The sequence below is a fragment of the Saccostrea cucullata genome, unplaced genomic scaffold, assembly GCF_032062105.1.
Source record: "Saccostrea cucullata isolate Sc308-1 unplaced genomic scaffold, CSIRO_AGI_Scuc_v1 ctg520, whole genome shotgun sequence".
NCBI classification, from domain to species: Eukaryota; Metazoa; Mollusca; class Bivalvia; order Ostreida; family Ostreidae; genus Saccostrea; species Saccostrea cuccullata.
The window spans coordinates 174272-318450 of NW_026930967.1; the positions used below are offsets into that span (position 1 = coordinate 174272).

General features: G+C 35.1%; 3 protein-coding genes and 1 long non-coding RNA gene across 9 annotated transcripts in view; all 4 read right to left on the minus strand.

Annotated features, from left to right (window-relative positions):
- Positions 1-39990: 39990 nt before the first annotated feature.
- On the minus strand, positions 39991-70258 carry LOC134230742 (tyrosine-protein kinase Src42A-like). Its single transcript, XM_062712582.1, has 8 exons — positions 69513-70258; positions 65768-65889; positions 64541-64704; positions 55341-55509; positions 51533-51691; positions 51242-51420; positions 45683-45839; positions 39991-43613 (listed from the first exon to the last, which is right to left on the minus strand). The coding sequence occupies exons 1-8, from the start codon at positions 69929-69931 to the stop codon at positions 43402-43404; spliced, it is 1581 nt and encodes a 526-aa protein (XP_062568566.1). The 5' UTR covers positions 69932-70258; the 3' UTR covers positions 39991-43401.
- Positions 70259-78040: 7782 nt separating this feature from the next.
- On the minus strand, positions 78041-110510 carry LOC134230741 (uncharacterized). Of its 5 annotated transcripts, none has more exons than XM_062712579.1 (11): positions 110308-110508; positions 98235-98693; positions 93561-96669; positions 92015-92185; positions 91184-91271; positions 90236-90385; positions 89618-89830; positions 88755-88955; positions 85492-85593; positions 81545-81591; positions 78041-79880 (listed from the first exon to the last, which is right to left on the minus strand). In XM_062712579.1, exons 2-11 carry the CDS (start codon positions 98632-98634, stop codon positions 79865-79867), a joined length of 4497 nt encoding a protein of 1498 aa, XP_062568563.1. In that variant the 5' UTR covers positions 98635-98693; positions 110308-110508; the 3' UTR covers positions 78041-79864. The 5 variants fall into 5 exon arrangements, with proteins under 5 accessions (XP_062568563.1, XP_062568562.1, XP_062568560.1 ...); XM_062712578.1 differs by having other exon boundaries at positions 92015-92188; XM_062712576.1 differs by having other exon boundaries at positions 92015-92200.
- LOC134230736 (uncharacterized) lies at positions 106846-107674 on the minus strand. Of its 2 annotated transcripts, none has more exons than XR_009984417.1 (3): positions 107595-107674; positions 107108-107209; positions 106846-106960 (listed from the first exon to the last, which is right to left on the minus strand). It is a non-coding gene; the product is annotated as an uncharacterized LOC134230736 (long non-coding RNA). The 2 variants fall into 2 exon arrangements; XR_009984418.1 differs by having other exon boundaries at positions 107108-107212; positions 107595-107658.
- Positions 110511-133045: 22535 nt separating the features above from the next.
- The window catches only part of LOC134230749 (large ribosomal subunit protein eL37A-like), a 43213-nt gene continuing 32079 nt past the window's right edge, over positions 133046-144179 (minus strand). Inside the window, exons 3-4 of the mRNA XM_062712588.1 lie at positions 142850-142934; positions 133046-133144 (exon numbers count right to left, since the gene is read on the minus strand). Of these exons, the coding sequence (XP_062568572.1) occupies positions 133063-133144; positions 142850-142934 (167 nt within the window). The 3' untranslated portion in view covers positions 133046-133062. The remainder of the gene's footprint in view (positions 133145-142849; positions 142935-144179) is intronic.

Here is a 144179-nt window from a genome sequence, read left to right on the forward strand (position 1 = left end):
AATTTTCATTAATTCCCAATTATCTCCCCTTGAATAAGGGCGTGGCCCTTCATTTGAACAAACTTTAATCCCCTTTACCCAAGGATACTTTTGGCAAGTTTGGTTGAAATTGGCCCAGCGGTTCTTGAGAAGAAGTTGAAAATGTGAAAAGTTTACAGACAGACAGACAGACAGACGGACAGAGGGACGCCGGACAAAATGTGATCAGAAAAGCTCACTTGAGCCTTCGGCTCAGGAGCAAAAAAGGGTAAAATAATTGACACATATACAGTGTAGATATTTTCATTCAACAGATGTTCAAAAGATCTTCCTTTGGTGTGAAGAAGCTGGTACGTGATCAAATCCACTGAGAAGCCCTTCCAGCTTCACAGGATTTGATCACGTGACCAACTAAAAGTTCATTTCCCAGAGAACTTTTTAACATTGTTGCTTATTTCTTAAGTAAATGCCATGCATCTGTCCTTGTGCCGGATGCTATTACTACGGAGACCTACATGTATATGAACGCATGTAAATCTCGAGTGTCTCTCTTCATACTTGATGTCAGTTGGCAGGGAGTATTGAAATTAACATGGGAGCTAGACCTAGTGTAATTTAAATCTATTAATCTACATTTTAAAATCTTTATTCATAATTTTATTTTACTATGAATTCAAAATGTAAGGAATCACTGTCTGGTTGGTAGAGAATAGAGGACATCAACGGTAGTTGGAAACATGGTATAATTTTTGTATAACATATGTATTTAATATAAAATATGAAGCCTGCTTTTTTTAAGTACACGTACAGACTATTCAAAATGTTCAATATTATTGAGCGCCCTTGCGAACTTAGCCTGAGACCAAAAGGTGCCCAGTATCCGTCTGCTTCCACGTGGAGGCATCGCATAGGACTTGTTGTGGAGAGGCTATGTACTGGCAGGGGAAGACATTCCCTTTTCGCATTGCTGCTAGCCAGCGGTGATGGCTGAAAGTGAGAGGTGACAAGCACACAGACACTAACACCAACACACTAGACGCGTCACACAACATTAAGCAGACTGTTAGTAGTTTTAGTAGTTAGAATGGGTGAACTTAACGCCCTATTTTGGATCTTTTTGCGACTCCTCTACCAAGCTGTAGATGAAGTGAATCCAAGATATTGTTAAGAGCAATGGAAAAATCTACATATAAAAATATACTTGCTTATATTAGTTGGACCATTATTCGTACAAAAACAATGCCCTGTTGCCATGTATCAAAATTGTAGCAACTTTACATATGTGACATCTTCTGGAATTTGACAGGTAGCCAGAGTGGTTTTTAGGTCACATAATCAATATTCATAAGTGGCGGGGCTATTGATCCAAAAAATTGAATATGTATTTAGCATATTACAATGACGTCAATAAGAAATTATTTCAAAAATGTGATAAAACGCAAAATTTAAACAATATTAATTTGTTAAATTCTGAAAACAGCAACCAAATATGCTCAAAGATATGATTTAGATCAAGGTCAGGTTGAAGAATACATTAAAACTCGGTTATAATGAAGTCACAGGGACCTATGAAATTACTTCGGTATATCCGTAATTCATTACATCCGTATAAGGAATTCATTAAATTTTATAGATGGGGATCCAATATAACTTCGCTATATCCACGAACAATATCTGTGTTCGTACTAAATGAGTTTTACTGTACAGTGTAACTTTTTTCACGAGTACACTCCCAGGTGGACATCACATAATGAATTGTAATATTTAACAGGTCAATCGAAGTCAAATTAAGGTTAAACGCAATCATAGCAATGGATGTGAGAAGTTTGTTTTGAACATGTTTTTTGTTAAATTAAGCCAACAAATATGTGTATGTTTTCAGACAATGAAAAATGTGTGACCCTGATTATATCTATTGATATTCAAGAAATCTTCAGGCACCATTCCTTCCATATTTATTTAGTTAATCTTGAAAAGAGCATTTTAAATTCATATCTGTACCATAAATAAACGGTTAAGATATCGGGGGTTTAAATGATGGAAAAAAATAAACATTTTATAAAACTTAAATTTACTGAATTTTTTCTGGACAGTTAAGTCCACCCATTCTTTGTTAGGATGATTGGTTAGAAGTTATTTAATTAGTTCTTATTCCACCACCTCCCTCGATGAACTGCCAGTCACCTGTAAGTCCGCCATTTCCAACGATGAAGTCCCGGCAAAGAGAGAACACTGAGAAGATTAGACAAATATAAAAAACAAAAAAAAAAAATTAAAAATATGCCAAGAGTGGGGGAAGGGATGGAAATGCAAGTACTTCATTGGAGTATCAAAATAATAATGAAATGATCTTACCTTGGCTTTTTCTTAATGACTAAGAAATACCTCCATTCCTTTGTTTTTGGCATGCAGTTCGAATCCAATATGCCCAGCTGCCTCTGAGTCCTTTTTCCATCATCTCCAATGATTTAGTGCCGCTGCCATTTCAGGGATGGGGTGAAAGGGGTAATGGATATTGAGTGCTTTATTTTCTGTCAAAGAAATAAAGTAATAATCAGGTCAAATGAAGTAAAAACCAGAAGTCTCTGTCAAGACTGTAGCTCTACTGGTTTGTACTTATAACAAAGGATGAGAAAAATAGCCATTGCCATCAGACCAAAACTGTTGAAGGGGTAGAGTTTTAAAGGAATTTCACAGACATTTTTATTTTTAGTAACAATGGCAACACGTACTGTTCATCGAAATCAAAAACTGATGCATTATTTCATGTATCTTAGTGTAGTCTACTTGTGTGCCAAGTTATATTGAAATCAGACCAAAACTATTAACTATAGAAGGAGTAGCGTTTTAAAGGATTTCACAGAAATTCTATTTTTAGTAACCATGGCAACACTGTTCATTGAAATCAAAAACCAATGCACTATTTCATGTATCTTAGAGTAATCTACTTGTGTGCCAAGTTATATTGAAATCAGAACAAAACTGCAGAAGGAGTAGCGTTTTAAAGGAATTTCAAAGACATTTCTATTTTTAGTAACCAAGGCAACACCATTCATCGAAATCACAATCCGATGCACTATTTAATGTATCTTAGTGTAGTCTACTTGTGTGCCAAATTATATTGAAATCAGACCAAAACTCTAGAAGGAGTAGCGTTTTAAAGGAATTCACAGACATTTCTATTTTTAGTAACCATGGCAACACCGTTCATCGAAATCAAAATCCGATGCACTATTTTATGTATCTAAGTGTAGTCTACTTGTGTGCCAAGTTATATTGAAATCAGACCAAAACTGTAGAAGGAGTAGCGTTTTAAAGGAATTTCACAGAAAATTCTATTTTTAGTAACCATGGCAACTCACCGAAATCAAAATCCGATGCACTATTTTATGTATCTTAGTGTAGTCTACTTGTGTGCCAAGTTATAATGAAACCAGACCAAAACTGTAGAAGGAGTAGCGTTTTAAAGGAATTTCACAGAAAATTCTATTTTTAGTAACCATGGCAACACCGTTCATCGAAATCAAAATTATGCATTATTTTATGTATCTTAGTGTAGTCTACTTGTGTGCCAAGTTATAATGAAATCAGACCAAAACTGTAGAAGGAGTAGTGTTTTAAAGGAATTTCACAGAAAATTCTATTTTTAGTAACCATGGCAACACCGTTCATCGAAATCAAAATCTGATGCACTATTTTATGTATCTTAGTGTAGTCTACTTGTGTGCCAAGTTATATTAAAATCAGACCAAAACTGTAGGAGGAGTAGCGTTTTGAAAAATTGTTTACAGACAGACGGACAGACAGACAGACAGACGGACGGACAACGGACACCTTACTATCGCATAAGCTCTTCTGGTCTCTGACCAGTAGAGCTAATGAGGAATCAAGGATCACAAAGAATGGCATGCTGGGGTTAACTTTCACATACCTGAGAGGTCCTTGTCATTCATGCATGTCAAGCACATCCACACGACTTCATCCGAGTCTCCTACTGTGTAGTGTCACCAAATCATCAAAACTGACTATAAAACAGAAGGTGATATACTTATAAGCATCAATCAGTATAAAACAGAAGTTAAGAAAAGAAAAGACATGTCTTTTATCTAAGTAGAAAATAATATAGCCTTAAGATAATATTTTTGCTAATTGCTTGGTCAAAAATATCTTAGAATGTTAATTATGTCAGAAACCTGATCAGTGACAGTTATCCACTTTATAAGTTTTGCTGTTGGGAGGGTCAAAATCTATCGATCAGCATATTGCATTCTCCAGTTCTTTTCACCATTTCCTGTTAGCTTGTTACTAAGCTACTCATTTCCCTTTTGGAAGGTCAATATCCACCAGTCTATTCCTCTCTGGTTGTAGCTGCTCATTTAAACATCTGGTAGAAGGGTCAAAACCCATCAGTCTTGCCTTTTCCATTTGCTTTCACCAATTTCTGTCTGGCTGTTGCTGCTCATTCCTACATCTTGGGGGTGGAAGACCTGAGAAAAATGATGCAAAACATACTAGATTGAGTACCCATCGAAATTCAGATATTGACAAGCTAGAAAGTGATATCTGAAGATTAATTGTTAAAAGGAACACGCGCGAATCATCTAGTGTTATAGTAATCAGGCGCATATAATGTGTAAAAAAAATTAAATAAAAGAGAGAGAGAGAGATTTATTGAGAAAAAAAGCTAGTTCCATGTTTTAAATTTATCTGCGCTTATTGTTATTCAAATTTTGCAATACAATATATATTCTTACTTACTTACTTACTTACTTCTGTTCTGGTTTTCGAAGCTGCATGTGGATACTTTGAGGTAAGGTCTTTTCTTGTATAGCTTTCTTCCTCTTAATATCCAAGTACATGTAGTCTACTGGCTCTGTGTAAGTACACAAAACTGAAGAAGATCTGTATACTGCCTCCCTTACAACATCAAATAATGCCACTACATTAGACTTAGAACCATTACAGATCATTACTGCTCAGAGCCAGAGCCTAATATAATCTATATATTACCTAACTTTCACATCAATTACCGTAAATCACTTTTTATTTGTGAAAACTTATTTTGAATCTAATTGTGCAAAGCCTCCTATTAATCACAAACATGTTATAAGATGTTGCAAAAATAAAGTTATCAAATGGGCAAACAATTCCATATAGTATATATTCCATATAGTATATATTTATTGAAAGACATAAGAAAACAAGAAAACTTTGGAAACAATAAGAGCCTTTCTTACTGTAATGAGATAGAGACATCAAAGACAAGTCCTTGTTCCATCCCAATATTCTTTTCCATTCCTCCTTACATACCGCTGCCAGCCCTAGCATCCAACGCTGAATCCATCGATGACCTAAGCTGAAAGAGAAGGGCCTAACAAGTGCAAAGAGGGGGGAAGAAGATGGGTTAGTACTTAGTGGGTGGAGCAAAAAACAAAAGATATACCTCTTTTCCAGCGATGTTGGCATGCTGTTCCTCCTTAAATACCGCCGCCAGCCCTAGCATCCAACGCTGAATCCATCGATGACCTAAGCTGAAAGAGAAGGGCCTAACAAGTGCAAAGGGGGGAAGAGGATGGGTTAGTACTTAGTGGGTGGAGCAAAAAACAAAAGATATACCTCTTTTCCAGCGATGTTGGCATGCTGTTCCTCCTTAAATACCGCCGCAAGCCCTAGTATCCAACGCTGAATCCATCGATGACCTAAGCTGAAAGAGAAGGGCCTAACAAGTGCAAAGGGGGGGGGAAAGAGGATGGGTTAGTACTTAGTGGGTGGAGCAAAAAACAAAAGATATACCTCTTTTCCAGCGATGTTGGCATGCTGTTCCTCCTTAAATACCGCCGCCAGCCCTAGCATTCCAACGCTGAATCCATCGATGACCTAAGCTGAAAGAGAAGGGCCTAACAAGTGCAAAAAGGGGAGGGGTGGAGAAGATGGGTTAGTAGTTAGTGGGTGGAGCAAAAAACAAAAGATATACCTCTTTTCCAGCGATGTTGGCATGCTGTTCCTCCTTAGTATCACTCCTAGTTCAAAAATAACGCCGCCAGCTCTAGTTTTCCAACGCTGAATCCATCGATGACCTAAGCTGAAAGAGAAGGGCCTAACAAGTGCAAATATATTTTAAGATTTATACTTTTGCAAAAAATATCAACAAAAAAAAGGAAAACATCTTTTAAAGCGTATTATATTGTTGGCATGCTATCAAGTACACTCCTTAAATATGAATAAAAATAGCCCTAGCATTCCACGTAAATAGCGATATAACATCCAACAATCAAAATGAAAAAAGGGCCTAACAGTGCAAAGGGGAGGGCGAAAATGGGTTAGTACTTAGTGGGTGCAGCAAAAACAAAAGATATACCTCTTTTCCAGCGATGTTGGGCATGCTGAATTTATTCCTTAATTTTATCTGGCCTAATAACAAAAATATGTTAAAAGATGTTGCAAAAACCACAATTCCTATATCCATCGATGACCTAAGCTGAAAGAGAAAACAAGTGCAAAGGGGAAAGATGGGTTAGTACTTAGTGGGTGCAGCAAAAACAAAAGATATATCTTTTCCACGATGTTGGCATGCTGTTCCTCCTCTCCCTATAATACCGCCGCCAGCCCTAGCATTCCAACGCTGAATCCATCGATGACCTAAGCTGAAAGAGAAGGGCCTAACAAGTGCAAAGGGGAGGGAGGAAGATGGGTTAGTACTTAGTGGGTGCAGCAAAAACAAAAGATATACCTCTTTTCCAGCGATGTTGGCATGCTGTTCCTCCTCAAATACCGCCGCCAGCCCTAGTATTCCAACGCTGAATCCATCGATGACCTAAGCTGAAAGAGAAGGGCCTAACAAGTGCAAAATGGAGGGAGGAAGATGGGTTAGTACTTAGTGGGTGCAGCAAAAACAAAAGATATACCTCTTTTCCAGCGATGTTGGCATGCTGTTCCTCCTTAAATACCGCCGCCAGCCCTAGCATTCCAACGCTGAATCCATCGATGACCTAAGCTGAAAGAGAAGGGCCTAACAAGTGCAAAGGGGAGGGAGGAAGATGGGTTAGTACTTAGTGGGTGCAGCAAAAACAAAAGATATACCTCTTTTCCAGCGATGTTGGCATGCTGTTCCTCCTCAAATACCGCCGCCAGCCCTAGCATTCCAACGCTGAATCCATCGATGACCTAAGCTGAAAGAGAAGGGCCTAACAAGTGCAAAGGGGAGGGAGGAAGATGGGTTAGTACTTAGTGGGTGCAGCAAAAACAAAAGATATACCTCTTTTCCAGCGATGTTGGCATGCTGTTCCTCCTTAAATACCGCCGCCAGCCCTAGCATTCCAACGCTGAATCCATCGATGACCTAAGCTGAAAGAGAAGGGCCTAACAAGTGCAAAGGGGAGGGAGGAAGATGGGTTAGTACTTAGTGGGTGCAGCAAAAACAAAAGATATACCTCTTTTCCAGCGATGTTGGCATGCTGTTCCTCCTCAAATACCGCCGCCAGCCCTAGTATTCCAACGCTGAATCCATCGATGACCTAAGCTGAAAGAGAAGGGCCTAACAAGTGCAAAGGGGAGGGAGGAAGATGGGTTAGTACTTAGTGGGTGCAGCAAAAACAAAAGATATACCTCTTTTCCAGCGATGTTGGCATGCTGTTCCTCCTTAAATACCGCCGCCAGCCCTAGCATTCCAACGCTGAATCCATCGATGACCTAAGCTGAAAGAGAAGGGCCTAACAAGTGCAAAGGGGAGGGAGGAAGATGGGTTAGTACTTAGTGGGTGCAGCAAAAACAAAAGATATACCTCTTTTCCAGCGATGTTGGCATGCTGTTCCTCCTTAAATACCGCCGCCAGCCCTAGCATTCCAACGCTGAATCCATCGATGACCTAAGCTGAAAGAGAAGGGCCTAACAAGTGCAAAGGGGAGGGAGGAAGATGGGTTAGTACTTAGTGGGTGCAGCAAAAACAAAAGATATACCTCTTTTCCAGCGATGTTGGCATGCTGTTCCTCCTTAAATACCGCCGCCAGCCCTAGCATTCCAACGCTGAATCCATCGATGACCTAAGCTGAAAGAGAAGGGCCTAACAAGTGCAAAGGGGAGGGAGGAAGATGGGTTAGTACTTAGTGGGTGCAGCAAAAACAAAAGATATACCTCTTTTCCAGCGATGTTGGCATGCTGTTCCTCCTTAAATACCGCCGCCAGCCCTAGCATTCCAACGCTGAATCCATCGATGACCTAAGCTGAAAGAGAAGGGCCTAACAAGTGCAAAGGGGAGGGAGGAAGATGGGTTAGTACTTAGTGGGTGCAGCAAAAACAAAAGATATACCTCTTTTCCAGCGATGTTGGCATGCTGTTCCTCCTTAAATACCGCCGCCAGCCCTAGCATTCCAACGCTGAATCCATCGATGACCTAAGCTGAAAGAGAAGGGCCTAACAAGTGCAAAGGGGAGGGAGGAAGATGGGTTAGTACTTAGTGGGTGCAGCAAAAACAAAAGTGTTGGCATGCTGTTCCTCCTTAAATACCGCCGCCAGCCCTAGCATTCCAACACTGTCCATCGATGACCTAAGCAGAAAAAACAAAAGATATACCTCTTTTCCAGCGATGTTGGCATGCTGTTCCTCCTTAAATACCGCCGCCAGCCCTAGCATTCCAACGCTGAATCCATCGATGACCTAAGCTGAAAGAGAAGGGCCTAACAAGTGCAAAGGGGAGGGAGGAAGATGGGTTAGTACTTAGTGGGTGCAGCAAAAACAAAAGATATACCTCTTTTCCAGCGATGTTGGCATGCTGTTCCTCCTTAAATACCGCCGCCAGCCCTAGCATTCCAACGCTGAATCCATCGATGACCTAAGCTGAAAGAGAAGGGCCTAACAAGTGCAAAGGGGAGGGAGGAAGATGGGTTAGTACTTAGTGGGTGCAGCAAAAACAAAAGATATACCTCTTTTCCAGCGATGTTGGCATGCTGTTCCTCCTCAAATACCGCCGCCAGCCCTAGTATTCCAACGCTGAATCCATCGATGACCTAAGCTGAAAGAGAAGGGCCTAACAAGTGCAAAAGGGAGGGAGGAAGATGGGTTAGTACTTAGTGGGTGCAGCAAAAACAAAAGATATACCTCTTTTCCAGCGATGTTGGCATGCTGTTCCTCCTTAAATACCGCCGCCAGCCCTAGCATTCCAACGCTGAATCCATCGATGACCTAAGCTGAAAGAGAAGGGCCTAACAAGTGCAAAGGGGAGGGAGGAAGATGGGTTAGTACTTAGTGGGTGCAGCAAAAACAAAAGATATACCTCTTTTCCAGCGATGTTGGCATGCTGTTCCTCCTTAAATACCGCCGCCAGCCCTAGCATTCCAACGCTGAATCCATCGATGACCTAAGCTGAAAGAGAAGGGCCTAACAAGTGCAAAGGGGAGGGAGGAAGATGGGTTAGTACTTAGTGGGTGCAGCAAAAACAAAAGATATACCTCTTTTCCAGCGATGTTGGCATGCTGTTCCTCCTTAAATACCGCCGCCAGCCCTAGCATTCCAACGCTGAATCCATCGATGACCTAAGCTGAAAGAGAAGGGCCTAACAAGTGCAAAGGGGAGGGAGGAAGATGGGTTAGTACTTAGTGGGTGCAGCAAAAACAAAAGATATACCTCTTTTCCAGCGATGTTGGCATGCTGTTCCTCCTTAAATACCGCCGCCAGCCCTAGCATTCCAACGCTGAATCCATCGATGACCTAAGCTGAAAGAGAAGGGCCTAACAAGTGCAAAGGGGAGGGAGGAAGATGGGTTAGTACTTAGTGGGTGCAGCAAAAACAAAAGATATACCTCTTTTCCAGCGATGTTGGCATGCTGTTCCTCCTTAAATACCGCCGCCAGCCCTAGCATTCCAACGCTGAATCCATCGATGACCTAAGCTGAAAGAGAAGGGCCTAACAAGTGCAAAGGGGAGGGAGGAAGATGGGTTAGTACTTAGTGGGTGCAGCAAAAACAACAGATATACCTCTTTTCCAGCGATGTTGGCATGCTGTTCCTCCTTAAATACCGCCGCCAGCCCTAGCATTCCAACGCTGAATCCATCGATGACCTAAGCTGAAAGAGAAGGGCCTAACAAGTGCAAAGGGGAGGGAGGAAGATGGGTTAGTACTTAGTGGGTGCAGCAAAAACAAAAGATATACCTCTTTTCCAGCGATGTTGGCATGCTGTTCCTCCTTAAATACCGCCGCCAGCCCTAGCATTCCAACGCTGAATCCATCGATGACCTAAGCTGAAAGAGAAGGGCCTAACAAGTGCAAAGGGGAGGGAGGAAGATGGGTTAGTACTTAGTGGGTGCAGCAAAAACAAAAGATATACCTCTTTTCCAGCGATGTTGGCATGCTGTTCCTCCTTAAATACCGCCGCCAGCCCTAGCATTCCAACGCTGAATCCATCGATGACCTAAGCTGAAAGAGAAGGGCCTAACAAGTGCAAAGGGGAGGGAGGAAGATGGGTTAGTACTTAGTGGGTGCAGCAAAAACAAAAGATATACCTCTTTTCCAGCGATGTTGGCATGCTGTTCCTCCTTAAATACCGCCGCCAGCCCTAGCATTCCAACGCTGAATCCATCGATGACCTAAGCTGAAAGAGAAGGGCCTAACAAGTGCAAAGGGGAGGGAGGAAGATGGGTTAGTACTTAGTGGGTGCAGCAAAAACAAAAGATATACCTCTTTTCCAGCGATGTTGGCATGCTGTTCCTCCTTAAATACCGCCGCCAGCCCTAGCATTCCAACGCTGAATCCATCGATGACCTAAGCTGAAAGAGAAGGGCCTAACAAGTGCAAAGGGGAGGGAGGAAGATGGGTTAGTACTTAGTGGGTGCAGCAAAAACAAAAGATATACCTCTTTTCCAGCGATGTTGGCATGCTGTTCCTCCTTAAATACCGCCGCCAGCCCTAGCATTCCAACGCTGAATCCATCGATGACCTAAGCTGAAAGAGAAGGGCCTAACAAGTGCAAAGGGGGGAAGATGGGTTAGTACTTAGTGGGTGCAGCAAAAACAAAAGATATACCTCTTTTCCAGCGATGTTGGCATGCTGTTCCTCCTTAAATACCGCCGCCAGCCCTAGCATTCCAACGCTGAATCCATCGATGACCTAAGCTGAAAGAGAAGGGCCTAACAAGTGCAAAGGGGAGGGAGGAAGATGGGTTAGTACTTAGTGGGTGCAGCAAAAACAAAAGATATACCTCTTTTCCAGCGATGTTGGCATGCTGTTCCTCCTTAAATACCGCCGCCAGCCCTAGCATTCCAACGCTGAATCCATCGATGACCTAAGCTGAAAGAGAAGGGCCTAACAAGTGCAAAGGGGAGGGAGGAAGATGGGTTAGTACTTAGTGGGTGCAGCAAAAACAAAAGATATACCTCTTTTCCAGCGATGTTGGCATGCTGTTCCTCCTTAAATACCGCCGCCAGCCCTAGCATTCCAACGCTGAATCCATCGATGACCTAAGCTGAAAGAGAAGGGCCTAACAAGTGCAAAGGGGAGGGAGGAAGATGGGTTAGTACTTAGTGGGTGCAGCAAAAACAAAAGATATACCTCTTTTCCAGCGATGTTGGCATGCTGTTCCTCCTTAAATACCGCCGCCAGCCCTAGCATTCCAACGCTGAATCCATCGATGACCTAAGCTGAAAGAGAAGGGCCTAACAAGTGCAAAGGGGAGGGAGGAAGATGGGTTAGTACTTAGTGGGTGCAGAAAAAACAAAAGATATACCTCTTTTCCAGCGATGTTGGCATGCTGTTCCTCCTTAAATACCGCCGCCAGCCCTAGCATTCCAACGCTGAATCCATCGATGACCTAAGCTGAAAGAGAAGGGCCTAACAAGTGCAAAGGGGAGGGAGGAAGATGGGTTAGTACTTAGTGGGTGCAGCAAAAACAAAAGATATACCTCTTTTCCAGCGATGTTGGCATGCTGTTCCTCCTTAAATACCGCCGCCAGCCCTAGCATTCCAACGCTGAATCCATCGATGACCTAAGCTGAAAGAGAAGGGCCTAACAAGTGCAAAGGGAAGGGAGGAAGATGCGTTAGTACTTAGTGGGTGCAGCAAAAACAAAAGATATACCTCTTTTCCAGCGATGTTGGCATGCTGTTCCTCCTTAAATACCGCCGCCAGCCCTAGCATTCCAACGCTGAATCCATCGATGACCTAAGCTGAAAGAGAAGGGCCTAACAAGTGCAAAGGGGAGGGAGGAAGATGGGTTAGTACTTAGTGGGTGCAGCAAAAACAAAAGATATACCTCTTTTCCAGCGATGTTGGCATGCTGTTCCTCCTTAAATACCGCCGCCAGCCCTAGCATTCCAACGCTGAATCCATCGATGACCTAAGCTGAAAGAGAAGGGCCTAACAAGTGCAAAGGGAAGGGAAGATGGGTTAGTACTTAGTGGGTGGAGCAAAAAACAAAAGATATACCTCTTTTCCAGCGATGTTGGCATGCTGTTCCTCCTTAAATACCGCCGCCAGCCCTAGCATTCCAACGCTGAATCCATCGATGACCTAAGCTGAAAGAGAAGGGCCTAACAAGTGCAAAGGGAAGGGAAGATGGGTTAGTATTTAGTGGGTGGACCAAAAAACAAAAGATATACCTCTTTTCCAGCGATGTTGGCATGCTGTTCCTCCTTAAATACCGCCGCCAGCCCTAGCATTCCAACGCTGAATCCATCGATGACCTAAGCTGAAAGAGAAGGGCCTAACAAGTGCAAGAGGGAGGGGGAAGATGGGTTAGTACTTAGTGGGTGCAGAAAAAACAAAAGATATACCTCTTTTCCAGCGATGTTGGCATGCTGTTCCTCCTTAAATACCGCCGCCAGCCCTAGCATTCCAACGCTGAATCCATCGATGACCTAAGCTGAAAGAGAAGGGCCTAACAAGTGCAAAGGGGAGGGAGGAAGATGGGTTAGTACTTAGTGGGTGCAGCAAAAAAAAACAAAAGATATACCTCTTTTCCAGCGATGTTGGCATGCTGTTCCTCCTTAAATACCGCCGCCAGCCCTAGTATCCAACGCTGAATCCATCGATGACCTAAGCTGAAAGAGAAGGGCCTAACAAGTGCAAAGGGGGGGGAAGAAGATGGGTTAGTACTTAGTGGGTGCAGCAAAAAACAAAAGATATACCTCTTTTCCAGCGATGTTGGCATGCTGTTCCTCCTTAAATACCGCCGCCAGCCCTAATATTCCAACGCTGAATCCATCGATGACCTAAGCTGAAAGAGAAGGGCCTAACAAGTGCAAAGGGGGGGAGGGAAGAAGATGGGTTAGTACTTAGTGGGTGGAGCAAAAAACAAAAGATATACCTCTTTTCCAGCGATGTTGGCATGCTGTTCCTCCTTAAATACCGCCGCCAGCCCTAGCATTCCAACGCTGAATCCATCGATGACCTAAGCTGAAAGAGAAGGGCCTAACAAGTGCAAGGGGGGGGGGGGGGGGAAAGAAGATGGGTTAGTACTTAGTGGGTGGAGCAAAAAACAAAAGATATACCTCTTTTCCAGCGATGTTGGCATGCTGTTCCTCCTTAAATACCGCCGCCAGCCCTAATATTCCAACGCTGAATCCATCGATGACCTAAGCTGAAAGAGAAGGGCCTAACAAGTGCAAAGAGGGGGGAAGAGGATGGGTTAGTACTTAGTGGGTGGAGCAAAAAACAAAAGATATACCTCTTTTCCAGCGATGTTGGCATGCTGTTCCTCCTTAAATACCGCCGCCAGCCCTAGCATTCCAACGCTGAATCCATCGATGACCTAAGCTGAAAGAGAAGGGCCTAACAAGTGCAAAGGGGGCAGGGGGGGGGGGGGGGGGGGAAGATGGGTTAGTACTTAGTGGGTGGAGCAAAAAACAAAAGATATACCTCTTTTCCAGCGATGTTGGCATGCTGTTCCTCCTTAAATACCGCCGCCAGCCCTAATATTCCAACGCTGAATCCATCGATGACCTAAGCTGAAAGAGAAGGGCCTAACAAGTGCAAAGGGAAGGGAAGATGGGTTAGTACTTAGTGGGTGGAGCAAAAAACAAAAGATATACCTCTTTTCCAGCGATGTTGGCATGCTGTTCCTCCTTAAATACCGCCGCCAGCCCTAGCATTCCAACGCTGAATCCATCGATGACCTAAGCTGAAAGAGAAGGGCCTAACAAGTGCAAAGGGGAAGGGAAGATGGGTTAGTACTTAGTGGGTGGAGCAAAAAACAAAAGATATACCTCTTTTCCAGCGATGTTGGCATGCTGTTCCTCCTTAAATACCGCCGCCAGCCCTAGCATTCCAACGCTGAATCCATCGATGACCTAAGCTGAAAGAGAAGGGCCTAACAAGTGCAAAGGAGGGGGGGGGGGGAAAGAAGATGGGTTAGTACTTAGTGGGTGGAGCAAAAAACAAAAGATATACCTCTTTTCCAGCGATGTTGGCATGCTGTTCCTCCTTAAATACCGCCGCCAGCCCTAGCATCCAACGCTGAATCCATCGATGACCTAAGCTGAAAGAGAAGGGCCTAACAAGTGCAAAGGGAAGGGAAGATGGGTTAGTACTTAGTGGGTGGAGCAAAAAACAAAAGATATACCTCTTTTCCAGCGATGTTGGCATGCTGTTCCTCCTTACATACCGCCGCCAGCCCTAGCATCCAACGCTGAATCCATCGATGACCTAAGCTGAAAGAGAAGGGCCTAACAAGTGCAAAGGGGGGGGGGGGGGGGGAAGAAGATGGGTTAGTATTTAGTGGGTGGAGCAAAAAACAAAAGATATACCTCCTTTCCAGCGATGTTGGCATGCTATTCCTCCTTACATACTGCCGCCAGGCCTAGCATTCCATGCTGCATTGCATTAAAAGCAGAATTGGGTAAAAAGTATAATATTTTCTATTTTTGACTACCTAAGCATCACAATGGGGTCTGAATGTTCAAACTGACTAACGTGATCTAATAAAAATTTCCATATATTTAATTCAATTGGCTCTATTCTAATCCTATAACCCACAGTGTACTGTATACTGACTGTTATTAGTGTCATCATTTATTAGTAGTTCGTCAGTTTAAAATCAATCCACGACGTTTAATTTTTGTGACTGAGAAAACATTCTCTACCAATATAAAGCAATTAAAACAAGCAAATTCAAGGAATTGTGATCCCCAGCTTTCGGTGTCTTTGTGATTGAGATGTCATTTTTTATGACATATTGTGTGTATTATGAACATCCTATCATATATCATTTATTTAGAAATCATCAATGAACTCCAAGGTCAAGGTCAAAGGGTTAAAGTTCTTGGTATCTAATGAAAAGTCTTCTCACAAGGATTACATATGTAAAGTATGAAAGCCCTAGCCCTTACCATTCAAAAGTTATGGTCAAGGTTAAAGTTTTTTCATAAGTACGAAAATCTCCAAGGTCAAGGATGTTGATATCAAATGAAAGGTCTTGCCACAAAGAATACATACATGAAATATGAAAGTCCTACTATCTACTGTTAAAAAGTTGTGGTCAAGGTCAAACAAAGTTTTTGAAAAGTAGGTCAAACTCCAAGGTGAAGGTCAGAGGGTCAAAATTCTTGGTATCCAATGAAAGGTCTTCTCACAAGAATGACATATATGAAGTATGAAAGCCCTAGCCCTTACCATTCAAAAATTATGGTCAAAGTTAAAGTTTTTTTCATAAGTAAGGAAATCTCCAAGGTCAAGGTCAAAGGTCAAAGTTGTTAATATCTTTTGAAATGTCTTGTCACAAAAAACATACATGTGAAGTATAAAAGTCCTAGTACCTACTATTCAAAAGTTATGGCCAAAGTAAAAGTTTGGAATTTTTTAGTAAAAGTGGGTCAAACTCCAAGGTCAAGGTCAAAAGGTCAAATTTGGTGGTACCCAAAGAAAGGTCTTATCACAAGGAATACAAGAGTGAAATATGAAAGTCATAGCTCCACTAAATCAAAAGTTATGGGCAAGGTTAAAGTTTTTGTGATGGACGGACAGACTGACAGACGAATGAGATTTAATGTCCCCTCGCTCTCGCGAAAAAGGGGGACAATAAATGATTCACGGCGATAAATATTCAAGAAGGTAGATTTTCCCCAAACTTGGCCATGGCATACACACTGAAGTCAATGTAAGTAATAAAATTCATGGTATAAAATTTTAAAAAATTCTCTATTGTAGTTTTCACACAAGGCTCTCTTTAAAGCTAAATTTATATGCAGTTTTTCCTGAAATAAGTTGGAAATGAGCACAAAGCTGCATATATTCAAAGGTGGATCCAGGGCCGGTGCACCCCCCGTTTGAAATTGTTGTATGTAAAATCCATTATCCTCAAATCAAGGGAAAAAACATCTCTTATTTGTAAGATGTTGTCAGCAACCCTAGACCCCCAAAAAGGACCTTGCCCTAGACCCACTGGGGGCTTCAGTACAGTCACCAGACCCCTCTGCTCCCTCACCCTAAGAAACTGGTATAGGGTTATGTTAGTATGAAAAGTCATAGGTACATGTATGAAGAAGATTTGGAAGTCAACGACTACACACACACCACATACACACACACCCCTCCCCCTAAAAAAATAGGATTGTCATGTTTTGTCGAGATAACACAGATTTTTTTTTTTTTTTTGGCTTTTCAACAAATTTCTGGGTTGGAAATTCTTTTTTTCACTCCAGTGGACTCCCCGGAAAAAAATCCTGGATCCGCGCCTGTATATTTCTACACTTTACAAAGATTAATTTGATTTAAAGAAAATAAAATAGGGCAATATTTAATCAGCAATTTACTTAAAAAGGTAATATGACTATGTTATAATTCTTTTTAAGAAATTTTACTATCAGAATATTTGCTCCAAAAAAATAAGTTAACCTTTCTTAAATAATGTTTATGAGATGGTGGGGCAGGGGGGTATTTTTCATTTATTCAAAATCAGTGTAATTGAATGTCATTGAATGTAATTGAAAAGTAATTGTGAATAACATGCCTTTTTGGAAAGTAATAAATTAAATACTGTTACTTGTCATTGAAAATTTGGCCAATTACACATTATTTTCTATTACATCGAAATTTGTAATTAATTACAGTCAATAACCATTACACATTACCATTACCCCACCCCTGCCATACCTTAAAATTAAACTGTTAATCTTGGCCCCAATCATGGTCTGACTGTTCGCAAAATGTTACTGTTGAGCCCATTTCAACATTGGTTAGTAATATGAGCGTTAAATACAAACATTTGTAAATACACCAAAAAGAAACAATACCTTTCATGGGTTACTGGGTTTTTTCTGGAATCAGTGAGATGGCGGGAAAATGGAATACTTCCGACCATTGACGGGTGACTGCTCAAGATTAACAAGAACACTATTCACGATACCGGAAGTGGGGCTACCACGCATGGGTCATAGATCAAAAGATGAACTCAAGCATGAAATTAAATCAACTGTCAGTGGCGGATCTATTGTAAAATAACTAAAGTATATAAACAGTACTTGTGAATTGAAATGACCCCTCCTCTGGCCAGGCCCCTATATACGCCCGAGTGGTTGATTCAGTAAAACGAAACTCCAGAGTTGAATCAGAAAACTTCTATACTATGAGAACAATTTTTTTGCAAGTTAAAGCGAGATAAAATATATGTTTGACAATGCAAAATTTTGAATAGGCTGGTTTGCTTGTCTGATCCTCGATATACAGACGTTTCGTACGAATGAGACAGGAACTGCCAGTCTAATTTTTGAAATATTTTTAATTAATACGATGACTTTCATTTCCAAAAAGCTGCTTATAAAATTCAAGAAGTAGTTTTTTTAATGCATTTTCACCCTAAAACTAATGTAAAACCTGAACACCCCACCCTCGATTATAATGTACAATATTGCGAATAAAATTACACTTACTTAGACAAGCAGAGAGAGAAAGAGAGAGAGTGTGTGTGTGTGAAAGGAGAGAGAGAGAGAGAGAGAGAGAGGGGAAAAAAGAAAGTGAGAGCATGGTGTAATTTGGTATGTGTACACATGAAAGATCCTAAGAATCAGCCACGTAGCATCGTTTTTGAAAGGGGGGCAGCCAGAGAGAAAAAATTGTGACTTACCTGAAAACTTGAGAAGCAAAACAAATTAAAAAAAATTGCCAACTGTTTTCAATGCCAACGTCTTTCAGTATACCAATTCTTTTCTGCATTCAATACTACATATCCCTGATATCTACTACTTGTAGTATATAGTGGGGGGCAGCCTTTCAATGAACATTTCCAATAGTAAAAGTAATGCTGGGAAACAAAGAAGGGTGACAGGCCCCACTGCCCCCCTCCTATTGCTACGTGCCTGAGAATAGATATCAGCTGTAACCTCCTTTGGAATTTTTCAGCATCTTGCGACTTCAAGGGAAAACGGGTACATATATATATATGTTGCATGATATTGCAATTCACTTATATTTTCTTCTGTCACTCTATCCAGCCCTGTAGGAAGCAATTTCAGTTGCATGGGGGCACTACCAACTAACAAAAATTCTTTGACAAGCAAAAAAAAAATTATCAGCCGTTTTTATTTGCCGGGCACAAGCTTATAATAGCTAAGTTTTCTAAAGTATTCTATATATCGAGAAGTCCCTTTTACTAGCGAAATCAGTAGTCAAATCTGAAGCGAAATTAATAGTCAAATCCGATTAAAGGTGTCCTCTAAATGCGCAATATTTAATGTGTAGGTGTTAATCGGTTAACTAAAAATAAAATGAACTAAAACAACCAAAAAGAGAACTAGATGGGACCAGGTCTCACGAAAGAATAAGTATTCCATTCATTCCAAGATAATAAATTAAAGCAGCCGGGTCCTCCTTGTCATGAACGAATAAATGGAAATAACTGAAGTCAATTTAGTACGTGTGAAAAATAATCTCTAACAGTTTGAATAAAAAAAATGTTAATCGGTATTAGACTTAATGATGGATCGTATTTGCTGATAAGGTCATTATATATCGACTATAGAACTTGCAAAATGACGAAGTTGATGATTCCCCTGTATCTTCAACTTATTTGCCTGACACATTTTATAAATTGTTTGCATGTAAAACACGCTTTAACGGATCCCAACAACCGGGAGACATAAATTCAATATGCAGGTGACACTACATATATGTTACTCCTTAAAGTAGGGAAGTAGATGTAAGAGACGAGTTGAAATTATGACATTTATCATAAAGTCTAGTTTTAAAGTAGTTTTCTTATACACATCCAAATATGAAAACAGATGTGTTATTCTCTGTAGTTGTCTTATTACAGTGTATGAATCCAATAAAATGTACTTGTTCAATGTAGGAATGAAACTTCATATTGTTAATTGATTAAATGCGTCTTGATGGGTAAACATCGAATTAAGGGTTATGACAGAAAACTTCTTTTCATGCTGAAGTTTTTTTTAGATAAATAATTATCAGTTTGATTTTTAAAAGGATGTGGTAGAAAATTAACCAGACTGAACCCAACATACATATACTGTTGTTCAGGATACGACTTGCGACTTTTCAACTTTATACACAATTAACCAGTCCAGGCTTTTGATATCATTGACACCTGCTTTTTCAACAAAAATGGAACTCGTAAATTTATTCACTTGTCATTGGTCATTTGCAAAATTATTTTGTCAAAAAAAAATTCTGATTATATACACAAGTACTCTGAGTTGATATCAAAAGGATGGTTGAGTTTTAATTGACAATATGTATGTGGCTTTTGAAGACCAGGTCCTCCAACAATTTATTGGAATTCCCATGGGTACCGATTGTGCCCCGTTCTTAGCTGACATATTTTTGTATTCGTGTGAAGCATATTTTTTGCCAAAATCTTATATCAGAAAAGAAGAAAACACCAGCTGTGGCCTTCAACTCGATATTTAGATATATCGACAACGTATTGTCAATTAACAATAGTCATTCAATATATGATATATCAAGATACGATATATCCCAGTGAGCTGGAGTTAAAAGATACTACAGGGTCTGACAAATCTGTTTCATATTTGGATATTACTTGAAAAAGACGTTAATGGTAGTCTCACAACAACGCTCTATGATAAACGTTTCAATCTGTTATGGTTAAGGGGCGTTTAAATAAACGCAGAGAAGACCCTAAATAGTGAATAATGGAATGACCTGACTACCCTTGGACTAGACCAGTCCAAGGGTATATAAAGAGATGCTTTAGGGAAATCAGGCATTCAGAAGTTGGCTGAAGAAGCCAGCAGATGAATCAGAAGATGAGAGAAAAGAATAAAGTAGTAAGGCATTCAGAAGGTTACGACCGAAGTAAGAAGACTGAAAGAGAAAGTCATAAAGAGAAGTAAAGGGTAAAAATACAATAAGCACCAGTGGCAGGTAATCTAGGGAATTGATGGTAAGTTCTGAGTGCAGTAAATCTGCAGAAGACTGAGACACTCAGTTCTTTCCTATCAAAAGGAACCTAGTGTAGAAACACGGTGCAGTAGCAATACCCAGTCCACGTCTCTAGATCACAAAAATTTTAAATAAATTGTGATTTTCCCTCAGTTAGAGCGGCCCTACAATTATTAGTCCAATCATTAACTCAGACAGAGTAAGAGAAAAAGCTTTATACTGTACATATATCCCTTGTAGAACCCAATCATACACGTTACATTTTGGTGGCAGCGGTGGGATAAAGGACACGGCTTTTTCTGATTAATTTTTGATTGTTGTTTAATTTACTTTGTTAACATTTGTGATAATATTGACACTAGGTACATTGAAGAAGTGATACCGGGTGCTTTAGTATAAATATACGGACACTTGTTGCTCTGAACTGGGTACAGTGTTGTGAAACGAAGTAGTGATACCGGGTGCTATTGACACCGGGTGCTGGAAACTCGGTTCAGTGTTACCAAGTACTGTGAAGCAAAGTAGTAATACCAGGTGTTGTGTACCAAGTGAAGTGGTACCAGGTGCAGTATTACCGGGTTCTCGATTTACCAGGTATATTATACTTAAGTCTAGGGTAATTAAATTTATCAAAACTGAGCATTGTGTGTCAAGTGTTACAGCCTTAGTTTTGTGAACATTGAATGAGTATGGATAATATAGAAGCAGAGCTGTACGCTGATCTAAGTGCAAGAGAGAAAAATTGAGAGAAACATTAGATAGGATGAAGTCGACGCCCCAGACTACAAGATCAAACGTAGTTCCAGACTCCGGGGTAGATGTTAGAGACAAACTATTAGAAAGTAGTTTGTATGAATTGACATGAAAATCAGCCAGTAACCGTGGTGCAGAGGGTACAATTAATATGAGAGACACCTTTAGTCATGTAGATTACCCACAAGCAAGTTACACGCTGTATGAGGATGAGCATAGGGACATGAGAGGAGCCAGTAAATATGACTCGCTGGGGAAAAGTTCACTTAGACAACTTGTGTTTTCCGAGGCACGATACACACCTGGGTTATCTTGGCATGCTCCAAGTGCTTCAACAATAACAACTAGTGTGACCTGGACAACAGGGATAGGAGCTGGACATGGTTCCCATATTGGATACCATCAAAATCCAAATATGAGTACGCAGGGCACACAAAGTAATGATGCAGGAGGTTCATATGGCAAAACCATAATGAAACCAGCGATGTACGACGGAACCGGGTCTTGGATAGACTATAAAGCTCACTTTGAGGCATGTAGCGATATAAACATGTGGAATGTGCGCCAGAAAAGTTTATATCTTGCAGCGTCATTGAGAGGACAAGCCCAGACTGTCCTTGGTAACATGAAGGGAGGTACGGCTTGTACATATATGGATTTATGTAATGCACTGGAAGACCGCCACCAGCCAATCAAACAGAGTTATATCGGGCAATGCTGAGAGATAAACGACAAAAGGTGTCCGAGACATTACCGGAGCTAGGTGAGAGTATTAGACGCTTGGCTCACCTAGCTTACCCGACAGCACCTAGGGAAGTCACTGAGATGATTGCCAAGGATCACTTTGTTGATGCGTTGACAGATTTTGATATGCGCTTACGCATTCAACAATCAAGGCCTAAATCTCTAAATGATGCTATACGTTTGGCGGCTGAGATTGAGGCTTTCTGTTGAGCCGAACGCCAACGTCGGCATGATGTCGGATTCGCACAAGTAGCTACTGGAGATCAGGAAAATATCAGAGAATCTCAAAAGGAATCAAGTATGAGGGATGAAATCAAGCAGCTACGTAATGAACTGTAGGAATCATTCAGAAATATAGAAAGGAAAATTGCAGACTTGGCTATGACAAAAGAGACTCCAAAAGCACCACGTTCTAATCATTCATTAAAACCAAATGCTTTCCCATATAAATGTTACAACTGCGGGAAGCGTGGTCATAGAATTAAAGAATCATACGGTGAACCAGAGACTCAAACCGGGAAGAAAACCAACCAAGTGGTATCTAGTACAATTTCGGTTAAGCAAGGACAATTAAAACAAGAGGCTGGCTTGTTCATCAAAGCTTTGGTGAATCATGTGCCATGCAATTTGTTGGTTGATACCGGGGCAACCTTGACAATTTTAACCGATAGAATATACAGTGAAATAGAAAGTGAAGGGAATGGTAGACTAGAGCCTGTTACTCAAAGTATTCTAGGTGCATATGGAACACCCCTGAAGGTTAAAGGAAGAGGGAATTTTTCACTTCGACTTGGTGATAGTGAATTTAAATGCCATGCTGTTACTGCAAATATCAAAGCTGATGGCATCCTGGGTTTAGATTTTCTCAAGTCTAACAAATGTTTATTAGACGTATCTGAATTGAAATTGCATATTTATGGAGTGGAACGTGAATTGCATTTACAAGGACATATTGGATGTTTCTGTGTGAAACAAGAAACAATATCTAGGCTTAGACGAAGGGAAGGTACATGTTCAGGTCAGTCGCATGCGTCAAATCTCAGCATGGTCACAAAGAGGCAAAATTTGAAGAAGTCAAGTCAAGGAAAAACCAAAGCTAAAGTGACCAAACCTCATATCGGTCCCACTGACAGTTTGGCTCGTGATTTGTCTAATTGTTCCAAAGGAAAGTTTAAATTTGAGCAGTGTGCTCATATTTTTAGCAAGAAGATTGTGCTTAGAAGACACTTGAACAGAACACATAATTGGAAAGAGCCAAAAGAAACCATAGAGTCAGGACTAGTGGGAAAGTCTCCAAGGAAGTCCCCTGGGAGTACAGTTGAGGATAAGGTGGAGGATCCAGCAGAGCTGATATTCAAGGAGACAGATTTTTGCTGAACAATCTTTATAATGTGTCTGTACCCAATTCTGTTGCATGTTAAAAAAACATTTTTGTAACGAAAGTTTCTTTATAGCAATGGTGTTCCCTGAATTCCAGGTAGTTACAGCCTAAAGAAAAAAAATAATAATATAAATAGTAAAAAAAAAATCCTTTAGTTTTGAATCAAATCACATGCGGGACGCTTGATATCAGAGGCGTGGGTAATGTTATGGTTAAGGGGCTTTTAAATAAACGCAGAGAAGACCCTAAATAGTGAATAATGGAATGACCTGACTACCCTTGGACTAGACCAGTCCAAGGGTATATAAAGCGATGCTTTAGGGAAATCAGGCATTCAGAAGTTGGCTGAAGAAGCCAACAGATGAATCAGAAGATGAAAGTAGTAAGGCATTCAGAAGGTTACGACCGAAGTAAGAAGACTGAAAGAGAAAGTCATAAAGAGAAGTAAAGGGTAAAAATACAATAAACACCAGTGGCAGGTAATCTAGGGAATTGATGGTAAGTTCTGAGTGCATTAAATCTGCAGAAGATTGACACTCAGTTCTTTCCTATCAAAAGAAACCTAGTGTAGAAACACGGTGCAGTAGCAATACCCAGTCCACGTCTCTAGATCACAAAAAATTTAAATAAATTGTGATTTTCCCTCAGATAGAGCGGCCCTACAATTATTAGTCCAATCATTAACTCAGAGTAAGAGAAAAAGCTTTATACTGTACATATATCCCTTGTAGAACCCAATCATACACGTTACAAATTGTTAACTTCCCTTACTTGTGCAGCAAATTCCTGTAATATACCTTCATCACCTGCATACGGAGTTTATATCTCTCAGTTGATTCGATATGCAAAAAGCATGCTCTACGTATGCACAGTTTCTAAAACGACGTAAATTGTTGACAAACAAGTTGATGAAACACGAATATTAGCAGTCTAGTTAAAAGTCATCATTTCGACAGTTCTCACTTCTGTGGCCGAACCTTGTCAGCAAATACAATTTAACATTGCGTCAAATGCTGACTGACGTTTTTCATACTATTTGTAATAGCCCATTATTTACACACTCAAAATTTGACGATGGATTTTTCCGTTACTAGTATTTTCCGATCGTGACAAGAAGCACACCGCGGGTGTGGCCGGTGACGACGGCGGGGGTGCTCACTCCTCCATAGCACTTGATCCTACCTCTGATATTTTGGAGGTCTGTGTTTCCTCTCCTCCTATATTGTATTGTTTTTATGGACTTTTGAACTTGAATACTGTTCGTTATCTCCATATATTTCATGTACATAAAGGAGATGGGTGAACATATTGACTGTCCTAGAATTGTTTTCATTGGGTTCGAACCCTAACAATAAAAAAAACCCGAGTAGCATTTCTTTTTAGGCTAGTACGCTAACCACTAGTACTAGACTACACAAGTCCTGGTGATAAGCGGTATTTACATGTAAATTATGTTTGTGATATGACCCTTGACTTAGTGAACTTCAAGTATTTCTCGAAAAGATGCGAATGTTATATCATTAAAGTATACTTCACTCCATAATTTTGGTAACCAAATTATATATTTTTATGCAAACTTTGAAGACTTAACCCTTTCGACGCCAAAGCGACAAAAATGTCGTTTACTGTGTCAACGCCAAACCGACAAAAATGTCGCTTTGTAATATATGTTTAACTTTTTCGTTTATATATCATTTATCTCAGTTTAAATTAAACACAGTAATATCTAAATTTTGACACAAGTATGGGCCTTTATTTTTAAATTGGTACTGGTCTAAATATGACGTCATATTTCTTTACATTGACGTTAAATTATGACGTAGGTTTAGGAGTACGCTAGCGTTGTCAAATTTGGCGCGCCATAGCGTCAGTTTTTTTTTTTCATGATCCATAGTCCTCGGACAGTTTACACTCATTTCCCGCGGCGATACTTACATGCATATAAATATTTTATCGGTCGATCGATTGAGAGAGAGAGAAAGAGATACATGTATCTATGAATATACATTTAGTCTTTATAAAATGTATTTATCATTCAAAAAATCAGATTTTTTAAAATAAATTGAAATAATAGATTAAATACATTTAAAAACAGTATTCACTGATATTAATGTTGAAATCTTCCGATAAAAAGTCACTTAGAAATTGTATTGAACTTGCAACAAGTTTTAAAAATAAAATACAGCTAGATACACGCAGTATTTATTTATTTATTTATTTTTGAGCATTATACCGACAATGATTTCATGTTTAAAATATGTAAACAAAAGAAACAACAATAGACTAGGCTGAAAAGACAATATGATCTATTGATATTCCACAGGCGCTTGGGATGTTCTTATAGAAGATTAATTGATATTGATATGGCGACATCTTTTGAGAATGAATTAATGATAGCTGAAAAAATACTATCATCTGTACATTGTAATCGTAAGCGTTAATAATGCCATTCAAGAAATCTGAGCCTAAATCAAAAATTGATTTGTTTTCAGCTTCCAGCTACCTACCGATCAACTAAAAATGAACCTGCCCCTCCCCCAAAAAAAATCACTATATTATTTTCTTTTTTAAGTTTCATGCTTTGAGACCTGGGATATTGAAACTATTTCATTTTCTATTTTTGATTTTCGTTATTATCAATCAGATGGAGCTATTAATTATGTTCAATTAGCTTAGTTTTGATATGTAATTAATAGCCAATGTAACCACTTAGACTTCGTTGCCACACATGGTCACCGATTTTGATTTCACCCATGTTTTACTTGACACCAGAAACAAATATCAAACAAAATTTCGTAGCTATGTGTCTCGGTTGCTATGGCAACAGAAAGATTTTCAGCCACTTTAAATCTTGACTGTGGCTTAATAAAAACTAGAAAAAGCAAACAAACCATTATCACAGAAACATGACACCTTGATGTCACTTATACTGTAAAGAAACTGTTTAGAATATATCTCTAAGTAAGTGGTAAAAGGGTACATTTGGAATACATTTAAAATGCTGAAATATGCTGAAAACACTCCGAATTCACTAATGGTAGGTGTTTCATGCTCAAACTCAATCAACGACTTGAGAAAAACAATGAAAATGTTTGACCTTTAGTATATAAGTATAAGCAATATTATTCTATAAATAACTTTTATGGTTGCCATGGTAACACAGTGTAACCATGCAAAACCAGTAACTAAGATTGGGTTAATGCTACTGTCTTGAGGAAAAATATAAAAATTCAAGACTGGCATAAATGCATCCTTAGGACCTTGCAACACCAAAACCATAAGAAAAATTGGGTATAATTGCTGCCAGTGTTACCATGGAAACAAAGTACCAGTGCTTAAGAGTGAATTATTTTTCGCTGCATTAAGAATTAAATTGCCATTTAATCAAGAAACAAATTAAAGGACTCAGCTTGAATAGTACTTATCTGTTAGAACTGAAGTTGAATATCATATATTGATAAAATTTGATGAATAAAACAGCACTGTTGCTATGGTTACCAAGAAGGGAAAATGTTCGATTTTGTGAACTTTATATCAATATTAAACCCTGTGTGCCAACTTCTTGCATCCACTTAGAGATTGGATGATAGTCAAAATTAAAAGTCAAGTTAGCTGTTAATAATTATCAATCATAAAAACATTTAAGGGTACGTATCCAAGGAAAGAAAATATTTTTCAGGTTTTTAAGCATATATTTTCTGCTTATTTCCATAGCAACGCTCTATTTAAAAAATCTTATCTGAATTTTTTCAAATGGGAAAACTAGGAGCACACCAACATCTTTAAAAATTGATCATTAGTTATGAGAAAATGTGCTTTTTTTAAAAGATAGGATCAGATTTAAACATACAACTGTTACTTTAAAGGCTCTCTGTGGTTATGAAAAATTGCCAACCAAAATGAAATATCATATTTTGTTCTTGGTATATGTATCAAGGCTCTTTTTTCTATTATTTGGTCACAATTCATTCTATAATTGCTTTTTATTTTTACGTGTATGACTTTATAAAATTCAATGAATATTTTTTATTACTTTTGAATACTTTTTTACCATAGTAACGTGTGTAATAGTTCATTTACCAAACATGTTTATGATGCATTTGAGACATCTGACCTTCAACTTTTGGAAACAGTCATTGCCAATTGTTTGCTTTGCCGCAAATGTTAACTATGGGGCTCTAAACATGTTAAAAAATGCCATTTTTCGAACTTTAGGACATGTTGCCATGGTAACTATAAAGCATAGCATCCAATTTTTGCCTGATTTCCGTTTAGGGTATCAATGGCTTTTATCATAGAGAGTTTGGAGAAATTCTGAGACTATTCGTGCCACAGCTCCTATATAAAATTTCAAATCATTACAGAGAATGGCTCTTAAATTCTGAAAAGTAATATTTTTATTAAACAAACATGTCGAGCTATCCACTATAAAGATAGAGAAAAGTAATCTAGGCCCTATACATTATTGGAATAATGAAAAAAAAAAAAAAAAAAAAAAAAACCACCGGCCATCTCCAAAAAAAAAAAAAAAAAAAAAAAAAAGATGCACTCTCCCGACCGATGAACTAAAAATGTCCCAACTCAAAACTTTGTTTTAATATTCCAGGACAAGATTTGTTGGGTCTTATCCCGATAACACATATGTTAAAGTTTTTAAAAACATGAGTTAAAGATGGCCTTTCTATTCAATATTTATGTTAAATCAGCATGTAATAATAATAAATTGCCAATTTAACATTGAAATCATCACAATCTAATTAAAATTAGATCTTTGATCCGCTCCAGCTTGATCGCTACACAAAGTAGCGATCAAACTGGAGCGGATCAAAGATCTAATTTTAATTAGATTGGAATCATCATGACATGGATGACGAGTTTTAACTCTGTTCAATCAACACCCCGGCTATGTCTTAAGGTACATCGATACTCTGATAAGAGAGATAACTCTTAATGACATAAATGTCTATTACATATATTCCATTATAAACTTTTTTGGAAAATCATTAAGGTTAAAGCATCATTTTATATAAGTGAGCAGAGGGTTTATGAGCCTTAAGGTTTTCTGCAAGTTCCATTTGAATGCAAAAAAATCTCTATGTTTAGCGTTAGCGGACGACACGGAATTAGTTTTTAGGTGTATTTGAAAACAAACTACGAAAGCCGGATAGGCTCATTTCTGAAAAGATAAAAAAAATATTTAACTCGTTATAACGAGTTAATTATCTCGTTATAACGACTTAGTTATCTCATTATAACGACTTAGTATCTCGTTATAACGAGTTAGTTATCTCGTTATAACGAGATAATTAACTCGTTATAACGAGTTAAATTTTTTTATCTTCTCAGAAATGAGCCTATCCGGCTTTCGTAACAAACACACTATGAAAATGTACAAATTTAAATGTTTGCCACACGGTTTACTCTTTGAGATCGGCACCCTTTTTTTTGTGTACCAAACATTTTTATTTCGCTACACTAGTAGTTTATATCTGATACAATGTATATTCCAAGATGATGATGGGAAATTCTTCATCATGTGCTTTTCCATTTCATTATGTGTTTTTTATTCAGATAGAAAGATTTTTTTTCACTTTAGTGTGGACGCTAAACAAACAAAAGAAAAAAAATTGCCTAGCATGCAATATTACAAGTCATGTTCTGTAACTTCGAGATTCCGAGAAAGTGCATTGTATTAAAAAATGGTTAAGATGCCTTTGAAGAGAGTCCAATTAGAGCCGTAGTATTAAAGGATATACCTATCTGCATGGTCTCATACAAAAAAAAATATAAACAATAGTGTTATACGAATTATTTAATTATTACTTTCGACATATATAAGTAAGTATATTTCAACACAATTTACCTAAATATGAAAAGCTGCGATTGCAGGTAAGCTGATGCCATTACATTTCCATTCGTTATTTTTTTCTCTGTGATAACTCTGAAAGTTAGTGGAGTTGATTTCTTGATAACTCTACCGGAATGTAAGTTAGGCAGGTCAATAGCTAAGTTGGCCAAATATGCGTGTAAATCTCGTGTGTCTGTCTTTGTATTTGACGTCAGTGGGCGAGGACTTTTGAAATTGGCATGGGAGTCCTCATGTAATTTAAATCCATGTCTAAATCTAAATCTACAATTTTATTTCACAATGAAATGGAAATATAAGGAATCACTGTCTAGTTAGTATAGTATGCCAGGGGCATCAATTATCGTTGATGCCCAGGCATATTATACTAACTAGACAGTGTTTCCTTAATCAAATACATGTACACTACATGTAGATTTCGTCAAATGAACTGCAATACACCTATCATTGATCAAACTATACATTTTTTTTCATTTTTGAACTTTTCATAAATCTGAGTTGGAGTCCAGTCAATCGTTAAAAAGACATATTATTGATTAATCTGAGGAGTTTTGATCAATTTCAGAATTTAGAAAGTTCATTATTTCAAACCATGCGTAATGATACAATTTAATTTTTCGTAAGATTAGAAGTCGAGCTCATATGCTAAAGCATGACATGTGACTCTCGGCTATATTTTTCTGTCAAGCAGGAGAGAATTTGTATTTGGGAATATGATCGCGAATGGCCAAGTCATTCCGACATTTGGAATCTATATTACAGAAACCAATTTCCATAACATTTAATTTTGAGATGATGTTCGATTGTTGTGTCCAAGTGTTAACCCCCCTTCACACACACACACACACACAAAAAAGAAGGCATAAATGTCTTTTATTCCTCAGTTCAGCAGCGTTATATCATTACTAGTTTTGATACAGTCTGATTTACTTGAAGGAAAAAAAAAACAATAAATATAAATATAATTAATGATTTTTAATTTTTAAATATGGAATAAACTTTCTCAAAACATTACTTCATTATGTAAATGAGCCTGGTGTTTTATGTTTCTCCGCGTGGTAGTAGAAAAGATTTTATTTATGAGTTACTCTGAAGAACCAATTTTATACACCATGAGTTCTTCTTTTACATGAAAGTAATATTTATTCTATTATATCGGGATCGATTTTTTTGCGAGGGGATGGCCCACGGTGCCCTTTTTTCGGACTGGACTTGTCTCTTTTTTCATGGTATCTGGGGAGAGGCATTGTTCAACACAATAAAGATGTACTTAGAAAATGTTGGTAATGTTTAGAAATGTACTGAGTTCGAGACCCGCAACGACAAATTAATTATCATTGAGTCACGCCAACTTTGTTTTGAAGCGTCTTAATTATTAGAATTGTCATCAAATACTGGAAAAATGAGATAAATTATATATTTAAAAGAAATTAAGTTATGCATATTTGCATTAAAAAAGTACCAGGTTATATATGGGTCCGTTTTCTCGTATACGGCAGTTATAAATTAATAACATTTAGTATAAATATTATTTTAAAAAAAGAGTAGGAGTCTCTTTTGTTCTATCTAAAGTCTTACCTTGCAATTGCTAGCTATAGGATTAATGTTTGCTTACTTTACTGTACTGATATTAAAATTATTGGAATAAATATGATTCTTTTATAAGCATTTCCTTACATCCTTTTACCTTGGTTAAACAGGTGCTTTTTCATTATCAATCTGACGCTTTTTTTCTGACGCAACTATTTTACGTCTTAGTTGACGTCATAGTACGACATCCTTGACGTTATAGTCGTAACGTTATTTGGCGTCGAAAGGGTTAAATTAAAAAAAAAATGGAGCGAAACCCCACTCATATTGAAACAAGAGGCCCAGGGCCCACAGCGCTCACCTGGGCACATCGGCTAGGAATCAAAGTACTGAAAGTACTGATGGGAGTTGATTATTAAATTAATTCGATGTATGATGGATTGATTTTATATTGTTTAACGTCCCTCTCGAGAATTTTTGACTCATATGGAGGTGCCACCACTTGCCGGTGGAGAGCAGCATTTTTTTTTTACTTATACTCGGCACCCATTGAGCAGAGAGGGATCTTTTTCGAGCCAGCACCTACTCCGACCCGGGACCTTGGTTTATATGGTCTCATACGAAGGACCGGTCTCCAAATCTTTCGGTGGGATTCGAACCTGAATTTGATGTATGTAACCTTGCCCACTTTTCAAATTCTACTTATATTAATGCTTTTTGATTGAGGCATGTGAGAAGCCAGTGCATAAGAGGATTTCGTGATCCTACAGATTCAAAGCGATATGGTTTGTTCTACTGTAAATCACTTTTTATTCACGATAACTTTATTTTTGCTTACCTAAACGAGACAGCGTGATCGCGAAAATTTCTTCCTCGCACATATATAAGTACTCTTTACAATTATATCGAACAATAACCACAGTTCGTAAAAAAATTTTTGTCAAGCTAATAAAAAGCTACATGTAAATGACTACCTCCCGAAAGTAAGGTGTCTCGAAAATTTAACGATATACAGTAATTTGAAAATAACTTGAATGATATGCGAAATCTTGTAAGATTAACTTTTTTTCTCACAGGTTTCGTCTTTATCTTAGATGAAGGTATAGAATTTGTACTTGCAGTATCTAAGATAAAAAGATGTTTTAGGATGAAAATAACATTCAAGACAAAGAACTTTATTAGGTAATAACCAATATTTGTCCCCCAAATCAAACTTTGATGGAGATATATTCAATTAAGTTCTTAAACAGGGGAGTATATGCTGACTTCAAACCACTAGTACTAAATATTTTCAAAAGTAATGACGCCATTTGTACGTTATGACGTCACAAACATGACGTAAATTTCAGTTTTTTATGAATTTTACAGAAAAATGTACATATATCGTCAATATTTTGAGTAAAAGATATCGAGCGCATGTGTTTTCAGGAACAATATTTTGATATAATGTGTAGAATGATAATATCAATGAAATATGTCAATATTGTTCCTGAACAAACTTGCGCTCTATTAAGTTTAAAACTAAAATTGTTGAAATTTTGTCCATTTTGTCCTCTTTCTGAGAAAGGATATAAAATCGGACTAGTTTGTGACGTCATAAAAGCAAAAATAATACACTGTTTTGACACTATAATATTTTCTGTTAATTTATATTTCTCATACAATTTATTGAATTCGGCACATTTCAGTAAGTTTTCAAATTTTAACTTTTGTGGGGGCAAATATATGTAATATACCGCATATAGTTCTTTGAGAGAAAATGAATAACGCACCCAGTGGGGAAAATGCAATTATCTTAATTTTGGTATGGGGAAATACTAATATGGATAATGTTGACATAACTTGATAAAAATATCATCAGACGATTACGTCATCACAATCAAAGTGGACAGCGTTTCTCGATATAACGAAATTTAATTGTAGTAAAATAACAAATACAATCTAAATTGGTGATGAGAAAATTAATGTAGCTTTACTTTTAAGATATTTCACAAATATAGATTTTGGTTCACAATACTCACCTTGTAAAATAGGAAAACACTATTCAAGCCCATACCAACAATTTATCATCCATAGTATAATGTCTAAGTGTATGATTAATCTATCCAATTCAGAAATTACATTTAGTACAGCAAAATTAGTTGCAGATTTATACAAACCAGGTATTGAGTTTTAAAAAAAATCAGTTGACATTTTTTCACAGATTGAGCAGGAGTAAATTCTGAAAAAAAATTTAATAGCTAGGTTGCTTTTAAATATTTTTTTTTAATATATATGTATTTTTTGTAAATGGATAAAACCAAAAATTTCATGTACATACAATAAAATAAGTTCAATGATGTTCAAACATGTGAATATAACATGTATAAGTATAGTTCATGTAGTATGTGATGTAACAGATTGGTGTATTTCATGCTTAATAGAACTCGTTAGATTATGACATATTAATTATGCCTTTTTGCCTGGTATAATTCATTTTTGAATATAACATTTTATATTTTTGGGACCGATTTCCGTAAAATCTAATTAAAATTGCAGCGAGAAATTTGTTAAACCACAAAGCATAATATACGTGTGTATTTGGCCTTTTTTCTCAAAATGTGTATGCACAAATATTACACAGATTTGTGTTAGAGGGAAATTGGATACCTCAACATCCATCCACGTCCTTAAAATACTAAATGTGCCAACAATTTGCAATAATCTGTTTCCACTCTTTATCTTGCTCAGTCAAACAGTCATCTTATCACGCAAATTGACTTTCACTGTACTGTATGACTGTAACAACTTTCCATAAACAAAAGATATTAGCAAGCTTCATATATTACGCATATAAAAATCATCCTATGTAGTGTATACTTTCATTTACTATATTCCGGACACAAAAGTAAAAGGCGAGAAGTAATATTAATCCATGCAGTAGGTTACTTCTGCAGCAGTGGGGAGATCTTATCTAAAGCTTTACACATATTAGAGATTCGCAAGCACACAATGCCCGCCGAGTTATCAATCAGCCTGAGTCAGGTGCACACATATACATGCATTGTAAACAAAACAGCTAGCCTAGACATGAGGTTTTGTTCTCTGTATTACAATTTGACTTTAAATTTTATAGTACATCTGATTACTAAGCCCATTGATTTTTTGTCTAAATATACTGTAGCAAAAGTTTTCTCATCATATTGCAGACGCTTTGTTACATGTAGTAGGGAATTTCCTGTCTTAAAATTAGAATACATGAACGATGTATGAATACATTTCGGAATCAGTATAGTTATTTAGGTGAAAGATGCTTAAGAGGAAATTAAAATGACAGACTAAAGTTGAATACAGAGTGATTGTGGACTATATTGTCAAGAATTATAATTTCTTTATAGTAAGTTTAATGGGGAACTATTTCGCAATGCTCATTTTCCTTGGCGGCTGTTTGCAGTTGCACTTCCTGTTCTGGCCCACTGACATAGACTCGTTGATATAATCAACTCCCCAAAAAGCACATATCAGATCAGAACTGAAACTTTACTGAGGTGGGGAGGGGGGGGGCTTGAATTTTAACCCCCCCCCCCCCCCCGGGGTTCATGAGAACAAACTAGAATCTACACTACCTGAGGATGATTCCATATAAATATCACTAATCATGGATTTGAAGTACTTGAAAAGAAGATTTTAAAAGGTATCCCTATATATCCCTATGTAAAACTTGGGTCGGCCATTTTGGCCCCACCCTAGCCCTGGGGGTCATGATTTGTACAAACTTGAACCTGCACTACCTGAGGATGATTCCACATGAGTTTCATCTTTCCTGGCCCAGTGTTTCTTGAGAAATAGATTTTTAAAGATTTTTCATATATATTCCTATGTAAAACTTTGATCTGCCATTTTGCCCCACCCTAGCCCCGGGGGTTATGATTTGAACAAATTTGAGTCTACACTACCTGAGGATAATTTTACATGAGTTTTATCTTTTCTGGCCCAGTGGTTCTTGAGAAGAAGATTTTTAAAGATTTTTCATATATTTATATATTCCTAAGTAAAACTTGGGTCGGCCCCTAGCCCCGGGGGTCATGATTTGTACAAATTTCAATCTACACTACCTGAGGATAATTCCACATGAGTTTTATCTTTCCTGGTCCAGTGGTTCTCGAGAAGATTTTTAAAGATTTTTCCTATTAAATTCCTATGTAAAAATTGGGTCGGCCATTTTGGCTCCACCCTAGCCCCAGGGGTCATGATTTGAACAAACTTGAATCTACACTACATGTGGATGATTCCACATGAGTTTCATCTTTCCTGGTCCAGTGGTTCTTGAGAAGAAGATTTTTAAAGATTTTCCTATATATTCCTATGTAAAACTTGGGTCGGCCATTTTGGCCCCACCCTAGCCCCGGGGGTCATGATTTGAACAAACTTGAATCTACACTACCTGAGGATGATTCCACATGAGTTTCATCTTTCCTGGCCCAGTGGTTCTTGAGAAGAAGATTTTTTAATAATGCCATTAATTTTTCTCTAATTCATAATTATCTCCCCTTGGAAAAGGGCGTGGCCCTTCATTTGAACAAATTTGAATCCCCTTTACCCAAGGATACTTTGTAGCAAGTTTGGTTGAAATTGGCCCACTGGTTCTTGAGAAGAAGATGAAAATGTAACAAGAGGCCCACGGGCCTTATAGGTCACCTGAGTATCATGTAACAACTTTCCAACAACTGACTTTGGTTTGACTTTTTAAACCAAAAGCCTTGAAATATTCACAACTTTGAAAGAGGCACCATTGTTTATCATAACTATACATTTAGCATGCTTATTTTGGTTACTTAATACCCAAAGGCAGATCAGAGTAACAGAGAGAAAATGCATTTCCACTTTATAACCACCAGTTGTGCACACCAACCCAGAGGAACCACTGACACTTGGGCCACATATTTCAAAATTTTGGAAATTTTATAAATTTCATTTTATCAGAAATGGGTGATTAATATCAAAGAGCAGATTTAAAAAGTATTAATCTATTACTTTATTTTCAGACTTATACCGGGAAGTTTCTAGTATGCCGGTCCCCAGAATCACGCGATTGCGCATGAGCAGTTATTTCCCTTGACGTTGCTATGCAGAATGTAAACAAACCGCAATTTCCCACTCGCTTCAACAAAACACATCCGATCGAGTGATTTAGGGTTAGGTTATATAGTTTTTAAAAGTGGGGTTGTTTTATAAATCCACTCTGTAATCTTTCTGACTTTGGGCTAATTTATGTAATTTTTGCTTACAAATGGCACTATGAGTGCCTTTTGTGACCAAAGACTTGCATGAATCAGCCTGTCGAATCGTGCCGATATCTTACACTTTGGTTTAGTTCATAAAATTTTTGCTTTACAAAGAACAGGAAAGTTTAAGAAATGAAGTTTTGGGAAAATCAACTCTATTGTCGAAACATGACGATTTTTAGTGCTGAGTTTAGGCAAGTTATTATAAAAGCGACTTACCGTTAACTGCACTCAGTCTGCAGCTCGATATCCTGACCTCCTAATCATGTCCAAATATTTAGATAATTTTCCTTTCAAATCGATAATGATGCACAATTCAATCCATCGATGACTAGTAATTAGCTAACATTTGTTAATTCCCTGTATTTCTCACAAAAATCACGCAATTTTAATAGCATTGCACTTTGAGTCCTATCAGACATATCTTCATTACGTCAAAACACAAGTGACGCATCTCATGAATATTTATGAGATTACGTCAGAAATTGATCAGGTGACTACATTCCTAAACAACGCGAGATGGAGATTTACTTCCTAAACAAGTACATTATTTTACGAAATCTTTTAATTCTCATTTTAAAAACTGTGTTTAAAAACCAGTTTTTTAAACCCAATTTTTCACAAGGAACACGAATTTGGGGTCAAATTTGCAATTTGTGGCTTCTTTTTCGATTTTGTCGATCGCTCACGTGATCGTCTATATACTGTACACCGCCTTCGGTGGCACCTATTTTAGCGCCATAATTATGGGGACCGGTATACTAGAAGTGTTCCCTTATACCTAACACCCCCCCCCGTCTGCAGTATCACTGATGCAGGGGCCCTGAAATAAACCATTTTAGAAGGGGCACCTTTCTTCATCATAAATATATACTTAGGTCATTTGCATTATACCAAGGAGCAAAGGAAAAGATTTCCAAAGAATTCAGCATTTTCACAATATAATTATCATAGAGCCCCACCCTAACACCAGAACCCCTGACCCAGGGGTCATGAAATTCACAAATTGGGAAGAAGCATCCTTCCTCATCCTAACTATGTACATAGTTCATTGGTTTCATACCCAGGAGCATAGGAGAAGATTTTTAAAGAATTTATGCATTTTCACTTTAAAATCAACAGAGCCCCGCCCTAACACCAGAACCCCTGATCCTGGGGCCAGGAAATTCATAATTTTGGAAGAGGCAGACTTATCCAATATAATCATGTACTTGGTTAATTTATTTCATACCCAGGAGAAGAGAAGTTGATTTTTTAAAGAATTAATGTATTTTCACTCTATAAACAATTAAAGAGCCCCGCCCTAATACCAGAACCCCTCACCCATGGGCTTAAATTTACAATTTTAAAAGAGGCATTCTCGGTCATCATAACTATGTACTTAGTTTGTTTGTTTAATACCCAGGTGCAGAGAAGAAGATTTTCAAAGAATTAATGCATTTTCACTATATAACCAATAGAGCCCCGCCCAAACACCAGAACCCCTGACCCTGGGGTCATGAAATTCACAATTTTGAAAGAGGCAATCTTATTTAACATAACTTTGTACTTGGTTAGCTTATTTAATGCCCAGGAGCAGAGAAGAAGATTTTCAAAGAAATAATGCATTTTCACTATACAGTCTATTTAGCCCCGCCCTAGCACTTGCACCCCTGATCCTCGGGCCATGAATTTCACAATTTTGGTAGAGGACTCAATGCTGATTACAATCAAATAAACAGTTTGACTGCTTGATGTACAGGAGCATAGAAGAAGATTTTTAAAGATTGCACTAATTTTAGTGGTTTTGGCCCCACCCCTCAGGCCCCAGGGGGGCAGGGACCATGAAATTCAAAATTTTTGTTCCCCTTCACCCATAGATGCTTTGTGCCAAAATTGGTTGAAATTGGTTGAGTCGTTTCAGAGAAGAAGCTGAAAATGTTCAAATGTTAACGCACAGCGCACGACGCACGAGGATGGACAACAACGGATAGCAATAGGTCACCTGAGTTTACTCAGGTGACCTAAAAAGTTTACGACGACGACAACGACGACAACAACGACTACGACAATGACAGACAAATTTTGATCAGAAAAGCTCACTTGAGCCTTCGGCTCAGGTGAGCTAAAAAGTTAATGCACACCGCACACCGCACAAATGGCCATAGCATTAGCTCTTTGAGCCTTTGGCTCAGAAGAGCTAATAAACGTTTTTATTAAGTGTAAATTTAGGTCAACTTTGAAGTGACCTTGAGACCACGCCCTTTGCCCCAGGATAATTCCCCGTGCAAATATTAATCTTCAACATATCCTGATCCTTGTATGCAAGTTTGGTGAAAATCTGCCCGGTGGTTCTGGAGATTTTTTAGCAACCAGTACTTTGGTTTTGTTTTCCTGATTATCTCCCTTTGTTTTCAGGTCCTAACCCTTATTTTAGTATAAATGGTAGCCCCTGGGCCAAGGATACCCTGTGAAAAATTTGACACTGATTGGCCAAGGGGTTCTTTTAAAAGTTATTGCCCATATTCTAAACAGTTTACACACCTCTCAACACACAAATGGCCATAGCATTAGCTCTTTGAGCCTTTGGCTCAGAAAAGCTAAAGACGGATTTGGGTAAAATGGACCAAATTATATGGACATAATTATGGAGTATTCAGGATGTATGTGAAGCTTTTTAAATTACATAATGGTAATACATAATAATCAAGTATCAATATTTTATTTATTTTCTGATTCAGAATGAATCTCCAAGACTACATGACTGATTTATGTTTGAAGACTTTTTAAAAACAAGAGGCCCCGCTCACCTGAGCACATGGGCTAGTTAAGAAACACAAATCAGCTTATTATTGAAAAGCTTCCTTGTTGGGGGAGGGGGATTGATCCATTGTGGCCCCACCCTACCCCCGGGGGTCATGATTTGAACAAACTTGAATCTACACTACCTGAGGATGCTTCCACATGACTTTCATCTTTCCTTGCCCAATGGTTCTTGAGAAGATTTTTAAAAGATTTTCCCTATATATTCCTATGTAAAACTTTGATCGGCCATTGTGGCCCTGCCCTACCCCAGGGGTCATGATTTGAACAAACTTGAATCTACACTACCTGAGGATGCTTCCACATGAGTTTCATCTTTCCTTACCCAATGGTTCTGGAGAAGAAGATTTTTAAAAGATTTTCCCTATATATTCCTATGTAACACTTTGATCGGCCATTGTGGCCCTGCCCTACCCCAGGGGTCATGATTTGAACAAACTTGAATCTTAACTACCTGAGGATGCTTCCACATGAGTTTCATCTTTCCTTACCCAATGGTTCTGGAGAAGAAGATTTTTAAAAGATTTTCCCTATATATTCCTATGTAAAACTTTGATCGGCCATTGTGGCCCCGCCCTACCCCCAGGGGTCATGATTTGAACAAATTTAAATCTACACTACCTGTGGATGCTTCCACATGAGTTTCATCTTTCCTTACCCAATGGTTCTTGAGAAGAAGATTTTTAAAGGATTTTCCCTATATATTCCTATGCAAAACTTTGATCGCCCATTTTGGCCCCGCCCTACCCCCGGGGGTCATGATTTGAACAAACTTGAATCTACACTACCTGAGGATGCTTCCACATGAGTTTCATCTTTCCCGGCCCAATGGTTCTGGAGAAGAAGATTTTTTTAAGATACCATAATCTTTTCATTAATTCATAATTATCTCCCCTTGGAAGAGGGCTTGGCCCTTCATTTGAACAAACTTGAATCCACTTCCCCCAAGGATACTTTGTGGCAATTTTGGTTAAAATTGACCCAGAGGTTCTTGAGAAGAAGTCGAAAATGTGACAAGTTTACAGACAGACAGACGGACGGACGGACAGACGGACTACAGACAAAATGTGATCAGAAAAGCTCACTTGGGCTTTCAGCTCAGGTGAGCTAAAAAATAATTATGATATCAATATTTGGCCATAATTATCTTTCTTTGTTACAGATGTCGCTTTTACAACATGATCATCATTAAAATTTATTTTCACAATAAAAAGTCCCAAATTTAAAGCTTTGAGAATGCAAAGAGACTCATGTATGATGAAAGGTAAATGTACGAGGACCTGCTTTACAGTAGGTAACCCAAGTGGCTTTCATTATCTGAATTAAAACTCTTGTCTACTTAATAGCTTTTTTTATTAGACATTACACACAACAATTATAAGTACTGACAAGTATACAGTGCACTCTTACGACACAGAAAGTGATATAAATTATCCATAGTACATAGTTCTCTACAATCAGAGAAATAATGGTAATGCAAAGAGATACATGTACAACTATTTGGAGGATGAAAACTAATCTAACAATTAACGATACAACCTGCAGTTTGAAAAAAATATAAGGACTATGTTCAACAAAGCTCACCTGAGGCACTTACAATACTTAATTTTTATATGTCCCCCCTACATGCCAAAACCCTACCTGAGGGGCCATACTTCAATCAATGCTTCACCAAACAGGAAAAATGACCCTTTTTTGTGAGCCCATACCAGTCAAAATTTAACCCACACACTGATTTAAAACAGATTTTACACTATATAAGTCATGAAGATACTTAGATAATAAGATGGCTCTTTGACCTGCTGTTGTTTAAACTGAGCTTATTCTAGTCTTTCTGTTATAATCATCCTTATGCAGATTTCACCAAATATTGCTGCCCCATCTTATCTCTGGTTTGATGAAATGAACCCAAATTAACCCATCTACCTCCACTTTCACTATTACCCATAATTTGAACAAACCTGAATACATTACATACATGCTGTGTCCTTGGTAATTTTAAAATATCTTTTACTGAGACAAAATTTTCAAATTAGTGTGAACTCTGAGATTAATATCCATGCAAATTTGGTTTTAGAAGAACTTATAATATAATAACTTGGAAACAGGCCTGTATGATAAATGTTATTCTAATCATTCATCTGGAAAATGTAGGTATGATACAGGATCAAAGTAAACTTGGTAGTGTCCATGCAATCCTAGATTTTTGATCCGTGTCAGCTTAGTCTTGACTAGGAATGATATTACAAAATATGAATTATCTCCCCTAGGAAGAGGGTGTTGATCTTTCTTTCATCAACATATTTGTGGCTCGTTTGGCTGTCATTGCCCAACGGTATTGGAGAAGTTTCCAGTGTTAGATGACAAAGATAGACTATAACCAACAGACTTTGGCTCAGGTGAGCTAGAAACTATACATACAATACATATATATATGTGCAAGTAAATATGTAAAGCAATCATTAAAATACATATAAATGGGACAAACATTACTTTCTTCTACATTCAGAGAACCACAAGATACAGCAGTTTAACTATTTATAATAATGCACATACATATGTTTCAAAGTATTTCATGGAGAATGATAAAAAAAATTTAAGATGCAAATCATTTTGTACAGTAAGCATTATGTAGTATTCAAACAAACAAATGTGATATTCAAAATTTCACATCCTTTTGTCTTTTAATTTGTTTTGGCACAACTTTTAAAATAAAATAAGTTTACATACAACCTAAATCTTGAAATTCTCACAACCTAAAATAATCTTCTACAAGCCAAAAAAAAAAAAAAAATACAGAAAAGAAAATATATCAATTATTTGATAACTGTGACATGTTTTTAAGCTGTCTGCAATTTTCTGTATGATGAATCTGAATATGCTCTGGCTTAATAGAACAAAAGGCCCATGGGCAACAATGCTCACCTAAATCTTTATGGTCTTGCTGTTATCACATTAAAAATTCCTCTGAAATTTTTAAACCTCTATTATAGCCCGATCCTATCCCCTGAGGTATAATTAAAACAAACTCTTATGTGCACTAGCTGAGGATGCTTCCACATAAATAGGCCCACTCATAGCCCCGCTATTTTTAAAATGTCTATTCTTAATGATTCTTCTTTAAAATGTGAAACTTACATCCCTTATTGCAGCCTCATTCTGTCCTAAGTGATCCAATTTTCAAGGGAGTGGGGTCATTATTGAACACATTTAAATTTACACCTTGATAATCTCACATTGAAGGAAGCATGACCTAAATTTAAAAAACTTGAATCCCCTTCATACAAAGAAAAATTGTGCAGTTGGATGAAAATGCATACTATTCTGGAGAAAATGCTGACAATGAGAGTCTAAAAATTTTGATCAGAAGAAGACTAAAAAGATGCTACATAACTTGATATGCATTGATATTTTTAGGTATTCAGATATATAATAATGTATAATAAGAAAACATAATATTCTATCCACTTATATATATCTCAGTCTTCCTTTATTCTTGTAAACTATTAATAAAAATATGTACAATTGTATATCCAAGAAATGTAAAATTGATGTACCATAAGAACTATAAAGACACCCATGGGCCACAAAGTTGTTAGTTCAAGTGAGTTTTTCTGATCAGGAATACCTAATAAGAAAAGCTCACTTGAACTATCAACTTGAGTAAAAATTAGAACAAATTCTAAAACAATAAGAGGCATAAAATTGTAAATATTGAAGTTTAAAAAATACTGATGTACTTTGCACTTAGTGCATTTATCACCATAATGTTATTTTTAAAATTAAAAAAAAACATCAAGCGTCTCATTGGTCACTATGCTCATCTGAGTCACCATGGCCCTAATATCAGTAGATTAAATAATATTTCACCAGCAAAAGTAAATCATATACCCTAGAATCACAGAAAAGCACTTTAACTTATAGCCCAACCTTTTTTTGTTATGCTGTGTTGAACCTTTGAAAAGTGAAACTGCGATCTGTCCAAAAGTGGCTCTCACATGGGCAATTGTCTATTGAGACTTCCTCAGCTAATTCATAAATTATCATTTGAATATTTCATTGAATATACACAATATTATTTTTTTCCGTAATTCAACAATTTATCTAAGTATTAATATCACCTCAATTACCTCCCCTGAAAGAGGTTGTTGTCCCTTTAGTGAATAATTTTGAACAAGCTTTGTGGTGAGCTAGCTTAAAATTGGTCCAGTGGTGGAGAAAATTTGAAAAAGTCAAAAGTTACAGATGAACAGACAGACAGAAGGAGGGACAGACAGTTGTATGCCAGATAAAAATGATCAGGAAAGCTCACTTGAGGTTTCAGCTAATGTGAACTTATAAAATATTGTTTTGCAAAATGTTGAAGTTGAAAAGCCATTTAAGGTTTAATATTTGCTTATTATTAACTATCTTTTCCACTGTTAACTTTTCATAAGTAACAGAAATATTGCAGTCAGTACTTGCTGTCCCTTGAAAGAATTAGTTTTGACTAGATAATAAAACAAAGTTATACAAAACTCACTCCTCAAAATAGGCTTACATTACCAAAGTGGATAACTACTTTGCTTCATCAAACACAGATTAATTAAAACTAATAAGCCGAATATGAAGTAGGATTTTTCTGTCCGCTTCCCTTGTGGATAACAACATCTCTCTGTAAGAAAAGTCCAGTTATTCCAATAATGTAATTACAATGAACACAGACAACGTTAGGCAAAATATGACTATTTAGAGGTGGGACTTTATTTAACACTGGACGCTTCCTTGTAATCTGTCCCCTCCATGGTAAAAAACTCTTCCAATTTCCACTGCAAGGTTTCAAATGTAGGTCTTTCCATCTCTTCTTTCCTCCAGCATTCCAGCATTATATCATACAGTGGCTTTGGACAATTTGGGGGGCAAGGCATCCTGTATCCATGTTCAACTTGATGAAGGACTTCTGCATTTGTCATACCTACAACAGATTTTGAACATTGTCAATACAGTCTCACCTCATGAACTTGGTGGGACTGTCAAAAATTTTTCACATAAGCCACACACAATATTCAAAACTATGACCATGATGACAGCATATAATTTAAATACTGTATACAGGGTTATTTTCGCCCTGTGTTATTTTCGCCCTTTTATAGTTGGAAACAAGTTTGCCCAGGTGGTTTTAAATTCGCCCAGAATGACTTTTTTTGTTTAAGATATGATACAGTTTACTTTGAATTCGCCCCGTTTTAAATCCCCCCACTATGGACGAGTGCGAAAGGGGCGAAAATAAAACGGGGGGCGAAACTTTCCCTGTATACAGTATCAATTCCTGAAATTTAGATGAAAAGATGCAACATTTAAACAGTTTTGATAAGAAAGGGATTGCAGCTACTTTGGAATATAGTTATCAAAAAAAACTTCAACCTAGTCACTCTTCAAGAAATTATAAAATAAATCTAGCAACTGAAGCTAGCCTGGTAGTGTGCATCTTTAGATGGATCATCCATGCAAGTTTGGTCAACACAGGGCTTATAGTTACTTAGAAATGAAACCTATACCAAAATTTTTAACCTGTTTATTCATCCAGAAAATATTGGTCAGATCCAGCATCTGAAGCAAGCATGTTAGTGTGCATCCTTAGATGTATCATCCAAGCCAGTTTGGTCAACATAAGGCTTATAAATACTTGGAAATGAGGCCTGCACCAATATCTTTAATTTAACCTGCACCAAAAACTTAACCTGGTCTTTCCTTAGCAGAAATTGCAGCATCTGTAACCTTGACTAAGTACAATAAAACACACTTGAAGCATCTTGTAGGGCATAGAAGTACTTTAAAAGAAAACTGCCTAACCTACTATATAAATTGTAAGTAGGCATTTTGAACTGTTTTCTGATTCATTGTAATGTTTTTGCATATGATGCAACAGTTAAAACTGTTTACCAGGTGACAAAATGAACTGTGCATTGCTGAAATGATCCATTATGACGTCATAATTTCTCGTACTTTACAGTTATGATATTGAATCATGTATAAATTGAAGCATTTTCATGGCAATCAATTTGAAAATTAATCCCAATACCAATAAAAATATAAACAATATATACTCGCCTTTAAGTTGGTCCGCCTATTAGTTGGTTGTATTTTTTGATGTTATTTTGGTGGGATTTGCCATTGACCCGCTTATAAGTCAGTACAATTTTTTGCCAAAATCGGGTGACAATTTCAAGTAAATCCATTGATGTTTTATCCTGGTTTCAATTATTTTTTTTTTAATGAAATCGATATATAATCTTATATCATTAAACAAATAAGTAATGCTCACCTATAATACAAAAAAATTATTAAAATATGTAAATACTTGTACTTTATGTATAATCTAAATACACATAAATTATCATATATATCCAGACATTTTCTTCAATAAATTTATAATAGTCAGAAATTTCAGCGTTCAGAAAAATACCTTTTTATCTCTTTATGATTCACCTATAAGTCGGACAAAGAGTTTAAGACCAAAATTTAACTCTAAAAAACTTACTTAAAGGCGAGTATGTATACACAGTACATATTCTATCAAATTTCCTTTCAAAGAAGAGGCAAAGAACACTTTTTCTACGAGTAATTTGGGGAAAATATAGGCCCCCATTACCTCAGGACAACAGTTTGACTGTTCCCCTCGTAGTCATGAACTAAGTGTATTCAAAATGCCTTATTACAATTTATATAGGTTAGGTAATCGTGTTTTACCCCATATCTCAGTGAAAAGGCAGATGACCAATGCATTTATCTCACCTAACAGATGCTTCAAGCATTGGTTGCTATAGATAAAGACAAAAAATCGGGGTTATAAACATATTAATCATTATAAAATTGGCCCAGTGGTTCTTGAGAAGTTGAAATGTGCAGAAGTTTACAGTCAGACAGAGGGACAGACAGACGGACATCAGACAAAATGTGATCAGAAAAGCTCACTTGACCCTTCAGCTCAGGTGAGCTAAAAGCTGTGTCAGCATGACATTTTGTATTTTAAATAATGCAAACCTGGATATGGTATTCTTCCATATGTAACGATTTCTGTAAGGAGAATTCCAAATGACCAAACATCTGACTTGATGGTAAATCTGTTGTAGTTGGCGGCTTCAGGTGCAGTCCACTTAATGGGAAAGCGAGCTCCTACCCTTGCTTCATATTCATCCTCCTGAGAAGGAACATGATAAATATATGTCTTTTGTGTGTTGAAATATATGTCAGAAAGCTATATACAGTAAAACACAGATGTAGCAAACATGCTGATAATGAATTCCCACTTATTAGAAAGTGTTTCATTTACTATAATTCTAAATAACATTTACAACCACTGAATATTATTTCCTTTATTTCTTATGAAAACCTTTGCCATTAATCAGTCCATAAACAACAATAAGCAAGCCACCTGCATAGATTTCATTAAAAATGGCTGTTCCATCAGTTATGCATACAATGATAATACGTTTATAAATACAATATCTAACGTATTTAATTTTACTTTGAATGGTTTTTTTCATATACTTTTATTCATAAATATAAACAATAAAATGACTGTCTTTTTTTTAAATATGGGTATTGAAAAAAATTCTGCAACAGCTGCAACATTTTCCTGTACTATCAACCAAAAAAAACATTGTTTAAGTACTGTACAGCAGGAAATTAACTCACAGAGTTAATATTCACTATATTCGCGGAAAAAGACATTCCACGAATTCAACATACAGTGAATAATTCTTTAAAAGATTTATACTGATAAATTTAAATTTTACTGTTATCTGTGATTAGATTCTTTAAATCTATTTGTCTTTCTGTAAGACAAAGACAGGTAATTTATATATCCGAGATGTAGACTGTCTTTAAAATTATGCGTGTGTATGGATCAATTACAAACACGTAGTTGGTGATGTTTTCAAAGCTTATTAATTAAATTAATTTCCAAAGCTAACGATTAATTTTGCTATCTAGAAGACGTGTAATTATTTAATAAAACATGCTTGTTTAATTTCACCCATGCTTATCACTCAGTCATTTCCTTTAATCAAGGCACTCATGTAGTAAACAGGGTAAAGGCAATTAATTGATTTCAATTATATGATTAAAAGTTCAACATTTTGACTACGGTACAATTTTTTTCCGATTTGGACTCGGAAATAAAAAAAAAATATCTGCGTAACATTGTTTTAACTTCAAATCGGGATCAGTCTGGTGTTTCGTTATTGTTCAATCGGGCTCAAAATCGACAAAATATATAGACTTGCCCTGCCTGTATGAATGCGCGATATACATGTACAGACTTTCGTAAGATAGAGACAGGAAATATCAGTCTACTCAATATATACCTAAAGAGAAACCCTTGTGAGTACTGTTAAACAAGAGGCCCAGGGGCCACAGCGCTCACTTGAGTACACCGGCTAGGAAAAAGCAAATATCAGATCAGAAATGAAAGTTTACTGAGGTTGGAGGGGAGCTTGAATTTTAACCCCCAGGGCTTCATGATTTAAACAAACAAGATAGATGAGGATGATTCCATATAAAATTAAATATCACTAATCATGGCTTTGAAGTACTTGAAAAGGAGATTTTAAAAGATTTCCCTATATATTCTTATGAAAAACTTTGATCGGCCATCCACCCTACCCCGGAGGGTCATGATTTGAACAAACCTGAATCTACACATCTGAGGATGATTCCACATTAGTTTCATCTTTCCTGTCTCAATGGTTCTTGATAAGACGATTTTTTAAGATTTTTCCTATATATACCTATGTAAAACTTTCATTGGTCATTGTGGCCCCACCCTACCCCCAGGGGTCATGATTTGAACAAATTTGAATCTACAATACCTGAGGATGATTTCACATGACTTTTATCTCTCCTGTCTCAATGATTCTTGAGAAGAAGATTTTTGAAGACTTTTCATATATATTCCTATGTAAATCTTTGATCAGCCATTTTGGCCCCACCCTACCCCCGGGGGTCATGATTTGAACAAAACTGAATCTACACTACCTGAGGATGATTCCAGATGAGTTTCATCTTTCCTGGTCCAGTGGTTCTTGAGAAGAAGATTTTTAAATATTTTTTCCTATATATTCCTATATAAAACTTTTAACTGCCATTATGGCCCCACCCTAGCCCCGGGGATCATGATTTGAACAAATTTGAATCTACACTACCTGAGGACGATTTCACATTAGTTTTATCTTTCCTGTCTCAATGGTTCTGGAGAAGAAGATTTTTAAAGATTTTTCCTATATATACCTATGTAAAACTTTGATCGGTCATTTTGGCCCCACCCTACCCCCAGGGGTCATGATTTGAACAAATTTGAATCTACAATACCTGAGGATGATTTCACATGACTTTTATCTCTCCTGTCTCAATGATTCTTGAGAAGAAGATTTTTGAAGACTTTTCATATATATTCCTATGTAAATCTTTGATCAGCCATTTTGGCCCCACCCTACCCCCGGCATACTTGCCAACTCACCCGATTTCGTCGGGTCACACCCGATTTTTCAACCCGTAACCCGATTATTTTTTATGACCCGGCTGGTCATGCTTATCACTTGATTTTTGCCAAACAACCAGAAAATCTCCCGATTTCCGGATTTGGTTCGTAAATTAGGTTGCACTTTTAACTTCCAGTTAAAACCCAAGCTTAGATCTACGCGTAAACAATGCCGGTGGATTAATTATCAGTGCAGGTGTAAACAATTAACTGGGTGTTGTTTTGACAATTCAATGTTTGAAGTCAATTAAAATGGCTTCCGATAGAACTAGATCGTTATCAGAGCCAACAGGAACAAATTGAACCAAACACATGTCTCTGATTGAACCAAGAAAAAGAGAAACGATATTTATGTACATATCTAGGAATCTTGGGGAAAAAAATTTTCATTCTAAATAAAATAAAGTGATCGAAGACAGTGTAGGCCTAACTTCACATTTAAAAATATTACACTAGTTAATTAGTTAAGAGAGAGGAAAAATAACTTCAAAACTGAAATTGGTATACTTTCAAATTTAGCAGAAACTGAAACGTGAAAAGGCTTTTAAAAAAAATGCACACTTATATACTTCTGAATCAGGTCAATATTGAAATATGAAATCTTCATCAATTCTCATTTTACCATGTAAATTAAATCAAATTATATATGAATTTTTTTTGTCATAGTAAATTAAATCCTTTTTCAATAAAAGAATTCTCAATACACAAATACTTTGTATATATATTATAAAATTTAATCATGGTAATTATGTTGTGAATGTCGTTACGCGTTATGACCAGATTTTTTACTTTCCAAATCTGGTCATGACCAGATTTTTACATGCTGGAGGTTGGCAAGTATGACCCCCGAGGGTCATGATTTGAACAAAACTGAATCTACACTACCTGAGGATGATTCCAGATGAGTTTCATCTTTCCTGGCCCAGTGGTTCTTGAGAAGAAGATTTTTAAAGATTTTTTCCTATATATTCCTATATAAAACTTTTAACTGCCATTATGGCCCCACCCTAGCCCCGGGGATCATGATTTGAACAAATTTGAATCTACACTACCTGACTACCTGTGGACGATTTCACATAAGTTTTATCTTTCCTGTCTCAATGGTTCTGGAGAAGAAGATTTTTAAAGATTTTTTCCTATATATTCCTATATAAAACTTTTAACTGCCATTATGGCCCCACCCTAGCCCCGGGGATCATGATTTGAACAAATTTGAATCTACACTACCTGACTACCTGAGGACGATTTCACATTAGTTTCATCTTTCCTGGCTCAGTGGTTCTTGAGAAGAAGATTTTTTAAAAATGCCATTAATTTTTCTCTAATTCATAATTATCTCCCCTTGGAAAAGGGCGCGGCCCTTCCTTTGAACAAACTTTAATCCCCTTCACCCAAGGATACTTTGTGCCAAGTTTGGTTGAAATTGGCCCAGTGGTTCTTAAGAAAAAGATGAAAATGTGAAAAGTTTACAACGACAACAACAACGACTACGACGACAACAACGACAGACAACGGACAAATTTTGATCAGAAAAGCTCACTTGAGTCTTCGGCTCAGGTGAGCTAAAAATAGTACATTTTCCTTTCTGTGAATTCAAACGACCGCTATATCCTGAAAATTGAACAAATCGCGATCTTTTCCGCCCGCGATTTTAACCTGCTATACAGTAAACTGGATGGATATAAAAAAGTATGTTTATAACAAATTGGAGTTGTTTATCCCATGCACTTTGCACGTTTTACTGTGTTTGTTGAAAATGCTGACTTTTCTCTTCCTCCCTTTTCACTGCTATTTTCATTAATTCTGGTAGTGCTAATATGCATATTTTTATAACAAATATACTCCATTAGCAAGTCTATGGTCACTTCAACAATGTACAGGTAAACTTTGTCTTCTTATCATCGGCAGAACATTTAAAGTTATTGTGATAAAACAGTCTAATAAAATTTACGATTTTTGAAATGCAATTTTTCTCTTCATCAAAATCTTACAAAATTTTAACAAAGTATTCCATCTAGCATTCCAGCTTGCTTTTTTGTCAGTCCAGAACAGGAAATGATATGCACTCTAATGACTCTATAGACATCAAACTGTATAAGCCCACATCAGAGATAGGGGAAAAAAATAATCATAAATATCATGATTATTATTTCATCATCATTCATCATTATATTCATTTCATTTAAAAAGATTTTTGTACATGAATTACGACTGATCCTGCATGTTGGTGGGGTTTCCCATTGAATTCAATACCACAAAATATCAATAAGACATTGTTTCGTATTTTAAATTGAATTCTTTTATATTCATTGTAATCAAGCTACTTTTTTCAGAATTTTAAAGTTATGTAAGATGTCCATATATAAATACTGTAAAATCCCTTTTAACTGCCCTATAACCCCCCCCCCCCCCAAGGTCTTTTTCAATTGTTGAGAAACATCTAGAATCCTATATAAAAAAAAAAATTCGCCATAATTTGAAGAAAGTGGACATAAAACTTGGATATTGGGTAACTTGTAAGTAAAGTTCGCCCGCATGTGATGTTTGATGAAAATATCTTGGATAGTTTCTTCGAAACGTGTAACGGAAGGACAGACGGAAGGACAGAAAGATGGAAAGATGGAAGACTGATATGCCATATTCATGGCAGGGCATAAAAATTAAGTTATATCTGATGGTTTATTTGTTTATCCCCTAGCCTTCCTAAGCAGTGTGCTGTCAAAAAATTAATGATGTCATATCTAACAAACAGTTAAGTCAAGTAGAGCAGAAAATTAACAATGGCAACATAGACCAGGTAAATTTTCCACTTTATACTTTATACTGTGTATATGCTGATATAAGCCAGGTAGTCAACATGACCAAGGTCAACATAGAGTTTTGGCAAATCATTAATATAGTTAATATGGCCAGAACTGCAGATAGAGGTTGATATATCCCAGGTTGCTGACATATCCAATTTTGAGTTTACCTGTACATTTGCCCATTGGCTTGCCTTCAAACACATGCAATAATTACAATAACTTGCTCAAATTAATTTGTGAATCTTAATTCACAATTACCTTTATTACTCTGGCTAATCCAAAGTCAGCTATTTTGACTGTGTTATTGTCTGTTACAAGTATATTCCGAGCTGCTAAGTCTCGGTGAATGTAGTTCTGTGATTCAAGATAGGCCATGCCACTTGCAATCTGTGCTGCTATGTCTATCAATTGTGGAAGCTTAAGAGTTCTGCCTTTGCCTTAAAAAAAACAGACATTATTTTGCAATCAAATCTTTTGGTTCTTTAAGACAAAATTTGAAAATAAATACCTTAAAAACAAAATGTTATTATAAATTCTGTTGTACCTTACCTTGTAAAAATTCAAGTAAGCTTCCATGCCGCATGAGTTCTGTAATGATGTAAATTGGCTCATCTTGTGTACAAACTGCATATAGCTGTATCAGCTTTGGATGCCTGAGCTTCTTCATTATCTGAGCCTCAGCCAGGAAATCTTTTGGATCCATAGTACCTAAAAATAATAATTACTAGATGTCAGTGGGATGGTGGCCATCTCAAAGGGCCCAACTTTCAGCAACGAACATAAAAATGTAAGGTAGCTGAAAAGGGTTTATTTTGAAGAGGAACATTTGTGTATTATTAAGGGATGTGTTGCTTGAGTCTAAAGGAGACAAAAAGTAACTATCCCAGTACTTGGAAGACCCAGGACGCATCGACTGACAAAATTCGATGATTATGGACCTTAAAATCCAATATACACCTCCAAATCAATTTGAAAAACAATGGTAAATTGAAAAGGTAGGTCATTGTGACCTTCTTTCGAGTTAACGTGATGTGAAGTCCTAAGATGCATCAACTTACAAGATTTGATGATCCTAGTCTTTAGAGTATGCAAAATATAAACGTTTTTATAAAGTGTAATTTTTGGTCAACTTTAAAATGACCTTGGGACCACGCACTTTACCCCACGGTTATTTCCCCAAGCAAATTTTAATCTTCAACATATCCTGATGCTTGTATGTAAGTTTGGGGAAAATCTGCTGGCTGGTTCTGGAGAAGAAGATTTTTTAACAACCAGTACTTTTGGTTTTAGTTTCCTGATTATCTCCCCTTGTTTAAGGGTCCTTACCCTAGTTTTAGTATAAATGGTGGCCCTTGGGCCAAGGATACCCTGTGACAAATTTGAGAATGATTGGCTCAGGGGTTCTTGAGCTATGGCCCATATTCTAAAAAGTTTACCACCACACAAATGGCTATAGCATAAGCTCTTTGAGCCTTTGGCTCAGAAGAGCTTAAACATAGGTAATCAGAGATTACAGAGCTCATCTCAATGAATGTTGTCTTTAAGTAAGGCAAAGTCCACAATTAAGTAACATTCTAGAAGTTTACATCTCAAAATGCAAAATTTATGCAATTTTGATCTGATAGGGCTTGAAGTTACTTGGAAATAGACCTCCAAAAACTTCAACTTATAAGTCGCCCATCAAGAAAATGTAATTCAAATCCAGCATCTGAAGCAAGATTGAGAGTGTTCATCCCTTGATGCATCATTTATGCAAATTTGGTTAATATAGGCATTATAGTTTCTTGGTGTTCAACTTGCACCCATAACTTACCTGGTTCATTATCTGAAAAATGTATGTGGGATCAAGCTTCCGAAGCAAGTCTATCAGTGTACACCCTTAGATGTTTCATCCATGCAAGTTTGGTCATCATAGGGCTCATAGTTACTTGGAAATGAGAACTGCACCCAAAACATTTACCTGTTCACTCATCTGGCAAATGTAAGTTAGATCCTGCATTTGAAGCAAGTGTGGTAGTATGCATCCTTAGATGTATCATCCATGCAAGCTCATCATAGGGCTCATAGTTACTTGGAAATGAGACCTACTGTACACCAAAAACTGCATCAAATATGTTAACCTGCTCCAAAAGCATTAACCTTGGTCGTTCCTTTGCTGAAATTGTAGCATCTGAAACCTCATCTGGTACAATGAAACACACTAAAAGCATGTTCCATGCATGTATGATCAATATAGGGGCTTAGAACTACTTACAAAGAAAAAAGCTCCGAAAACCTTAATCTGGGACTCTGACACCAACGCCAAGGGTATCACATAAGCTCCCACCCCCCACCCCAACTTCGCTGAGATGAGCTTAAAAGTCATGTTGAATGAAACAGCCCTGAATTTTTTTTTTACAAAGTAGGTCAAAGCTTAAGGTCACAGGTCACAATATACTTAGATAATCATGGTACCGTATATACTCACTTATAAGTCGGTTTTTTGGGAGTTAAATTTTGGTCCAAAACTCTATGTCTAACTTATAGGCAACTCATCAAAAAATTGGTAATTTTCTTCACGGCAAAATGCAGCATTTTTTAAAAATGCCCAAGAATATTGTTGACATCCATCTGGACATATATTATTTATTTATAGCAATACTTTGCATAAAGTACATCCATTTATATAATTAAATATTTTCTTCTTTAGTGGGTATTGGTATTTTATTAATTATTTACATAACTATTCCTTTCAGTAACTTCTTGTAACATAAGGTACTGCACTGCAAATCTATCGTTTATTGGTAAAATTGAATTGCAAACCCGATTAAATGCCATTTAGCATTGCATGTACAATGAAATGATTTATATACATGTAACATCTAAAATAACTTTGAGAACATATTTTATTTAAAAAACTTCAGAATGAAATTCTTGAATATTAAAACTCAATTGCCTAGGAAATTGTTTTTCAAAACCATTACACAGTTTTCTCAGGAAGCGTGCCACTAAATAAACATGGTGTCAGGGAAGGGATCACTGCATTTCATTTCCGGAAATATGCATAGCATTTCCGACATTTTTTGTTTTCATTTCCGACGTAATTTTCTTTTCATTTCCGGAATTTACCTGTGCGGCAGTTCAATGTTTTCTAAGTAAAAGAAAATGGAATTTCAAAAGTATTTATACCAAAATATTAATAAAATATAATTTTAAAAAATCTGTACATATATGCATACCTGTAGCACTAAGTCTTGGTAAAAGTGTTTAATGAGCAAAAACTTTTTCACCAAATTTAATGTGCACTAAATTAAATGTCAGTGACAGCACCATACTTATGTCCATGTCACGGATAGATTAACAAAATTGTATTTAAATGATGTATCTATGATTTAATCCTTTAATTTTTTTTATAAGTAAAGTTATCAAATCTGTTAATACAGGTACTACTTTAAAAAATGTTGGAAATGAAAAAAAAAAAATGTCGGAGATGAAAACTAAAAAATGTCGGAAATGAAAAGTTGACAATTACCAAAAATTCCGGAAATGAAATGCAGCCGAAGGGATATAGGTAATTAAGAGACAATAATTGTTTACCTGTGCAGGTACGTAAATTAAGGATAATTGCTAATAATAGATGGCTTGGACATAACCTTTTTTATTTCAAAGAAAGAACAAGGTAGAAAAATTATCAAGATCAGTGTAGAAAATATACATAGGTACAAGACAAGGGAAATCACTATAAAATCAAAATACTTTGAAGTTACTTGGGTAAATGAAATAATGCAGCTGTTTAGTTTGTTGAACATTGAAAATCATATCCCAAAAAAAAATTCGTACAAAGGTGAATACATATGAGTATTGATATGAAATTTATTTGTTGAAAAAAAATATTTAAAAAAAATATAGAACACAGGCAAAAACCTTAGAACATTGATTTCAAATTGGCACCTCCAAGAAGTTGTACCAACTTATAAGTGGGTCAATGGCAAATCCCTCCAAAATTTCCTAAAAAAAATGCAACCGACTTATAGGTGGATCGACTTATAGGCGAGTATATACGGTAGTTTACAGAAGTCATGGTGCTATGTAATATATGTGCAAAATATCAAATCCATATCTCTAACAGTTCTAGAGATATAGGGTGTGACAGACGGACAGACGAAAGGACAGACAGCTGCTGGGTAAAGTGATCCCTAAGTGCCACTCTGTTCTACAGGCCACACAAATATAAACTTTTTTAAAGCCTTACAAACATTTTATATAACTGCACATTGCCTATATTTTTTTTTAAAGTTGTTTGTTATTTTTTTAAATTCCATCTTTATATAATTTAGCTTCTACCATTATTTTTATAAGCCACCTGTTTGATACTGACCTGGCTTGAGAGTCTTGATAGCCACTGGGGTGGTGCTATTCCAGAGACCTTCCCAAACCTCTCCAAACTGACCATGTCCAATGTTCCTCAGCAATTTTAAGGAAGATTTAGGAATTTCCCATTGGTCTTTGGTGTTGTAGGATAAACCAATTGTTTGAGGCTTTTCTATCTATAATCAAAATAACAACTGTAACTTAGTGCATATCCTCTTAAGTCATGGGGCTATAATGAAGGTCTGAGACAATACATTTTCTTCTTTGTCAATACAATACAGTGGCTGCAAATTGATTGGGGAGAATGCAGATTTCATTTTGTCAGTTTTATCAATAAACTGTGAATGAAATCTTAGCTTATTTTTCTTTTTAGACATCATAACGTGACCCCTTCTATTAGTGTACTGTCAGTAGAGACCTCAAAACAGAAGCAGTGGGGAGAATACATGAATTAAATCTATGCTATATGAAAGACAGAAGGAATTGTTTTAACTAAAATACAAACATTCTGTAACCGAAGAAAGTGATATTAACTTTTTTTTACTCAAATAAATGAAACATTCTGAAAATTTAAAACTGATATATGTAATTGTAAATCACACTAGTAAACAAAGTACGTTCCTACATAGTATAACATATGTGTACTCATCATCCATTGTTTACTACCGGAACTAGAACTGTCCAATAGGGACAAATACCCCCGCTGGGTTTTTCAGAGTAGGTGCAAATTCACAAATATTTATGGATCTATTGAGAGGTGTTCACTATTTTCTTAGAAACAATTTGAGAGCTCATGATATATATATTTTTTTAATTAATGAAACTGAGGTGCAACGAAATAAAACATCAATACTAATACATTGTAACAGTTTTTTTATTTCACTGAAAAAATAAATTGCAACTATTTGTCATGATACTCTGCAAATTGATTGTTGAAAAAACATTATACAGAATCAAATTAATCTATATAAATTTATATCAAATTCATTTTAAAAATAATAAAGTGCAGTCAGCCTCAGCATGATACTCCATCAAATATTGTTCATTCAATTATTATAAACAGTTTAGAGTGCACGAAAATCATGTCAACCTTTAAAGGGATTTGCGTAATTTTTCCATTCCTTATAATAATTGTTTAAACATCTCCTGTGGTGCAAGCTTTAATTATAACAAATAATGATCAACTGGTTGCTTTATAGCTTGACAAATGCCCCTACTCCACAAACATACACATATGCACATGTCTTTCATGTGGGACATGATGATCTGAAATTGGTCACTTGATATTTTCAACAAAAAAAAAGAATATCAATTTAACTAATATGTCTTAAAAACTTGATCTATACCAAATTGATTTTAGAAATAGGAGACTGGCCATCAAATGACAAATGCTATTTAAACTGACCAGCGGTTCTTCTGTCTAATTCCCAAAGGACACATATAAGAGCTCCTTGATCAGAGATATGCTCTAACAGAAATGAGCTTCCCTACATAGAAGTCATTAATTAATCTTTGACTGGATGCATGCTCACTAATTGCTATCAAGGGATGAATGGATCTTAACCTTTTCCTTTGTAGTGCAAACAAAATGCATTATTGCATGTGTCATTCTGAAATTAAATCTGAAAACAAAGATTTTGTATAAATTTGTTACAAAGATTTATACTGAAAAAAAAATTGTGTAATCTTGATGCATCATTTTGAATAAGATTCCTGCATGATTCTTAAGATTTGTAGGGACTATTTATTTTTTTTTAAATACTTGATTTATTTGGATTTTATATCATACTGAAAGTTTCAATCTGAAATTAATGTGGAGAATGAGCATGCTGATTCAAATCCCCCCACCCCACCCCCACATACACACACAATATATATTAGTTTTAATTATATTATACAATATCAATTAAGTTTTTTATACAATTTCAAATTAGTTTATTATACAATATCAAATTAGATTGAAGTTGCTTTTTCTCAAATTCATTAAATAAGTTAGGCTAGTCACTAAAACTATTTAAGGCTGATTCCTTAGCCCAGTTCCCAAGAGACAGATAACAAGTTCTTGATCAGAAATGTTCTTCAAGTTAGCTCCTTACACTAAACTAATTAATTTCTCTCTAATTTGACATGCAATTTTCTGTTATCAAAATTCTCCTTGACCAGTGCTTCATAATTATACCCTTGGGAGAGGTAGATTTTCTCTTATAAAATAACATTTGTTATGGATTGCTGTAAAGTATATAATAAAAAAAAATATTTTCTTAATTTAACATGTTTTAAGTAGGGATACTGCAACATTCTTAAATTTTTTGGGATTGTTTAATTCAATAGCAAAAGACAGTTATTTTTTTAAATTTCACTTTAATTAAAGGTCACAGTGACCTTGAAATAGGTCATGACACACCTTCTACCCAAGATGCATAAATTGGCCAAGTTTGATGATTGTAAGTCTAATAGTTTTCTAGTTATGAGCCAAACAAAACAACAAAATAAAAAAGAAAAAATGCCTGTAAAATGCAGAAAAATCACCCAATCATGATGAAAATACCAGGTGCACACCTTCATATGGTGAATACTAAGTGTACAAATTTTCAGACAAATCCATCCCATAGTTTCTGAGAAAACGGTCTGGACAAAATCTTGTCTACAGACAGACAGACAGCTAGACGGACAGACGGACATGGTGATTCCAATATACCCCCCTAAACTTCGTTTGCGGGGGTATAAAAATATTAACTCAGACCCAGTGAAATTTGGAAAATTCAAAAAGGTTTCTAGACTAAGTAATTATTGATTTTCCTACTTCAAAATAAATGAAAAACGTGATGATATATTATTCACAGCTTTGTTTTTAATAAAAAAACAAGAGGCCAAGGGGCCACATCGCTCACCTGAGCAAATTGGCTAGGAAAAAGCAAAAATCAGATCATAACTGAAAAGTTTACTGAAGGGGGGGGGGCCTAAATTTTAATACTACTTGAGAGAGAATTCCTTCAAATTAATACAGCATATGGCTTTGCTTTTCTTGATAAAAAGATTCTTTAAAAACATTTTCTTCCTATATATAACTTCATAATATTTGAATTTGATTCCCCATTGTTTCCGTCCATGATTTGAATAATTTAAATCTTCAATACTTGAGGATGCTTACATGTCAATATGACTAAACAAAGCTTTTTTGTTCTTGGGATTTTCCCCTTTAATTGGCTTTATTTTTCTACACTTTCCGAAAATGCTTCCATATATGTAAATACTAGTATCACTAATCATGGCTTTGCTATTCTTTAGAAGGAGATTTCTTAAAATATATTTTAATGTAAAACTTGGATGCCCAATTGTGGCCACACCCAATCCCCTGGGGGTTACGATTTTAACAAACTAAAATCTACACTACCTGAGGATGATATATAAATATCACTAATCATGGCTTTGAAGTTCTGAAGAACACAATTTTAAAAGATTTCCCTATCTAGTCCTATGTAAAACTTTGATCAGCCATTTTGGCCCAACCCTACCCTGGGGGTCATGATTTGAACAAATTTGAATCTACACTACCTGAGGATGATTCCACATGAGTTTCATCTTTCCTGGTCAAGTGGTTCTTGAGAAGAAGATTTTTAAAGATTTTTCTCATTTTTTCCTAGTATGTAAAACTTTGATCAGCCATTGTGGCCCCACCCTACCCCCGGGGGTCATGATTTGAACAAACTTGAATCTACATTACATGAAGATGATTCCACAGGAGTTTCATTTTTCCTGGCCCAGTGGTTCTTGAGAAGAAGATTTTTAAAGATTTTCCCTATATACTCCTATGTAAAACATTGATCGGCCATTGTGGCCCCACCCTACCCCCGGGGGTCACGGTTTGAACAAACTTGAATCAACATTACATGAGGATGATTCCACATGATTTTCATCTTTCCTGGCCCAGTGGTTCTTGAGAAGAAGATTTTTAAAGATTTTCCCTATATACTCTTATGTAAAACTTTGATCGGCCATTGTGGCCCAATTCTACCCCCGGGGCTCATGATTTGAATAAATTTGAATCTACACTACCTGAGGATGCTTCCATATGAGTTTCATCTTTCTTGGCCCAGTAGTTCTTGAGAAGAAGATATTTTAAAAATGCCATTAATTTTTCACCAATTCATAATTATCTCCCCTTGGAAGAGGGTGTGGCCCTTCATATGAACAAACTTGAATCCCCTTCACCTAAGGATACTTTGTGGCAAGTTTGGTTAAAATTGGCCCAATGGTTCGTGAGAAGAAGATGAAAATGTGAAAAGTTTACGACGACGACGCCAACGACAATGACAACGACGACAACAGACAACGGACAAATTTTGATCAGAAAAGCTCACTTGAGCCTTCGGCTCAGGTGAGCTAAAAATTAAACTGTTATCAAAACTCTATAAAAAAAATAACTCTTTTGAAATCTAGCATGAAGATTATTTTGACCATGTCTTTCAGAACTATACATACGGTACTTTATATATTCTATATTTTCTGTTTTATGTTGACAGGTTCACTTGGGAACATTTATGTTGCTGTCAGGACAGAAAACCTAGATAAAATTTGGTTTTACGTTTTTGTTGTATTTTATCAATCAACAACAGCACCCATCAATTAAAATTTTTTGAAAATTTTTTGGAGAAGTGAAGTTGAAGCTCGGACAAGTAAATGTCTTCCTCAAGTAGGAAAAAAGTCAATGTAGAGCCCTGTGTATAGATCTGAAACATTTCTGAGCCTAGGCATTAATAAAAGTATCTTAAGTATTTTGAATGTATTTTTTGAATCTAAGGTAAATGCAAGTTTAAGAAAAAAAACTGGGTCAAATGAAAAGTAAAGAAAAATGTTGATGCAGTTTATAAGCTCTCATCAATATGTAAAAAGCAACCGTCAAGGTCAGCTAAGTTGCTTTCAACAACAAGTCAGTTTATGATATTTGATAAATATCATGAGGAGTTTTTTTTGAAAGTGAGATAAATGCAAAATCATGGAATGACAGTCAGTAGCTAAATGCAAAATCATGGAATGACAGTCAGTAGAATGGAGATTAAAGTAAATACAGGTAAACTTCGTTGGATGCCCAATTGTGGCCACACCCAATCCCCTGGGGGTTACGATTTTAACAAACTAAAATCTACACTACCTGAGGATGATATATAAATATCACTAATCATGGCTTTGAAGTTCAGAAGAACACAATTTTAAAAGATTTCCCTATCTAGTCCTATGTAAAACTTTGATCAGCCATTTTGGCCCAACCCTACCCTGGGGGTCATGATTTGAACAAATTTGAATCTACACTACCTGAGGATGATTCCACATGAGTTTCATCTTTCCTGGTCAAGTGGTTCTTGAGAAGAAGATTTTTAAAGATTTTTCTCATTTTTTCCTATGTAAAACTTTGATCAGCCATTGTGGCCCCACCCTACCCCCGGGGGTCATGATTTGAACAAACTTGAATCTACATTACATGAAGATGATTCCACAGGAGTTTCATTTTTCCTGGCCCAGTGGTTCTTGAGAAGAAGATTTTTAAAGATTTTCCCTATATACTCCTATGTAAAACATTGATCGGCCATTGTGGCCCCACCCTACCCCCGGAGGTCATGATTTGAACACACTTGAATCTACACTACCTGAGGATGATTCCACATGATTTTCATCTTTCCTGTCCCAGTGGTTCTTGAGAAGAAGATTTTTAAAGATTTTCCCTATATACTCTTATGTAAAACTTTGATCGGCCATTGTGGCCCAATTCTACCCCCGGGGCTCATGATTTGAATAAATTTGAATCTACACTACCTGAGGATGCTTCCATATGAGTTTCATCTTTCTTGGCCCAGTAGTTCTTGAGAAGAAGATATTTTAAAAATGCCATTAATTTTTCACCAATTCATAATTATCTCCCCTTGGAAGAGGGTGTGGCCCTTCATATGAACAAACTTGAATCCCCTTCACCTAAGGATACTTTGTGGCAAGTTTGGTTAAAATTGGCCCAATGGTTCGTGAGAAGAAGATGAAAATGTGAAAAGTTTACGACGACGACGCCAACGACAATGACAACGACGACAACAGACAACGGACAAATTTTGATCAGAAAAGCTCACTTGAGCCTTCGGCTCAGGTGAGCTAAAAATTAAACTGTTATCAAAACTCTATAAAAAAAATAACACTTTTGAAATCTAGCATGAAGATTATTTTGACCATGTCTTTCAGAACTATACATACGGTACTTTATATATTCTATATTTTCTGTTTTATGTTGACAGGTTCACTTGGGAACATTTATGTTGCTGTCAGGACAGAAAACCTAGATAAAATTTGGTTTTACGTTTTTGTTGTATTTTATCAATCAACAACAGCACCAATCAATTAAAATTTTTTGAAAATTTTTTGGAGAAGTGAAGTTGAAGCTCGGACAAGTAAATGTCTTGCTCAAGTAGGAAAAAAGTCAATGTAGAGCCCTGTGTATAGATCTGAAACATTTCTGAGCCTAGGCATTAATAAAAGTATCTTAAGTATTTTGAATGTATTTTTTGAATCTAAGGTAAATGCAAGTTTAAGAAAAAAAACTGGGTCAAATGAAAAGTAAAGAAAAATGTTGATGCAGTTTATAAGCTCTCATCAATATGTAAAAAGCAACCGTCAAGGTCAGCTAAGTTGCTTTCAACAACAAGTCAGTTTATGATATTTGATAAATATCATGAGGAGTTTTTTTTGAAAGTGAGATAAATGCAAAATCATGGAATGACAGTCAGTAGCTAAATGCAAAATCATGGAATGACAGTCAGTAGAATGGAGATTAAAGTAAATACAGGTAAACTTCGTTATGTCGACAACAGCGGGCCAATCGGGAAATGTCGAGATATCCAAGGCGTCGAGATATCAGAGTTGAGACTCGAAGTCCTTAATTTAAGTACTGCATAGTAAAACATGTATGTGTAACTACGTACATGTCTTCAATAGACTGTAGCTCGTTTGTTTCAGCTATCCCTCTATATCTGTTAGAAAATCTGTGGAATTATTCACAAATGTAATCTAATAAAATGCTTCCTTTTTTTATGGAAATCTTCTAATTTTACTAATAAAAGTTTTTCATTCAGCATTCTGCATGCAACTTGCTTTGTCAGAACAGGATACATAATGCACTCTATAAACTCATAATCGAAACCATATAAAGTCGACTTCCGTGATACTGAAAAAAATCAATGTGTATTTTTTAAAGTTATTTCACTTCACTTCATTTTTATTTCATTATCATTCGTCATTATTTTTCATTTCATTTTCAAATCAAAATTTAAAAGGATTTGCGTATTAAAACAAGCTCAATGATGTAACACATGCATGGATATCACGGCTGATAGTCATGTCCATGCCATAGATTGGATTGTTTCCTGTTGAATGCATTTTTACCCCAATTTCTAAGTTAAATTGAATTTAATGTGCATATTATTCATTATAATTCAGTTACTTTTTTTTTTAAACAAAATGTTAGTTATGTTAGATTTTGACATAAAAAAAAACATATTTATGCAGAATCAAGCAGATTGATATTACCCAAGCTGAACAGGTTAACCAGCTAAATATTAAACAATTAATGTCTAAGAGACCCTGAGGGCAGAGTTCCCGAAACGCACCGGTCCATCGGGGATCCCCGGTAAACTTTGAATGGGACCGGTAAAATCTTAATTTTATTGGTCAAAATGTCCGATGATTTTTTTTTACTGACTGTATAACAATTACACATAATCTTAACAAAATCATTTAATTCAATTGTCCTGACAATAAACAAATGCAAAACTAAAGGAAATAAAAAAAAAAACGTCAGGGGCGCGCCAGATTATTCTCGTGCATTCTTGTTTAAAAAAATTGTAGACGGTGAATGTCTACTATAAAAAGCTACATATTAAAATAATAATCTCCATAAGTCTCGGAGGAAAAACAGTTAAAACACTGTCAAACAAATATTTTTCCCTCTTAATAAATATATGCACTCCGTAGTTCTGACAGTAAAAAAAGTGACAATCCTCTTTCGTTTTGCAGGACGAATTTGCAGGGTTGCAAGAGTTGCCTGCTATTTCTGCTTGACTACAGACAACTTGTTACCATTTATTATTTTCTCTATAATTTAATCCACTAGCATGATTAATATTATACCAACTTTTGGATTTTTTTCCCCATGTATTTGATAGCATTTAAAATACATGCGCGTTTTTCCCCTTTGCTAAAAATAGCGGACTAACTTTAATGTAATAAAACAACAACAAATTCACTTAAGACGTTTTTCAGGCTAAACAGTTTTGATATTTTACATAATATTTTTCCTGGCACATAAATTTAAATACCAAAATCCTAAAAAAAAAAAAAAAAAAAAAAAAAAAAAAAAAAGCCTGGAAAACGACAGATATTTCGGACTAATTCCAAACAATCAACCAAAAGTTGTCATGTTGCAGATTTTATTTAAAAAAGTAAAAAATCTCTCAGAAAGGACATAATAATTTAATACGATGAATTAAGCGTTGGTCATCACACACCGTCGGCGACGTCAAATCCCGCATACACAGGCCTAATAGAAAATATTTCAATAAATCTATAAAAAAAAACCTGCATTTGCCAACTTTTGATTTACACATATTATTTATTATATCGACACAATTTCCAATCCTATAATATGTTAAATTTACATACAAAAAATTAATGTCCGGTAAATTTTACAACTGTCCGGTGAATTTTGAATATTTACAGGACAATTGTCCGACATATTTTTAATAAGTTTCGGGAACTCTGTGAGGGTGCTTGAGATTCCTCTATAAACACATTATTACAGAAGCAGTATGTAGTCAAAACATGGGTGTGAAAGGTGTGAATTTCTGACGACGTCGAGATACAAGGAGTCATCCGTGCGTGACGAGCGACCAGCTGACAAACAATTAGGTTAAGCAGAGCAGAAAATTGTCCCAATGTCGACATATACTAGGTAAATTTTGCTCTTGGGACTGTGAATATACGTCGAGATAAGCGGGGTAGTCGACATTACCGAGGTCGTCATATCACAGTTTTTGCAAATCATTCATATAGTAAATAATGCCAGGACCGCGGACGGATGTTGACATATCCCAGGTTATCGACATATCCGATGTTGAGATACGGAAGTTTACCTGTATTGATTGCAAGAATATTACTTAATTAAAAACTTACCTGTGTGCAAGGCTTTCGTAGATTGACACAAAGACCATCTGCTTCTAGGTTGTAGTGATCTACTAACTCTGATAGGGTGCGGAAAGTAACCCGTCGAGCTATGAAAAACCCTCCCTCATCCAATTGTCGAATTCTATAGTGCTTCACAGTGTCTCCATCTCGAACTATAATTAAAATATCAGAAGTTTCTCATACAATTGCATCTGTACAAAATTAGAAGGTTTAACATAAGTTTTTAACTCTGTGGCCCTGTGGTTCTTGAGAAGAAGATTTCTGAAAACTACCGCTAAATTTTTCACCATTTCCCCTTGAAAGAGGGCAGGTGCTTTGTGGAAAGTTTGGTTAAAATTGACCCATTGATTCTGGAGTCAAAATGTGAAAAGTTTATAGAAAGACGTTTCACAAGTTATTAGTAATTAGTAAGATTTGCAACAAAAACATAATGACATAAGCCCATACAGTACAAAAGCAACATGCCCATGAACTTCAACTTTTTCATGTCTAAGTCTTAAGAAAAATAAATTAAACTGGTGTGGCCTAACTACAAATGGACATTTCAAAATTACAACCCCACCTTTTTTTATTATCTCCCCTTGAAATGGGATTTTACCCTTCATTTGAACAGTTTTGAACCCACAGGGATTTTTCACTCACTTTTGGGAATGGGGCCCATGCCCTTTGAATTTGGAATTTAACATTTTATCACTAGCATTGACGACCGATAGTTGGGAAATTTTATTGCATGATGTTTTACAAGAAATAAACACTTAAAATGAGTAAAATTGATCATTAGCTAATTCAGCATGAATTAATCAGAGAATAAAGTTTTACTCAAGTTTCTTAAAATTTTGTTCATTATATTTAAATTTCCAAATCTGACCATGTTTGTTTTACATGAATTATGATCAAGTTAATAACATGTAGAGTATTTCTGCATTAAAAAATTTAACATAATATGCAGTGAATTTTTGGGGGAAAGAGAGGTGTCTTTCAGTAGGGAATGGGGCCCATATTCGGCCCTACATGGGGTAGTGGAAAATCCCTGAACCCCCTTTTCTACAGTAAGCCCTATATCAAATCAGGTTAAAATTAGTTTAGTGGTTCTTGAAAAATCGCAAACCACTAAAAGTTGAGAGACAGGCACAGGGAAAGAGGTAGCAAGAAAGGCTCACACTGTGCTAAAAGCCCAGAAGTAAGCCAGCATTATATATAACCAGTTATACCTACCAGATAATGAGTAGTCATTGCGCCTGCTCTCACTGTCTCTGATAAGGAATGCCCCATGTTCATTTTCTGGAGATAACAATTTCTTTTCAGCTTCAACTCGCTTAATTTTTCCGAAATACCATCTGCAAAAAAAGATTATTTAATGAACTTTTTTTAGACCAATCCTTTCACAATAAGAGACAACATGGTCATCTGAGTATGATGAGTTTGTCAGACTTTGACCAATTAGGACATACCTAAAACTGGCTTAGACTATTACAACATAAAATTTCCAGTTTGATGAGTACTTCCTATTTGATGTTATTTAAGCTTGTACAGCTTGTCCCAATTCAAATCATGAGCAAACGAAATGAAGAACTATGTATAATAACTTTCAATACATGTATATGACACATACAAACCTCTTTATGCCAACACTTTTAAAGATTTTTTTCCCATTTCTCTATAAAACTTTGACCTCAGTTGAATCCCCCCTATCATAATTGGAACACACTTAAATCTGCATTACCTGAAGGTGCTGTCATATCATGATCCTGCCCTTCTCAAGGAAAATTTTGTAGATTTTTGGTTTCATCATACATGTATTCCCATGTAGAAATTTATTTCTTGTTGTCCCAATCGGCCCCACAGCCCTAACAGACCTGTTTACCCATATTGTTATCGCTCAGTATTTTTTTATTAGATTTGTCCATGAGATTTGACATTTGCCAGTTAGATTTCACTTTCCATTGATTTTAGACTGTTCAAGGTAGCTCAGTTAGTAGACCGTGATCGGGAGGTCATGAGTTCGAATCTCAGCCACGACGGACCTTAGTCGATAAAAAATGGGTAGTAACTTTTCCTTTGCCATGCACTTGGCACTTTGAAGTGAAAGTTGTGGGTCCTTCGGATAAGACCTTAAAAACCGAGGCCCCCTGTAAGTGGCAGGTGTTGGCATGATAAAGATCCATCACTGCTCAATGGCCCTGTCTGAGTGCCGAGTAAAGGTAAAAATTTGAAGCCCTTCACCGGTATATGGTGACGTCTCTATATGAGTGAAAAATTCTCGAATGGGACATAAAACAACAAACAATCAATCAATCCATTGATTTTACGTATATGAATAGAGAACAACTGCTTTTTTGATTACTAAAACATGATTACATAACATGTTAGAAGATTTGTCATTTTATACCACAATGTTTTGGCAGCTCGACATCACTGATGTGTTTGAAATATTTTTTTATAGCGATTAAAAGGCGTGAAACTGAGCCAGATTATAACGATGAATGATTGATTGTATATTGTTTAACATCTTTCTCAAGAATTTTTCACTCATGGAGACGCCACCACTTGCTGGTGGAGAGCTGCAAATTTTTTCCTACACCCAGTATTCAAGGCCATCGAGCAGGGAGGGGTCTTTTTCGTGACAGCACCTAATGCGACATGGGACCTCGGTTTATACAGTCTCCACCTCGCACAGTGGGATTCGAACCCTCGATATAAGGATCAAATCATTACTAGGCAACTCTTAGAGCAGAGGCTCTAACCACTGCACCATGCAGGCGACCAGATCATAACAACTGTTAACTTTCCAGGTGCATGGCAGTCTAATATTAACACAATTAACTACTCAAGTCATTAAAAAAAGTAAGTGTCAGGACTGAAATGAAATAGAATTTAATCGGCTGCCAATTTTACCTATGGCGCAGCTTGTTTAACCATGGCGCACATAAATTTAACCATGGCGGGACGTCATGGTAAAACCCCTTTTGGAGAACCCTGCATTTATGGCCAGTTATAGCGAGGCATTTTCCCAATAAACTTACCTATTTCAAGATGACAATGCACTCGTTCACAGAGCCAGGATTACGTGTGAATATAAGACAAACAACAGCATTCCATCCATCACATGGCCGGCCCAGTCCCCGGACATTAATATAATTGAAAAAATTTGGTTGAAAATAAAACGTTCACTCCAAAACAAGGCCAGAGACATCAAAACCCAAAATGAACTTTTTAATGCAATACTTAACATTTGGAAAAACATTTCCCCTGAGTATGTAAGAAACCTAAACCTATCGATTCCTCATCGGATTCAGACAGCAATAAGATCCAAAGGTCAATTCACAAAATATTGAGAACAGTAAGTAAGTTTTTCACACTTTTTGAATAGTTTAATTTTGTAATGTGCGTCCTTGTTTATGGCCGCCATTTTGAAAAATTGCGAATACTTTTGCTATGGCATTGTATGTTGTATCAGAGACATATAAAACCATATTTATATGTCTCTGGTTGAACTTGCAGTGAAGGTGCCCATAACCATTTGCCCAGAATGTAGTCTAACACTGTGCCACGACAGCTTAATTGTTTGGTTAGTAAGTACATTGGGGGAAAGGGGGAGGGAATTACTGAATATAAGTAATACAAGTGCAACATACATTGTAAGATCATGTTGAAAATATGATGATACAATAAATACACAGAGAGAAATGCTGGATTTATTATATAAGTTTGTTTGCTTCTGGGTTATATATATATACATATATATGTATATATGCTACTACATTTTATCAGTTATTGGTGTGAATTATTTACCACTAATACCAGCATGAAACTCGGTCATACTAAACAGAGAACCCTAGAGAACTCTAGAGAACCCAAGAGAACTTAAGGTTTATATGGTGATTTTTGATACATTTTATGCATAATTTTGTTGATTTTTAATAAATAAATCATATTCTATACATAAAATCAATTAAAAAGTTATTTCATGGAAGTTTCCACTAGAAAAACGATCAATTAAACTTCCATCAATTGCTTGAAATCGGAAGAAAACTCTTAAATTTTACCAAATTACTATGGACAGTGCTCCAAGTTGCGACTAAAATGGTCGCATTTGCGACCAAAAAATTGATTTTGCAACAAGAAATGAAAACACACTCGCATTTTCGCGACTGAGAAAATTTGGGCTGGAAACGTCCAACTTTTAAGATCGGCATCGAGATTTCATTTGTAAAGATTCTTTATCAAGAAAATGTTTGAAGACATATATACTTAAATACACTTTACAAATTTTATCCAAGCATGGCATGCTGTACAAAGTTTGATAGAATCTGAATTGGACAGATAATTGGCATCCAAACTTGGACCTTGTTATTGAAGCATTTGATCAATTGGTTGCATATCACAATGAATCATGATTGTATTATCATGCTAATAAAGAGAATGACTGTGTAAATCGTAGTAGTAAGTAAACATGACAAACAGCAGGCAAAGTCCTGTCTCAACAGCTGTCAAGCTTGTATTTTCATTTGATAAAATTTTATTTCTGTAATCAGATTACTTGTGTTCTTCTGTACAACATGTATTCAATAAAATATTTCATTCAACCTAGCAAATTTTTATAGTCACAGTAATAAGTAATCTATGATACAATAAAGACATAATACATATCCTTATTTAAATTATCAAGTTTTATTCACAAAATGTTTTTTTTTTATGGCGAGTGAAATATTTGATTATGGCGACCAAAAATTCTGAAATGGCGACCAAAAAAATTTTTAGGTCACCATTTTGCGACCTGAGAGCAAGTGTGACTTGGAGCACTGATGGATTTTCCCAGAACTTGGCAGAAGTGGTTAGCTATCCTTTTGTCCTGAGAAAAAAAATCTGGCCCAATCTCTTGATTTAGCTACATAGATTGAATACTTGAGAAGCTAAATAGCTTCATTAAACAAACTATTAGTATTAAAATTTTACTTACGGCTCAGATTCTAAGCTCTTAAGTTTGGCTACATAATTGGATGGTATATAGCCTTCATTTTTCGTTGTCCTTGATCTTGCAAGCCACCAATCACCCTGGGTGTCATTTATGATTTCTAAATGCTCCCCTTTCCGAAAACTTAGATCTTCATCAGTCCTAGCATCATAATCATACAGAGCTACAAATGTTTTGACAGTGTTATGAATAGAGTCTGGCGTTGGACCTGGCTGTGGGAGAACTGTCAGCGGATTTACTACAGGAGAAGATGCTGGTGGAGGTGTTGTAATTGTCACTTGACTCAGAGAAACAACTGCCCCGTTTGACTCCGGTGGTTTCAGCTGGGGAGGCTGGGTATGCAAAGCAGGCTCGGTAGCTGAATTATTAAGATTGGAGTTATCTGGACATAAACAGTTCCCCATGTTAACAATGTTAAATAAACATAGCAATCTTCTTTCCTATATATGAAAATAAAATAATTCCAAATGAATAAAACTTGGATTATGTCTAGGCCTAATTATCATCAGTTCCGACATCATGGAGTCGAGCACAGGCAGCATGGGGTAAAACTAGTACAGCCGATTCCCGGCTCTCTCGAATTAGTGTTTTTCGTTGATACACTTCGAATCTCTTAATCATGTATCCGTATCTTCATTATATCAGGAACGTTTAAGATATTGGCTAAATTCAGATATCAATAAGTTATAAAAAATGATACGAATGGTGATAATTTAGGAATACAATGAGTCAACGATTGTCCGTTTTGGGTTTCTGCATTTATAACAGTCAGTGCACAGGTGTGTCTAAGTGAAGGCCTAACTTAACATGTAGGCAGAAGATGTCAAAAAAACCTATAAGGACTTAGTATGTCTAAAATATCGAAAAATTATATGCATGAATTATTGACAATTTTTTATAATTTAAACTGACTTAAATATTTTATATAGGCAAAAAGATTCATAAACAGAAATTACTTTTAAATTGTATTTTCAATTCAAATAATGACTAACACAATGAGGTAACTGGTGGATTCGCCCCAATAACATGTTAGTGCCGTGTGGTTTCGGCCCAATTCTACCTACAATTTCTAGTCAACTCGTACCACCCATATATAGAGTCAACACTATATAATACTATACGATATGATGCCATAAAATTTGTAAAGATTAGTATCGTTACATGTAAATCCATAATATTTATTACTTTCTTTAAAAGGGATTGTTATAATGTAATATTATAACTGTAATTAATGATAACAAATGTGGGTTTTCGCAGATTGTTATGGGAAATTTATGGTGGCTGCTGTGGACATGGTATTAATTTTTTTTATACCCCCGCTTGAGACACGAAATAAGAGTTCGATCAAAAAATAAAATAGGAGGTGCATTATGTAATAAAGAATTTGTGAAAGTATCATTAAATTTTATTCAGTGGTATAGGAGGACTTGCGGATAAAGTATGGGTACCCTTCAACATCATAAAAAGGATGGCAATGTCCATGATTTGAGAAGAGAAACCTGAAATATGTGTCCGATCAAAAAGTAAAATAGTAGGTGCACAATGGAAATATCTGAAAGTCTCATCATTTCATTCAGTGGTATAAGAGGAGTTGCGGATAAGAGATGGGTACCACAAAGCGTAACAGACGGACGGACGGACAGACCGATTACTATATACCCTATATCATCCCGCTTTTCAAGCATAGTATATAATAAGTGCACTCAGCTGCCAGCTGAAAGACCAGCAAATTGTGCATGAAATTAAATAATGAAACGAAGGTATAACCCGTGAAAACATAATGTTCCTCGCAAGAACGTTTGAATCGAGAAAGAACGATTTTTCAAATTCGGGGGAATGACTTGATAATTTGAGAAAACTTATTATACCCCCACTTGAAAAGTGGGAGGGTATATAGTAATCGTGATGTCCGTCCATCCGTCTGTTCGTCCGCCTGTTACGCTTTGGGGTCACCCATCTCTCATCCGCTACTCCTCTTACACCACTGAAATTTGATGAGACTTTCAGACAATCTTTATTCCATAATGCCATTGTGACCTCCTATTTTACTTTTTGATCTTAGGGAACGAATTTTTATTTCGTGGGTCCAATAGCAGCCACCGTAATTTTCGGGGTCTTTTTTGTACCATACTAATTATTTTCAATATGCATTAAATCTGTACTATAACCCCCCCCCCCCTCCTCAACATGCACAATAAAAACGTTTGACGACCTTTAGTAAATAGTGCCCCCAACTTAACGATAAAGAGTAACCCACCCACCCCCCATTTTTTCCCGTTCAACTTTTGCTGTTTATTTGAATTTCATCTGCAATTCATCAAATTCTTTTGATATGATTTATATAGAAATTTATATAAACAATTAATTTTGATTTTACTGTGCCGAGTGAAATGTATGAATCCTTCGGAACACCAAAAAGAACAAAACAAGAGACCCATGGGCCACATCGCTCACCTGATCACTGTGGCTAAGAAGAACGCAAAAATCAATCCAGTATTAAAAAGCTTATGAATGCATGCATAAGTTTTCCCAACCTTCCTTTAATAAGGTGGTATAATGATATGAATTACCTTGAATCTACACTAAAAATGCTAATATATTTCTTTGATTTATTGCGGCTTTTTATGCCCCCGTAAACGAAGTTTCGTGGGTATAAAGTTTTTGTCCTTTCCGTCCGCCTGTCTGTCCGTCTGTTTGTCCGCAAAAACTTAACCTTGTCCATAACTTTTGACTGGGTGGGACTATGGCTTTCATATTTCACAGATGTATTCTTTTTGATTCTTTTCTTTGGGTACCAACAAAGAATGGAGGCGTACAAGGCGAGGACAATCCCCCGCTCTGAGAAAAGACATTTCTCAATTCTAAAAGTTATATTTTTCAAAATTGTATTGTTTATATCATTTTTTACACATTTAATTCTGTATTTCATTGTTTTAATATTTTATTAATAATTTATTTTTCATTCATGTTTTTAATATATGTGAAAACAAAAAGAAAAAGCTTCTCGTATGATTCGAACTCTCTCCATAGCGCAGGGATTGGTCCAAGATCGACCGCTTTAACCACTTCGCTACGAAGTCTGTCAGTGTGATTTAAATGAACGGGTTTGTTGAAGCGTAAATTTTTTCAGAAATTTTCGATTTTCATATACATGATATAGAATGGGTTCAGATTCCATTTTTTGGACAAATGAAATAGATTTAGCATTTACGTGACAAAACCTTTCTTTGGATACCAACAACTTTGACCCTTTGACCTTGGAGTTTGACCTACTTAAAAACAATTAACCTAGGTATTTTTTGAACGGTTAGGGCTAGTGCTTTCGTACTACTCCTATGTAATATTTGTGACAAGGTCTTTCTTTAGAAACCAACAACTTTGACCCTTTAACTTTGAGTTTGACCTACCTTATCCGTTGGCCATAACTTCCGAACAAGTGGTCGAATGGTGTTAGTTTTTTTCTTCAAATTTGTATCATTCCTTGTGAGAAGACCTTACTTTGGGTATCAACATGTTTGATTTGCATTTTAGAAAATTTAACCTTCGCTCTGTTGCCTTACCCCGATTCTTCGATTACGGGGCATTAAAAAAAACATTTATCAGTTTAGTATTGAAAAGCTAAAATGCATAAGTAGTCCCAACCTACCCCTAAAAAGGATGGGTGGGTGGGGTGGGGGTTATGATTTGAACAAAATTGAATCTATACTACCTAAGGATGCTTGCATATTTTTTTGACTAGCTGTGACTTTATTCCTTCTAGTTTTGAAATTTCATTGTGGCCCCATCCTACCTCGGGGTCATAATTTGAACAAAATTGAACTTTCATTTCCCCCCCCCCCCTGCAACCCCTGATGGTCATGATTTGAACAAATTTGAACCTACACCATCCGAGGATGCTTCCATATAAACATGACCAATCATTGCTTTGCTGTTCTTGAGAATAAGCTTTTCCCCATTTTCTCCATTATACTCCTATGTTTAAACTTTGATCGTCCATTGTGACCGCATCCTCACCCCGGGGTAATGATTTAAACAAAATTAAATCTACACAACCTGAGGATCATTTCTCATAAAAATATTCAATCATAGCTTTGTGTTCCTGAGAAGATTTTTCCTATGTATAACTTTGTTCGTCCAATGTGGCCCCATCCTATTCCCAGGGGTCATGATTTGATAAAAAAAAAAATGAATTTACACTACCTGACACAGATTCCACACGAGTTTCATATTTCCTGGCCCAGCGGTTGTTGAGAAGAATTTTAAAACATGCTACCAAATTGTCACTATTTCTTAATTATCTCCCCTTGAAAGAGGGTTTGACCCTTCATTTAAACAAAGAAAATGGTCGTTTTAGATGGCCATTCGGCAGGAATAGTAGCTCATAAAAAGAATTTTAAAATGTACCATTGATTTATACATTTTTTTTCAAAGCCTAGCCATTGACTGTGTTGACGGTGAATGTAATATGGGCAAATATTCGGTTGAATATGTTCGATTTTATTCAAATATGCACCTGAATACAATGTATAGGTATACGAATTGAATGAAGCAAAAGTCGGCTCTTTTGTCAATAATTTTGTAGTTTCTGGGTCTTTTCTCCATGAATTTGAAACGCGTAATCAGTGTATTTTTTAACTCTAAAATTCATTCTAGTTGTTTCGAAAATGGAGAAACGACCCAGAAATACCAAAATCTAAACTTTCCACCCACTCCCTTATTCATGTATACATAAACTACAGCCAATGATATACATGTACATGTTTTTTATTGGGGGATTGAAGGTTCGACTGGGTTGGCTCAGGGGGAAATCACATTGTATATCGTTGAGTATGACCCCTTTCCCATCGGAAAAAATGAATCCGATTTTGGATTTCTCTGGTGTCAATCCTACGCTAAGGGTCATTTTTCGCCGGTCGGTGAAAATTCTACTTTAGAGCCTATTTTCTGATTTTATTTTACCCGGAGGAGGAGGAGGTTACTCCACAGCCAGTTTTTCGGAGGGTACCATTTTAAGGCAAATGCCTACTCTACAAGACCCGTATCAAAATAGACCATAGAAGGCTGTGGAATAGAACTTCGACTTAAAGGCTTCTTAAGATACCGTTCAGGAACAAAGGTGTTATATACAGACACTGTATGCAATATTTTTGCTTCTAGAGACTAGGGCTGGGTATTGGCCAGATTTCATATTGCGATATTTTTAACTGTATTGCGATATGTATTGCAATGTTTTCAATGTAATTAAAATGGCATTTTCTTACTATATTTACTCTAATTTACATGCAGAATGTACATAACTATGATAATAACCATCAGGGAAAAAAAATCTTGTTGATTTCATTTAAGTTATGCCCTGAAATACTCCCAAAAAACAACTTTTGCCTTACTGTTTGGCTTAAAAACAAACCTTTCACATCCATTTATATATATTTAATGATAAAATTCTTTAAGCATATTGCCAGTATGTCGATATTACAAAATCGTATTGCAATACAATATTTTTCGTCATTGTATTGCAATATATTGAAATATCAATATTTTTGCCTAGCCCTACTAGAGACGTTTATTTAAAAAAAAAGTCCTTGTACGAAAGCCTACATGGATCAAATTAGAAAAATTAAGTCGTAATAACGACTTTTTTCTCGTTATTACGACTTTTCTAAGTCGTAATAACGATTTTTTAATGAACTCGTTATTACGACTTTCTTAAGTCGTAATAACGACTTTTTATCTCGTTATAACGACTTTCTTAAGTCGTAATAACTTTTTTTAACGACTTTTTATCTCGTATCTTGTAATAACGGCTTTTTATTTCAGCACAGTGTAGTGTTATACGAAAATTTACCCCAAAAATTTTGAATTAAGTCGTAATAACGACTTTTTATCTTATAATAATGACTTTTTATCTTGTTATTACGACTTTCCTAAGTCAAATAACGACTTTTTATCTCGTTATTACGACTTCCTTAAGTCGTAATAACGACTTTCATAAGTCGTAATAGCGACTTTTTATCTCGTAATAACGACTTTTTAAAGTCGTAATAACGACTTTTTACTCAGTATCTTGTAATAATGACTTTTTATCTCGTTATTACGACTTTATAAGTTGTAATGCCGACTTTTTATCTCATTATAATGACTTTTTATCTCGTAATTACGACTTTCCTAAGTCAAATAACGACTTTTTATCTCGTTATTACGACTTTCTTAACCACTGGGCCAGGAAAGATTAAAATCATGAGGAATGATCCTCAGGTAGCGAAGATTCAAGTTTGTCCAATCATGACCCTTGGGGGTAGGATAGGGCCACAATGGGGTATCAAAGTTTAACATATTCATCATCAGGTAGCGAAGATTCAAGTTTGTCCAATCATGACCTCCGGGGGTAGGGTGGGGCCACAATGTGGTATCAAAGTTCAACATAAGAATACATAGGAAAAACCTTACAAAATCTTCTCAACATTCACTTGGCCAGGAAAGATGAAACTCATGCAGAAGCATATTTTGAACAGGAAGATTTAATTTTGTTCAAATCATGACCCCTTGGGCAAGGGTGTGGCCACAATGGGTGATCAAGGTTTTACATAGGAATGCATGGTAAAAATCGCTAAAATTCTTCACAAAGCCATCATGATGATTAATCATCAATTTAAAAGTATATAAAAAGGTAAAGTAGATTTGAAATTCAGGAGAATAGAGTAGCCATAAAGTGGACAAATGAATACACAGGCTATATCAATAAAAATTTTCCATCTTATAAACAACAAAACCATAATGTGTCACAAAAGCATTCAAGGAAGTGTAGATTTAAGTTTGTTTAAATACCCCCTCCCCTCCCCAGAACCTATTTTTATAATACATGTATTTAAACTTTTCATTCAATACTGAAATAATTTGCTTTTACCTAGCCAGTTGCTCAGGTGAGCAATGTGGCCCCTGGGCCTCTTGTTTGTATCCACATCCAATTTTCACCGTTCTTGAATACATGTATATTGTAGTAAAGAACTCCTGAATTTTCTCCTTAACTGCTGTTAATATTAAATGAGTGAAAAACGAGGCTTGACAGAACATTAACTAGAACCTGCTATGTATCTTTTTATGGATTTTTATGAAGTTTAGGAATATTCATGGTGAGGTGCAAGAATGTAATATGCCAACAGCAAAGACAATAAAAAAAATGATGCCTTTCAAACTTATTTTATTTTCATGAATAACAGTCTACTACATGTTAATGAGAAAAGCAAGCTGGTGTATATAAAAAGCAATAATAAAAGTTGTACTGTAAAGGCCTATCAAAAATATTGTTTACAACACCCCATTAAAATTTCCATTACCAGATCATACAAACAATAATATGGAATGTATTCATATACATGTACTTAACAAATGAAGGCTTGATAATGCACAAAAAATATTTCAAAAAAGATAACATAATTACTCCATTCATTAAGTTTCTGAAAATGGGAGCATATTGATGGCTAAATACATGTAAATACTGTATACAGGGAAATTTTCGCCCCCGTTTTATTTTTGCCCCTTTCACCCTACCCTTGGATGGGCGAATTAAAAATGGAGTGAATTCAAAGAACAAACCGTTACCAATCTTAAATGTTCAATTTGTCATTTTATTGTAATCCCTTACATTTGTCTATGTTATAAATGAACTGCATTTAGAATCTTTTCTATTGTGTAAATTGTCTAGTACACTTTCATTATAGTGAAATTCAAATATTACGGTACATAATGCAATAGTTGTTTTGATCCTGAGATCTGTATGGGTGCATTAACAGATATGATATACAGTGTGCAATACCTGGACTCACAGAGTCAGTGATATAATTTATCAAAACAATTATTAGAAAATCAATAAAGTTTAAAATTTAAATGGGGTATATCATTTTCTTCTTTTTCAATAGTTTAATACTTTTCAATTATATGTTTATTTTTGCCCCCAACCTCCCTCCATGTGAGGCCATAAAAAAAAAAAAATTATGTCTGAGGAGGGTTGAATTTAACAATTTTTTCCAATAATTTGAGTTTTACAAAAATACAGATATAGACTCTTGGGATTTAGACAGATAACAACTAATAATACCATGATGATAATAATAAGAGCAATTTTTTTTACGTTTAAGGACATATGCAACATAGTTTGAACTTTTTTGTCTTTTTCTAGTTGAAGAATTCCAATTCTTGGAGGAACTGTATTCTGCATTTTAATGTCTTATATGGTGTTTTACACTTCTTCTCAAACAATTTTGGATAAAAGAGACATCTATAATATATGTTGAGCAATTTTATATATATCTTTCTTTTAATCACCCAAGAATACTGAGTATTCATCAATTGCTATCTTTCAAAAACCCCTGGTAATGCCTGCTGATTTTTTGTCTATGAATATCTGATGACACTATAATCTTAAATTAAGAATATTTTGAAAAGTTATCAGTAGGTAAAGTACATTGCATATGTCCTTAAAATACCGTAAAAGAATATTTGCTATATTTTTTAACTTTTTCTTTTACATAAATTTATATGACGTACATACTGCAAAGAGCTTCAGTTTATCATAACAATAATAAATTGACAGATCCTCAAAAAATTAGATTCCAACATTGGAAATCAAAATAATTTTAGTCTCTGAAAGGAAACAATGCTGATACAGCAAAATCACAAATTTTCGTTGGGTGGTAATTTTCAGTATGAAGAAACCCATGAATTCAAGTCCACCACATAATATAAAATGTTACATACATGACTTCTCAACAATTCTTCATCTATGGAATTCAATCCCCACGAACTCAAGGGTTTTTTTTTCCCTCAAACCTTGAAAATATGTACACGTAATTTTATAATAGCTTGTAAAATATATAAAACATTCTTTTCATTTTAAAATAGAAATGAATAAACAAAAGGTTCAGTAAAAGAAATGGACAGAGTACAGTATATAATGTGTAGTGGATAAAAAATACAAGTATACTTGTATGTTTGCCAAATTATTAGGCATGAACCCCATCTTAAATAACATAACAATTTTTATTAAGTCATATTGCTCATTTATAAACAAACATAAGAATAGTATGTCAGGTAGAATGCATTACTAATACATGTACATGTATTTTAATTTTAATACATATATCCTTAAATTTTTTACTTGCAAAAATACAGTACATAAGATATTAAAACAGATTAAAATTGTTTGTTCTTTATAATGTAAAAGCACAAATATTCCTAGATTAAATTTTGCTTATTTCATTGTTAACAATTATCAAAGAAATTTAATCCCACACGGAATTTTTATATGACTATATATTAAATAAGGTTCCTTTCAAAACAATGAAACTGAATGCCCACAAATCTATTTTAGGTGACAAATCAACAAAATGTTATCCAACAAAAATTTGTTGTCTACAATATATCTGTATTAATTTCTTTTATAGATAATATACATGGATCTTTTTCTTCAACAGCATCTTATTTTTGTGAGATATAAACTTTGCTATTCATGGGGCCATGAAGTTCCTTCAAAATGCAACTTGGAATAACTTAAGATACATTAAACAAAATACACGAACACACACAGAAAAACTTATTTCATCAGAAGAGTTTATCCTGATAAGCCTACAAGCTTTATAACTTAGTGTACAAAAACAAATAAATATAAAAACCAATATCAGGCCCCATGATCATGATTGCACTCAAGTCAAACTGTCAATATCATCTGTTAGAAGTTTCTGAATTGTAAACTGAAATTATAAATTTGCAGATAAAAGTTAGATGAAGATAGAAATACTGATTCAGAATGACATTTTTATATCAGATCATTAACTTCAACATAATTCCAGTGCAAAAAAAAAATGTTCTGACTTAATCTTGCAATATCTTTCATGATCTGGAGCCAGATATAATACCTGTAAACATTTTACGAAAAGATATGAGTATTTGCTAGGTGTGCAAAGGTGTACAAAGATACATGATACTCCTCAAAACTGAACTCAGAAGAGAAGCCACCCAGATACCAGTGTTTACAAGGTGTACCGTATATACTCGCGTATAAGTCAGATTTTTGGGAGTTAATCTCTTGTCCAAAACTCTATGTCTGACTTATAGGCGAGCTATAATATGAATGGTATTATATGAGGTCAGTCCCTCTGATATATAAGCCTATTAAATACAACCGACTTATAGGCGAGTATATACGGTATTCTGCCTGTTTCATCCACAAGAGGCCTGAGCAATGGCTGTAGGGCTGACTTGGTTGACTGACATTCTCTACAATATCTGAACCAGATGTTTTCTTTCTATGTGTTGTTATACGTTGATCTCAAGGAGAGCTGCTACCTGAATGTAGGGCTAAAAGAAACAAAAGAAATGAAAAACCATCACTCGAGAGATCATTGAACTTTCATCTCTTTATATTAAAGGCTCATGGACCACAAAGCTCACTCAAGTTGCATTTATATGCCCAAGTGGCTAAAGATCAGGGGACACATACTTGTCCCATGTCCTTCCGAGCTGTTTGAAAAAAAAAAACTTTTCATATTTGACTGTGGCTTTTGAACATCATATGCACTTTCATTCAATAAGAGGCTCATGAGCCTTATAGGTCTCCTGAGCATCATTTAACAACTTTCCAACAACCGAATTTGGTTCATGTTTTTAACCAGAGGCCATATGACATTCACAATTTTGAAAGAGGCATCATTACTCATTATAACTATACACTTAGAATGCTTAATTTAGTTAATGAATACTCATAGGTCACACAATAAAATCGACATAAGATTCGGAGTATATAATAATTTTAAGGTGAGTCTCTAAAATATAAGAGAAGAAATACAAAAAAATTTCAGCTAATCAATTAAAAATTGGCAAAATTGACCCCCCTCGCTGGATCCCTTGACCCTGGGGCCATAATTTTCATAATTTTGGAAAAGGCACATAAATTTGATCAATACATGTACCAAGGAGCAGACTTCAAAATATTCCTTTCAGTATCTAATCATTATGATCTATTTATTCCTTGTGACAAGAGCTTTCCTTGAGTATCAGTTATTTTGACCCGTTAACCTTAACCTTGGATTTTGACCTACTCTGGCCATGTTTTGAAAAGTTGATGCTGGAACTTTCAAATTTCACATGTGCCCTCCTTGTGACAAGACCTTCCCTTACATGCCAACAGTTCTAACCTTTAATTTGTCCTTACACTTAAGAGTTTGACCTACTATTGAAAAAAAAAAGTTAACCATAGCTGGAACTCAAGGTTTAGGGTTATACCGTATATACTCGCCTATAAGTCGGTATTTTGGGAGTTAAATATTGGTCTAAAACTCTATGTCCGACTTATAGGCGAATCATAAAGAGATTGGTATTTTTCTGGAGGGTGAAATGTAGCATCTTATTTGCATTTCCAATGATTGTCGAAGAAAATGTCTGGATATATGTGATAATTTATGTATTCTTAGATTATATAGATAAAGTACAAGTATTTACATATTTTAATAATTTTACTTGTATTTTAAGCGAGCATTGCCGTTTTGTTTAATAATTTAAGATTAAATATCAGTGTCATTTCGAAAAATATTAATTGAAACCAGGTTAAAACATTAATGGATTTACTTGAAATTGTCACAAGATTTTGGCAAAAATTTGTACCGACTTATAAGCGGGTCAATAGCAAATCCCTCCAAAATAACGTCAAAAAATACAACCGACTTATAGGCGGACAGACTTATAGGCGAGTATATACAGTAGTTGGATGGATAGAGCTTAAAGCTAAAGTTTTCATATTTTACATGTGTTCTCTTTGTGACACAGAGTACCCCCTTAAATGTTTCATTTACTTTTAACCCTTCGACCATGGAGTTTGTCCTACTTTTGTAAAACTTTAACGTTGGCCATCAAGCTAGGGCTTTCATATTTCACATGCATCGTATTCCACTCAAACATGACTCAAATGTGAAGAAATCGTAATGATTACAATGATTCAGATTTACAGAATAGAAAGTAGAATTTACCTTGGCAAAGGTGAGGTAGTACTGGAAACTTTTTTCCTGACAAGGCCCTAAAAAAAATTAATTCGTATAATGTTCTTATAAATAAACATTTCACTAGGGTAGACTTAATGACCTGTTTAAATTTCATAATTAATTTTTCTAATATACATATGCATACAATCAGGTTAAAAACTGTAAGCTATGACTAGATGAAAAATGCCAGTACTGCCCAGTAACCAAGTCTAAGAGAGTCACATGGTACTGAAACATCAAGGTGTCAATTCTTAACAAGTTGATTGTAAGAATAAAATGAATAGGTTTGGTGTTGATCACTCTCCTGATAAATTGCACAATCTTAAAACTCTTCTCTAAGCTTCTTAGAATCATAATCATTTAGATAATGTCTTGAAATTTCAAATTTAGGACACCTTGACCTACTTTTTTATTAACATACTCTGAGATCCCAAAATGCATCAAATGACGAATAAAATGAATGATTCCAATTTTCTTCTTATCCAAATTATTCAGATAGAGCCTTTCTTGATAAGTTGGTCTCCTGATCTAATTGTCCCCTGCTTTCAGATTATTATTAATTTTTGTCTGTCTGTCCATCCCTCTTTCTGTCTGTTACAACACTTTGGTTTCCACATAATATCTCAAAAAGCCTTTTTGCATTTTGGGTGAAATTTTATATAACAACTCCCTATGGCCTAAAGAAAACCCCTATTGATTTTGAGGTCAGCAAGTCAAGGTCATAAATTCTGCTTTATACAATTTTCATTTGATATTTAACATTTGATATCTTAAGCCTTAAATAAGCTTTTGCAATGAAATTTTATATAACAACTCCCTATGGCCTAAAGAAGACCCCTATCGCTTTTGAGGTCAAAAGGTAAAAAATTTAACATTCTGTTTGTGTGCAAAACTTTCATTTCTGAGTGATATCTTAAGAAGCTTTTGCAATAAAATATTTTATAACATAACTCCTATGGCCCTGCCCTCCCCATTTAAAGCGTCCTGTCTCCAAACCCCATCACCCTCTGACTCTTCCCCTCTAGATCCAATCCACAAATGCTCTTCCTCGTTCTTAAGCGGGGGACACATATTCTCTGACTTAGCTTGTTAGTACCTAAGACAACAACTGCCAAAAATGATATTTCTAAGTCTGTTTTTGTTTTTGAAATATTAAAATATAACTGAGAAATATTACAAGTAGATCATGGTAACATAAATTTTGGTTGAAATACTCCTAGCATTCAAGAGGCATCGACTGCCATAGTTTGATGATTTGAACTAAAGCATTTTGTTGGCAGAAATATTAAAATAGAGCCATGAAATATTAAAATAAGGTCAAAATGACCTATTTTTTTGCTTGACAATCTCCAAAGAACCAAGATGAATCAAGTGACAATGTTTGATGATTCCAAGCCACTTATAATCTGAAAAATTTAAATATATATGAAATATGGTATATGAAATACTAAAAAAAGGACATTGTGACCTACTTTTTGGTTGATATAATCAAGTCATAAGGATCCATCAACAGACAATGTTTTTATGATCTTAGAATTTACAAAGTCCAAAATATGTATCTCAAACAAACCAAAAATGTATATATCTGGAAAATTAAAAAAAGTAGGTCACAGACCTACATTTTCATAAATATATAATTATATATATTTAAAGGCCTCGAGATGTATCAACTTATAGGGCTTGATGGTTGTAAGCCCCCAAAATACAATGTATATGTACAAATTAAAGCCCTTTGGCCATGGATATTCTGTGACAATTTCGATGAAAAATGACTATTACTGGGTTCTTGAAATACAGTCTACATTCCAAAATTAAAGTTTATGCACATCACACAAATGGTCATAGCATTAAAGGTACTTGGACACAGATTTGAAGTTAATATTTTCTCATTTTTTCTGTATAATATCACGAATTATATATTTTAATAGCATTTCACACAAAAATTAATTAAAAATCTTATTTCATTTAAAAGTTATTAAAACTTTAAATTTTTTGGTGGGTTTGATTGACACATCCTTGCACTTTCACAAATTTTAACTTTATTCTTAATCCTTAGGAAAAGTGGCAATTTTGATGTGTTTTAATGAGAAATATTAAAACTTTTATCAAGAAAAATAATTTTATTCAGAGTAGAAATGTTAGAAAGCAAAACACCTTCACAAGTATCGTCATTCCGAACTAAGAGATGCGTACAGAGTTTAGCAAATCGAGCACACTCGTGTTATGTACATAGTTTTTGTAAACAGGGCTCGAGTTCTGTTATTGTTTATATTTAGAATTCACCGGGTGCGTTCAATCGTTCACAGTCTGCTTACCACAACTGCACGGACTGACAATATATTGTGTGTTTGTTTTGCTTTCGAACGTGTCTACTCTGAATTTTCTGGATTATAGTATTAATATTTTTCATTTATATAAAACGAGATTGCCACTTTTCCTAAGGATTAAGAATAAAATTAAATTTGTGAGAGTGCAAGGATATGTCAATCAAACCCGCCGAAAAATTTGAAATTTCAGTATCTTTTAAACGAAATAAGATTTTTAATTAATTTTTGTGTGAAATGCTTTTAAAATATATAAGTCGTAATATTATAGAAAAAATAATAACTTAAAATCTGTGTCCAAGTACCTTTAACTCTTTGAGTCTTTGGCTCAGTAGAGCTATAACAATTAGTATTATGAAAAAAATCCTGAAATAAATTAAGGAGCTGCTTCACATATACTGTAGACATTTTGCTTCATATATACTATAGACATTTTTTGTTGTTGTTGTATAGTTATTTATGTATTTTGGAGAAAGCAACAAAATGAATTCAAACACATTACTTTAATTTTTCATACAAAGAGAGACTGTGTTCCATAATTATTTTACTGGTACTCTCTCTCTCTAGTGTGGAGGCTAAGGTGGATTAACCTTCCTAACTTCATAAATTGCTTTGCAAGTTACCAAGATACAAGACATAGAGCATTTTTAAGCCTAGCTCAATGTCTAAATCTGAAAACATGATGAGATGAGATTTTTAAAACTTATTTTAGAATATCAACTTGGTTATACAGACCTGTAACACTGCTGCCGTTTGGCACCAGAATTTGTGTGGCTATACCATCACATGAGAAGAAAATGCAATAAAGAACCTTCTTTGTGCTTTTGTTTTTTTTGGTAACTACAGGCCTTCTGCTATGTTTAATTAGCTATGTTTGTTTGTGTGTTTTTTTTCTTACTGGTTTGAAATAGTGAACTCATGTTTCATTGCCATAACAATGTTTGAACAATTGTAAAATTAGTTAAAAAAAAAAACTGCCACCTACGGTTGACACTGTTATTTCATTATTTACGTGATATACAAAATCTTAGGAATTTTCATTTGAAATTAACGAAAAGTAATGAAAATTAATCCACATGAAATCATGCATTTTCAATCCAAAAGAACAAGGATTTTTTTCCAACATAATTAAATATGTCTACAGTATATGCAACATATGTTATTTCTTGAAATATACAAACACACACACAAAACTTTATTCTAAAAGATACAACCAGTGCTTTATAAATTTTCATGTAAGTTACAGTTCTATCAAATATATTTTTACATTTTAGATCAAAGGTTTTACTCTATTCAAAATAAAGAAAAATAATTTTAAATATTTACAATTTTGGAAGAGTATCCGTAAATTAGAAAAATGACACGATTTGTGTTTAGATTATAGAGAAATACATACAGTCCAAATATATAATGTGTTTTCCAAAGAATGCTATTTTCAGTTGTATAAACAATGTATACAGAAATAAAAATAATGTGAAAAATAATAAACAGCATTCACAAGTACTAGTAAAAGCAATAAAGAAATGCAAGCTCAAATTAATTTGAACAATCTTTGTAACATGACATAAACTCCACAGAAATGTCATGACTCTTAGTAATAACATGACTTACAAGATTCACTTGTGTTTGTTTGAAATTGAGATGAGCATACAACAGGACCCCAATATCTTTATGGCCTGCATCCATGGCTATTTTCAGAGGAGTGCAGTTTTCCTACAGGAATACAACATCATGCATATACAACATAAAATGGCATAATATACAGCTCTATCACATGTTTATATACATCCCCCTCTAACCATTATCTACAAATCTTCCTGAAATTACTTTTTTCTATAAACAACACCTTAACACAGTATAATATTGATGATATGTTATACAACATAGATTCTGATTAGAAAAACAAAAGGGTCCTGATAAAAAACAATTTTTGAAACAATAGAATTCTATAGAAACATGTGATAAAAAGGATCTCCTTTGTATTGTGATTGAATATGATTGTCATTCCACTTGTATGTGTTTTCTATCTCTTTGTCAATGACTCCATGATACAAAACAAACAACTTGGATTAAAATTATTACAAGTCACAAATCATGGGAAATCCTTTATATACCGGGTATACTGAATGCTGTCTTAATAGTGCTGAATTTCTTCAGTTTTGTGCAGGACCATCACCTTGTTCCTGGGGGTGTTGGGGGTATTACCCCTTCCATTAATTGATGCCAAAATTTCTGTATATACATGTATGGACAAAATTTTGATATATTTTTTTATCCTTGGATTTCATTATTTCAAAAAAATAAAAAAACAAAAAGAACAGCAGGAGAAGGGGTTCAATTTGTTCTAAAAAGGAAATTTTAACGAATTTAAAAACATAGAAAATCGGTGCTATTAAACAGAGCTCACCTCAATGAATGTTGTCTTTAAGTAAGGCAAAGTCCAACATTAAAATACAAAATTTCTGCAATTTTGATCTGATAGTTACTTAGGAATAGACTTATCGAAAAACTTGAAACTAGTCACCCATCAAGAAAATGTAATTCAAATCCAGCATCTGAAGAAAGTTTAAAAGTATTCATCCCATGATGCCTAATCCATGCAAGATTGCTCAAAATAGGGCTTATATACCTATTTTTGAAAGAACCTGCTCCAAATTTTTTTATTCTGTTCACTCATCTGGAAAATGTGGGTCAGCATCTGCAGCAAGTCGATCAGTATGCATCCTTAGATGTGTCATCCATGCAAGTTTGGACAAGATAGGACTCAAACTTACTTAGAAATGAAACCTGCTCCAAAACCTTTAACCTGTTAATTCATCCCTAAAATGTAGGTCAGATCCAACATCTGAAGCAAGCCTGGTTGTATGCATCCTTAGATGTATCATCCATGCAAGTTTGGTCAACCTAGGGCTTATTGTTACTTGAGAAAGAGACCTGCTTCCAAAACTTTAACCTGCACCAAAAATATTAACCTGCTCCAAAAACATTAACCTGGTCATTCCTTTGCTTAAATTGCAGCATCTAAAACCATATCTTGTACATTGAAACACAATAGAAGCATCTTCCATGCATGTCTGATCAATATAGGGCATAGAAGTACTTAAAGTAATACATGCTATAACTTGTGCCAATTTAAATAAGGCTGGAAATTTATATATTTTGTTTACCAATAAAAGTTAAGAAAATACTGTAAATTACACCAGTAAAATTGAACGCGTTGTAGTTATCAAATTATAATTGGTATTTATAATCCTAGCAGGAGAGATATGGCTATTTTTAAATAAATCCATCACGCGACGCCGTCGCTACTTTTAGATTGATAAATAATCATGGCGTCAAGAATATTAGGTAGGCCGTCTGAGATACAACTCACTTTTGACGTGGATGGCAAGCGTCTTACTCTTAATAATTATTATATTTTAATGTAATCAGTATCAACCATCTACTCTGTTATGATGTATATTAGTCTTTTATTAATGATCATTGTCAAAATGCAACATACCTCATTGTCTATGATTTCCTGTGGACATGCGTGTCTATATATAGGCCTACTTGTTATGCACTTCCTTCATCAATATTCATGAAAAGACCGAATTTTAATTGTAGATATTGCTTAATTGTTTTGTTATTACAACGACTTCTATAGTAAATTTTGTGGAAAGTATTTTTCATTACACTTCATGTGTTTTAAATAACTTAATCATTTTGTTTCACACAAAAATTGGCATTCGTATAGCATGTATTACTTTAAAAAGAAAACTGCTCTAAAAACCTTAATCTGGGATACTGACGCCGGCACCAACACTGGTGCTGGTGGTATTATATATGCTCCCCCAAATTCGTTGAGGTGAGCTAAAAAAAAAAGAAGTGGGAGGTGAAAATTGCATCCAACATATACCTGCTTGGTATGCCCAAATGTAAAAAATTAGACACATGCTGTGATAAATATTTTACATGCAATTAAGTAAATATGATTCAAGCTACCATAAAAGATCAATTTTTGTGGATTATTGATTATGTTATAAATACTGCTTGTTTTCTGATGGCAGCCATACTTGACCAATTTAAAGGGAACTTTGAGATGTTTAAAAAAATAATTTTTATAATATAATTGCTGAAAACTTTGAAACTAAGATCTGAGGGATGCACTGGAATGTAGATATATGTACAAAGACAAAACGACTGAATTTCACTCTCGAGTTTTTAATAAAAACCTATTTTATGTCTTTGAAGGATTTTTTTCTAATTCTTAAATCAAATTTTTCAAAGATATCTTAAGACACACATTTTACCCCTCCCACAGAATTTTTTTTCAAGCCCCACCAAGAGGCAAATTTTCAAACTTATATTTAAAAAGAATTCATTTGCATTTCAACATATGAAAATTAATCTTATTTAGTTATAATGAGTTGCAATTTTTAATAAATATATAAAGTTATTCTTACAGATATCAATTTTAATGTTTTTCATTGGAAAAAAATTGAAAAACTACGATAAGCAAAACCTTACCTGATTTTAAATTCCTATAGTAAGATGCTTATAACATATCAAAAACATCAATATCTGTAAGTTACTTAACATTTTTTAAACAAAATTCTGAATTTTCAAGTGAAACATTTGTAAAACGTTGTCAAAGGTCAAATTTAAGTTTAGGGTGACAAAGTTAGAAAGGTTGTCTTTATATTATTATGTATATTTAAACATAATCAAGGATGTTTTGAGGCAATTTTGTTAAGATATAAGAAGCATACAATTTGTGTCATAATGTGACATAGCTGGTGAAGTTGAAGATCAATTGACTGACAAATTGAACATAGGAAGTATGATAGGGATACATGTATTATATCCCATTAAGTGATATGAGTAACTCTTACATTATCAGCTATAGTGGCATCACAATCGGGGTGAGCCAGCAGAATTTTGACAATTTCTGTATGACCATGTTCACATGCACACATCACCGCCGTGGAGCCTTCATTGTCTTGAGCGTTCACATTAGCACCTACATCTAACAGCATCTGTACCATCTCCTTCCTACCCTGGCTAACAGCTAACATGAGCGCTGTCTGTCCATCCTAAGAAACACAGGGTTGTAAAACTTGTGCTGTTAAAAGTATCCATATTCATGATCAGATTGCATTGGGCACTGCAATAAACTCAACAAGAGGAAAAAGACTTTCTCACACAATGATCACTTTATTCCGACCTGGATCTGAAAATCTGGGCTTGTATACAAAATAAATCAATAAGCTGTGTGAAAACTATGCTGGATAAAGAGAAAGGCTCACTTGAGTTGTAGATCAGGTGAGCTAAAACAGTCTCTCTTTCTTTCAGATGACACGCCTTATTATGACATATATCAGATAACATATGTTTGTGTATTTTTATTTTGAAAAGTTACAAAATTCTGTTAAAGAAGACAATTATCTAAGTTCTGAACTTAAGTCTGATCCTTTGACTCTTTGTCAATAAATATGAACCAATTCACCCACTGTTCATCAGATAATAAGGTTTGATAATTTAAGATCTTAAAATGTTTATGATTTGAAAACAAAAATGCATAATGCAAACAGATTGGTACACAGAAAACACTAAACCATGATACAGACTACAGACAATGGATGCATTATTACTCAAACATGCTTTCCATTCCATATTAAAGTATCTTGGATGCCATAATACAGAAATAAGAGACTGAAAGAATTATTATTCAAGCATGCTCTTCATCTCATATTACCTTGGAAGCCTTGGCATTGACATCTCCCATTGAAAACAGTCTCTGGATAACATCCTGTTGTCTGTCTGTCTGTGGGTAAGCCAATGTGGCCAGCATGGTGGCAGTGTACCCTGCTTTGTTCTGTTTGTTCAGATCAATGGCACCTGTATCCAGCAGTAAACTCACTATGTCGTAGTTACTGTGGGACACTGCATAGTGTATGGCTGTATTACCCTAAAACAACATACCATATTAACAGGTCTCATTTTTATACATAAACCTGGGAGAATTTGAATTTCAGACTATTGTTATCTCATACATCTTCTAGGACATTATCATAAATTGAAAGAAAAATATCCTTTTACAGAACTAGAGGCCCAAAGACTTTATAAGGTCACTTAATATAATACTGTAACAACTCCAGTGTCCATGTAATGGCAACTTCATCATTTAAGAATAAAGCAAAATAAATTGATGGTGGAAGGCATGTTAAACTTTACCAGAAGTCTCAGACAAGAGAGTTCTACAGGTATTACTTATGACAATGCACTGGAAACTAAGACAAGAGTCCCAAAGGTCTTTATTAAGCTACCTGTATCTGCAGTATTAATAGGAGCTTCCCAATAAGATATTTCTTACATTATCGTCCTGTAGATTCACAATATACTGGAGACAGGCCTTGGAGATTTCATTGAAGCTGGAGAGGAAGTCTTCCACTTGATTGGGGTCTGACAGCTTGTGACTGGAGGCCTTAAACCAATGTTTTTTAATTGTTTCAACACTGGCATTCTGTAAAAAATGAAGACAATCTTTTCTTACTTTTCCAGTAATAAATAGAACAATCAATGAATAAATCTATTTTATGGTTGAATTGATGAATTTTTTAATTCTTACTCAGGATAAAAAATTTTACAAACAAATTAGGTTATTGTAATATAGAATTTAACAAAAATATCAAGGAGAGGACGTTCTAAGTATTAAGTACTTGTGTCCAATCCTTTTGTTATAACATCTTAACAATAAAATATGTTCAAACCAAACAAAAATATAAGGCAATAGGGACGTCACTGAATATTTGAGTACTTGACTATCGTTTGGTCATACAGACTATTGACTAAATTTTTTTAGTCTGTTATTCATTAAAAATTTGCTATTTAATAGTAAAATTGATATCACTAATTAAAATATATTTCTTTTTACTTAGATTGGCATTATGTAACGTAAACAATATAGTTCCCTTGACCCCATTAAATTATATGGAGTTACACCATGGAATGAAATATTGCAAAAGCTCAGTGAGTCAAGGAACAAAAATAATCACCCGAAAACCATTTTCATCTTTACGAGCATCAATATGGCCTTGTTTATGTTGTATAGAGTTATGATATGAAAGACTGAAAATTTTTATGAAGTGTTGTCCTGTTGGAAACTAGAATATTACACACAGAAAGACTAACAGACAATCAAAAATTATCCTCTGATTTTAGTAAAAGCTGGGACAATGGAGATGACAGTTTCCCTGCAGTCAAATTGTAGGTATCCTTATGTTTTGCTCTAAAAGTAACATTTACTCTATGTATGACTTACCAGTTGTTTTGTTGTGACCTCAGTGGAATCTTCTAAATACTTGGCAAGAATTTGACAGGACTCTCTCATCTCTGGCTCCAGTTCAAAACTGCAAATAAGAAGATCGACTACTAGTATGTGCAGTTGTAACTGGTCACTCTTCTAGAAAATGCAATTCCAATCCAATATCTAATTCAAGTAGTGTGCATCCTTAAATATAATCACCAATGCAAGTTTGGTCAACTTACGGCTTATAGTTGCTACAGAATAAACCTGCTCCAAATCCCTAAACATGCCCCAAAGACTGTAATTTGTATAGTTGGCTGAAAGTGCAGCGATTTCAGCAAGTTTTACAGTACTTATGTTCAACTTCATCATTTTTATACTACCACCACCATCTCATTCACAGAATCAAACTTTAACCTTTTATTTATTACATTCTCTTTGTTTTAAGATTCCCCTTGCTCCAATCTTTCCCTTGATGTAGTTTGACAGACTATTAAGTCAGAACTGAATGGTTGTGAGATAGAAGAATATTTACAATTTGGAGACATTTCGGCAGATTTAGTCCATGTCAGTATGGTTTTATTTACCTAAATTTGTTATCAATAGGGAGTTTTTCCTTTGTAACACTCAATATTTTGTGAAAAGAAAGAAAATCAAGTGCCTAGCTCTTAATTTTACATCTTTACAAAATAAATATTATTTTATCAATATTTTCACTGTAGATCACTTGCAAAAATGACACTTTAAAGTTTTATGTAGGGGAAAATTTGAAGTTTGTATCGTGGAAAATGTAGTAAACACTAATTGATATTTTTTTATCATGCTGAGATGCTATAAGTCACCTACATTTCCCTTATATTCTGATCAAACATCATTGCACCGGGAGCCCCTGATGCTATTGTAACATCATCTTTACACTGATACACAATGCTGCCCTCTCTACCGTCATAGGATCCCTCCTCGTAACTCGTGGTCGACTCCGAATCAGACCCATTCTCAGAACTCTCTTCCCCATTACTGCTAGAAGTGTAACTACTCAGAATAAGGCAAGAAAGTGCATGAATTAATATCAGCAAGCAAGCATGCACACACCAATGCATTCCCAATACAGACAGATATATAGACAAACAGCTAGAGGCCCATGGGCCACAACAATGACCTTAAGATTTAATGTGTTTCCACTACTCCTTTCTTTAATTTCCTATATACCGTATATTTCAAAGAAAAATTCTGATCCCTTAATTGGCCCCATCCTACCCCTGTGGAGCAAACATGTTGCATGAAAAATTACTTAAGGATACTTGCATTTAGGCCAAAAAAAATAATAGTCTTGTTTCCTGCTACCAGCCTGAAAAAAATAGGGTCGGTAGGTAGGAAAATTATTTTATTTTTTAAATTTATTTTATTTTTTCCAAAGGTATTTTTTGGATATGAACTACTATAAAACCAAATAAAACATGTCATAGCTAGGTCAATATTATCTTTTGAAAAGAAATTTCATGTCTTTTGATGCACAACTCAAGTGGAATTTTACAAAAGAACATATTTTAAACATATATTTCATGAAATAGAATTTGAATGTATACTTTTTTTCACTTCTGGATCATAAAATTCCTGCAATTTTCATTTTTTTTCCCCAAAAGCTAAAAAAAACTTTAGGGTCGGGAGCAAAAAAATAGGGTAGGTCGGGTAGCAGGAAACAAGACTATTTTTATTTTTGGCCTTAATGCCCTGTTCATATGGAGAGTTTCATTTGAATTTAGGTCAGACGACACATTCCTCAAATATATGTTTTGTATCTCTTGGCATTATCTAAAAATTATTCATATTTGTCATTCTCTTCCGATTTCTACATTGGTTTTAAAATGTTTTTAAATAAAAGTATTCCAAAAATGTTGATAAAGGCCATTCAGTTCATTACCCATGAGGGTTATATAAGAAAAATGCCCCTGTGGTATCTTGTCCAAATGCCTGGTATAGTACCCTAATTTTTTGTGAGGAATCTTGTTCAAGTACATTCTTCAATGACAAATTCTTAAGAAAAATTATATATTTTTGAGGAACATGTTATCTGACCTTAAACACAAATTACTGTGAATAAATTTGAACAGCATTTAATGACTTTTTGCTGTACAGATTTTCAAGCACTGGATCAAAATTCAAGCCCATCTCATGGTCAGTATGAACCTTGTTATTTCCCCTTGAAAAAGGGTGTGTTGCACTACATTTGAATTAAATCTTTCCATTGGCCAAGTGGTCATGAGAAGTCCAAATTATTCAGAGTTTACAGATGGAGAGACGCCAGACAAAATGTGATCAGACAAGCTTCCCTGATAACTTTAGCTTTCAGCTCAGAGGAGTTTAAAAATGCAGCAAATAATGCCAAACTTACCCTCCTGTTACTGTCTCAGCAAAGGTAATTCCCCTCTTGACCCCATTATCAGACTTGTTTTTCTTAATGCAGGACTTGAGAGATCTGGTGTTCATTCTATCGAAAGACATCTGATCTGAACTGTTCTGTCTGCCAGCAGCATCCACCTCTGTTTTCACACCAGCAGGCTTGATGTACTTTTCATAGTAGCTGAGTCCCCCGATATCCCTCAGCGAGTAAGTCTCCGTTATGACATGAATCTCCTCCTGATCTTCATTACTGGTCTCCACTCCAGAGGATGTATCCTCAGATGAAGCCACACGAAAGTCATCATCCTGGCTTTTACTTGTCTGCTCTCTGATAAAACTGCTTGTTACAGATGATTCTGAATGGTCATCAATGTAAGGAACAGTCGAGTGAGAGACTGAGTACACCTGGCTAGCAGAGGAATTGTCAGATTGACCTGAGGCTCTTCCAGTAAACATCCTAGCACTCTCTCCCCTATCCAACACAGTCTTGTCCATCCCATCTGCACTTTTCTTTGTGGTAATTGTTGTAATGTATGTATTTCCCCCCTTACTAGTAATTTTTTTTTCCACAACAGACTCGAGCCCCGACTGATCTACAGACTTCCCACTGCTTCTTTGATCGACTAACCTCTCATTTACATCAAATCTTGACAGGTCTGAACTACCTTCCTTAGAGTAAAGGGCAGCATTAGTTCTGTCTCCCAAGATAGAAAGTGCATTATCCGTCACAGTCCCATATCTGGCACTGGAATGTAATGTTCTTGACTCGTGTCTTTCAGAACTCATAGTACCATCTTCAAACATGGATCCAAATGACCGAGGAGTTTCCTCAGTTTTAACATCTTCTGAGCTCTCTGAACAAGTTTTTTCTTGAATGATAACAGAGGACTGAGGAAGTTCTACCACCCCTTTCTCCAGCAATGCCTTTGTCAGAGAACTTTTGTCTGTTTCTGCTGAAAGGTCATATGTATGTGTGATTTGTTTGCTCTGTTCTAAGTTCTTTTGTACCGACTCTATCAGGGTCTGGGTAACATAAGTTACCTCTTCTGTTGTCTCTTCCATCGTTGGTTCATCCTCAAACTCAACCTTTCCATCTCCGACTCCAATGGTGCACATTTTCTTTTTCTCCGTGTTACAGCCTGCATCATAAGAATTAACATTGCGACCCCGGTAGGTGATGTAAAATCCATAGTCTGAGTTTGTCAGCTCACTGATATCTGTACTACAGGATACAGTTTTCTTTTTCTTCTCCTCTGTATTACTGCCAGTGTTTCTCACCATGTCCAGGGCCAGAAACATGCGGTGCTCAGTTTGTGTGGTATCATGGTAAGTTCTCATACCTTCAGTCATAGTGCTCTTGGTTCCTTGAAAATTTTTTTCATACTGGATTGCTTTATTTTCTGTGAAGAACCTTACAGTGTTAGTTCCAGAATCTACTTTCCATCCATAATCTGTGTTCACTGCTTTGGACATCATCAAACATTGGGCATCAACTCCAATGGAGCGTGTTGGAATCGGAGGTTTTTCTACAGGACTGTCTCCTACTCCAATGGACCTGAGATACTGGTAAGTGTATTGAACTCCAGTGTCTACTTTCTCTGCTTTGAAATCACAACTCACTCCAACTGTTCTAACACTTCTATGTAGAGCTTCCTGCATTGCCTTTCTCACCTCTGCTGCTTTAATATTTATGGAAGTTAGCCATGCTTCAGAGTCCACATTGACACCAACAGACCTTGTTGTTGGTTTTTCATCATCTAGTGAGAAGGTCATACCAACATCTCTAGTAGGTACACGACAATCTACTCCAACATTTCTCCTTCCCACACTCTCTTTCCCAATAATGACTGTTCTTAATTCTTTTTCATGGATTTTCAAGCCATCTTCAAACACACTGCCATCACCAATACCCACTGATCTGGTTGGAGGTTTAGATGGCTGTTTAGCAAATGGAGCAAACACTCCTTGGTAGTGACCATGTTCTATATAATTTGTCTCACTAAACATTTTCTCATCAGAAATTGTGCATGTTGGAGATAAATCTGGCTGCAGAAGATAAACTTTAGTGATACTATGATCTCCCACCCCTACACTCTTGACTTTTGGTTTGGAGGTATTAAGTGGTGGTGATTTTGGACTGGGTGGTGGAATCACATGGTTATCTCCTACTCCAATTGTTCTTGTATTCAGTTTTTGATTCCTAGCCTTTTGTTGAAGCATAAGAAGTCTCTTTTCTTCCTTCAGCACAGATATTCGGACTTGCAGCACTGGTATGGCCTTCACCTGTTCTTCCAACTCTTTTATCCTCTGAAGACTGCTTTCCATGGTTTTTCTGATGCTTTCAATGGAGGATTTACTGATACTTGTCATAGAAGACTCCTCTGAAGGAAGATGGGTAGCCATTGTGTACTCTAGTTCCTCTGTTGTGATGTGGGTTACTGTGGAAATTTCTTCAGAGGAACTTTTACCATCACTCATTTGGGCAAAACCAGTAACTTTAACAGGCACCAGATTGTAAGTATCACTGGCCATTGTACCTATGGAAGACAGGGACTCTTTAGAATCTGACCTTCCCAAGGAGTAATTCTGAAAGGTCATTTCATCCTCAACATTTTGACCTCTATAGGTATTGGACATTGGAAATGTGTTGAAGTGTTGATTGGTTGAGGAACTTGTTTCATCATTACGGTTAATTAACTGGGAATGTGCTTCAGTGGAATAAATCATAGAATCTATGGAATGTAAAGTTTGGTCCACTGAGGAATCTATTTCATCTAACACTTTGTTAGTTGCTGAGTCCTTGTATTCAATACTTTTTAGGAATGCAGTTGCCTGCACATTGATATTTTGTACAAGATCTGGTGGGGGATTCGATTGTTCTTCATTCTCTTGTTGCTGTAAGAAGAACTCCATGGACTTCCTTAGCTTGCGTTTCTCTCTCTGAATTCTTTTTAATTTTGTCAGATCTGATCCATCAGCCAAATTTTCACAGTATGCTACAAAATCTAAGTCCACATGGTAACCATAGGGACAGCAGGAGCACTTGTCCCCTTCATTAATCATCTCCACCTGATGTACTCTCTGTCTGTGGAAGCCGTTTCCTATAATTTAATAGAAATGCTCTATAATGATTGAAAAAAATTGTCATTTATATGGTATGAATACTCAGAATGAATACTGTAGTGAACTCAAATACTGAATTTTTATTTGTACTAATTACTTATTCTATCTACTTTCACATTATTAAATGTGTCTGCTCCTTGGCCAGCAAAAAGCAGAAATTATTTCAGCCTTGCCCTACCCCCAGGGGTCATGATTTGAATAATTTAGAATCTACACTACCCCCGGATGCTTACTCGTAAATTTCAGTTTTTCTGGCTGAGTGCTTATTGAGAAGAAGATTTTTAAATGACCCACTGTATTTTTGTCATTTATTGATTATCTCTCCTTGTAATGAAAAAAACAGTAACAATAAAGATGTCATATTTTTTATGCCTCCGTAATTAAAGATTCGGAGGTATATAGTTTTTGTCATGCCAATCTGTCTGTCTTTTGTCTCTTTGTCAGCAAAAACCTTGCCCAAATCTTTTGATTTAGTGGAGCTATGACAATCATATTTCAGATGTGTATTCATTGTGACAAGACCCTCCTTTGGGTATCACCAAATTTGACCTTGACCTTGGAGTTTAACACACTTTTACACATAAATTCCAAACTTTTACTTTCGTCATAACTTTTGAACGGTAGATACCAGGACTTTCACATTTCATATATATATTCTTTATGTCAACATCTTTAATTAGACCCAATAACTTTGACCTTTTGACCTGACCTTGGAGATTTACGCACTTTCAAAAAACTTTAACCTCTGCAATAACTTTTGAACAGTAAGGCTTTCACATGTATACTTCACATATTTAATCTTTGAGACAAGACCTTGGATACCAATAACTTTGATCCTTTGACCTTGACCCTGGAGGTTGACCTACATTCAAAAACTTATTCTTGGTTTCTATTTGATCTTGACAATGTCACTTGTGAGCATTTTTAACTTGTGAATTACATTTAGTTGTTGTCAGGACAGGAAGTCTAGACAAAATCTTGTTCTAAGTGTTTGTTGTATTTATCAATAACATAACAAATCAATAAAACATGCATAAAATTAACTGCATTTTAAGTAAAATAGTTCTGTAGTTTATGTCTGCAATATTAGATCTTTACTGAAAAATTTTCAGACAGTGAAGTTAATTGGCTCAACTTAAATTAACAAAAGTTTATATGAAAGCTATTTCATTGCATATACAGAGTGCAGATACATGTATGATCAAGACAAGTGCTTTTAGTTCACACAGTTTGAAGAATAAATTTATACAAGATATTGTTTTATAATAAAACTTATTATTTTGTGAGGTTGAGATATACTGTAAACCAACTTTTATTTGCGACGACTTTATTTCGCGATTTACCTGGAACCGTAAACTAGTTCACGACGATTAAATTTCGCGATCAAGCCTATTTTGATCTGCTGTTAATAGACATAGAGACTTTAAGGACTGGCTAGCGGCGAGAAATATTCGCGATGACGAGGCTCTCGCGAACTTCACGAAAATTTCTCGCACGCGAATAAAAGTTGGTTTACAGTAGTTAGCTCGGGTACATGACTTACCAGACATATGGATGGTTTCTCCTCCAATGATCTGAGCAGTTGCTATTTCCTTTCCCTTAGTGTTGTACCTTTCCCCATTAAAATAGCCGCTGTCTGTCTGGTGGAGGAACGTCTGCTGACCACTGCTGTTCTGCTGCAGGCTGGAGCTGGAAGACTGGCTTTTGTTACTCCCTCTGTTGTACTTTGCTGTGACGTGTGAGTGATACTGTTGTGATGGGACAGCTGGGAGGATTCCGTGAGGTAACACATTTGGTGGTACCCCATCTGTAGTGGTCCGGGCCTCAGAAGTGGACATCATGTTGTTTGTCTGGAACGTATGCCTCTCCAGAGAGCTGGAGACTTGTTTACCATGCTGTGACTCGCTGATGAACAACCTCTCCTTAGTCTCTGTAGAGTCCATGAAGTTGCTGCACTTTCTTGTTAGACAAATGCAATATGGTCCAACGCATCAAAAGTTCTCTGTAATGCAAAAACAAATCTGTTATTGAAACCTCAGTTACAACACATACTGAAAGAGGTACATAATCAATTAATTTAATGGTAGACTGATAATTAAGTCTTTCATTTTCTCCTCTCTAAGATTTTTCCTATATATTTCATATGTAAAACTTTGATCCTTCATTGTGGCCCTACCCTAACCCCTGGGAACATGATTTGAACAAACTTGAATCTGCACTATCTGACAATGATTCCACATAAGTTTCACCTTTCCTGGCCCATTGGTTCTTCAGAAGAAGATTTTTAAAAGATATCATGAATTTTTCCCTAATTTGTAATTAGCTCTCCATGGAGGAGGGTGTGGACCTTCATTTGAACAAACATTGATTCCCTTCACCCAAGGATACTCTGTGCAAAGTTTGGTTTCAATTTGCCCAGTGGTTCTGGAGACGATGAAATTGTGAAAAGTTAACGATGACAATATTATGGCAACTACAAACAACAGACAAATTTTGAGCAGAAAAGCTCACTTAAGGCTCAGGTGAGCTAACAATTTTGATTGCAAGACTTGATTGATACAGTATTTTTCATACATAACTCAGGCAATTGTAACATGAAGTGGACCTCCCACTTTTTTCCATACATAACCTTTCTACATTGAAAATGTTTGTTGATAGGTCTTTCATCACTCACATACATATATTAAATGAAAGTTAGCTCTATGAATGGCTGAAGGAGGCTGGGGGTCAACAAATTACCCACCAGATTTAACTTATTACAAAATAGTCTGAAAATGACCACATCCCCCAGCCCCTCTAACATAAACTGGACTGCACCTGCTCCAAAACCTTTAACTTGGTAATTCATCCAGAAATATAGGTCATATCCCACATCCCAAGCAAGTCTGGTGGCATGATCCCCAAATATATTACAGTAAAACTCGTTTAGTACAAACACGGATATTGCAAATTCACGATTATAGTGAAGTTATCATGGATCCCCAGCTGTATAAATTAAATGAATTCCTTCTACGGATATAACGAATTACAGTTACAACGAAGTAATTTCATAGGTCCAGGTGACTTCGTTATAACTGAGTTTCACTGTATTTTTCAAAGTTTGGTCGAGATAGTGCTTAAAGTTATATTAAATGAGACTGCTTCAAAATATCAACCTAGTCATTTATCTGGAATACAACAATTCCGAAACCTGAAGCAAGTTAATCTATAGATGCTCTATCCACGTAAGATTGGTCCAGAGAGGGTTTGAAGGTACACTTAAATGATCCTGTTCCTTAAACTTTAACCTGTTCACTCATCTGGAAAATATAGATCAAATCCAGCATCTAAAGCAGCTCTGGAAGTATGCATACTTCGATGCATCATCAATGCAACTTTGGTTTAGACAGGCCTGACATTCTCTTGGTAATGGACCTGCTCCAAAGACATGGTAAAATGGAAAAGATCAATTTAATCCAGCAGCTGAAGCAAGTCTGATAGAGTGCTTTATTTCTTCTAAGCAAGGAAGGTCAGCATAGGACTCCTAGTTACTTATGAATAAATTGGTTGCAAAAAAATTGATCATCTTGAAACAAAAAATCAAATCTAACATCTAAAGCAAGTAGCATGCATCCTTAAAGGAAGCACCAATGGATGCAGTTTTGATAAAATATAGGACTTATAATTACTTTAATTATAAAAATGAACTTGCTCCAAAACCTTGAACCTGGTCATCATTCAGAAAATATTCATATGCCAGATTCAGCTTCCAAATTAAGTCCATTTTTGTACATCCTTAGATGTATCAACCCTACAATTGTTGTCAATATAAGTTTATAAATAAAATGAAAACTGTTTCAAAAACTTTGACCAGTTCTGAAAACATGAACCTAATATTTAGATCTTTGGCTGCAAATGCAGCATCTGAAACCTGGATTGGTACTATGAAACATACTAGGAGCATTGCCCATGCATTTCTGATCAATACATGTATAGGGCATAGAAGATACTTGAAAAGAAATCTGTTCTATAAAGACTAATATGGAATGTTAATGGCACCAATGGTATGATATAAGCCAGGGATGGGGTAATTGAAAAAAGTAATTGTAATTGACTGTAATTAATTACATTTTTTGAAGTAATTGGATGTAATTTGTAATTGAACATTTTTTCAATTACTTGTAATTGTAATTTAATTAATTACACTGAAAAAATACCATGTAATTTCAATTACTTTTTCAATTACATTCAATTACTTTATATAATACACATTCATGATACATTGTCACCACGACCTCCCCGTTATGCTGTCTTTTATTTTATTGCAAAACAAATCCTCAGTCCTTCAATTATACAGAAGACAGATTATTTTATAATTATAATGTAGTTTCTTTCTAATCATTATATGAAATTTGAACATTTTTGTTTTATGTTTATCTAAATACAATATATAATAATAAACAGCTATGAAACACACATAATTTATTACATTTCAATCTCTGTTGTTTGATCAACCTAGAATAAGAATGTCTGTGTCAAGAAAAAAAAGAAGAAAAGGAATGTGTGTGTCATTAATGAAGTTCTATCTTATTGGTATTAAGAGATAATTGCCCTACAGAGCACAGCTGTAAATTGCAATCAAAACATTTAAATCAACCCCTCTTAAGACATATTCATTACATGATTATGATGACAAAGCCAATGCATGGGGATAATTATTTTAATTAAAAATGCTCAGCTAGTTTGAGAAAAGAAAAACTTTCAATTTGATAATTATTTTAACATCTAAACAGAATTGTATGAATGAATTTAGTATCTGAAAAAGAGATGTTTTGTACAAGTATTCTATAAATATGAAGTAAAAATGTTCAACATAAGAAGCAATTTAGGATGTTAAGGTTACCTTTAAAAGAAATATTAAATTTGAGGGGTTATAGTTGCGACTTATTTTACTCTATTAAAAAAACCCTGTTAATCAAATATCATAACCCATGCAATTTGTGTACATGTAGGTTTTGTGTGGAGGCAATTGCATCAAACTGATCTTGAATAGTTCTTTAATGTCATGTAAATAAAAGTCATGATTTAAACCACAAAGATACACTATGCCTACTAGCATATTATTTGTATTGTTTGTGCAGAGACAGGGCTTACAGACAAGTGAATGATCCTTTATATTCATATGATTATAAAAAAAAATTCAAGAATTCAAAATGTAATTTGTAATTTAATTAATTACTTTTGTAAAGTAATTGTAATTTAATTAATTACATGTCTTAGGAAGCCTGTAATTTAATTGTAATTTAATTGAAGAAAAAGTCAAAGTAATTGTAATTTAATTAATTACTTTTTAAAGTAATTGACCCCATCCCTGATATAAGCTAAGAACTATATGCGGTATATTGCATATGTTTGCCCCCACAAAAGTCAAATTTTGAAAACTTCCTGAAATGTGCTGAATTCAATAAATTGTACGAGAAATATAAGTTAAAAGAAAATATTATAGTTCCAGAGCAGTGTATTCACAATTTCTGTTTTTATGACGTCACAAACTAGTCCGATTTTATATCCTTTTTCAGAAAGATGACAAAATGGACAAAATTTCAACAATTTAAGCTTTAAAATTTATAGAGCGCATGTGTGTTCAGGAACAATATTGACATATTTCATTGATATTATCATTCTACACATTATATCAAAATATTTATCCTGAACACACATGCGCTCGGTGACTTTTATTTAAAATATCGACGAAATATGTACATTTTTCGGCAAAATTCATAAAAAATTGAAATTTACGTCATATTTGTGACGTCATTACGTACATATGACGTCATTACTTATGAAATTATTCAGTGCTTTGAAGTCAGCATATACTCCCCTGTTTAAGGACTTAATTAAATATTACTACATCAAAGTTTGATTTTGGGGGGCAAATGTTGGTTAATACCGCATATAGTTCTTTGGAGAATATTTTTGTGTTGATAATGGTGAAACTAAAGTAATGGTTATACAACATTTCTAATTTAGTTTGAAAACTCAGATGCTGTAAATCTGAAGGGAAATGGCTTCAACAATAAACTGCATGCACTATTTAAGTCTGCTTGGACATCACACCCACTAGTAATTTGCCATAACTCAAAAAACATTAAGCCCAATCAGATGCTGGTAGGATTCAAAGCATAAAGAATGTAACAAAAGGCCAACGGGCCTTATAGGTCACCTGAGTATCATGAAACAACTTTCCAAAAATTGAATTTGATTCGTGTTTTAAACCAAATGCCATGAAATTCACAATTTTGAAAGAGGCACCATTGCTTATCATAATTATACACTTAGAATGCTTACTCTAGTTACTTAATACCCAGAGTTAGTGCAGAGTTACAAAGAGAAAATGCATTTCCACTTTATAACCTTACCAGTCATGCACCCCACCACACAGGAACCACTGACCCTGGGGCCACATATTACAACATTTTGGACATGTTATCATATAGGGTGAATTCACCATGCATCAGACACCCTTGTACTCCAACAAGTTCTAGTGATATCGCTACCGACGAAAAGTTATCAAAATGAAGCTTAACATTTAGTATGGGATCGAAATATGAATTTGGGACACAATTATATATTTTTTATTGAGGAAATATTATCAAAAATCAAGTTTTTAAAAATAGCTTAGAATTCACCATGGATCGAACATTATTTACCAAGCATCGGACAGACGGTATTTGGACTGGGAAAATATCATACCTTTATCATAGTGCTTTAAAATCCTTGATATAGATATACTTTTATATTTTATCTAAGAAATAACCCTCAAATTAAATTTATTTGACGATATTGTTGCACAAATATGGAAAGATTCAAGATGCCTTACTCTGCCTTAGAAAGGCATTAAAATGCTTGTTTTGCTGTAATTCGTGCCTTTTTCTCATGCGTTAAAATACTCTGGTTTGTAGAAATAAATTGAGTCAGATTCTAGACGTAATATATCGATAATTTGTATTTTGACTGTAAATTTAGAGTTTTTATTTTCTATTTCCGCAAACAACAACTGTCAGTTGGGTTCTGTATGAAAATGGTAGTGATTAACTTTGCATCAGAAAGTGTCCGATGCATGGTTAATTTGTGTCCGATGTACGGTTAAATGAGTATACTAGTAAAAACCAGCTTTAATAGGAATTAAACAAACATTGAAGTGAAATTTCTTTATAATTTGTGTAAAATAACCCATCCCTGACAAAATTCACCAAAGGCTTACTCGTTCCATGGAAGTCAATTTAAAGAACGATAACTCTTAAAATGGCCAAATCTTAATTTTTTGGTTATTCCCCTTTGATGATGTAAAATATGACGTAACTTCAAGGCCATTCTCGAGGTATTTTTATCAAAACATAATATTAACAATTGGTATTATCAAAAAATTTAAATCCTCAGCTTCAAGTCAGAAACAGATAAATACACGGAACTCTAAAGTTGAAAGGGAGTTTATTGCCTAAAGTTGTCCGAAGCAAGGTATGTGTCCGATGAATGGTTAACTCACCCTATTTTATTTCATCATAAATGGTTGATTAATACCACAAAGCAGATTTCAAAGCATTAATTTATCTTCAGACTATGCACTGTTAACACCCCTCCCTCCCCCAATACCCCTGACCCAGAGAACATGAAATTAACCATTTTGCTAGATACACCTTTCTAGCAACAGAAAAGAGTTTCAAAGAATTCATGCATTTTCACAAAAAACTATATACTATATCACTACATAATCATTAGAGCCCCACCCTAACACCAGAACCCCTGACCCAGGGAAATTCACAAATCTGAAAGAGGCATCCTTCCTCATCATAACTATGTACATAGTTAATTGGTTTAAAGGTACTTGGACACAGATTTGAAGTTAATATTTTCTGCATAATATCATGAATTATATATTTTGATAGCATTTCACACAAAAATTAATTAAAAATCTTATTTCATTTAAAAGTTATTAAAACTTTAATTTTTTTGGCGGGTTTGATCGACACATCCATGCACTTTCGCAATTTTTTTACTTTATTCTTAATCCTTAGGAAAAGTGGCAAACTTGTTGTGTATTAATGAGAAATATTAAAACTTCAATGCAGAAAAGTTATTTTATTCAGAGTAGAAATGTTAGAAAGCAAAACTCCTTCACAAGTATCATCATTCCGTTGTGTATAGAGTTTAGCAAATCGAGCACACTCGTGTTATGTACATAGTTTTTGTAAACAGGACACATCTCTATTATTGTTTAATGTTTACGATTCACCAGGTGCGTTCAAATGCCAAAGTCTGCTCACCACAACTGCACGGACTGTCAATATATTGTGTGTTTGTTTTGCTTTCTAACATGTCTACTCTGAATTTTCTGGATTATAGTATTAATATTTTTCATTAATACACAACAAGACTGCCACTTTTCCTAAGGATTAAGAATAAAGTTAAAATTTGTGAAAGTGCAAGGATGTGTCAATCAAACCCGACAAAAAATTTAAAATTTTAATAACTTTTAAATGAAGTAAGATTTTTAATTAATTTTTGTGTGAAATGCTATTAAAATATATAAGTCGTAATATTATAGAGAAAAAATTAACTTCAAATCTGTGTCCAAGTACCTTTAATATCCAGGAGCAGAGAAGACGATTTTTGAAGAATCAATGTATTTTCACTATGTAATCAATACCGAAAATCTGGAAATTTTTACGTCGATTTTATTTTGCGAATTCGGGTCAAAATGCTGTTGATTAACTTTTACGTTTCAAAATTTTGCAAATGACCCCTGCTTTGTTTACATTTTATTATTGGTGATTTATTTTCAAGAAAAATATTTTTGCGAATGTAATGAACTCGTAAATTTGCTAAAAATTTATCTACAGCAAAAATTTCCAGATTTACGGTAAAGCCCAGCCTTAACATCATCACAACCCCCAACCCAGGGCCCACAAAATTCACAATTTGGAAGAAACACTCTTGCTCATCATAACTATATAGTTAGTTAGTTTGTTTAATACCCAGGAGCAAAGAAGAAGATTTTTAAAGAATTCATGCATTTTCACTACATAATCACATGAGTTCCCTCCTTACACCAAAACCCCTAATCCCCTAAAAAAAAAAAAGCAATTACAAATAAAACGCAATTAATTTTTAGCAATGTTCAATTTTAGCGATGTCAGCAACCTCTACAATAATGCCAATATTAAATCCTTGCTAAAAATTCTGCTTATGCGGTATATCAAATTTAACTAATTTGCATTAAAATCCCAATTTGATCATGGTTTAACTTTAATTCACAGAAACTTAAGTTTAATTCATTATATTAAAATCTCAATCTGTATGAAGAGGGCAAAAGAGTGATACTTAGAAAAAAAAACAGTCTAAAATCAAAATTTTAAAATCTTTTGTCTTCTGTCAAAATTAATACATGAAACAATTAAAATCAAAGACAATTTTGAGTTTACTACGTATACATACCTTTCTCTTATTAATTGTGTTCATTATGCAATACACAGGTATTTTGACTAAATACTTCATGTACAGCAAACATTTATTAAAACATTCATCACAGAAGATGCATGTTTGTATCTCCCACTTGAATTTTTCTGGTGACTTTTGTGTGGCTTAAAGACTTTTGCTTTATGCACTGGCTATTTATCAAGGTGAATATCTTTGTATCTCTGCCTTACCCCAGGGGTCCAAAAACACACATCTGAGTCTTGAAATGAATGTATAGCCCCAAGTTACAACAAATCACAGCTATTTTTCAGACTCTTATTTAGTCCAATACACATCACAGGAAAATATCCAATGTCCAACCATACTGTCCTTCATGAAGGGGACTAATTACTTAGGAATTTAAGATAAATAAATGATCATTACCACAATTAAGCATTTTGGATGATTCACATCAGTATATAAGGCTGTTCAAAGTTAATTCTACGTTTAACGTCACATCTAAAGTTCAAAACCTACGAGGGAGGGAGGAAAAAAATAAACAAACAAAAATTTCAAACAATTGTGAATTTATTCAAATAAACCATTTCAGTACATAAACTAGAATTGAGTAATAAGAGTATTGGATGTGACACCTAAGTTTAATTTCCCTAGCAGAGTTTTTCCTTAGAATGTTAATTGGTTTGAGTCTTGTTGTGAGCAAACAATGTAGACTGAATGTGCAGGAAAGTTGCTTGTCCTTTGGATTTATATTGCCTCACATCCATGGTACCCTGTAAGGAAATGCTTCTTCTTGTGGGAATAGTTGATCAATATCTACAATAAAGATTATGATGACAATATTTAATACATTCTTATATTGAAATATCTTGAAATTGAATTATGTTGTATTTTTTTCTCACAGTACTAGATCTATTAGAATTTAGATTTGAAAGTGTATTACATGTAGTTTATTCTAAATACCTTCAATTCCACACACAGGACATGGTTCTTCACTTCTTAAAATACCCAACCACTTTCCTTACTCTCCTTCACTTGAAAGGCTTATCTTCTGTAAGCTTCTCCCTGCTCAAATGGCAAAGACTAGTATTATAGTTCCAAAAACATGTAGGTATTCATACTAGGTACGTACTTGAATTATGAAGAAATCAATCTTACTCATTACTGTTCCTTTAAATTTTTACAAATATTTAATGTGAAAGTATTTGATAAAATTTAAATGATGCATCTCACTGTATATAATTTTTTACACATCTTGCACTCAGTTAAAAGCTCTGCGATTCTCTCCAAAATACGATGAAAAGTTCAGCCAAAATAATCAAGAACTGAGTCTGTCATTGTCACAGTCTGTACACATGGTACATATGATTCGAAGACTGACAAAAAAAAAATCAACAAACTAGACTTTGTCATTAACTTCAATCATAAAAACAAAAAAATTTTTACTTACATTTATGATCCCATACTGTTTAATTCACTCCTTTTCATTTAATAAACACAAACACCATCTACTGAGGTATCAAAGCACATTTTCTGTCACTACGGGATGCAGAATTCAGTCGCTAAATGTAGAACCAAACCGGAACGGAAATACGGAATTTCGAATTGTTTGTTTTTTTCAAAGACGATGTTCTCCAAAACCTACGCGCGCGGGTGACGTTAAACATAGAATTAATCTTAAACAGCCTAACCATGCATATTGTATATATTTTAGTTTTATTGCAATTATTTTGGTCCATTTTCATTCCTTTATTCTTATAAGAGTCTACATTTTGGACTACAAGTAGAAATCACTCTGTGCTAATTAATGAAATTAAAAAGTCCATGTGCATTACTGGGCATTTCAGTATAACACAACACAGTAAAGGATCCACTGTCAAAGTATGAAATAAGACAAAATTAACAGAAAGATGAAGATATGTTGCCCCAAAACAAAAGAAAAAGGATAATTAGGGGTCAACAAAATAGTCTTGTACTCAACCTTAAAGATAACACAAGTAACAGCTTTTTAAAAAGCTTGCCTGACTAAATCAATCAATTTATCTACATGAAAAGTGATAAACCTTTTGAGCAAATACTTTTTGTGGGTTCAATACATATCCAAACTTTATATTTTGAGAACCTTGTGTAATTGAAATCTTGATTTTATTTAACTTGTAGAAGAATCATCTCTACACTGCATACTAAAGAGTTGTTATTCTGTGTGTATGGGGGTCCATATAAATGGACTGATCCAGTAGTATAGAAATGCAGAAAAAAAGGATACATGGACATGTTGAAACGGCGAATCACATGGAATAATCTGTTCCATGCAAAAAGAGTAAATTAGGAAGTAAACACTGCAGTATTTTGCATCAGTTATATCATCCTTTTTTCTGAAAACTGTTCCTTTTAAAATGCAGGTGAAGAATTCCAATCTTAATCAGCTGGCACAAAATCTGGCTCTCAAGATATGATCGCACAGTTTCGGATCTTGCAAATTTCAATCCTTATACAGCTTGACGCCATGACGTCAGGCAATAAGCAGTCACTTTATAATGAATTTTAAAGCTTGATTTAAGTCTACAATTATTTTCAAAACTGTACAAGGATAAGGGTTTTAAAATTCAACCTTCTTCATGATTTGAAGAAACTTGAATCATATCTACACTATGTCAAGGTTTCATCTTTAGAGGCCCAATGGTTGTTAAGAGGAGGTCTGGGAAGTTTCTAGTATGCCGATACCCAAAATCATGCGATTGCACATGAGCATGCAGTTATTTCCCTTGACGTTGCTATGCAGAATGTAAACAAACCTCCATTTTCCACTCACTTCAACAAAACGCATTCGATCGAGTTATTATAGGGATTATCTTGCAAGGAATAAAGTATGAGACATGTATAATTTAAAACATGAAGAAAACTGTTAATGAAATATGGATGCGTTGTATGCGATTGACGGATTAGGGTTAGAGTATATAAAGCTCAGAGATTGTAACTGTTTTAAATACATTTCCATCACTTTGGATTAGTTGGTGAAATTTTTGCTTACAAAGAACAGGAAAGTTTTATGAATGAAAGTTCAGATGAATCAACTAGGTCTAATGTTGAAACATGACCAATTTTGAGTGCTAAGTTTAAGCAATTTTTTGTAAAAGCGACTTACCATTTACTGTAGCTCATTATGCTGACCTCCTAATGTTCATATTCAGAATATTTTTCCTTTCAAATAGATGATGATGCACAATTCAATCAATCAATAACTAGTAATTAGCTTACATTTGTTAAATCCCTGTATCTCTCACAAAAATCTCACAATTTCAATAGCATTTCACTTTGAGTCCTACCAGGTATTTCTTCATTACGTCAAAACACAAGTGACACACCTCATGAATATTTTTGTCGAGATGACGTCAAAAATTTATCATGTGACCACATTCCTAAACAACGCAAGATGGAGTTTTACTTCCTAAACAAGTACGTTATTTTACAAAAACTTAAATTCTCATTTAAAAAACTGTGTTTAAAAACCAGTTTTTTAAAAAACAGTTTTTAAACCCAATTATTCACAAGGAACACAAATTTGGGGTCAATTTTGCAATTTGTGGCTTCTTTTTTGATTTTGTCGATCGCTCGCGGATCGTCTATATATTGTACACCACCTTGGGCAGCACCTATTTTAGCACCATATTTACAGGGACCGGTATACTAGAAGTGTTCCGGAGGTCTTTTACATGGTAAAACCAAATTTTTCATTTTTTTTTTAAAGTATCTCCCTTTGGAAGAAAGTGTGGCCTTTCATTTGTAAAAAAAAAAAAAAAATGAATCCCCATCATCTGAGGATACTCTGGTCAAAGTTATATAGGTTTAAACTGGAGAACTTAAGAAATAGGAAATATGTTTTTAAATTACGATAATCTCAACAACAGCTCACTTGAGCCTTAATTTATTTGATTCTGGTAAGCTAATAAAAAAGGCAGTCATATTCAAGTATGATCCAGATGAGAGAATATTATATTTTATGCCTGCTGTTCTTTCCAATTCATGAATATTAAATGTATAAAGTATTTTTTTTTTAATCGCACCTGCGATTGTTAATTGCTAGGGGAGTGCCCTGAATGATGGAGATAATAGAGGAATCTCATTGATGCTACAACACACAATGTTATCAAATCCTACCTTACCTGTATAGGTCTGTTCTCCTCTGCTATTCCTCACATCACACATGTAATAATCCAGTACAGCAATCTCCTCTTATACTATACAGGACATACAAGTTCTTATGGGCCACCTCCAAACCTAAAAATACACAAGAGGAATGTTGTCATACAGATATTAAATGGCCAATGTCAAACTATGATTTTCAAAGTAAAACTGACATCTTTCACTTTTTAAACCTCCATTTACAGTGCACATGGTAAATAAGACACAACAGGTTTTTCACTTTAATATATGCACACAGGTAAATAGTTGTAAAGCAGGTCCACAATGCATAAACAATGACTCATACATAAACAGAGTCACATCAGAAGTTCATCAAAAGCTAGAAAACAGATATCTAATATGTTCTCTATAATTCAAAATAAAAGATCTCTATTTCACCTACAACTATTGACCAAACCATTTTATCACATGGTATTTTACAACTATAAGAAATTGAATTAATAATGACCTCAGATTACATGATCTTGGTAACAATGTGTATACTCCTATAACAGTATAAGAGCGTCGACCTGACACACCATTAATTACCGGTAGGGCACCAAGTCAAAAGTATCAAACTGTGAACCAATATCCAATAAGTGATTTTTTGTTGGATTGCCGAAAATTCACTTCATGTAAGTTTACTGTCTGAAGAGATTATTACTAAAAAGGATTGGGAGGTGGATAAAAAATGCAAATTGGCAATGGTTACAGAATGTGACTAGAATTAGGGAGTAAAGGGTATAGTTGATAGACCAGTGCTGGAAAGTGGAGAAATTCTCCCAATAAGTGCCAAAAAAAAATCAATCTTGCGCTGTAAATTGCACTTTTTTTGCATTACGGGATCAGTAGCGTTATGGTCCAAGACTAAATAAAACCATAACGCTACAGTTCTGCACTGAATAGGTCCCTGAATAAACTCAGCTGGACACATCTGCCAGCACCAGGCAGACAAGTTTTGTTGAAATAAACTTGATTAAGAACACATAGTGACACACACGATATACCCGTAAACACTGTATATTTTTATATTAAAATATATTGCAGATAGCTGCAGATCTGTAGCGTTATTGTTTTATATATCTGTCTTTGACCATAACGCTACAGATCCCGTAATGCAAAAAAGGTCATAAAGTACAGTCTCGGTCAAAAGTATTCGTAAAAAATGGCGGCCTACTTTTTCACTGCTGCGGTTCGCTTCCCATTTCAGCGTCGTTCTTGACGCACAAATTAGAGTTATCCCTCTTACTACGTACAAATATTTACAAGCACATGACAGATCACGTGGCTTTGTTATGACGTATTTTGTCGTCTGCAAATGTTTTGTTTCCGCTTTCAAAACAAATGGGTAGGAAAGGATTTGAACTGTGTGCGTCCGAGAAAGAAAGTATTCTATCTTTGTCCGAAGCTAATATAAAGTTAAAGGAGATATCAGAGGTAACAGGAAGACCTATATCTACAATATGCAGTTTTTTAAAGTGACAACAAAGACATGGAAATACAGAAAACAGGGATCGAAGTGGCAGACCACGTAAGTGTAGTGTCCAAGGGGAAAGGCAACTTATTCGACTTGTGAAAAATAATCGTCGAAGGACTTTGACAGAATTAACGAATGTTACCAATGAAAATGGGTCTAGTAGACTGTCAGAAAGTACCGTGAAAAGAACTTTGAGAAAAGGGGGATACCGGAGGAGGCTTGTAAAGAAAAAACTTCGGATTCGTGAAGTCAACAAGAACAAGAGGCCCAGGGGCCACAGCGCTTACCTGAGCACATCGGGCTTGAATTTACTCCCCCCCTCCAGGCGTTCATCATTTGAACAAACTAGAATCTACACTACCTGAGGATGATTCCATATAAATATCACTAATCGTAGCTTTGAAGTACTTGAAAAGAAGATTTTAAAAGGGTTACCTATATATCCCTATGTGAAACTTGGGTCGGCCATTTTGGCCCCACCCTAGCCACGGGGGTCATGATTTGAACAAACTTGAATCTACACTACCTGAGGATGATTCCACATGAGTTTCATCTTTCCTGGCCCAGTGGATCTTCAGAAGGATTTTTAAAGATATTTCCTATATATTCCTATGTAAAACTTGGGTCGGCCATTTTGGCCCCACCCTTGCCCCGGGGGTATGGTTTGAACAAAATTGAATCTACACTACCTGAGGATGATTCCACATGAGTTTCATCTTTCCTGGCCCAGTGGTTCTGGAGAAGAAGATTTTTCCTATATATTCCTATGTAAAACTTGGGTCAGCCATTTTGGCCCCACCCTTGCCCCAGGGGTCATGATTTGAACAAAAACTTGAATCTACACTACCTGAGGATGATTCCACATGAGTTTCATCTTTCCTGCCCTAGTGGTTCTTGAGAAGAAGATTTTTAAAAATTTTTCCTATATATTCCTATGTAAAACTAGGGTCGGCCATTTTGGCCCCACCCTTGCCCCGGGGGTCATGATTTGAACAAACTTGAATCTACACTACCTGAGGATGATTCCACATGAGTTTCATCTTTCCTGGCCCAGTGGTTCTGGAGAAGAAGATTTTTTAAAGATTTTTCCTATATATTCCTATGTAAAACTTGGGTCGGCCATTTTGGCCCCACCCTTGCCCCGGGGGTCATGATTTGAACAAACTTGAATCTACACTACCTGAGGATGATTCCACATGAGTTTCATCTTTCCTGGCCCATCGGTTCTGGAGAAGAAGATTTTTTAAAAATGCCATTAATTTTTAACAAATTTATGATTATCTCCCCTTGGAAAAGGGCGTGGCCCTTCATTTGAACAAACTTGAATCCCCTTCACCCAAGGATACTTTGTGCCAAGTTTGGTTGAAATTGGCCCAGTGGTTCTTGAGAAGAAGATGAAAATGTGAAAAGTTTACGACAACAACAACGACAGACGACGGACAAATTTTGATCAGAAAAGCTCACTTGAGCATTCGGCTCAGGTGAGCTAAAAAGCGAGTTAATTGGTGTAAACAATAAAGACACGAAACTGTCGATGGGTTTTGGAATGATATAATATTCAGTGATGAATGTAAGGTGATGATTGATGGAGAACAACGCGTGTATGTGTGGCGGAAGGACGGTGAAGAATGGGACCCCCCTTGTGTTGCACCCCCTCCTGGACGGCGCCTTGATTTGATGGTGTGGGGATGTATAACAGCTTACGGTGTAGGTACTTTATGTGTTGTTGACGGTAATATTAATGCCGAAAAATATATTGAAATCATCGATAACAATTTATGGCCTGTTGTAGCCAGGCATTTCCCTAACAATCGGTATATATTTCAAGACGACAATGCGCCTGTGCATAGAGCAAGAGTAGTGAAAGATTTCGTAACTAGAGAGGGAATAACAACACTTGAATGGCCAGCCCAAAGTCCTGACCTAAATATTATCGAAAATTGCTGGAAAAAAATGAAACACAAACTTAATATAAATGTTCATAACCTGAGGACCAATGATGACCTTGCAGTCGCCGTTCGACAGGCCTGGGAAAACATCCCACTTCAATTCATTCAAAGGCTATACCAGTCGATTCCAAGAAGAATTAAAGCAGTAATCAAGTCAAAAGGCTGTCTTATGAAATATTAAGGTTGGTGCAAATTTAATTAAGTTAAAAATTTGATGAAACTAAGGTGACCTAGTTAGGCCAGATAAAATTAATCTTTAGATTCTCATCCCCGCCCGCCTCTCTCAAAATGTCCCGCCCCGATGTTTTTTATTTTGATTTTTGAGTGTTAAAAGTATTTTCATGTATTTTTTATTCAGCAAACTTTGGATCAAAGTTTAAGAGTTATCGCCCGTCTGTATTAAAAGTCGCGTGTCGCTATTTATATAGCAAAAAAAGCCATGTGAAGAATGAAGAAAAATCGGCAATAAAAGCAGTTTAAATATGTAAGGAAAAGATAATTTGTCAGTACAGAGAAAGCAGAGGAGAAAAAATAACTACACATCTTGATATCATCACTGGCATGAGCAAGTTTTAGAGAGATTTAAACTACGTAAAAATAGACGAAGAAAATGACACCTGGTCAAGTTTTGCCGATCTCCAGCTGTATGTGATTTTGTATTTTAAAAAAGTGAATGAAACATCACCAGCAGACTTTAGAAAATAATAATGTTAATGAAATGTTAAATCTTAAAACTGTTCAGGCCTAGGCTTTTCAGCAGGAAATTTTATAGATTTTGCAAATTAACATGACCTACATGTATTTTTATGTCGTGCAAAAACACGCTTTGACAAAATGGTGTCTCAACTTTGGAGGTTTATTGTAAAGTTGTAAATAATAAATTTTAGTATAAAATACAAATTTAAAAAATGACATATATTGAAAACAACAAATCTTTGAGGAAGGTAAAGGAAATCTAACATGACCTACATGTATATTTTACCAGGAACCTATATAATAATAGGTCCCACTCCATGATTTTACACAAAACAGAAGGATTTATTGGTAAAACTAAAAGATATTTGGGGAAAGGCGATGAGAAGTCATACATGCACAATTTATAGGTATCAGCACCTCATTTTGTTTGGCGTGTGCCTTACATGCATGTGTACATGATGATTTTTAATTAAACTATAAATATTTGATTTTTTAAAGCAAGAACCATCTGTAGATATTTTAAAAAATAATAGGAGAACAATAAAATATATTCAAATTAGCATTAACATAATGAAAAAAAAATGTGTATGAAGAGTCCAACTGTTTTGTTGATACTCAATTATAAAAAATAAAAAACAAAATCCGCCCACCCGCCCCAATTTTTTAGCAAATTAGGATGAGAATCTAAAGATTAATTTTATCTGGCCTTTTGTTTACATCGCCGCCATTTTGTTTTTTTACGAATACTTATGACCCGAGACTGTACATGACCCTATAAAGGGTTGGGAGCTGGTGGATAAAATATACAGATTAGTTAAATAATGTGCTTAGAATTAGGGAGTGAAAGATAGTTAATTGACTGATGCTGGAAAGTGGAGAAATTCTCCCTAAAAGTGCGCAAAAAATAATGCGCCATCAATTGCACCTTTTTTGCATTACGGGATCTGTAGCGTTATGGTCAAAGACAAATATATAAAATCATAATGCTACAGGTCTGCAACTATATTGAAGAGTGATTTTTCTGTCATGTGAAGATACACTATTTCTCCCCACAATAACATTCTCTTTAGACAATTGGACAGGCTGTTGGCTGTTGCTATCTACTGTTTAACCACTTCGTGTATTCGTAATGTAGCAGAAAGAGAATGCATCTAGGAACAATCTAGAGAGTTATGTAAACATTTGAATGGAGAGAAAAACGGAGAAAATTAATTGGATTTACGTATTTATATGGATTATTTTTTGGGATAAAAGGCATAAGCAATCTCAAGAAGGTTTGTTTTGATTATTTTGGTAGTTATTCCCAGTGCAAATCATTTTATACAAAGATATAGTTGCCTTTACTGTGGTGAGGGCCTTGACACATTGCTTTTAAGTTTTAAAGGAATAATTGTTTAAAGAAACAAAATAATTGTATTGTCTATTAAAGAAACAAAATAATTGTATTGTCTATTACTTCAGAATTTTAAAGTTATATCAATAGCTGCTCCTCAGAATCAGGTTAATATCTTGGCAGGCGAAATGCCAGGCATCCGAACCGGGGCTGTTTGGTGAGGGATATACCTGTATACGGGGTCCATAGGCCAGGCCTACACGTACGAGTACATCATGTACACACAAGCTTATAAATCGACATACAGCAGGACTATAGATGTGTAAGGACTAGGCCATAAGTTGATTCATAAAATATATTATTAAAAAAAAAAAGAAAATTACTCACTTTTGTTTGAGGGGTTCAAATCTGACAGGTTTTGTCACTGCCCGAGTTATTGGCAATGACATCGTCTACGGTAACCAGACAATTCGGCCCAAGGACACTTCGACCTAAATTGAAGTATTCGGTTCAGGTAAGACAGGTGTAAGTTTTTTTAAGAAGTTCAAGGGCTATATCCATGCTTAATGAGAGTAGTTAATTTGTAAAGAATGTGTTTTTGTGGTAAGTATCATGGTGCCTATGGTAAGACAGTATCAAGGGGAAAAATATGCAAGTCTGACGGCAGCATGATATCCATTGGCGGATCAAAGAATCTTGAAAAGGGGGGGGGGTAGTTTGGTTCACGTTTAGGGCCGACAGCCATACCAAAAAATTGTACATATTGTTGACACAAAAGGGCGGCCGGGACCTCTCTAAATCCGCCGGTGATATTAATTGCACATGCATGGTATAGGCGAAAACATTTTTCTTTAACAGTCCCAAGAGAACAAAGATCTGCATAGAAGTCAATAAATAAATATCCATCCTACGTGAATTTCAAGAAAGGACAGGTTTATTTCTTTTCATAAATTGCATTTTGGAGAGTATTTCTTCTGGAGGCATGAAGGCATGAAGTAGAGGGGGTAGAGGCGGGGGGAGGGGGGGGGGTGGCATCGGATCATGCTCGCCACTTTTTTTTTTTTTTTTTTTTTTCAAAACTCAAGTTCATAATTGAAAATGTTCATTGGAAAGCTGTCCCCACTTTTTGTTTCAGCATATTTTAAGCATGTTAATTTGGTAATGACAAATTGACTATGCAGTCGTAAAATCGGTTGTGCACATGCAAATTAATACCTGCATATGCTAGCTATTTCTTTAATATATGTAATCTAAGTTTGAACATATACTGGCTTTGTTGTAAACAAAATTTGGATGATTTAATTTTGTTCACTGTAATGGCAATTCCTTTAAAAATGTTCTTGGATCCGCACTTGTAAATTATTGAGAATTCTCAATTTGGTAAGGTCACATCTGAAAAATCTTCTTCCTCAAACTTGAAAATTATTGCGCGTAATTTCCTTTGCAGAGAAGGAAAACGGCTCAATACGTATTTCCCAATACATGTAGTCTCTTCCTACATTGGGGTCCGGTCTGCCGGTCATTTTTTTTTTTTTTTGTGGACACAGTCACAGGCCTTTGCCTACGTAGGCGAAAGTCGCCCATGTGACACATTTGCCCTAGAGTGAGTCGCGAAGTAAGGAGCATGGGACCCGTTTTACAAGAACTCGAGTTCACTATACAAAGACCAAAATTTAAAACTTTCTGATTTTCAATATATTGAAAACGACTTTTATTTTTCAAAAAAGGACTGTAGTTGAACACTGACAATTTAAAAACAATAATTTTGCAAAATTTTAAAATTTTACAATCAACTGAAGTTTTTGGTCTTAATCCTAAGTTCTTTTGTAAAACAGGCACCTGTTCTTTACATCTGGGTTCAAACTGATCCACTTCGAGTCATCCAGATGACACCATACAATCTTTCACCTGAGCTTTCAGCTCAGGTGAGCTAAAAAAACAAAAATAGGGTGGGGTCATTATAAAATCTTCTTCTCAGGAACCAGTGGGCAAGGAAAGCTGAAACTTACGTGGAAGCATCTTGGGGTAGTGTAGAATCTAAATTGTTAAAATCATGACCCCCGGGGGTTGGGCGGGGCCACGATAGAGAATCCAAGTTTTACATAGAAATTTATAGGAAAAATCTTTTAAAATTTTCTTCTCAAGAACCAGTGGGCCAGGATAGCTGAAACTTATTTGGAAGCATCTTGGAGTAGTGTAGAATCTAAATTGTTAAAATCATGACCCCTGGGGTTTGGGCGGGGCCACGATAGAGAATCCAAGTTTTATATAGAAATATATAAGAAGAATCTTTTCTCAAGAAACAGTGGGCAAAGAAAGCTGAAACTTTGATGGAAGCATCCTGGAGTAGTGTATATTCTAAATTGTTCAAATCATGACCCCGGAGGGAGGGGGAGGGGGGGGGGGTAGAGGGCCACAACAGATATAAGAAGAGGGGAAATTTGGTACAGAACTGCTTCACCAAAGTTACTCAAGTGAGTGATGTGGCCCAGGGGCCTCTTGTTTTTCTACTTATAGGCATCAACTCAAAATTGTTAACATTCATTTGAAGAGAGCAACAAAGTTGCGTATGGAAATAATAATTTTGCACTCATTGAAGCAAAACACTGCAAGATGAATTATTATTTTACAATGATTTTACAAAAGTTTGATCAGCTGAGTCTGTTGGCACTCCATACATCCAGTGATGTACATACAGTGAAACCTGTCTAATCTGACATTAACTGGGAGATCAATTTTGTGTCAGAATAGACAGGGTGTCAAATTGCACCGAGTAAAAAATGGGAAATAGTGAAATGGGAAAGAAATTTAACTTTGGAATTCACAGGATTGCACATGTGTCAGTAAGATTAATTAGACAGTTAACGCCAAAACTTCTCCTCTGCTTTTAAGGGCTTGGAACCTTCTGCTTGAAATAAAATGTAAATATGTTATTTCAAGCAGGCAGCATTAAAAGTTTTGTGCCTTTTTTCTTTGCAACTTTTTCTCTCTTTTTCTTTTTTTTTTTTTTTTTTTTTTTTTGGCTTTTTTGTGTTGTTTTTCTTTTTTGATTTTCTTTTTTTTCCTTATTTTTTGGTTTTTCTTTGTTTTTTTTTTTTTTTTTTTTTTCTTTCTTTTTTTTTGTTTTGTTTGTTTTGTTTTGTTTTGTTTTTTTGGGGGGGGGGGGCACAAAACTTACCAATGAGATTAAATAATTTCACATCAACAATTCACAAATTCACATTAACAATTCACAACTGCATTAAAAAATCATGATATTTTTACATTTCAAATCATGATTTAATTAACATTAACAAAATCACAATTTAACATTGACCAATTACAATTAATATTTTTAGAGGCAAATCAATATCTTGCATTTTCAAATGCAATTAATAATTTTGCATCCATTTCTTTCACTGCATATTTAGTCACATCAGTATATAATGCATTCAATTTCACAATAAGCTAATAACCAAGAGGCGACTACACAAATTATTACTGAAAGTAGCTGAAAAATTTACACATTCTAGGAATACTTATGTCATATTTAACAATCATTACATCTGGAACATATTCAACTTCATCTAAACAATTACAATAATGAACTATCATCTCATTGGCATAATAACAAGGAAAGAAAAAAAGCAGGGGGATCAGTGTGGGAGGAAGACGGAGTACCCGTAGAGAACCCACGTGTCCGAATGGGCGACCCCATACCCTAACATAATTCGGACACCCTTTACAAAAATATTTTTAAAATAGTCTTTGAAAAAAAACTGTTACTAGAATGCATAATGTCATCAGTGCTTTGAAGATTTGGATTGATCCTGCATTAATTAAGTCCTGCTTCTTCATCAAGATATGTTACTTCTAAAATTTCTTTTATTTTCTGTAAATAAACAAGGCAAGATGTAATTGTAAGGTTTGAATTAAAAAAAACTTACAAGAGACCTATATGCTACATTGCTTACCTGAGCACTAAGGCTAGGAAAAAGCAGAAATCAGTTCAGTATTGAAAAACTTAAACTTGAATCCACATTACTACCTATCATTTGAACACAATTTTACTTGAATCTTCACTATCTGAAGATGCTTCTGAATTGATATGACTTATCATAGCCTTTGCTGATATTGAGAAGAAAACTTTATTTTATATTTCTTTGTATAACTTTGATCCCCAGTTGTGGCCTCTCTTTACTCTTGAATAAAGGTCATTTTCCATACCTGAATGATTCTCATCCTTGATAAGGTCAAGAAAATCCACAATGACATGAATCCAGTTTCATTCCCTCTTTAGTCTGTTCTTCAAATCTTAAACCTTAAAATAAAAGGAATACTGTCCTATAAGTGGAAATTTTAGCGAAACGCAAATTTAGCAATTTCTACCTAAAATCTGGTATTTTATTTTTAGCGAGAAGAAATTTTAGCGATTTTAAAATGCTAATTTAAAAAGCTTATTTACAAATGAAACGCAAATAATTTTTTGCGATAATCAATTTTAGCGATGTTAGCACCCTCGCTAATAATGCCAAAATTACATCCTCGCTAAAAATTCTACTTATACGGTATACTCAGAAGTATATACATATATTAATTTTAATAACATGATTTTATTGAGATTCTGAGAAACTGAAAGACTATTATAAGTAATAACACAAAATTGGTTGTTTCTATATCGCATAGTAGCATTAAACTAGAAATATGTCTATAGGACATGAATGCCCCGCCAAGGGTATATTAGTAATGCAACATGAAAATTTGTATGAAATTTGATCTGAATATCTTGAAAAGTGATGCAGTTGAATTGCTTACATCAGTATGTATCAGCATATGAAATTTGACACTAATTTCTGAAAAGTGAGGTCAAAGGTCAAATGAAAGGTCAAGGTCAAAAATGTTGCTGCAGTTGAATTGCTTACATCAGTGTGACTAGCGTATGTATCACCATATGAAGTTTGACACAAATTTAGGGAAAGTGAGGTCAAAACATGTTGATACAGTTGAAAACCTCTCATCAGTATGATGTATCAGGTTAAAAAGTTATTAAAAAAAATATGGTTTCTTTGAAACTGATATAAAAACCATTTAATAAAAGTGAGATCAAGGTCAAATGAAAAGGTCGAGGTCAAAATATGTTGATGCAGTTGAATAGCTCTCATCAATATCTATCAGCATACAAAGTTTGAAAGTTTGATGAAAATGCCTTAAATAGTATCTTTGAAACTGAGCTTTGAACTGAGCTTAACACAAAGTGTGACATAAGGACAGACGGAAGGACAGACATGACAAACATGACAAACACTATACGCCCCAGCCATATTCATGGCAGGGAGGGCATAAAAAATACTAATACAAAATATCTTTGTTTGCTTGTCTGTTTCTTGTTTAAAGTCCCTTAGTATTGAGAATTCTTCACTCATATGATGCTCTAAATTCCGTGGCAAACAAACCAAAACATAGAAAATCGTCAGATATTATTATTATTGAGGGGGCACATGTATATTGTAGTGAAGTTTTCAATAGTATTCTATAGCTAAGTATCGGCATAATAGCCTCCTCCCCCCCCCCCCCCCCCCCCCCCCCCCCCCCCCCCCCCCCCCCCCCCCCCCCGCCCCCCGCTTCTTACACGGTCATAGGAAAAAAACAATCATCGTTGAAGGAATTCTCACAAGACAATAGAATGTTTTTATACGAAGACATCACAATTACGCCTGTACATGTAGCACAGGGAAAGATATTAATATAAGTATTATTGCGACTTGTATAAGTATGTATTGAATTATAAATATGTTTTTGTTTTTATACCCCCCGCAAACGAAGTTTGGGGGGGGGTATATAGGAATCACCTTGTCCTTCTGTCCCTCTGTCTGTCTGTCTAGCTGTCCATCTGTCTGTGCAATCGTGTCCGGTCCATATCTTTCTTACAGAGGGACATTAGATTCAACTACGCCACACTAAGATTGCTTATGACCTACGGGTGTGTCATGACCTTGACCCAAGGTCATTTGGGGAAGTTCAAGGTCACTGGAAAAAAAATTTTCATAATTCGTGTCCGGTCCATAGCGTTCTTATGAATAAACTTGGTAGGTTCTCATTTCACACAAAGATTGCCCATGACCCAAGGGTGTGTCATGACCTTGACCCAAGATCATTTGGGGAAGTTCAAGGTCACAGGAAGAAAAATTTCATAATTCGTGTCCGGTCCATATCTTTCTTATGGATAAACTTGGTAGGTTCTCATTTCACTCAAAGATTGCCCATGACCCAAGGGTGTGTCATGACCTTGACCCAAGGTCATTGGGGAATTCAAGGTCACTGGAAAAAAAATTTCATAATTCGTGTTTGATACATATCTTTATTATGGAAAAACTTACTTCTGAAAAACCCAGCGGGGGGTATTTTGTCCCGTTTGGACAGTTCTAGTTTGAACATGAAATAAATTTATTCAAAATTTTATTTCCAGCTGTTTGGCAAGCAAAAAAATTGTCAGAAAGGGATCTTGCAGATAGCCAAGAAATACAAAAAATGTCGGAAATGAAATAAAATTGTCGGAATTGAAATTTTAAGCATGTCGGAAATCCTATGCAAAATACTGGAAATTAAATGCAGTGAAAGAAAACATGAATATGAAATGAGCAAGCACACAAAATTGTGTACAGACTGTACTTCTAATAAAACCCTTAACGCTGGTAATGTTTATCTAGCATATATTGTGTTCATTTGAGATAATTTTCATTTTTCAAAAGTGAAAAGATAAGATATTTATAAGCTTGTATCTTTAACTTGTTGTTGGGAAGCTGACACTTATTCAGTTCACAAAGAATCTGTAGCTCTGGAGCTTCAAACGCTAGAACAGGCCAATAGCAACGCGTATCAAAGTAGTGGGAGCAACCTCCAACATCGCTCACCTGAGCACATGGGCTAGGTAAAAACAAATCAGCTCAGCACTCAAAAGTTTACTTGGGGAAGGGAGGGGGGTGGACTTGAATTTTATACTTCTTGCCACCATATCAGTATAAATTACTGGTATTAATGTAAAAACTTTGGGCCAGGAAAGATGACACTTATGTAGAAGCATCCTCAGGTAGTGTACATTCAAGTTTATTCAAGTCATGACCCTAGGTGGTAGGGTGGGGCCACAATGGACGTCCAACGTTTTACATAGGAATATATAGGAAAAATCTTCTTCTTAATAACAGCAAAGCTATGATTGGTCATGTTTATATGGAAGCATCCTCAGGTAGTGTAGATTCAAGTTTGTTTAAATCATGACCCCCGGTGGTACAGCCACAATGGATGATCAAAGTTTTACATAGGAATATATAGGAAAAATATATAAAAATCTTGATTGGTCTTGTTGAAATGTTAGCATCCTCAGGTAGTTTAGATAAAGATTTGTTAAAATCATGACCCCCCAGGATTGGGTGGGACCACAAAAGTACATAACTTATTTGGAATAAAGCTACAGTTAGTCAAAAAATATGTAAGCACCGTTAGTTAGTGTAGATTTAAGTATGCATAAATTCAAGTTTGTTCAAATCACCCCCCCCCCTCTTTTAGGATCGGGACTACTTAGGCATTTATTGAATTGATTTTTCCTAGCCACAGTGCTCAGTGCGCAATGTGGCCCATGGGCCCCGTGTTACATGTATGAGTTCGATGTCAGTTGTTTTGCTTTTGTATATTTCCATTTTAAGATATGAACTAACCGGATACATGAAGATTATCCTCTGACCATCGTTTGCATAATTTTTGAAATATGTTTGCACTACATAAATGCAATTCTCACCAAACAACATACAAAAATAAAGTTTCTACTTGTGTGACTAGCCATGTTTTAAATTCATTTGTATCATCTTGCAATATTTCTTTCAATTGGTGTAAACTTCAATTTTACGTAAATAACCGTAACTGACTGCGATGCGACTTTTCTTATTTTGATTTATTTTAATGTGCCGCGTCGACCTCATGGAGCAGTGGTTAATGTGTCTTCACTAGAGTCACGAGCTGATCCTTACGTCGCGGGTTCGAATCCCACTGTGGGACGCAGTAGGTGCTACCTTTGAGCTACCGCGAACGGCTTTTTTTCGTTTGGAAAAAAACTCTCCAATCTATGACAAGTATCAATAGAATATTCCTATTCAATTAGAAATATCATTGGAAATGTTTCCATAGTGACGTTATTCATTTTATTTATCTATTTATTTTCATGAGGAATTAATTCATACTTTGTAATACTTTCTGAGAAATCTGTGACGATTCTTTCAATATTATGAATAACGACTACAGAGTATCCCATAATAAAAATGTAACATTGTTTGCTATGTGCTAGAAATAGTTATTATGGATTACATGAGTTTAAAAATACTTTTGAAAAACAAACATTTCAACATCATTTTTTTCTTCATGACGTGATTTAGATAAAGATTTACAGGTAACATGAATATGCGTCAAACTTTCTTTGTGTCGTTGCTAGGGGAGTGGTGTTGTTGCTAAGGAAATAAGTCATTGAACAATAACTTGATACACCATTTTAAAGTCTTTCCGAACTATCACCATGCAATTATCAGCATATTACTTGAATATCCAATTCCATGACAAACAATACAATCCCAAAGTCAAATCTGTTTTACAGGAGACATAGGAACTTTGGTTGTCATGTACACGGAATCCTTACCATATGGGTTGATTAATTACCAAAAAAAAATAGCAATAATAATAAAACCAACATTTCAATTTTGCTCAACCGGATTTTTCTGACTTATTTTGAATAAGCCTTAATAAGATTACACGAATACACGCCAAAATTACCTTTTTTTGCCTTGTTGCTATGGAGAACCTGCCGTTGCTATGGAGATAAAGAATTATGCAATATTCAATAATGTGCTAGGGATACCGAATTTTATTATACTATTTTAAAATTTGTATCTCGTTTATCATAAATAACCGTTCATTTGATTTTTCCGTAAACTTTTTACATTGTTTCTCATTTTATGCATCAAAAAGCCCATTTTTGTTGCTAGGCAACAGATTCGATTTTCAAAAGAGCCCATGGATTTGACTTCAAATTCTAAAAGACAAATACCTCTACTTTTATGTGAGATACATGCAACAACTGTATTAATCTGGCCATTTTTAAAATTTGGCCTTGAATATTGCCAAAATTATGAAAAATGCTGAATCAGCAAAACTTGTAAAACATGTGTACCTTCCAATGTCTACCACAGAACTGACTTAAGACCTAAATATTTTTTATTACATTATTAGAACACAATAAATGAGTATCTTTATTACAGCCATAAGTAAGAATAATTCTCATGGTATTTACGTGTTATTTTAAGCCTCAAATGTAGGTGATTTTTTGTCCTTCAACACTGAAAAATCTGCAGGTTGCTAAGTCGAAAGAGGAGCCCTAATCAGATTAATCATCATTTTATTTTCAAAGTTTTCCACCGTATCTACAAATTCTTGAAAGAAAAAAAGCATTGTAGGTAATATATGAGCAAATTAGTGCAATATCAGTGGGAAGCATGGGAAACTGGAGGAGATTCCCCCATCCACACCCCAAAGACTAAATCCTACGCAGGGAAAAAAATGTAGGAATAGATCTAGAGGGCGGTATCTACACCTTTGAGGTCACCGAAAAAAAAAACATAATACATGTTTTAGTAACATGTAATCTCTCTCTCTCTCTCTCTCTGTCTCTCAGGTTAAGTGAGATTCAATTGTTTTATTCTGTTCGTGTAACATGTAACAGATTACATCTTACTGTGTATGTCGTGCGTCTGCACGAGGCACTGAATATCATAAGAATTCTAACCGTGGGTATTCTTGGAAAGTAGATGCATGCAGACACGTAATTTAACAACGAGAAATACACATGGTATTTTAGAGGAACATTTGAGTTTATTTTGAAATTGTTCACATTAATTATGGATTAATAGTCTTGAAAGCCTATACCTTTTCATTATAGCTTCATCTTCAAGGTAGTCAAAAGGATTATCAATATCTCTTTATACTCTGTCACGTCTGATACGACGATTTCGTTGAACCAGCAACATTCATAGGCGCTTGGTTTTAGGATGATGTATTTCAAGTATTATGTGTTTTTCTAGGTATGTCTGAATACCCTCGTTAAAATAAAAATAAAGATATAGCTAAAATTAGCACGTTTTAAAAAATGTCGTATGACTGTAATGCCGTTATTTTTGCTTAAAAGATAGACTTTAAGATATGTCAAAAACTGTCTTAACTTTTAGATCAATCCTAAGAAGTTTCTTAAGGTCAGACGAGACGTTCCTCAAAATCTGCTTTGTATATCTTCGTAATGTATGAAAAATATTCAAAATTTTTATAAAATTCTGATTTCTAAACCAGTTTCTAGACGTTTTTAAAAAATCCAAACACTTAAACATTTGAAATTGGAAAATTTTTTTTCTTCCCCAAAGGATTATATAAGAAAAACTACCCCTGGTATCTTGCAGAAATGCCTGGTAAGGTACCTCAATTTTTTGTGAGTAAACATGTTTCAGTAGCAACACTTCAATGACACACTCTTAGAATAATTTATCTATTATTAAGGAACGTCTCGTCTGTCCTTAAGTTACGATACTTTCGAAAACCCCACTTAGTCTTAAGAATTGTCGTAAGTATATCTTAAGACATTTCTTAGTCCTAAGATAGCTTCGTAAACATGCCTGCAGGTTCGCATAGCTCTAGATCTACAGGATTCAGAAATTTGAAACTATCGACTGTCCAAACCGTAATATAAAGATGTTGAATTTGCATCCAAACCAGAACACTCCCATCATCCAAACCGTACTATATTTGTTACGGGTACATAAAATAAAACGTTTTTAAATACATTTCTTGTATGGGACACAAATTACACTTTCAATATCTTATTAAAATGATTTTTCTTTCTTTTGGATGCTTCAGATTTTAAATATATTTGGTATTATGTTAACAATCACGAATTAAAACTTGCTAAAGGGGTAAAAATGTCATGTGCATCGATAAAAACTCCAAATTACACGGAGTACCCCTCCCTTAGAATCGCACTCATTTACACTATCAGAGAAAAGGCAGTGGCAAACTATTTATACCTTTGTCATCTACGATAATTTATCTACACAATTATATATGGCTTGCTTGTCTTTGTTTTCTTTAATCTCCGTAAACGAGGGGGGTACTCGATGTACCGGTAAATCGGAGTTGAATACCTTGTGCTATTATTATACCCCCTGCTTGAAAAGCGGGAGGGTATATAGTAATCGTTAATTCCGTCCGTCTGTACGTCTGTCCGTCCGTCCGTCTGTTACGCTTTGGGGTACCCTTCTCTTATCCGCAACTCCTCTCATACCACTGAAGGAAATTTAATGAAACTTTCACAGAATCTTTACTACATATTGCCATTGTGCACCACCTATTTTACTTTTTGATCTGACGTATATTTTGAATTTTCCAGAGCAAAACACGGATACTGCCATTATATTCATATGGGAGGCGGGGGGTATTATTTAGTGAGCTCATTGCTCACAATACTTCTAGTTTTATATATTATGGGTCAAAAATTTATTACAGAAACAAGTGCCTGTGGTTAAGAGGGTGAGTGCGTGTGTGCATAACGGAAGTTTAGCAAGCGACACTTAGTAATTCATATCAGGATAGATATGCTTTTTGTCCTTGTTAAAACAAGTATTCATTTTTTAAATAAAATCATTTAAAAAAAATTAACGCCAGAAAAATCAAGTCTGAAATATTCACACTTAAAACAACAAATCACAAATAAATTAACATTTGTGAAATCATGTATTGTAGAGGAAAAAGTACATGTTAAGCATTAATAAAAACAATTTTTAGCTAGAAAAGGATTTAAAATTTTATTCAAAGGCCTCATTTCAAGATCTAGCAGTTAGAGAATTACAAATTCGATCAGAAAATATCAACAACTTGCATTCAGACAGTAAATTAAAAAACATTGACCACATAAGCAGAAATTTTTAGCGAGAATGCAATTAGGGTAAATATAGCGAGTTTGTTGACATCACTCACATAAAAAAATCGCTTACAATTCATACCATATATGGAAGTTATTTCGAAGACTTGAATTAGTAGCGCCCCATTCAGTATGTCCTATATATAGATCTTTTTTTCACCAATTTTGCAGGAAATTCAGCCAAAGCTCTTAGGATTTCAGTATGTCATAAAAGTCTAACCCCCCCCCCCCCCATTTTTTTCGGTTGAAATAATATACGCATTGTAGATTGGAGCTTACCTTTTTTGTTGGTTTACCCCCCCTTTTTTTTAATTAGCCACCCCACTTTCAATTTGCTACCGACGCCCAGTGGCGTAGCTACCATTAGGCACTTAAGGCACGTGCCTACACTTAATTTTTTCAGAAAAAAAAATCAAAACATAATTATAATAAAGAAAGAAAATAAATAGCCAAATATCATTTTGGCCGATATGAATTAAAAATGTCCTCGACGCTAACAAGCTGTGGTACTGATAGATATTATATATATAATATTGCCAGGTCATGGTGGGTATTTTTAAGGAACAATCAAACAAAAACTTTGTTTAAATTTCCAAACTGGTAAGTCAGATAAATATATAAATATAGATACATCTAGAAAGAAGCAACATTTAGAATCGTTTTTCAAAACGTGTGTGTGTGTGTGTGGGGGGGGGTGTTATCAGAAAGAATCTGACAATATAACTTGGAAAAAACTTTGTCAATCCTTTAGGAGATTATTATTGAGGGGACATAAGCATAACGCACTTTTGTTTTCTATAGTATTCAATACATCTGTAAAATTATTATTATCCCCCTCCTGTGCTCCTCCAGTTCCTACGGCCATGAGATTACAACCAGTTTTCCTCTTCGCTTAATACAATCTATAGCTATGCATGATATTTCAATAATTTTCCTCTTTTTTAACTTCCTCTTACGGAAGCGTAAATGGCTCTACACTTGTTGTGTTATAACTCGATATATAATCTTACTTTTTATTGTCTTATTGACATGTAACGTGTTATGACCATTTTACTTTTACTTATATGTTGTGTTAACTTATATCTAAAAAGTTGGGCAATAGTTTGTTTTATAAATGTCGTTTGATGAAAGTTAAATTAAAAAATTCGAATTTCACTTACAACAGTTTTCAGTAAGTATACATATTCCACCCCCCCCAAAAAAAACAGTTCAAAATTAAAAAAAATATGTAGAGTATATTTCACTACATACTTTAATGCACAACTACGTAGAACTTTTGCTTAGAAATCTTTAAATGCTTAGATCAAACTGTACTTACGTCTTTTGGAAAGATTAACGGCTGGCCTGCTGACACCTTACACCGACATCTTCTTCACGTGACGTTGTGGCGCGCCCGCGAAAAAAATCGACAACATTACTTTTTTTTCAGAACATATTGACATATTTTTATCGATAAAAGTAATTAGTATATATTTTTATTGCAATATGTCTTAATAAATATTTAGATGTGATTACATTGCATTCATATATCGTTATTTTTCAAATCAATAATTTGTTCAATGGATTTAATTTTTAGCAATAAAAACTATCAAACAGAAATAAACGCTTTAAATTATGTAAAAATATTTAGATATAACACAACATATAAGTAAAAGTAAAATGGTCATAACACGTTACATGTCAATAAGACAATAAAAAGTAAGATTATATATCGAGTTATAACACAACAAGTGTAGAGCCATTTACGCTTCCGTATCTTTTAGTATTTTCTATGGTGGCATATTTCTGCCTCCTACATGCAAGACAAATTATGTTAACATGCAAGAAAATTATGTCATCATGCAAGAAAATTATGTCAACATGCAAGATAATTATGTCAACATGCAAGAAAATTATGTCAACATGCAAGATAATTATGTTTACATGCAAGTTACAAATCTTTTAAGAGAAACTGGTTTTAAAATGGGTAAAATCCCGTACAGACAGTCGCATCTGATATCGTAGATCTGCAAGATATTTATGTTAACATGCATGATACTTATGTTAACATGCGAGATAATTATGTAGACATGCAAGACATTTATGTTAACATGCAAGATACTAATGTTAACATGCGAGATGATTATGTAGACATGCAAGATATCTATGTTCACATGCAAGATAATTATGTTAACATGGTACTTATTTATGTCAATATGCGACTTAATTATGTGAACATGCAAGTTATATTTTTACATAAAAGATATTTATGTCAACATGCAAGATAATAAGTTACATATCAACATACATAATTTATCTTGCATGTTAACATAAATAAGTCGCATGTTGACATAATTATCTTGCTTGTTGACATAAATAAGCTGCATGTCTAAACATAATTATCTTGCATGTTGACATACATAAGTTGCATGTTGACATAATTATCTTGCATGTTGACATAAATAAGTCGCATGTCTACATAATTATGTTGCATCTTGCAACTACAATGTCAAATACGAGTGTTAGAAAGTAAGTAAATTTAACCATATTTAAATTATATTTTCTGATAAGATTGGTCACTTGCATGTCAACATAATTAACTTGCATGTTGACATAAATATGTTGCATGTTACATAATCATGTTGCATGTTAACATAATTTATCTTGCATGTAGTGGGCAGAAATATGCCACCATAGCACAACTTAAGAAATGACACCGTTTGTACATTTCACGCCATTTTCACTGCATCCAAACATGTCACAACCGGCGCGGATACCCGGCAATGATTAATTTTCACTCTAACCCATTCCTTCCGGATACGCTACAACAAATACTTTTTATTTTCAACTACGCTTTTTATTCACATTTTGAAATTTTATTTTAGTTTGAATCATTTAAGCACGAACATGTGACTGATTTGAAATTTTTCCCATCCAGAGGGGTTTAAAGTCCATAAATTGTTTCTAAAGTAATAATTTTATTTATTCAATTTACATCGGCTTTTTCATAAACTACTCGTATCTTAATTACTTTGATTCAAACTTTTGAAATTCTGTTTCAATATGCCCGCTCTATCTTTGGCCAGTATTGAACTGCTAGACTTGTTTTCTGGGGCCCGTTTCACAAAGCCTACTTAGGACTAAATTATAATTTATCTTAGGAAAGAACTTTTTCCCAAGTTCATTACTTATCCGTTTCACTAGCGCCGTTTTATCTTACCACTTATGATATTCCTAAGTTTTAGTTTTCACTTGGCACAAAGCGGAAGCACTCGTTATTATGTAGATAGCGTACATGTAGGTAGCAACTCGGAACTCTGTCATAGATAATTATAAAGATTAAAAAAAACTATGGGAAAGGTGTCTAAATTCACAGAAAACTCAAAACTATACATGTACTTGTACGGTAAAATAGAACACAGTGACAATGTCAATATGGAAGGGTATCTTTTGCCTGAAAAAAATTTTAAGAATAGACAAATGCGAACTAAATTTCGAACAAGTGACCACTGCCTAATGATAGAAACTGGTAGGCATAAGAAAGTACCTCGACAACAAAGATAACATGTGATGCTTTTCGTACTGTGTGTTAATTGTTCTATCAAATATGTTTACAGGGATTGGGAGATGGTACGCTTTACCTTTCCTTTTAACTGTTTTTGCATACAGAACAGCCATATCGTGCTGGTCTACCCATGATTGTTTACATTTCAATCGTGTAAAGTAGTCTTGAACTGAATGCATTCAAAATGTTACACATATCTTGAAAACTTGTTTATTATAGGAAATATATTAACTGACCGTAAATAAATTCATTATCTTATCTATTTATTTTGTTTTTAGTGAAAAAATCTATTTTCATCTATAAATTTCAAACTGAACTAAAAAAATACGTGATTCGAACACTCGCGACATATACATGTAACTGGGTGCTTCAACACAGCCGTTATGACCACTGAGCCACGAAGTCGCACATATAATACCCTTTAAATAACAAACAGTTTTATATGTATAGCAAGTTTTGGACTTGATTTTTTGAGAATATGTTCCGAAATTTAAGTAGGTAAACTAACTTTTTCATATAGAGTGGGTCTTCGTACCATTTTTTTGAAAAAGGTGAGATACATCCTTCCATACCCTTTCAATATTTGTTTACAAAAAATGGTACGAAGACCCACTCTGTATAAGAAACACAGTTTTAACATTCCATTTCTATCATTTTTACAATCAATTTCTAAGTCATTTGATTCAGGTTTTATCTTTACTGTATGCATATGGTTATAAATAACTCCCAAATTTAACAAAAAGTGGAATTTGTAAGAATTTTTTAACTTGATATTTTACCTGCCCTTGCGTATGCATATGACTCGCCTAATCCCCCCAGATTCTTTCCTGTTAAACTTTGATACCCCATTTTGACCCCACCCTACCTTGAATCTATACTAGCAGAGGATGTTTCTTTCCATCTTTCCTGGCCCTGTGGTTTTTAAGATTTTTAAAATGCCATTTATTTTCCATTAATTAAAAATTATAAGCCCCTCATTTGAACAAACCTGAACCCCCTTTACCCGAGAATACATTGTGGCAAGTTTGGTTGAAATTGGTCCAGTGGTTCGTGAGAAGATGTAAATGTGAAGTTTACAACACCACCAGACAACGGACAAATTTTGATCAGAAAAGTGGACTAAAATATTTTACATTTTCAAGCTAAATATCAACATTGTAGAGTAGATTTCAGATTGGAAACCCTTGGCTAACGCAGATGGCTAAATATATACTTCAATAAATATCTAATTATATCAATGTCTTATGTGCTTTACTTTAAAAATATGTCCACTCGTGATCAGTCAACCAAATCGTGGACATTTAAACCATAAAGGTATGTCAGTTGCACATACGATTCCTGCAGATCACAAGCAAAACATGCCCATCTTCTTCCTTGTTGTCATGAATGATGCAGGATAACCTCCCCTGTCTCCAATTGTATGAAATATGAAAGCCTTAGCATTATTTAGCCCCTTCACACTTACAAACAATTATAATCGTTTTAAAGTTGCCCAGTCATGGTTCTGTTCAAGAAACTAAATGTACATTGTTTTCATTGAATTTGCCTCACCCCATCTTAAATTCACCAATTGCCTATCTACAGCAAAAGGTGTGAAAATAAAATGGTTGAAAAATTTTTTTTGCAGTATACAGTATGAACTGATTGATCACATCATAAAACCGGAAAACTAGATAAAAACCATGGAGCCTTTATTCTTGCCAAAAATGCAAAAGAACTAAATGAAAACAAAAGATAGCATATGATAACCCAAGTCTTTATTTAGTTGCTACAGTTGTAGAGGGTGCAGCTGCTGCACGCTTTCTGGGTTTGGGAGTTGTTCCTTCACGGAATCCATTCCTAGAAGTAAAAAAAAAAATTATGCGTTTTTAATAATAGGCTATAAACATTCCCTATTTTCAATTTAGCACTTTGTTCAAAGTATCAATTGTTTTCATCTGAGCATCATGCAACAAATTTCCAACAAGTGAATTTGGTTCATGTTTTAAACCAAAGGCCATGACATTCACAATTTTGAAAGAGGCACCATTGTTCATCATAACTAGAGGACTGTGAGCACTTAGCTCAAGATACCCCCTGCCTCCCATATGATCATCATGGCTAAGCCCATGTTTTGCTCTTGGAGACCCAAAATGTAAAATAGGTGTACAATGGCATTAAGTAATAAAGAATCTGTGAAAAGTATCACTAAATTTCATCCAGGAGGATAGCAATCTGATTAAAATCTTATCCTTTGATCCGCTCAAATAAATCACTACAAAGGGACAGGGGTAGACCAATAGAATTTTGCAGTACTTGCCCTCAGACAAGTTACCATCGTAAAACTACTTGTCCTACCAAAATATATGCTTGTCCCACCTTTTTCTTAAATTACACAGAATTGAAGCATAGATATTAAATTATTTCTTGAGTGAGACACCTAAACACGTCACAGATCATCTCAGATCTAAAATCATGAAATTCTTCCACAGATAAATTTAGAGGAAAATTTTTAATATTAAGAAGTATTCTTCCTCAAAATTCTGCAATAAGATACACCTTTTTTAAAATTAATGTTGTATTTATCTAATGGAAAAGGGTGAAGATATCGGACAGTGGTCAATCTAATAAAACCTACAAACATGAATCTGTGAACAGAATACTACTGCATGTCAATTACTGTATCGACATCATGGCTGTGTGATTGCCAGGAAACAGCAATCAACAACAATCTTAATACCACTTAGACTAGCACCTGTATTTCATAGTATGAATTTAATATTTTAACAATAAATGTATAAATTCCAATACAACGTTTTCGACGACATCGATAATTCCATGTTTTACGACATCTGCATATGTTAACAACACGTTAATGGGTAAATTCTAAAGGATTTCTGACTATTCAATGAAGAAGGCTGATGCAGTCAGAGATTTATCTACCTATTTTGTTTTACTATCGTTTTATATATGAAGGGGACAAATGAGAACTGAAGGCTCGATCTGAGCGCGGGAGGCGCGAGTATGCTAGGGGGTCCGGAAAATTTTTAAATAAATGGAGCAAAATCCTGCATTCTTAGAGCTTCTGAGGGTCATTTCTAGGCCTTTACAAAGCCCACAAAAACTTCTCTTTTAGACAAAATATGAAATAATAAAAAAAATTTTAAACTAGGTCAGTACTTTATTTAATTTTTTTCTCTGAATATCTATCACAAATCAATTCTCCTGTTTCCCATGTTTCACTACTAACATTTGTTGTTACTCCATTCTTCCGATTCATAGTAGTATAAGCTCCATCTTACTCATCTACACTTTTCTTTTTAACTCTGCAGTCGCATACGTATCCTTCGACATCATGGACATGGCACATTTTTACTGATCAATATCAAATAGAAGCTTGAATAATCTTTTCTTTATTCTAAAAGCCTTTGAATGACTAGGATGTGCTGTTGAATGACTAGGATATGCTGTTAAACTTCAATCGGACAAAACGGAAAATTTCAGAAAAATGTTTTAAATATTCTCTGTTTAGTAATGGAATTTTCTATCTGAAAAAGGGAATTTTTGCACCTTTTTCAAGAGGGGAAAGGTACTGTTTACTGGTAGTAAAAACAGCCTTGATAAATCCCTGGCAGTGGTCAACAGCAGTGAAAACAGGTGCTTTGCTGTGATTCATGATACTTTAAAAGCGACAACGCAAAAGATATTTGAGTACTGTACATGATTTTTTTTTGTTAATTGGAAAAGCACTTATCCGCGGGCAGGCACCTGTTATCAAATTACTTGCCCACCAACCAAAAATGGTTGTCCCAGGCATCGGGCAGTGCTATTTGTCTAGCCCTGAGGGTTCCGAAGAAACCTTCTTCAGGGTCATCAGGAGATGACCTTTCAATTATCCAAATGTTCACTTCAGAAGTATCTCAGAAATCAGTTGCAGAAGTGAAAGCCCCGATGATATACGAACAGAAAATCCTGACCTGGTTTCCCATAGCCTGCCAAAAGAATGACCACAGTCTTTTCTGTACAGAAATATAAGAAGTACTTGCTTTTGGTTTGTTTTTTAGCTCTTTGTTTTGTTCAAAAAGATAAAATTTTCTCCACAGCTACTTTCACTTCTACATTCTTTTTCCCAAATGTTGCTTAAATATGAGCTCTCTGGTTGGTGAAAATTTCGATATTTTTATTAGGTCACCAGGAGATGACCTTGAATGGGGTTTCTTCAGATCCTTGTGTATCAATCTACGTTAGCGGATCAAAGGATCTGATTTTAATCAGATTGAGAAGCAAAGAGAGGATTTTCAAAGAATTAATGCATTTTCTCTATATAATTAATAGAGCCCTGCCCTAACACCAGAACCTCTGACCCTGGCCATGAAATTCACAATTTTTGAAGAGGCACCCTTCATCACCATGAATATACATTAAGTTTGTTTGTTTGTTGAATACCTAGAAGCAGAGAAGAAGATTTTCAAAGTAAATGTATTGTAAATTGTTATCCTAGAAGAAAATGTCGGTATGTGGTGTATCAGTATATATTATTTTATGGGTTTCAAATCGTATTTATTTTATTTCAGCCTTAAGTTTCGATTCACACTGTCTCTACATATATTTCTGTTTTATTCCATGCTATCGGATTGACTCTGCATCTCGTAAGAATCCCACAATTTCTCCTTAAACAGCATTCCATTCTGCATGTTGAAATTTCCTTAGGTAAACTTCCATTGTGGAAGTGCATAGAGAATGTTTCACTTATTAGGATAACCTCCGCAAGAGTTTTGGCATGATGTAGTAATCTTTCTCGGGTGTTATCATACATTCTCTATACACTTCTGTTGCGTTTACCTAAGGAAATTTCAACGTGCAGACTGGAATGCTATCAGTGTGAATTGACACTTTAGGTTGAAATAAAGCAAGAGACGTTTGTAAAACACTTATGCCCCCCCCCTTTCCCCAAACTGGAATTTTTCCAAGTTCAAGGGGCATATCTCTGACAAAAATGGTGCGATTGTATCCAAAACAAAATTTGACCTAGATATTCATCTGATAAATCTGTATACCAAAATTCACTTCAATATGTGCAACCTCTGCAAAGAAAATGAACGGAAACTGCAAATGAGTAGAATTTTTTTTAAGTCTAAGGGGCATAACTCTAAAAAAAAAATGGCGCGATCATATCCAAAACAAAACTTGACCTAGATACCCTAAAATCTTGAAAATAAGCCGCGGCTTATTTTAAGTTTTGGTAAGAAAGTTGGGGCTTATTTTCAAAACAGGCTTATTTTCAAATTCCGGCTTATTATCAATGATGCAAAAAACTGGTAAGAGAAGAGAGCTCAATTTCGGTTTATTTTCAACACAATCATTGAATAAAGTGTAATCAATAGAATAGGAAGTACTTGTTCGATGTAAAATTAAACCATCTTGAATATAATAAAATAAAATAATTACAATAATACTTTGTTCAGTATCTTGCGTGTAGAAAAAAATACTGTAAAAGTGGAAAGTTTGACAAGGAGGAAACATTTACGAATGACTTTAGCTCGTCAAAGTTTTCCCTCGTCATTTTTTTTATTCATTGGCATTCCCCGGTGTACGTTTTCTTTAGGTCTATGTTGTAATCGTTTACTTTATATTTTGAGAATGTCGATCCCGAAAAGATAATTTCATTGTTTACAACTTATAAATTTACATGAAATATAAACTTGTTTTTAAAAAGTAAAAATAAAATATAAGATATCCGCTTGTAATTGAATCACTTGATAAAATAGTCAAACAAACACATATTCAACCAACTCAATTATACGGTACATTGAAATGTAATTACTACCAAGCCCTGCCGATTAGCAGGTTTCTCGCCTCGGGCAGTGTTACCTGACAGTTAAATGCTTTACAAACAAAATCTTCCTTTTATCCGTTTACTTATTTAATTATAACAATTTTAAACACACTGTTAGCTTGTACAGGTCTGGATGAGATAATTATAATTGTTTCCGAAAATTTTATGAAAAAAACATTCACCATGTTACTGGTTCCGCAATGAATTTTTTTTAGCCAGCGTAACATGCTTACTGGTAAAAAAAAATAATAACTTTAAAAACTACCCTCTATTAGGAATTTTACATAAGTTCATTTGTTTCTACAGACTTAGTTCGTACCATGTCGTATGCAGAAATTGGTAAAGGTTAAATGAATTAAAGAAAGATAACTCAGTTTTATTTTGCACAGTAAAAAAATCGTTGAAGTTTTCAATCGTCAAATTTTTAAGACAAGGCAATTGTCAAACGTTTAACATCTTTCCCATATGGCATTGTCATGACCGGCTTATTTTCAAAACTGGCTTATTATTAAATCCGTCTTATTTTAAAGATTTTAGGGTATTCATCTGATTAATCTGTATACCAAATTTCATTTCAATAAGTGCAAGGGTTGAGAAGAAAATGAACAGAAACTAACTGGACCAAGCAACAGACAGCAGCAAAGCAATATAATGCCAGTCTTCGAAATAACCTGGGTGCCCCATGCCCGGGACCTGGTAAATTTGCCAGCGGGTATGTGAAAATTCTCAAATTACATGCCCGAAGGGCATGTTTAAATTTTCTTTCAATTTATGATGTTTACTTGCTATTTCTTCTGTTGTACCCCCGTTATTCGTGAAAACTTGCTGTGTAATGTCTTAATCTGAATTGCCAGTCTACCATCTTAACATTATCGGTACGAGTCAAATGATTGTCAATCATAATCATTAAAGTGTTTAATTCAACCGAATGCTTCATGCTAAATTACAATATGTTTATTGATACCATGTGCAGTGGACTGCTGACATGATGATCATTATCCTATTTCAGAAATTCAGTTAAGCTATACCGGCCAACAAAAGACCCGCATACAGTCAAAAGTTGTGAACAAAAACACATACGAAAATGGCAGACAGGCATTCAAAACTCTGGAAACAATTTAAACTAAAGATCGAGAGAATTTAAAAACAGAAACACTGTCCTTATAGTTATTATAAAAACCTTATTTTCTATTGCACAATCATATCTCTGCTATATGAATGAATTTTGAGTAGGGCATGTACAAATTTCAATGGGCTGGGTTAAATGACCGGTATACATGCCCGCAGGGCATGTGCTGAAAAAGAATTGTTGTGAAGACTGTAATGCCCTCCCTTCTTTGAAGGGGGCATAATAAATACATGTTTTTAAACCCATAAATACCAGTGGTGGTCCAACGTAAACAAACCGGAGTGGCATACCTTTCTCACTTATAATGTGTAGTGGGGTATTTATTTGTGGAGCGATTATTTTGGGGTTTTAACGTTTTTTTATATTGTACTTTTGATGAATGATTGGAATGAATATTATTTAATGTATAATAATATATATTTTAATATAATATAAAACAAGAGGCCCATGGGCCACATCGCTCACCTGAGAAGCTTTGACCATTCTGTTCTTTACTAGATTTTCCCCTTGTAATACATATTGTGACCCCACCCTACCCCACTGATCATAATTTAGACAATTTGAAATCTACACTACCCCAGGTTTGCTTCCACATAAGTTTTGGCTTTTCTGGCCCTGTGGTTCTTGAGAAGAAGATTTTTAAAGATATTTCCTTTATATTTCTATGTAAAACTTTGATTCCCCATTGTGGCCCCGCCCTATCCCCAGGGGTCATGATTTGAACAATTTAGAATCTACACTACCCCAGGATGCTTTCAAATAAGTTTCAGCTTTTCTAGTCCTGTGGTTCTTGAGAAGAAGATTTTTAAAGATTTTTCCTGTAAATTTCTATGTTATACTTTGATTTCCCATGGTGGCCACGCCCTACCCCGGGGGTCATGATTAGAACAATTTAGAATCTACACTACCTCAGGATGCTTCCATACAAGTTTCAGCTTTCCTGGCCCTGTGGTTCTTGAGAAGAAGATTTTTAAAGATTTTTCCTGTAAATTTCTATGTTATACTTTGATTTCCCATGGTGGCCCCTCCCTACCCCGGGGGTCATGATTTTAACAATTTAGAGTCTACACTACCCCAGGTTGCTTCCACATAAGTTTCAGCTTTTCTGACCCAGTGGTTCTTGAGAAGAAGATTTTCAAAGATTTTTCCTATATATTTCTATGTAAAACTTTGATTCCCCATTGTGGCCCCGCCCTACCCCTGGGGGTCATGATTTGAACAATTTAGAATCTACACTACCCAAGGATGCTTCCACATAAGTTTCAGCTTTTCTGGCCCAGTGGTTCTTGAGAACAAGATTTTTTAATGACCACACCCTTTTTTGCCTTTTCTTGATTATCTTCCCTTGTGAAGGGACTTGGCCCTTCATTTTAAGAATTTAAATTCCCATTCACCCAAGGATGCTTTGTATTAAGTTTGGTCAAGAGAAGAAGTCGAAAATGTGAAAAGTTTACGGATGGTGACGGACAAAATGTGATCAGAAAAGCTCACTTGAGCCTTCGACTCAAATGAGCTAAAAATGTACAACAAGCCCCGGGATTGAATATTTAGGGGGTGTCCAGTCCACAAGTACCTGTGGATCTTTCTTTAAAAAAAATTACATTTGAAAAACAAGAGGCCCTTGGGCCACATCGCTCACCTGAGTAATACGGCAAGGAAAAAAGCATAAATCAGTTTATTATTGAAAAGTTGAAACCCACTAGTGGTCCCAAACAATCCTTAAGAGGGAGAGGGTATGATATGAACAAACTTGAATCTACACTAACTAAGGATGCTTGCATATTTCTTTAACTACCTGTGGCTTTATTGCCCTTTACATTTGAACTTAAATTGTGGCCCCACCCTGCACCCAGGGGTCATGACTTGAACAAAATTGAATCTACACTACCTAAAAATGCTTCCATATGAATAGGGCTAATCATGGCTTTGCTATTTTTGAAAAGAAGATTTTTAAAGATTTTTTTTAAGCATGTTTCTTTGTAAAACTTAGATTCCATGTTGTGGCCCCGCCTTCCCCCAGGGGTCATGTTTTGAACAAATTTGAATCTACACTACCTGAGGATGCTTCCCTATAAGTTTCATCTTTCCTAGCGAAGTGGTTGTTGAGAAGAAGATTTTTAAAGAATTTTCCTATATATTTCTATGTAAAACTTTGGTTGGCCATTGTGGTTCCGCCCTACCCCCGGGGGTCATGATTTGAACAAAATTTGAATCTACACTACCTGAGGATCTTTCCCCATAAATTTCATCTTTCCTGGCACAGTGGTTCTTGAGAAGAAGATTTTTAAGACATACCACCAAATTTTCATTAACTCCCAATTATCTCCCCTTGAATGAGGGCGTGGCCCTTCATTTGAACAAACTTGAATCCCCTTTACCCAAGGATGCTTTGTGGCAAGTTTGGTTGAAATTAGCCCAGCGGTTCTTGAGAAGAAGTCGAAAATGTGAAAAGTTTACAGACAGACAGACAAACAGACAGCTAGACAGACGCCGGACAAAATATGATCAGAAAAGCTCACTTGAGCCTTCGGCTCAGGTGAGCTAACAACATCTGCCTTACAAAGAATGTTAAATTCTTAACAAATCCTTGTAAAATTTTACGGTTATAATGAACTCTGATATAACGAATTTACAGATATAGCGAACTGATTTTGGGTCTCGTTGAAGTTAAATATAATGAAATTTACATCTTTTATAACGAACTTTCAAAGATCTCAAAATTTGATAAATTGAACTGACCTTTTTGTTCATGGAATTGTATATATACTCACCGTCAATGAAAACGCAACACTCTAAGGAGATGGGTGAACATGACGAGAGATAAGCCCAAAGCATGACAAACATGACGATGAAAAATTAAATCTCAATTTTATAAAAATTTTCCTTAATATTTCATCTAACATTAAAGTATACTTTAAGTAAAATCTCTACAACTTGCACAAATCTCATGAAAATTGAAGTTATTTGCATATGAAATATTATACACACATAAGAGGACAAAACGAGTCATTTTTTCACACTATAACACTATTTTTCGTTATGAGTGGGTCTTCTCTCCATTTTTTTGAAAGGTAATCCTCAAAGTTTGCATAAAAACATACATATTTTGGTTTCCAAAATTATGGAGCAATGACCCACTATACCTAATATAAGTTTATGACATAACTTTTGTATCTTTTCGAGAAATACTTGAAGTCCCTTAAGTCAATGGTCATATCACAAACATGATTTAAATGCCAGACTTCATCAGGACTTGTGTAGCGTAGTGGTTAGCGTGCTAGTCTCAATGGAGAATGCAACTCAGGATTTTTATTGACAGGGTTTGAACCTACTGGATACCACATTATTTTTCTTTATAAAAAATAAATTTTAACGAAAAATTTTCCTCAAAACATTTTGTTTATAATGATTTTACAAAAAATCAATGATGAGAACTTTACTCTAAATACTAAAATCACAATTTGAATATGATTTTTATATATCTGAAGCTTGTGGGTTTTTTGCATGCTAAGTTCACCCATCTCCTTAAGGGTGAAAAGTATATACAGATTATAACTATGTACCAAAAAAGTTTGGACATCTTTTACTTTGCCAAATCAGTTATTTAACGGTTGAATGAATTTCTTTCCTCTACCTGAAGTTGCTTTTTAGCCCTCTTAACAGAAATCAAATTTTTGCATTTTTAATAAAATTTTTAACAATATTTTGGTTTTTCAAGGTTTTGTAGCTGTTTATCATAACTACTGTACTAAAATCCCGGGAAAAAATCCTTCTTTCCTAGGATGTGATGCCTATATTTCCTCAAAATGACTGATTTACATTGCTAATACCGGAGATTCTCAAAATAAAGAAAAAAAGAGCTGCAGATGCAAATGTACATATTTAACGACTCATCAGGCTCATGTGTTTCAATAGCATAAATAAGTTTCTTGACCGGAAGTCCAAGAGTTACTACACTACGCCAAGTTAGAGAAAATTCGACTGCAGTATCTGAACAACAGGCAATTAAAAATGCCCAAGAATATTTATTTCGCTCAGATAAAGACATTGATAAACCTAATGCATGGTAGAAATTGGACTGCGTTCATGTGTTGTACATGGCGGACTAGCATGTTTTGATTAAATGGTCGGAAGGGGGGGGGGGGTTTATTTAAATGTTATCTGTTAAGAGGGCTAAAAAATCTACTTTCGGTAATGGAATGAAAACCATTCAACCATTAAAAAACTGATTTGGCAAAGTAAAAGATGTCCTAACTTGTTTGGTAAATAGTTATATCCCGTATATAATTTTTCACAATAAAATTAGAGTGTTGCGTTTTCACTGACGGTAAGTATATAATTCAATTCACAATAAAACCTTAGTTATCGAAGGTATGTTTTGTAATATTTGCTTCCGTAACATATTTGGTAGTAATACTAAAAGGAAAATATGCAAATTGCGAATTCGCTTTATATGGTTTTACGAATTCGTTAAACGGTTATAACGAATTACGGATATAGCGAATTAAATTCACATACTAAATTTCATCTAAGTATGTCCCTAGGACTTCGCTATAACTGAGTTTTACTGTACATTCAATTGAATTAATGACAAATTTACCTGAATTTTCTCTGCACTATCTTCAAATGTCTCATTCTTCCTGTACCAGTTGTCCTCCTTCGTTTGGCCTTTACACTCCATTCAACTACAAAAAGATAGGTAATCAGAGATTACAGAGCTCACCTCAACGAATGTTGTCTTTAAGTAAGGCAAAGTCACACAATTAACCAACAAAAAATGTACATCCAAAAAAATGCAAAATCTATGCAATTTTGATCTGATACTTTGGAATAGATCTATATAAAAACTTCAAACTAGTTCTTGGTCATTAGACAGTGTAACATATGAAAAAATTCTTGGGGTATATTTAGATAATTCTTTACAATACAATGTACATATCGACCATGTGTGTAAAACTCTGTCACGTAAAATTTCAGCATTCCGTAGAATTAAAAAGTATCTTCCTCTTCAAACACGCAAGTTGTTTTATAATGCATACATTATGCCTACCATTGATTACTGCCTAACAATTTGGGGAAATACGTCCAGATCAAATCTTGACAGAGTTCATAAACTTCAAAAACATGCTGCAAGGTATATTTTAGATGCTCCCCCTGATGCACCCTCAAGACCCCTTTTTGATGAACTTGATTGGCTTACTGTTTATGAACAGCTTACTGTAAATAAATATGTATTGTTATATAAATCCCTCTTTAATTATTGTCCTACTTATTTACATGAAATGTTTAAATTTCAAATTGATAACCAATATACTCTTCGATCTGAATCAAATGTTGATTTGTGTGTACCAAGTCATAAATGTAAACTTTTTGAAAATTCCTTCCAGTACTCTGGTGCCTTTTTATGGAATGCTTTACCAGTGCACATAAAAATGTCACCAACTCTCAATGCTTTCAAGAGACAAGTAAAACGTTATGTAAAACAATGTCAGAATAATTTGCGATTCATTTTTATTTGTATTTTTATATTTATGTATATATTTATAATATGTCTGTATATGTATAACTATGTATCTTTATATTGTTGATTGTCAGAAGGCCCTGGGGAAGAATAGTGCTTGCACTAATCAGGTTACCTTCTTTAAATAAAGTATTATTATTATTATTATTATTATTAAAACGTAATTAAAATCCAGCATCTGAAGCAAGTTTGAGAGTTTTCATCCCTTGATGCATCATTTATGCAAGTTTGGTTTATTCAACCTTATAGTTTCTTGGTAATAGACCTGCACCCATAACTTTTACCTGGTCGATTATCTGGACAATGTATGTCGATTTCAGCATCCAAAGCAAGTCCATTAGTGTCCATCCCAAGATGTATCATCCATGCAAGTTGCTCAACATAAGGCTCATAGTTACTTGGAAATGAA

Excerpts from the sequence above, each read along its gene's own strand:
- LOC134230741 (XM_062712576.1), bottom strand. The coding sequence starts at position 98,634 with ATGGACTCTACAGAGACTAAGGAGAGGTTGTTCATCAGCGAGTCACAG. Across the intron at positions 92,201-93,560 it reads GCTGAGACAGTAACAGGAGG|TTACACTTCTAGCAGTAATG; the intron begins GTAAGTTTGGCA and ends TATTCTGAGTAG. Across the intron at positions 88,956-89,617 it reads TCAATGCCAAGGCTTCCAAG|GATGGACAGACAGCGCTCAT; the intron begins GTAATATGAGAT and ends TGTGTTTCTTAG.
- LOC134230742 (XM_062712582.1), bottom strand. The coding sequence starts at position 69,931 with ATGGGGAACTGTTTATGTCCAGATAACTCCAATCTTAATAATTCAGCT. Across the intron at positions 64,705-65,767 it reads CAATGACTACTCATTATCTG|TTCGAGATGGAGACACTGTG; the intron begins GTAGGTATAACT and ends TTTTAATTATAG. Across the intron at positions 51,692-55,340 it reads TATCAAGACTCTCAAGCCAG|GTACTATGGATCCAAAAGAT; the intron begins GTCAGTATCAAA and ends TATTATTTTTAG.